Source organism: Tachypleus tridentatus, chromosome 3 (assembly GCF_004210375.1).
Source record: "Tachypleus tridentatus isolate NWPU-2018 chromosome 3, ASM421037v1, whole genome shotgun sequence".
Classification (NCBI taxonomy): domain Eukaryota; kingdom Metazoa; phylum Arthropoda; class Merostomata; order Xiphosura; family Limulidae; genus Tachypleus; species Tachypleus tridentatus.
In genome coordinates, this window is record NC_134827.1 from 115532205 (window position 1) to 115676383 (window position 144179).

At 31.2% G+C, this 144179-nt stretch overlaps 3 protein-coding genes across 8 annotated transcripts in view; 1 reads left to right on the forward strand and 2 right to left on the reverse strand.

Moving 5' to 3' along the window:
- The window catches only part of LOC143247829 (gamma-aminobutyric acid receptor subunit beta-like), a 53982-nt gene extending 42452 nt beyond the window's left edge, over positions 1-11530 (reverse strand). For all 4 annotated transcript variants that reach the window (XM_076496355.1, XM_076496354.1, XM_076496353.1 and 1 more), the window contains exons 1-5: positions 11379-11530; positions 10709-10812; positions 3558-3625; positions 2542-2762; positions 2236-2318 (exon numbers count right to left, since the gene is read on the reverse strand). In XM_076496355.1, the coding sequence (XP_076352470.1) occupies positions 2236-2318; positions 2542-2762; positions 3558-3625; positions 10709-10812; positions 11379-11428 (526 nt within the window). In that variant the 5' untranslated portion in view covers positions 11429-11530. The remainder of the gene's footprint in view (positions 1-2235; positions 2319-2541; positions 2763-3557; positions 3626-10708; positions 10813-11378) is intronic.
- A 10088-nt stretch (positions 11531-21618) lies between these two features.
- On the forward strand, positions 21619-93333 carry LOC143247828 (gamma-aminobutyric acid receptor subunit alpha-6-like). Of its 3 annotated transcripts, none has more exons than XM_076496349.1 (9): positions 21619-21995; positions 25066-25175; positions 36112-36179; positions 40982-41205; positions 65394-65476; positions 66836-66973; positions 79311-79463; positions 80294-80532; positions 92893-93333. In XM_076496349.1, the coding sequence occupies exons 1-9, from the start codon at positions 21859-21861 to the stop codon at positions 93193-93195; spliced, it is 1455 nt and encodes a 484-aa protein (XP_076352464.1). In that variant the 5' UTR covers positions 21619-21858; the 3' UTR covers positions 93196-93333. The 3 variants fall into 3 exon arrangements, with proteins under 3 accessions (XP_076352464.1, XP_076352465.1, XP_076352466.1); XM_076496350.1 differs by having other exon boundaries at positions 41012-41205; XM_076496351.1 differs by lacking the exon at positions 36112-36179 and having other exon boundaries at positions 21856-21995.
- A 48175-nt stretch (positions 93334-141508) lies between these two features.
- LOC143246174 (gamma-aminobutyric acid receptor alpha-like) overlaps positions 141509-144179 on the reverse strand; it is a 317756-nt gene continuing 315085 nt past the window's right edge. The window contains exon 11 of the mRNA XM_076492385.1: positions 141509-142134. Coding sequence (XP_076348500.1) covers positions 141835-142134 — 300 coding nt within the window. The 3' untranslated portion in view covers positions 141509-141834. The remainder of the gene's footprint in view (positions 142135-144179) is intronic.

Sequence of the window (144179 nt, forward strand, 5' to 3'; positions counted from 1 at the left end):
GACTGACCACAGGTAAGGAATGAAGACGCCAGTGTCTTGGTTCTACTAATTATTAGGTTCTTCAACACTTCAGGGACTGACCACAGGTAAGGAATGAAGACGCCAGTGTCTTGGTTCTACTAATTATTAGATTCTTCAACACGTCAGGAACTGACCACAGGTAAGGAATGAAGACGCCAGTGTCTTGGTTCTACTAATTATTAGGTCCTTCAACACTTCAGGGACTGACCACAGGTAAGGAATGAAGACGCCAGTGTCTTGGTTCCACTCATTATTAGGTTCTTCAACACTTCAGTGACTGACCACAGGTAAGGAATGAAGAGACCAGTGTCTTGGTTCTACTAATTATTAGGATCTTCAACACTTCAGTGACTGATCACAGGTAAGGAATGAAGAGACCTGTGTCTTGGTTCTGCTAATTATTAGGTTCTTCAACACTTCAGTGACTGATCACAGGTAGAAAAATGAAGACGCCAGTGTCTTGGTTCTACTAATTATTATGTTCTTCAACACTTCAGTGACTGACCACAGGTAAGGAATGAAGACGCCAGTGTGTTGGTTCTATTAATTATTAGGTTCTTCAACACTTCAGTGACTGACCACAGGTAAGGAATGAAGAGGCCAGTGTCTTGGTTCTATTAATTATTAGGTTCTTCAACACTTCAGGGACTGACCACAGGTAAGGAATGAAGACGCCAGTGTCTTAGTTCTACTAATTATTAGGTTCTTCAACACTTCAGGGACTGACCACAGGTAAGGAATGAAGACGCCAGTGTCTTGATTCTATTAATTATTAGGTTCTTCAACACTTCAGGGACTGACCACAGGTAACGAATGAAGAGGCCAGTGTGTTGGTTCTATTAATTATTAGGTTCTTCAACACTTCAGTGACTGACCACAGGTAAGGAATGAAGAGGCCAGTGTCTTAGTTCTACTAATTATTAGGTTCTTCAACACCTCAGTGACTGAGTACAGGTACATTTGTTTTACGTTTCCAAACTGTTATGCATATTGTACAGCTATCTTGATGCAAACACTTACCCACTGGCCCTTACACAGAGATAATGTTACAAGCTTTTACAGCGTCAGACACTTCACTCAAACATAAACCTTAATCATGTCTTGACAAACAAACACTTCTACACTGGCCCATGTTATACAGATATTCACAAAATCTAATCTGTTATGTAAACCCTTCATTTATTAGCCCATATAAACGTTTTAGTTGCTTCATTTGTTAACATATGAAAAGTTTTATGTTTCTTCCTTTTTTGAGACATGAAAACCCTTAGTTCCATCACTTTTTAAAAACCCTCATTTCTTTCCTTTGTTAACACATGAACACCCTTTAGTTACTTCTTTGGTTGACACATAAACACCCCTTAGTTACTTCTTGGTTCGCACATGAACACCCTTTAGTTACTTCATTGGTTGACACATGAACACCCTTTAGTTGCGTCTTTCGTTAACACATGAACACCCTTTAGTTACTGCTTGGTTAACACATGAGCACCCTTTAGTTACTTCTTTGGTTGACACATGAACACCCTTTAGTTACTTCTTTGGTTAACACAGGAACACCCTTTAGTTACTTCTTGGTTAACACATGAACACCCTTTAGTTACTTCTTTGGTTAACACATGAACACCCTTTAGTTACTTCTTTGGTTAACACATGAACACCCTTTAGTTACTTCTTTGGTTAACACATGAACACCCTTTAGTTACTTCTTTGGTTAACACATGAACACTCTTTAGTTACTTCTTTGGTTGACACATGAACACCCTTTAGTTACTTCTTTAGTTGACACATGAGTTACTTCTTTAGTTGACACATGAACACCCTTTAGTTACTTCTTTGGTTGACACATGAACACTCTTTAGTTACTTCTTTGGTTGACACATGAACACCCTTTAGTTACTTCTTTGGTTAACACATGAACACCCTTTAGTTACTTCTTTGGTTACACATTTGGTTACTTCTTTGGTTAACACATGAACACCCTTTAGTTACTTCTTTGGTTGACACATGAACACCCTTTAGTTACTTCTTTGGTTAACACATGAACACCCTTTAGTTACTTCTTTGGTTGACACATGAACACCCTTTAGTTACTTCTTTGGTTAACACATGAACACCCTTTAGTTACTTCTTTGGTTGAAACGTGAACACTCTTTAGTTACTTCTTTGGTGGTTAACACATGAACACCCTTTTGTTATTTTGCTGTTACTTACAACTCTCTATCTCCACTGTACAGTTCTGTGAATCCAGAGGGTAATAATGTAAGTCCATCATACAAGCCAGAGTTGTGGTGAACCTGCAAATAATTGAAACGTTTGAAGATACGTTGTACGGTGTTTTCGTATTCTAAATAACACCATCACTCGTACTTTAGCTTGCTGTTGTTTTCTTATTCTATTTAACACCAATACACGTCTTATGTTATTTCACATTGATGTTGATGTCCCCTGTATAACACATTTCACAACATCGCTCAATATGCCTTAACTGATATGACCGTAGTGTTCTAACGTACATACCTCATGCCATAACTAATATGGCCGTCCGACTGCAGCCTAACCATCTTGTTCTTCTCTGTGACTTCATGAAGAAAAGAATTCTTGTCGTTTGCGAAGAAAGTGTCCGGTACCCAAATCTTATCAGCAAAGTCCCCCGAGAGGGTCAGTTCATAGGAATCGTTGCTGAAAGATAGTCGACTATCTTGCCAGTACTGGTTCAGGTACAACGTGATAGTGTAATCCTGAAACACATACAAACCTTATAAAATCAACATCACGCGATGAAATAACTGGGCATCAACTCTGAGATGAACACCTACCCTGGTGTTAAGAAAAACAAGCCCTTTCGGTGAATCTGGAAACCTTTCGATAATTAACAAGGTACAGGCACCAAGAGAATCACTGTGAACCAAGCGCCTGCTAGATCTCGTGACTTTGGTCGACTTTACCTCATGCTTCCACGTCGTGGATCTAAGATATTAATTATTCTAAAAAATAGATGTGAGCCAGTTTCATAGAAAGAGCTTTGCAACTATATTGTTAACAGTAAGTAGAACATGAACTATACAGCTACATTGTTAACAATAAGTAGAACATGAACATTACAGGTACATTGTTAACAATCAGTAGAACATGAACATTACAGGTTATTGTTAACAATCAGTAGAACATGAACATTACAGCTACATTGTTAACAATCAGAAGAACATGAAAATTACAGCTACATTGTTAACAATCAGCAGAACATGAACATTACAGGTACGCTGTTAACAATCAGTAGAACATGAACATTACAGCTACTTTGTTAACAATCAGTAGAACATGAACATTACAGCTACATTGTTACCTCACACGTGATGAACTTTGCTGGCCTAACAAGAAATTCAGGAACTAATACATAGTCTCTAATAAGGTTTTAGAATTTTTTAAAATTCATTTAAATGAATGGTGTTTTCTCTTCTGTAAGATCTAAATGTTCTACTATATTTTATATAACGTCCATAGTCACAAAATATAAAGCACAATTAACTTCTTACCATGTTCACTTCAGATATGCTATCAAAGCTCGCTATGGCGAGATCCATTCCAATATAAAGAGGTGGCCCTTCAGAACAACAGATATAATATCAAGTGAGATTAGAAAAACATAAATTCGATAAACATATGTCAGGGTAAACATCAAAATATAAATCAACTTTCAGACGACTTGGAAAAATATTTTATAATTCCAGACGATCGTTACTTTCATACTAATAAATGTTTGGTTTAGATCCAACATTTGTCAAATATAGAGATTACCGTTAGTAGATTCAAACATTGTAACATCTACTTCTGTCTACTCCTGTCGCTTATGTCACTAGACGTTGTTTAGTTATTTACTTTCTAACAATAACATCTTTAATTCATGGCTACCTTGTCGCTTGCATCACATGGACGTTGTTTAGTTATTTACTTTCTAGCAATAACATCTTTAATTCATGGCTACCTTGTCGCTTGTATCACATGGACGTTGTTTAGTTATTTACTTTCTAACAATAACATCTTTAATTCATGGCTACCTTGTCGCTTGCATCACATGGACGTTGATTAGTTATTTACTTTCTAACAATAACATCTTTAATTCATGGCTACCTTGTCGCTTGTATCACATGGACGTTGTTTAGTTATTTACTTTCTAACAATAACATCTTTAATTCATGGCTACCTTGTCGCTTGCATCACATGGACGTTGTTTAGTTATTTACTTTCTAACAATAACATCTTTAATTCATGGCTACCTTGTCGCTTGTATCACATGGACGTTGTTTAGTTATTTACTTTCTAACAATAACATCCTTAATTCATGGCTACCTTGTCGCTTGTATCACATGGACGTTGTTTAGTTATTTACTTTCTAACAATAACATCTTTAATTCATGGCTACCTTGTCGCTTGTATCACATGGACGTTGTTTAGTTATTTACTTCTAACAATAACATCTTTAATTCATGGCTACCTTGTCGCTTGTATCACATGGACGTTGTTTAGTTATTTACTTTCTAACAATAACATCTTTAATTCATGGCTACCTTGTCGCTTGTATCACATGGACGTTGTTTAGTTATTTACTTTCTAACAATAACATCTTTAATTCATGGCTACCTTGTCGCTTGCATCACATGGACGTTGTTTAGTTATTTACTTTCTAACAATAACATCTTTAATTCATGGCTACCTTGTCGCTTGTATCACATGGACGTTGTTTAGTTATTTACTTTCTAACAATAACATCTTTAATTCATGGCTACCTTGTCGCTTGTATCACATGGACGTTGTTTAGTTATTTACTTTCTAACAATAACATCTTTAATTCATGGCTACCTTGTCGCTTGTATCACATGGACGTTGTTTAGTTATTTACTTTCTAACAATAACATCTTTAATTCATGGCTACCTTGTCGCTTGTATCACATGGACGTTGTTTAGTTATTTACTTTCTAACAATAACATCTTTAATTCATGGCTACCTTGTCGCTTGTATCACATGGACGTTGTTTAGTTATTTACTTTCTAACAATAACATCTTTAATTCATGGCTACCTTGTCGCTTGTATCACATGGACGTTGTTTAGTTATTTACTTTCTAACAATAACATCTTTAATTCATGGCTACCTTGTCGCTTGTATCACATGGACGTTGTTTAGTTATTTACTTTCTAACAATAACATCTTTAATTCATGGCTACCTTGTCGCTTGTATCACATGGACGTTGTTTAGTTATTTACTTTCTAACAATAACATCTTTAATTCATGGCTACCTTGTCGCTTGTATCACATGGACGTTGTTTAGTTATTTACTTTCTAACAATAACATCTTTAATTCATGGCTACCTTGTCGCTTGTATCACATGGACGTTGTTTAGTTATTTACTTTCTAACAATAACATCTTTAATTCATGGCTAACTTGTCGCTTGTATCACATGGACGTTGTTCAGTTATTTACTTTCTAACAATAACATCTTTAATTCATGGCTACCTTGTCGCTTGTATCACATGGACGTTGTTTAGTTATTTACTTTCTAACAATAACATCTTTAATTCATGGCTACCTTGTCACATGGACGTTGTTTAGTTATTTACTTTCTAACATGGCTACGTTTGTTTAGTTATTTACTTTCTAACAATAACATCTTTAATTCATGGCTACCTTGTCGCTTGTATCACATGGACGTTGTTTAGTTATTTACTTTCTAACAGTAACATCTTTAATTCATGGCTACCTTGTCGCTTGTATCACATGGACGTTGTTCAGTTATTTACTTTCTAACAGTAACATCTTTAATTCATGGCTACCTTGTCGCTTGTATCACATGGACGTTGTTTAGTTATTTACTTTCTAACAATAACATCTTTAATTCATGGCTACCTTGTCGCTTGTATCACATGGACGTTGTTTAGTTATTTACTTTCTAACAATAACATCTTTAATTCATGGCTACCTTGTCGCTTGTATCACATGGACGTTGTTCAGTTATTTACTTTCTAACAGTAACATCTTTAATTCATGGCTACCTTGTCGCTTGTATCACATGGACGTTGTTCAGTTATTTACTTTCTAACAGTAACATCTTTAATTCATGGCTACCTTGTCGCTTGTATCACATGGACGTTGTTTAGTTATTTACTTTCTAACAATAACATCTTTAATTCATGGCTACCTTGTCGCTTGTATCACATGGACGTTGTTTAGTTATTTACTTTCTAACAATAACATCTTTAATTCATGGCTACCTTGTCGCTTGTATCACATGGACGTTGTTCAGTTATTTACTTTCTAACAATAACATCTTTAATTCATGGCTACCTTGTCGCTTGTATCACATGGACGTTGTTTAGTTATTTACTTTCTAACAGTAACATCTTTAATTCATGGCTACCTTGTCGCTTGTATCACATGGACGTTGTTTAGTTATTTACTTTCTAACAATAACATCCTTAATTCATGGCTACCTTGTCGCTTGTATCAAATGGACGTTGTTTAGTTATTTACTTTCTAACAATAACATCTTTAATTCATGGCTACCTTGTCGCTTGTATCACATGGACGTTGTTTAGTTATTTACTTTCTAACAGTAACATCTTTAATTCATGGCTACCTTGTCGCTTGTATCACATGGACGTTGTTTAGTTATTTACTTTCTAACAATAACATCTTTAATTCATGGCTACCTTGTCGCTTGTATCACATGGACGTTGTTTAGTTATTTACTTTCTAACAATAACCTCTATAATTCATGGCTACCTTGTCGCTTGTATCACATGGACGTTGTTTAGTTATTTACTTTCTAACAATAACATCTTTAATTCATGGCTACCTTGTCGCTTGTATCACATGGACGTTGTTTAGTTATTTACTTTCTAACAATAACATCTTTAATTCATGGCTACCTTGTCGCTTGCATCAAATGGACGTTGTTTAGTTATTTACTTTCTAACAATAACATCTTTAATTCATGGCTACCTTGTCGCTTGTATCACATGGACGTTGTTTAGTTATTTACTTTCTAACAATAACATCTTTAATTCATGGCTGCCTTGTCCCTCATATATCACACACATTAATTAGTTTTAATCTCTTCCCATGATGCTTTTAACTCTGATATACTGTCGCTTATGTCACCTGTACATTCTTCCTATTTAAAAGGGCGTCCAGGTACCCAATGAACACTGCATTTTTGTTCACGAGGCTCGTTTACTCCATGTGTCTAACTGCTTGTCGAAATCGATTGTTTACCTGACGTCATAAAGCCAGCACGTAGTTATAACTACACGAGTCAATAATCTATGGCAGCAGATGAAGGATCATCTTCCCGCGTCAACTCTTGTTTGCACAATTGTAATAAATTGATACGTAATGAGCCAATAATGTATATAATCAATGGTACAAGCACTTTGCACGTGTGTTGCTATAAGGTTCAGAGAATCAATCAACTCGTGGAACTTACGAAGATTGTATTAACAGAACCATATATTGGTTAAACACTTTAGAACAGTTTTAAAACGAATGCAGATGTCAACAAACAACCTTTAGAACTTATGGACATGTCAACAAGCAATCTTTCAAACTTATGTACATGTCAACAAACAACCTTTAGAACTTATGGACATGTCAACAAGCAATCTTTCAAACTTATGTACATGTCAACAAACAACCTTTAGAACTTATGAACATGTCAACAATCAATCTTTAAAACTTATGAACATGTCAACAATCAATCTTTAAAACTTATGTACATGTCAACAAACAACCTTTAGAACTTATGGACATGTCAACAAGCAATCTTTAAAACTTATGGACATGTCAACAAACAACCTTTAGAACTTATGGACATGTCAACAAGCAATCTTTAGAACTTATGGACATGTCAACAAACAATCTTTAGAACGAATGAAGATGTTAATAAACACTCTTTAGAACGAATGCAGATGTCAATAAACAATCTTTAGAACGAATGGAGATATCAACAAACAATCTTCAGAACGAATGGAGATGTCAATAAACAATCTTTAAAACGAATGCAGATGTTAACAAACACTCTTTAGAACGAATGGAGATGTCAACAAACAATCTTTAGAACGAATGCAGATGTTAATAAACAATCTTTAGAACGAATGAAGATGTCAACAAACAATCTTTAGAACAAATGGAGATGTCAACAAACAATCTTTAGAACGAATGCAGATGTCAACAAACAATCTTTAAAACGAATGCAGATGTTAACAAACACTCTTTAGAACGAATGGAGATATCAACAAACAATCTTCAGAACGAATGGAGATGTCAATAAACAATCTTTAGAACGAATGGAGATGTCAACAAACAATCTTTAGAACGAATGGAGATATCAACAAACAATCTTCACAACGAATGGAGATGTCAACAAACAATCTTTAGAACGAATGGAGATGTCAACAAACACTCTTCAGAACGAATGGAGATGTCAATAAACAATCTTTAGAACGAATGGAGATGTCAACAAACAATCTTTAGAACGAATGGAGATATCAACAAACAATCTTCAGAACGAATGGAGATGTCAACAAACACTCTTTAGAACGAATGGAGATGTCAACAAACACTCTTTAGAACGAATGGAGATATCAACAAACAATCTTCAGAACGAATGGGGATGTCAATAAACAATCTTTAAAACGAATGCAGATGTTAACAAACAATGTTTAGAACGAATTGAGATGTCAATGAACAAACATTAGAAATGAAACTTAAGACGAGTGTAAAGACACCTACAAATCCAAATAAGAAGATGGTAACATTTATTTGTTGTATTCTGTTTCGAAAGTTATCTGCGCTAGACAATCTTAATTTTAAAATGTCATGTGAGAAGGAATAACTGGATTTGAGCATCACTTGTATAATTCTGTAAATCGACACTAGGAGTATTTTAGGTAGGAAACTGTTCACAAACAAGTTTCTGTATAAACATTAGAAATATGTTGGAGAGACTTGTAAACCCAGTGTCAGAGCTAACCTTAGAATAATTATTTGTTTATCCTTAAACTGACATTATGATAAATCAGTTAAGATATGCCTTTCATTCAGTTCTAAAAGATAAAGATATGAGCCTCTACATCAAATTATAAAGTCAAAATATGTTTGATTATCAGATTTAAACAGTCTTGGCAAAGTGACCAGTGATACAGCTTCTCTGTAAAACAACTGTTAAGTGACCAGTATTATGTATAAACTACATGAAGTTAGGTTACAGTTTTCTGTAAAACAACTGTAAAGCGACCAGTATTATGTATAAACTACATGAAGTTAGGTTACAGTTTCTCTGTAAAACAACTGTAAAGTGACCAGTGTTATGTATAAACTACATGAAGTTAGGTTACAGTTTCTCTGTAAAACAACTGTAAAGCGACCAGTATTATGTATAAACTACATGAAGTTAGGTTACAGTTTTCTGTAAAACAACTGTAAAGCGACCAGTATTATGTATAAACTACATGAAGTTAGGTTACAGTTTCTCTGTAAAACAACTGTAAAGTGACCAGTATTATGTATAAACTACATGAAGTTAGGTTACAGTTCCTCTGTAAAACAACTGTAAAGTGACCAGTGTTATGTATAAACTACATGAAGTTAGGTTACAGTTTCTCTGTAAAACAACTGTAAAGTGACCAGTATTATGTATAAACTACATGAAGTTAGGTTACAGTTTCTCTATAAAACAACTGTAAAGTGACCAGTATTATGTATAAACTACATGAAGTTAGGTTACAGTTTTCTGTAAAACAACTGTAAAGCGACCAGTATTATGTATAAACTACATGAAGTTAGGTTACAGTTTCTCTGTAAAACAACTGTAAAGCGACCAGTATTATGTATAAACTACATGAAGTTAGGTTACAGTTTTCTGTAAAACAACTGTAAAGTGACCAGTGTTATGTATAAACTACATGAAGTTAGGTTACAGTTTCTCTGTAAAACAACTGTAAAGTGACCAGTGTTATGTATAAACTACATGAAGTTAGGTTACAGTTTCTCAATAAAACAACTGTAAAGCGACCAGTATTATGTATAAACTACATGAAGTTAGGTTACAGCTTTCTGTAAAACAACTGTAAAGCGACCAGTATTATGTATAAACTACATGAAGTTAACGTTACAGTTTTCTGTAAAACAACTGTAAAGCACCAGTATTATGCATAAACTACATGACAGTTAGGTTACAGTTTCTCTGTAAAAAAGGTTCTGACAGAAGTGACCAGTGTTATGTATAAACTGACAGAAGTTGCCACAGAACACAGTTTTCTGACAAACAACTGTAAACTATTGAAATAGTTTTCCTATACAGTTGTCAAACTCGTACATGGTCTTAACGAACCAGTCGGTTCTTCTTTCTTAAGTTAGCTATCACAGCACATTGTTAAACTGACAGCAAAGGTTCTGACAGACCAGGTGTGCCACAGAACACAGATAAAAAGGTTCTGACAGACCAGGTGTGCCACAGAACACAGATGGAATTAGCTCCAGAATCGGTATATAAAAAAAGATGAACAAATTATTTTTATTGAGTAAAAATCGATTAACAACCGAGTTCATAATGACCAAAAATCTTACCACAATTCAGTGGCATAGTATGTCATTTGTTACGGTTTTCAATGAAAACGACTTTACTTACCACCGAAGTCGGGTCGTAATCTGATATCATATTTGTCTAGTATGTTCTTTAGTATGTTTGTTGCGTTGTCCAACTGGCCTGGGAGATGAGGAATCTGGCAAGAACTGAAACAAAATGTTCATATGTATAATCTAAAAACATTTGTTCAATAAAGTTGCAATAAATTATTCTTTATGTTACAAACACCGACACCATTTTTCAACTTCTGTAAGTATTTCAAAGCAAAGACGTTTCGTGATTTGTAGCTTAAATGAAGAAACGGAACTCTGACTTCTCTGTAAACACCGAATAACAGTTTATCGGTATAAGTGTAGCTCACAAATACGTTACTTTAAAATCAAAATGATGACAGTTTGTGTTGGACGTCCAAGTTGCATTAAGTAATCAGAAAGAACGCATGCTAATATATATCACATTATGATGAATGTGTAACGTAATGAAAATAAAGGGAAGAGGGGGCCTGTTCCCGACATGTAGACCACCACCATGTCTGACGTGAGCCACTTTCACCAATACCTTGATGTCCACCAGCTGTCGTGAAAAATTTGTAATGACGAACGCTTAAGGTTTGAACGAAACACCCTCCAACACCCCCCGTGTATTAAAGGTTTCACTGTTGAAAACATTCAAGACATCACACATATTAAGAAAATCACAGTTAAATTCTTACCTTGGTGCAAAGATCACAAGAAACTGTAGGAAGTGAAGAATCGTGGCCATAGTCTTGCTTCTTCGTTTCGTGCTCAGACGACACGCATCGCTTGCTCAGCACACCTCCCAACTTTCACTGACTGCGCATGCTTCATGACGTCACCCCACCCACTAATTGATAAATGTTCTGTAGTTACTCATTTGTGTCTTTGAAACAGAATAGGTAATCACGTTGAATATTTTCACATATAAATAATTACGTTTCGAGTGTGGTTCTCTGAAATTCATTTCGTTCTGGAATTTTCTGTCACTAATGATGAAAACAGTGTATTTCAAGAAGACGTTTTACAATAACAAAGCTCTGCCATTAATCATTGTTATGCACTTAATTAATAGCCACCTTCTAGTCAGAATATCTGTAGATTAATTTTCAAATGATAAATATTTACAAAATTACACGTTTATCTTTGTTAGTAGATGGCACACTCGGTTAGCAGTTAGTGAACTGCTAACCCTAGTTTTGTCTCTGATAGTAGTTGACAGTCTAAATAAGTTAGTGAACTGCTACCCTAGGTTTGTCTTTGTTAGTAGTTGACAGTCTAAATAATTTAGTGAACTGCTAACCCTAGTTTTGTCTCTGATAGTAGTTGACAGTCTAAATAAGCTAGTGAACTGCTAACCCTAGGTTTGTCTTTGTTAGTAGTTGACAGTCTAAATAAGTCAGTGAACTGCTAACCCTAGGTTTGTCTTTGTTAGTAGTTGACAGTCTAAATAAGTTAGTGAACTGCTAACCCTAGTTTTGTCTCTGATAGTAGTTGACAGTAAAATAAGTTAGTGAACTGCTAACCCTAGGTTTGTCTTTGTTAGTAGTTGACAGTCTAAATAAGTTAGTGAACTGCTAACCCTAGTTTTGTCTCTGATAGTAGTTGACAGTCTAAATAAGTTAGTGAACTGCTAACCCTAGGTTTGTCTTTGTTAGTAGTTGACAGTCTAAATAAGTTAGTGAACTGCTAACCCTAGTTTTGTCTCTGACCCTAGTTTTGTCTCTGATAGTAGTTGACAGTATAAATAAGTTAGTGAACTGCTAACCCTAGGTTTGTCTTTGTTAGTAGTTGACAGTCTAAATAAGTTAGTGAACTGCTAACCCTAGGTTTGTCTTTGATAGTAGTTGACAGTCTAAATAAGTTAGTGAACTGCTAACCCTAGGTTTGTCTTTGTTAGTAGTTGACAGTCTAAATAAGTTAGTGAACTGCTAACCCTATGTTAGTCTTTGTTAGTAGTTGACAGTCTAAATAAGTTAGTGAACTGCTAACCCTAGGTTTGTCTTTGTTAGTAGTTGACAGTCTAAATAAGTTAGTGAACTGCTAACCCTAGGTTTGTCTTTGATAGTAGTTGACAGTCTAAATAAGTTAGTGAACTGCTTACCCTAGATTTGTCTTTGTTAGTAGTTAATAGTTTATATAACTTAATTAACAGTCAACTATAATTGTTATAATAAATGCTTGATAGTAAACACTTTGTTTCTTTTCTGTAATTTGTAAAGTGTATTTTGATTTCTATATCAAGAGATGCATCCTTTTCAGCATATATTTTGAATAGTTTCGAAAAGAAAACTGTTTCTTACATTTTCATTAATGAGTGTAATGTGAGAAGATAAGAAAAATAAATCATTTTATTTTATTTTATTTTATTTTTGTTGGCCCGAGTGAATATTTTTCATAGGTTGTGTGTCTAAGCTCACAATACTTAATGAATATTTTTCATAGGTTGCGTATCTAAGCTCACAATACTTAGTGAATATTTTTCATAGGTTGTGTATCTAAGCTCACAATACTTAGTGAATATTTTTTATAGGTTGTGTGTCTAAGCTCACCTTATTTAGTGAACATTTTCATAGGTTGTGTATCTAAGCTCACAATACTTAGTGAATATTTTTCATAGGTTGTGTGTCTAAGCTCACAATACTTAGTGAATATTTTTCATAGGTTGTGTGTCTAAGCTCACAATACTTAGTGAATATTTTTCATAGGTTGTGTGTCTAAGCTCACAATACTTAGTGAATATTTTTATAGGTTGTGTATCTAAGCTCACAATACTTAGTGAATATTTTTCATAGGTTGTGTGTCTAAGCTCACAATACATTTTCAGTTAATATTTTTAGTGAATATTTTTTATAGGTTGTGTGTCTAAGCTCACAATACTTAGTGAATATTTTTTATAGGTTGTGTGTCTAAGCTCACAATACTTAGTGAATATTTTTCATAGGTTGTGTGTCTAAGCTCACAATACATAGTTAATATTTTTTATAGGTTGTGTGTCTAAGCTCACAATACTTAGTGAATATTTTTTATAGGTTGTGTATCTAAGCTCACAATACTTAGTGAATATTTTTTATAGGTTGTGTGTCTAAGCTCACAATACTTAGTGAATATTTTTCATAGGTTGTGTGTCTAAGCTCACAATACATAGTTAATATTTTTATAGGTTGTGTGTCTAAGCTCACAATACTTAGTGAATATTTTTCATAGGTTGTGTGTCTAAGCTCACAATACTTAGTGAATATTTTTTATAGGTTGTGTGTCTAAGCTCACAATACATAGTGAATATTTTTTTATAGGTTGTGTGTCTAAGCTCACAATACTTAGTGAATATTTTTTATAGGTTGTGTGTCTAAGCTCACAATACTTAGTGAATATTTTTTATAGGTTGTGTGTCTAAGCTCACAATATTTAGTGAACATTTTTTATAGGTTGTGTGTCTAAGCTCACAATACTTAGTGAATATTTTTCATAGGTTGTGTGTCTAAGCTCACAATACAGAGTTAATATTTTTCATAGGTTGTGTATCTAAGCTCACAATACTTAGTGAATATTTTTTATAGGTTGTGTGTCTAAGCTCACCTTATTTAGTGAACATTTTCATAGGTTGTGTGTCTAAGCTCACAATACTTAGTGAATATTTTTTATAGGTTGTGTGTCTAAGCTCACAATACATAGTTCATATTTTTTATAGGTGAAGCTCAGAATACTTAGTGAATATTTTTCATAGGTTGTGTGTCTAAGCTCACAATACATAGTTAATATTTTTCATAGGTTGTGTGTCTAAGCTCACAATACTTAGTGAATATTTTTTATAGGTTGTGTGTCTAAGCTCACAATACTTAGTGAATATTTTTCATAGGTTGTGTATCTAAGCTCACAATACTTAGTGAATATTTTTCATAGGTTGTGTGTCTAAGCTCACAATACATAGTTAATATTTTTTATAGGTTGTGTGTCTAAGCTCACAATACTTAGTGAATATTTTTCATAGGTTGTGTGTCTAAGCTCACAATACTTAGTGAATATTTTTCATAGGTTGTGTGTCTAAGCTCACCTTATTTAGTGAACATTTTCATAGGTTGTGTGTCTAAGCTCACAATACTTAGTGAATATTTTTCATAGGTTGTGTGTCTAAGCTCACAATACTTAGTGAATATTTTTTTTTCACAGGTTGTGTGTCTAAGCTCACAATATTTAGTGAACATTTTCATAGGTTGTGTATCTAAGCTCACAATACTTAGTGAATATTTTTCATAGGTTGTGTATCTAAGCTCACAATAGTTAGTGAATATTTTTCATAGGTTGTGTGTCTAAGCTCACAATACTTAGTGAATATTTTTCATAGGTTGTGTGTCTAAGCTCACAATACTTAGTGAATATTTTTCATAGGTTGTGTGCCTAAGCTCACAATACTTAGTGAATATTTTTCATAGGTTGTGTGTCTCAGCTCACAATAATTAGTTATTGAATATTTTTATTTTAGGTTGTGTGTCTAAGCTCACAATACTTAGTGAATATTTTTACAGTTTGTGTGTCTAAGCTCACAATACTTAGTGAATATTTTCATAGGTTGTGTATCTAAGCTCACAATACTTAGTGAATATTTTTCATAGGTTGTGTATCTAAGCTCACAATACTTAGTGAATATTTTTTATAGGTTGTGTGTCTAAGCTCACCTTATTTAGTGAACATTTTCATAGGTTGTGTATCTAAGCTCACAATACTTAGTGAATATTTTTCATAGGTTGTGTATCTAAGCTCACAATAGTTAGTGAATATTCTTCATAGGTTATGTGTCTAAGCTCGCAATACTTAGTGAATATTTTTCAAAGGTTTTGTGTCTCAGCTCACAATACTTAGTGAATATTTTTCATAGGTTGTGTGTCTCAGCTCACAATAATTATTGAATATTTTTCATAGGTTGTGTACAATACTACTAGTGAATATTTTTCATAGGTTGTGTGCCTAAGCTCACAATACTTAGTGAATATTTTTCATAGGTTGTGTGTCTCAGCTCACAATAATTATTGAATATTTTTCATAGGTTGTGTATCTAAGCTCACAATACTTAGTGAATATTTTTCATAGGTTGTGTGTCTAAGCTCACAATACTTAGTGAATATTTTTCATAGGTTGTGTGTCTAAGCTCACAATACATAGTGAATATTTTTTATAGTTTGTATGTCTAAGCTCACAATACTTAATGAATATTTTTATAGGTTGTGTGTCTAAGCTCACAATATTTACTCTGGAGAAAGCGATCGATAATTCTAAATTTGATGAAACACAAACAATAAAAAAAGGTTGAAAGTGAATCTTTTTTAACAAATTTTTATTTCTTTCGTAATCTTTTAAAAACCGATTACGTATAAAAACATTCACACAAAAATGATGTTATACAATAGTTCATAAGTTGATGACAGTTTTGTAATTTATTGTTTCTTAAGAGAACGAAATTTCTTTGATACATTACATTGAGTGCAATAAGATTATAAAATCATATTATATATAAGAACTTAAATGGAATAATGTATCTATGACACGAACATTGATATATTCAAATAAATATCTAGTGTCGATACAAGTCATGCACAGATAGTCATATTGCTTACGTTTAGCATATGGTGGTTCTGATAAACCCACCTTTTGATTGCTAGTTTTACTAAACATCTGATTGAAGTTGAAAAACCCTAAAGATATCAATTACATGAAGACCACATCGTCTCCAAGTTCCAAAATATATCATCTACATGAAGACGATGTCGTTTCCAAATCCCAAAATATGTCATCTACATGAAGACGATGTCGTTTCCAAAACCCAAGAGATATCATCTACATGAAGACGATGTCGTTTCCAAAACCCAAGAGATATCATCTACATGAAGACGATGTCGTTTCCAAAACCAAGAGATATCATCTACATGAAGACCCAAAACCCAAGAGATATCATTTATATGAAGACGATGTCGTTTCCAAAACCCAAGAGATGTCATCTACATGAAGACGATGTCGTTTCCAAAACCCAAGAGATATCATTTATATGAAGACGATGTCGTTTCCAAAACCCAAGAGATATCATTTATATGAAGACGATGTCGTTTCCAAAACCAAAGAGATATCATCTACATGAAGACGATGTCGTTTCCAAAACCCAAGAGATATCATCTACATGAAGACGATGTCGTTTCCAAAACCCAAGAGATATCATCTACATGAAGACGATGTCGTTTCCAAAACCCAAGAGATATCATCTACATGAAGACGACGTCGTTTCCAAAACCAAGAGATATAATCTACATGAAGACGATGTCGTTTCCAAACCCCAATAGATATAATCTGCATGAAGACGATGTCGTTTCCAAAACCCAAGAGATATCATCTACATGAAGACGATGTCGTTTCCAAAACCCAAGAGATATCATCTACATGAAGACGATGTTTCCAAAACCCAAGAGATATAATCTACATGAAGACGATGTCGTTTCCAAACCCCAAAGATATCATTTATATGAAGACGATGTCGTTTCCAAAACCCAAGAGATGTCATCTACATGAAGACGATGTCGTTTCCAAAACCCAAGAGATATCATCTACATGAAGACGATGTCGTTTCCAAAACCCAAGAGATATCATTTATATGAAGACGATGTCGTTTCCAAAACCCAAGAGATATCATTTATATGAAGACGATGTCGTTTCCAAAACCAAAGAGATGTCATCTACATGAAGACGATGTCGTTTCCGAAACCCAAGAGATATCATCTACATGAAGACGATGTCGTTTCCAAAACCCAAGAGATATCATCTACATGAAGACGATGTCGTTTCCAAAACCCAAGAGATATCATCTACATGAAGACGACGTCGTTTCCAAAACCCAAGAGATATAATCTACATGAAGAGGATGTCGTTTCCAAACCTCAATAGATATCATCTACATGAAGACGATGTCGTTTCTAAAACCCAAGAGATATCATCTACATGAAGACGATGTCGTTTCCAAAACCCAAGAGATATCATCTACATGAAGACGATGTCGTTTCCAAAACCCAAGAGATATCATCTACATGAAGACGACGTCGTTTCCAAAACCCAAGAGATATCATCTACATGAAGACGATGTTATTTCCAAAACCCAAGAGATATCATTTATATGAAGACGATGTCGTTTCCAAAACCCAAGAGATGTCATCTACATGAAGACGATGTCGTTTCCAAAACCCAAGAGATATCATTTATATGAAGACGATGTCGTTTCCAAAACCCAAGAGATATCATTTATATGAAGACGATGTCGTTTCCAAAACCAAAGAGATGTCATCTACATGAAGACGATGTCGTTTCTAAAACCCAAGAGATATCATCTACATGAAGACGATGTCGTTTCCAAAACCCAAGAGATATCATCTACATGAAGACGATGTCGTTTCCAAAACCCAAGAGATATCATCTACATGAAGACGACGTCGTTTCCAAAACCCAAGAGATATAATCTACATGAAGACGATGTCGTTTCCAAACCCCAATAGATATCATCTACATGAAGACGATGTCGTTTCCAAAACCCAAGAGATATCATCTACATGAAGACGATGTCGTTTCCAAAACCCAAGAGATATAATCTACATGAAGACGACGTCGTTTCCAAAACCCAAGAGATATAATCTACATGAAGACGATGTCGTTTCCAAACCCCAAAGATATCATTTATATGAAGACGATGTCGTTTCCAAAACCCAAGAGATGTCATCTACATGAAGACGATGTCGTTTCCAAAACCCAAGAGATATCATCTACATGAAGACGATGTCGTTTCCAAAACCCAAAAGATATCATTTATATGAAGACGATGTCGTTTCCAAAACCCAAGAGATATCATTTATATGAAGACGATGTCGTTTCCAAAACCAAAGAGATGTCATCTACATGAAGACGATGTCGTTTCTAAAACCCAAGAGATATCATCTACATGAAGACGATGTCGTTTCCAAAACCCAAGAGATATCATCTACATGAAGACGATGTCGTTTCCAAAACCCAAGAGATATCATCTACATGAAGACGACGTCGTTTCCAAAATCCAAGAGATATAATCTACATGAAGATGATGTCGTTTCCAAACCTCAATAGATATCATCTACATGAAGACGATGTCGTTTCTAAAACCCAAGAGATATCATCTACATGAAGACGATGTCGTTTCCAAAACCCAAGAGATATCATCTACATGAAGACGATGTCGTTTCCAAAACCCAAGAGATATCATCTACATGAAGACGACGTCGTTTCCAAAACCCAAGATATATAATCTACATGAAGACGATGTCGTTTCCAAACCCCAAAGATATCATCTACATGAAGACGATGTCGTTTCTAAAACCCAAGAGATATCATCTACATGAAGACGATGTCGTTTCTAAAACCCAAGAGATATCATCTACATGAAGACGATGTCGTTTCTAAAACCCAAGAGATATCATCTACATGAAGACGATGTCGTTTCAATAATCGGGTTATTCACCCAAATGTAACCTATCGATCAACCTAAATTTCATTTAGGGAGCCAAAATGTCAAAAATGTCACAGAATTCTCGTGTACTCGGTTATAATCGGTAATCATAGCTCGTGTACTCGGGAATAGTCCGTAGTCACTTCGTATAGTCGGTAGTACGTTGCACTCGCAGGCTTTTCCCATAGTGAATATAAAGCATGTTCACACCAACAGCACATTTCATACTTTTCACTATGATGTAGGTCTGTCTTATCTCTCTTTTGGTTAACTTGTCTTCAGGGTTACTGGTGAGGAATGAAATGTTACTAAACCAATAAAACTATAAACTACTACAGCACGTTTATCAAAGATTGAAGTGGATCTTCTTTAAACTCAGGCTTTAAGATTAAACAGTTAAGTTTATTAACTATAGTCAGACTTCAAAAATTCTAGTGACAAGACGTAGTCAAACCTCGTTTCAAGGACATGCATGACATTGTTTAGTTGATAAAAGCTAAGAAAACATTCATGAAATTGTCATTAATATTACAGGATATTATGATTTAGTTTTACTCTAATTAGAAGTTTTTGCTTTAACTTAATTTAGGAAGTTAATAGAAACCCATAGTGTTAAGAAAGCATACCCACAGCTTCAGTTTTATTTATTAAGCTAATAATAATTTGAAGTTTAACTAAAGTATGGTCATTGTTTAAACTTTATTTATTAAACTAATAATAATTCGAAGTTTAACTAAAGTATGGTCATTGTTTTAACTTTATTTATTAAACTAATAACAATTCGAAGTTTAACTAAAGTATGGTTATTGTTTTAACTTTATTTATTAAACTAATAACAATTCGAAGTTTAACTAAAGTATGGTTATTGTTTTAACTTTATTTATTAAACTAATAACAATTCGAAGTTTAACTAAAGGATGGTCATTGTTTAAACTTTATTTATTAAACTAATAATAATTCGAAGTTTAACTAAAGTATCGTCATTGTTTTAACTTTATTTATTAAACTAATAACAATTCGAAGTTTAACTAAAGTATCGTCATTGTTTTAACTTTATTTATTAAACTAATAACAATTTGAAGTTTAAATAAAGTATGGTCATTGTTTAAACTTTATTTATTAAACTAATAACAATTCGAAGTTTAACTAAAGTATGGTCATTGTTTAAACTTTATTTATTAAACTAATAATAATTCGAAGTTTAACTAAAGTATGGTCATTGTTTTAACTTTATTTATTAAACTAATAACAATTTGAAGTTTAACTAAAGTATGGTCATTGTTTTAACTTTATTTATTAAACTAATAACAATTCGAAGTTTAACTAAAGTATGGTCATTGTTTTAACTTTATTTATTAAACTAATAACAATTTGAAGTTTAACTAAAGTATGGTCATTGTTTTAACTTTATTTATTAAAATAATAACAATTCGAAGTTTAACTAAAGTATGGTCATTGTTTTAACTTTATTTATTAAACTAATAACAATTCGAAGTTTAACTAAAGGATGGTCATTGTTTTAACTTTATTTATTAAACTAATAACAATTTGAAGTTTGACTAAAGTATGGTCATTGTTTAAACTTTATTTATTAAACTAATAACAATTTGAAGTTTAACTAAAGTATGGTCATTGTTTAAACTTTATTTATTAAACTAATAACAATTCGATGTTTAACTAAAGTATGGTCATTGTTTTAACTTTATTTATTAAACTAATAACAATTCGAAGTTTAACTAAACCACGGCCATTGTTTTAACTTCATTTATTAAACACTTACACAATCAACGTATTCTCTAATCTTACGCTGTTCTTTACTATTTGATACATACGAACATCGCTCAACACTGGTTTGTTTTGTAGAGACTTCTGTTAAATAATTTATTTTTAATATTTTCCTTTTGAGAAGAAACATGAATATTGTTCATGTAAGAAAGGTCAAAGATCAAGTAGTTTTACAAAGTTATAAGATGATTACTTTGATATCACTTTCTACTGTCAAGTGTCAAATGATTTTCTAGACATAGTTTTTCCAAAAAAAGATGACCTACTTGGGGTCACACTTCAGTTTCTACTGGCCCTCACTGCCTAGAGTATTTCCAGCTCAAGTGCCTCTGAGCCGAAATAAAAATTCAACAGATATTTGACCAACGATCATTCCGTTGTTTTAACACCTTCGACTTCATAGTCTCTAGTCATACGTCGATAAAATAAATACAATAATTATGCTGCTACACAGACTTCTGATAACCATTTGTGTTATAAACGAGGACTCCAGTTTCTCGTCCATCAGTTGCAAGCATCATTTAGTCATCACTATCGACGCTAGAGGACACTCTAGTTTTTCACCAGTATGTCTTTGACGCTTCGATTTGCTCTTGTAAAAGAAAAGTCATTGAATGGGTTGCTTGCCAACTGGATCGTGTTATTTCAGCTTTGGTCCAGGTGAAGCCGAAAGAAAATACGTGTATATATATATAGAGAGATAGAGACAGATAGATACATATATATATATATATATATATATTTCGCAGGACGTTTCTTTACAAATCTGTTGATTTATTGGCTTTTTCTGAGTATTAAATTATTGCTCGTAATCTAATAATTCGGGTGAAAGCTTTCTGGATACAACAAATAATTAGAAACTATGCAACAATCGTGGTTTTAAAATGAATTGTTGGCAGTGTAAATATATCGTTTGGCTTGTTCGTTTCAACGTTGGTCTACCAACACTATATCACGTCAGCTGTCTTAACCTGTTTCCAATATTCGTAATTCTCTTGTCTGTCGTAGTTTGTAAATCTCGGTAAGTAAACAGATCTTAAACTTGTGAAATTAATTTTATATAATTACCAAAAATATGTAAACAATAGCTTCACAGAAATGTAATCGAATAACTCCAATTTTGAGCATCGCTATTGTGTTAAGTGATATCCAGCTTCTATTATATCGTTAAAACAATTATTTATACATCACTGTTGTGTTAAGTGATATCTAGCTTCTATTATATCGTTAAAACAATTATTTATACATCACTGTTGTGTTAAGTGATATCTAGCTTCTATTATATCGTTAAAACAATTATTTATACATCACTGTTGTGTTAAGTGATATCCAGCTTCTATTATATCGTTAAAACAATTATTTATACATCACTGTTGTGTTAAGTGATATCTAGCTTCTATTATATCGTTAAAACAATTATTTATACATCACTGTTGTGTTAAGTGATATCTAGCTTCTATTATATCGTTAAAACAATTATTTATACATTACTGTTGTGTTAAGTGATATCTAGCTTCTATTATATCGTTAAAACAATTATTTATACATCACTGTTGTGTTAAGTGATATCTAGCTTCTATTATTACGTTAAAACAATTATCTATACATTACTGTTGTGTTAAGTGATATCTAGCTTCTATTATATCGTTAAAACAATTATTTATACATCACTGTTGTGTTAAGTGATATCTAGCTTCTATTAAGACCGTTAAAACAATTATTTATACATCACTGTTGTGTTAAGTGATATCCAGCTTCTATTATATCGTTAAAACAATTATTTATACATCACTGTTGTGTTAAGTGATATCTAGCTTCTATTATATCGTTAAAACAATTATTTATACATCACTGTTGTGTTAAGTGATATCCAGCTTCTATTATATCGTTAAAACAATTATTTATACATCACTGTTGTGTTAAGTGATATCCAGCTTCTATTATATCGTTAAAACAATTATTTATACATCACTGTTGTGTTAAGTGATATCCAGCTTCTATTATATCGTTAAAACAATTATTTATACATCACTGTTGTGTTAAGTGATATCCAGCTTCTATTATATCGTTAAAACAATTATTTATACATCACTGTTGTGTTAAGTGATATCCAGCTTCTATTATATCGTTAAAACAATTATTTATACATCACTGTTGTGTTAAGTGATATCTAGCTTCTATTATATCGTTAAAACAATTATTTATACATCACTGTTGTGTTAAGTGATATCTAGCTTCTATTATATCGTTAAAACAATTATTTATACATCACTGTTGTGTTAAGTGATATCTAGCTTCTATTATATCGTTAAAACAATTATTTATACATCACTGTTGTGTTAAGTGATATCTAGCTTCTATTATATCGTTAAAACAATTATTTATACATCACTGTTGTGTTAAGTGATATCCAGCTTCTATTAAGACCGTTAAAACAATTATTTATACATTACTGTTGTGTTAAGTGATATCCAGCTTCTATTATATCGTTAAAACAATTATTTATACATCACTGTTGTGTTAAGTGATATCTAGCTTCTATTATATCGTTAAAACAATTATTTATACATCACTGTTGTGTTAAGTGATATCCAGCTTCTATTATATCGTTAAAACAATTATTTATACATCACTGTTGTGTTAAGTGATATCCAGCTTCTATTAAGATTGTTGAAACAATTATTTATACATCACTGTTGTGTTAAGTGATATCCAGCTTCTATTAAGATTGTTGAAACAATTATTTATACAATCATTCCTGAAAGACTTTTTGGGCGCTATTTAGCCGCGTGATACGAGGGTTAAGCAATATAAATTACAAAACCCTAGGCCACTCCGAGTTCACCTACCAAATGTCTTCCTCTTATCTCCACAACTGTGGACAGAGTTCGTGAACACATACATTTCGAAGCACAGAACGTAGACTGATAAGTCCTTAAAGTTAAATATACTCTATCGAATTAATAAAATTAGTTTAATTAAGAGTTAGTCCTTTATTTTCCATTTTCTCCCTACTGTAATAAGTAGACACGACATAATTCAAAGGTTTGCTCATTAACCAATAAGTATCTGCTTCTGACAATTATGAAACATCGGAACCACTGCTCTTGTACCAACAAAACTAATATTAGCACAGGCTGATTGGTTGAGCTTACCAGAGAAAAGTACAACAAGAAAGTATTGTAGAAGCTTTAACACGAAAACTAGCTGTTCGACGAATGAACCTTCTTGTGGCCAGTAGTGAAAATGTTTGTTAGGTCCTCTTGTGGCCAGTAGTGAAAATGTTTGTTAGGTCCTCTTGTGGCCGGTAACAGAAGTGTATTATGCTCTCTTATGGCCAGACTGTTTGTTCCGTCCTCAACTGGCCAGTACTGAAATTGTTTGTTACGTCCGCTTGTGGTCAGTAGTGGAAGTGCTTATTTTGCCCTCTTGTGGCAAGTAGTGGAAGTTTTTTGCTGTCGCGAATTTGTTTTTTTAATTTTTAAGGAAATACTTTTTTCATGTTAAAATAACTGAAAATATTTTTGAAAATGACAAATGATTGGAGGACGAAACGTGTTTCGAAATTTTATTTTCAACACTTTGGAATAAATAAGCTTTCTGACATCTCTGGTTATAACAATAGTATATAAAGCAGTTATATATTTAAATAAACATCTAAATACTCATTAAATCTGTAAAATAATTAACTGTTCTGGTTAACGAAATACGTCTTATAACCCTACATATCATATCAAACTAGTTAAATAAAGATTTAGTTTTATAGCAGACATGTCCACTTTAAAGAACCATTAAAATTTGCCTCGTATGAGACTCTATAGTAGCTAGTTCACAAAGACAGGATGGTGTGTAATATAACCTGAATGAGGTGTATTAAAACCTTGGGCAAATGGCCTTCAACCTGATGTGGTATAATTTTTTTAAAATGGTTGTAATTACATTAATTATTTACGGCCTCTCATACCATAACATTTCTCGTATATTTTCAAACCAAGCTCATGATAGCCAATAATAAAACGTTTTTTGACCCTTGTGCAATTTTATGAAAATAAATAAACATGTCAATAAACACTCAACACTCACTATTTCAGAGCAGGGTCGATCACCACTCGGACTGACATCTTGGTTAACACTTCTCTACTTCTGGATACACTCCTTTCTGAGGAGAAATATGACCGGAAACTTCGTCCAGAATTTGGAGGTAAGTAAAAACAGTCTAAACTGAACCTGTAAATAACAACAGTGTCCATAGACTAATCAGAACAATTTATAACAACAGTGTCCATAGACAAATCAGAACAATGTATAACAATAGTGTCCATAGACTAACCAGAACAATGTATAACAATAGTGTCCATAGACTAATCACAACAATGTATAACAACAGTGTCCATAGACTAATCAGAACAATTTATAACAACAGTGTCCATAGACAAATCAGAACAATGCATAACAATAGTGTCCATATACTAATCAGAACAATGTATAACAATAGTGTCCATAGACTAATCAGAACAATGTATAACAATAGTGTCCATAGACTAATCAGAACAATGTATAACAACAGTATCCATAGACTAATCAGAACAATGTATAACAATAGTGTCCATAGACTAATCAGAATAATGTATAACAACAGTGTCCATAGACTAATCAGAACAATTTATAACAACAGTGTCCATAGACTAATCAGAACAATTTATAACAACAGTGTCCATAGACAAATCAGAACAATGTATAACAATAGTGTCCATAGACTAACCAGAACAATGTATAACAATAGTGTCCATAGACTAATCACAACAATGTATAACAACAGTATCCATAGACTAATCAGAACAATTTATAACAACAGTGTCCATAGACAAATCAGAACAATGCATAACAATAGTGTCCATATACTAATCAGAACAATGTATAACAATAGTGTCCATAGACTAATCAGAACAATGTATAACAATAGTGTCCATAGACTAATCAGAACAATGTATAACAACAGTATCCATAGACTAATCAGAACAATTTATAACAACAGTGTCCATAGACAAATCAGAACAATGCATAACAATAGTGTCCATATACTAATCAGAACAATGTATAACAATAGTGTCCATAGACTAATCAGAACAATGTATAACAATAGTGTCCATAGACTAATCAGAACAATGTATAACAATAGTGTCCATAGACTAATCAGAACAATGTATAACAACAGTATCCATAGACTAATCAGAACAATGTATAACAATAGTGTCCATAGACTAATCACAACAATGTATAACAACAGTATTCATAGACTAATCAGAACAATTTATAACAACAGTGTCCATAGACTAATCACAACAATGTATAACAACAGTATCCATAGACTAATCAGAACAATTTATAACAACAGTGTCCATAGACTAATCAGAACAATGTATAACAACAGTGTCCATAGACTAATCAGAACAATTTATAACAATAGTGTCCATAGACTAATCACAACAATGTATAACAACAGTGTCCATACACTAATCAGAACAATGTATAACAACAGTGTCCATAAAATAATCAGAACAATGTATAACAACAGTGTCCATAGACTAATCAGAACCATGTATAACAACAGTGTCCATAGACTAATCAGAACAGTGTATAACAACAGTGTCCATACACTAATCACAACAATTTATAACAACAGTGTCCATAGACTAATCAGAACAATTTATAACAATAGTGTCCATAGACTAATCACAACAATGTATAACAACAGTATCCATAGATTAATCAGAACAATGTATAAAAACAGTGTCCATAGACAAATCAGAACAATGTATAACAATAGTGTCCATAGACTAATCACAACAATGTATAACAACAGTGTCCATACACTAATCAGAACAATGTATAACAACAGTGTCCATAAAATAATCAGAACAATGTATAACAACAGTGTCCATAGACTAATCAGAACAATTTATAACAACAGTGTCCATAGACTAATCAGAACAATTTATAACAACAGTGTCCATAGACTAATCAGAACAATGTAAAACCAGCATGTTTTAACAAAATAAAACAACACACCTGGTACGACCAAGTGTGACGTATTTACTACTATATGTTTTCGTCATTTTATATTTAGAAATGTGTAGAAGTGATTAGTGTTATATCTATATTGCGAAATTCCTGACTATTCACATAAGTTATGAGATTCTCGAGCGTATCAACATTGTATGAGTGCATGAACACTAGTGTATTGTTTGTGTTATTGTACAGTGTGAAATTTCTAGAATCTCTCCTAACGGGTGTAAATATAACCAACACAACATCACAGTTGTTATAACTCGGAAGCTATAAATGTGATTGACGCTTATTAATTAGGAACTTCAGATATTTGACGAGGAAGGTTTATAAATTTCGAACGTTACAAACCATATATCTTCATTAAGTTTACAATTATGTTTGTGTATATAAATTATTTTTTCTAACAACCATCATTATAAATAGAACTATTGTTCGCATGTTAAATCTGTTTGTAATAAGAAAGAAACCTGTGTTTAACTGTTTCAATTTTGTTGGTAACATATCAGCATTTAATTGACTTATAAGGTACGACACACCTTTAAAACTGGACCGAACAAAATCATATTACAAATGTTTAGAACTCGTCCAAACAAGATAAAAACTACACACCTTTAAAACTGGACCGAACAAAATCATATTACAAATGTTTAGAACTCGTCCGAACAAGATAAAAACTACACACCTTTAAAACTGGACCGAACAAAGTCACATTAGAAATGTTTAGAACTCGTCCGAACAAGATAAAAACTACACACCTTTAAAACTGGACCGAACAAAATCATATTACAAATGTTTAGAACTCCTCCGAACAAGATAAAAACTACACACCTTTAAAACTGGACCGAACAAAATCACATTAGAAATGTTTAGAACTCGTCCGAACAAGATAAAAACTACACACCTTTAAAACTGGACCGAACAAAGTCACATTAGAAATGTTTAGAACTCGTCCGAACAAGATAAAACTACACACCTTTAAAACTGGACCGAACAAAATCATATTACAAATGTTTAGAACTCCTCCGAACAAGATAAAAACTACACACCTTTAAAACTGGACCGAACAAAATCACATTACAAATGTTTAGAACTCCTCCGAACAAGATAAAAACTACACACCTTTAAAACTGGACTGAACAAAATCATATTACAAATGTTTAGAACTCGTCCGAACAAGATAAAAACTACACACCTTTAAAACTGGACCGAACAAAGTCACATTAGAAATGTTTAGAACTCGTCCGAACAAGATAAAAACTACACACCTTTAAAACTGGACCGAACAAAATCATATTACAAATGTTTAGAACTCCTCCGAACAAGATAAAAACTACACACCTTTAAAACTGGACCGAACAAAATCACATTAGAAATGTTTAGAACTCGTCCGAACAAGATAAAAACTACACACCTTTAAAACTGGACCGAACAAAGTCACATTAGAAATGTTTAGAACTCGTCCGAACAAGATAAAAACTACACACCTTTAAAACTGGACCGAACAAAATCATATTACAAATGTTTAGAACTCCTCCCTCCGAACAAGATAAAAACTACACACCTTTAAAACTGGACCGAACAAAATCACATTACAAATGTTTAGAACTCCTCCGAACAAGATAAAAACTACACACCTTTAAAACTGGACTGAACAAAATCATATTACAAATGTTTAGAACTCCTCCGAACAAGATAAAAACTACACACCTTTAAAACTGGACCGAACAAAATCATATTACAAATGTTTAGAACTCGTCCGAACAAGATAAAAACTACACACCTTAAGAACTGATAATAAAACAATACATCTACGTACGTTAAGGACTGACCAGACAGACATGATACAAACACGAGTTTTAAGTGTTGTACAGAATATGTTAAAACTCGATGTTTCAAGACTCAGTCAGCAGAACGTATAAGAAATAAATAAGACACTGATCAAACAGTTATTGAATAACAAATAATGAAATATATAGACAGAATAAAGTCTCGCTTTCTTCGACTACAATCTGTAGAAAGAGAGTACAGCCAACTTTCATTTCACCGTCTTACTTCCACCTACCTTCATTTTTTATACATAACACACATTACGAGATACAAATACATTATCTATATTGCGCCAGTTTCATGTATTTGATACGTGTATTCTGACGTGACAGTCAATGATTACAGCCATTTTTGGGAAATAAAAAAACTTTCCAGCGACGTAAAATGCTTTCTAATATGATATGCTTCGAGATTAAATTATTCGTATATTAGATGAACGTTCTTTATATTGTTTAGGCTTAACATTCTCTGTCTGGTGTCTCACGAACCGTGTGTTCTACGTCAATTCATTTCACTAGCTTTGTCTGTATCGTTCAACAGGTTCTTGTGTGTGTGTGTGTGTGTGTGTTTAAGACAACCCTAGGTACAAACATACATTAAGGTTCACGTTCTCTTGTTCTTCCACTAAAGTTATTCTTAGTTCAACTAATCATTTTGTGCACGTGGCTCGCAGTTACACACCGTCCGGCTTCTCCCCGCTCGACAATTGTTTGTTTTGTTTGTTTGTTTTGTTTTTGGAATTTCGCACAAAGCTATTCGAGGGCTATCTGTGCTAGCCGTCCCTAATTTAGCAGTGTAAGGCTAGAGGGAAGGCAGCTAGTCATCACCACTCACCGCCAACTCTTGGGCTACTCTTTTACCAACGAATAGTGGGATTGATCGTCACATTATACTCCCCCACGGCTGGGAGGGCGAGCATGTTTAGCGCGACGCGGGCGCGAACCCGCGACCCTCGGATTACGAGTCGCACGCCTTACGCGCTTGGCCATGCCAGGCCCGACAATTGTTTATAAACTTGCTTCAGATGTTTAGTGTATTCCAAGGGTCGTCCGTCTCGTTAGTGGCAGCACACAGCGACCTCAACACATCCTTCTGTTTACGGGTGATGTGGAGCTAAGCGGGATTCATTGTTGTGAACAACTATTTAAACGTTGTAAGAAAAATTATTTTCTTCAAGAGTTGCAACTATACAAAGCCTAAGAACCGCTACATGTGCTCCAAAACTTGGACCTGAGAACCTCTTCATGTGCTCCAAGACTTGAACCTGAGAACCTTTACTTGTGCTCCAAGACTAGGACCTGACAATCTCTTCATGTGCTCCAAGATTTTGACCTGAGAACCTCTATATGTACTCCAAGACTCAGACATGAGAACCCATTCATATGCTCTAGTCTTTGAGCACATGAACACATACATTACATTACTTTAGGGATGACCTAATATGTTACGAGTTCCATTGAATGTGATAGAATCAAACATCATAAAACGACATTATTATGTGATAAAATAAAACATCGTAAAACTACATCATTATTTGTTTTAATAAAACATCGTAAAACTGCATCTTTATGTGAATAGAATAAAATATAGTAAAACTGCATCATTATGTGATAGAATAAAACATCGTAAAACTACAAAACATGATAGAATAAAACATCGTAAAACTACGTCATTATGTGATAGAATTATACATCGTAAAACTACATCATTATGTGAATAGAATAAAACATTAAAACTATATCATTATGTGATAGAATAAAACATCGTAAAACTACATCATTATGTGAATAGAATAAAACATTAAAACTATATCATTATGTGATAGAATAAAACATCGTAAAACTACGTCATTATGTGATAGAATTAAACATCGTAAAACTACATCATTATGTAATCGAATAAAACATCGTAAAACTACATCATTATGTGAATTGAATAAAATATTAAAACTACATCATTACGTGAATAGAATAAAATATAAAAAAACTACATCATTATGTGATCGAATAAAACATCGTAAAACTACGTCATTATGTGATATAAAACATCGTAAAACTACGTCATTATGTGATATAATAAAACATCGTAAAACTACATCATTATGTGATATAATAAAATATCGTAAAATTACATCATTATGTGAATAGAATAAAACATTAAAACTATATCATTACGTGAGTAGAATAAAAGATTAAAACTATATCATTATGTGAATACAATAAAACATCGTAAAACTAAATAATTATGTGAATAGAATAAAACATCGTAAAACTACATCATTATGTGAATAGAATAAAACATCGTAAACTACATCATTATGTGATAGAATTAAACATCGTAAAACTACATCATTATGTAATCGAATAAAACATCGTAAAACTACATCATTATGTGAATTGAATAAAATATTAAAACTACATCATTACGTGAATAGAATAAAATATAAAAAACTACATCATTATGTGATCGAATAAAACATCGTAAAACTACATCATTATATGATATAATAAAATATCGTAAAACTACATCATTATGTGATATAATAAAATATCGTAAAACTACATCATTATGTGAATAGAATAAAACATTAAAACTATATCATTACGTGAGTAGAATAAAAGATTAAAACTATATCATTATGTGAATACAATAAAACATCGTAAAACTAAATAATTATGTGAATAGAATAAAACATCGTAAAACTACATCATTATGTGAATAGAATAAAACATCGTAAACTACATCATTATGTGATATAATAAAACATCGTAAAACTACATCATTATATGATATAATAAAATATCGTAAAACTACATCATTATGTGATATAATAAAATATCGTAAAACTACATCATTATGTGAATAGAATAAAACATTAAAACTATATCATTACGTGAGTAGAATAAAAGATTAAAACTATATCATTATGTGAATACAATAAAACATCGTAAAACTAAATAATTATGTGAATAGAATAAAACATCGTAAAACTACATCATTATGTGAATAGAATAAAACATCGTAAACTACATCATTATGTGATATAATAAAACATCGTAAAACTACATCATTATGTGAATACAATAAAACATCGTAAAACTACATCATTATGTGAATAGAATAAAACATTAAAACTACGTCATTATGTGATATAATAAAACATCGTAAAACTACATCATTATGTGAAAGAATAAAACATCGTAAAACTACATCATTATGTGAATAGAATAAATATTAAAACTACATCATTATGTGAATAGAATAAAACATCGTAAAACTACATCATTATGTGAATAGAATAAAATATTAAAACTACATCATTATGTGATTAGAATAAAACATCGTAAAACTACATCATTATGTGAATAGAATAAAATATTAAAACTACATCATTATGTGATATAATAAAACATCGTAAAACTACATCATTATGTGATATAATAAAACATCGTAAAACTACATCATTATGTGATAAAATTATACATCGTAAAACTACATCATTATGTGAATAGAATAAAACATTAAAACTATATCATTATGTGATAGAATAAAACATCGTAAAACTACATCATTATGTGAATAGAATAAAACATTAAAACTATATCATTATGTGATAGAATAAAACATCGTAAAACTACGTCATTATGTGATAGAATTAAACATCGTAAAACTACATCATTATGTAATCGAATAAAACATCATAAAACTACATCATTATGTGAATTGAATAAAATATTAAAACTACATCATTACGTGAATAGAATAAAATATAAAAACTAAATCATTATGTGATCGAATAAAACATCGTAAAACTACATCATTATATGATCGAATAAAACATCGTAAAACTACGTCATTATGTGATATAATAAAACATCGTAAAACTACATCATTATGTGATATAATAAAATATCGTAAAACTACATCATTATGTGAATAGAATAAAACATTAAAACTATATCATTACGTGAGTAGAATAAAAGATTAAAACTATATCATTATGTGAATAGAATAAAACATCGTAAAACTAAATAATTATGTGAATAGAATAAAAGATCGTAAAACTACATCATTATGTGAATAGAATAAAACATCGTAAACTACATCATTATGTGATATAATAAAACATCGTAAAACTACATCATTATGTGAATAGAATAAAACATCGTAAAACTACATCATTGTGATATAATAAAACATCGTAAAACTACATCATTATGTGAATAGAATAAAACATTAAAACTACGTCATTATGTGATATAATAAAGCATCGTAAAACTACATCATTATGTGAATAGAATAAAATATTAAAACTACATCATTATGTGAATAGAATAAAACATCGTAAAACTACATCATTATGTGAATAGAATAAAATATTAAAACTACATCATTATGTGAATAGAATAAAATATTAAAACTACATCATTATGTGATTAGAATAAAACATCGTAAAACTACATCATTATGTGAATAGAATAAAATATTAAAACTACATCATTATGTGATTAGAATAAAACATCATAAAACTACATCATTATGTGAATAGAATGTATCAGAATATATTATATTTTCTGTAATCTAGTTCGTAGTTTCTAATATAAAATGTTTAAATTCACTCCTCTGCTTATGTAATTTCCATAACATAAAAGAGTTAACAACTGTATACACCAGTATGACAAACATAATCATGTTAACAGTTGATGAATGGAGAACATTTCCACATTTTTCTCACTCAGAGTTCTAATGATTTTGAAAACCACCCAATAGACTATAAGAAATATTATGATGGCCACGCCTACCTCGTTACAGTGACCAATTTCGTTTGTTTCTTTGTTTTTGAAGTTGCAGATGAAATATTTGAAGTTTACTTCTCCTTGCGTGAAGACCTACGACAGCAAACTAATAATTACTGAACACGCGTATATTAGTGTTTTACCGTAAGTAAGTGCTGTTCAGAGTTTAACCCAAAATTTAGATTAAAACTGTTCTCGTGGGCGCGGTCGAGTCCCACCAACGTTGCTTTATTAATGTTGACTTGTACTTTGTGGAGGTCTCGCTAAATAGATTAAACCTAAACATAACGCTTGTATTACCTTCTACTGCTAAGCCTCGCGTGTGAGTTAAACCTAAACATAATACTTGTTTTACCTTCTAGTGCTAAGCCTCGCGTGTGAGATAAAGTACTTGTTTCAAAGTTTAATAATTAGGAGTCAAAGTGAGTGTTTCTTATCGAATGTGTCAATAGTCCGTTATGGGAAGTTAATCGATATTAATAAAACACAATTACGAAAGTCGCATTATATTCACGTGCTGAGATACATTTGGTATCTTGCGCATGCGCGCACTGGAGCTTATTGGATTATAACTGATGGCTTATTCTAATAGCTTTCCCTGTTAACATGCTGTAACGCATTCTTCAAATTAAGTGACATGAATTATTGACCTAATAATGGCAGATAAGGTTTTATATAATCGATGTTTTTTTAACACTGTGATGACTGGAACTTTATGGTCTAAGACCCAAGAACTATAAGGAATATCATAGATTAAAGTTACGAAAAAACTATTTCAGACTAGAAACCCCAAGAATCATGAAATCCTAATAAAGTTTGGTCTTGCGTAAGAAGTTTACCAAGGCTGAAATATACTCTTCAAAAAAAGGCAAAATTTGAGACATATTGTTAACAAGTTATTCCGGGTAGTTCTGTATGACATGTGTGAAACTTTGCACATTCACTGCTGAACATCCAAAGTCTGCAAAGGCGAAGTCCACGCTCACTAGGTGAAGTTTAACGTCAATAACGAGTATGCCCCCCCTGAGCATCAATAACTGCTTGGCATCTCCTGCCCATGGAAGCGATGAGATGACGAATCACATCCTGTGGAATGGCTGTTTACTCAGCCTGCAAAGCTGCTGCAAGCTGAGGTAGAGTCTGCGGTTGAGGTTGTCGCCGTCGAAGACGTCGGTCCAACTCGTCTCAAAGATGTTCGATGGGGTTTAAATCTGTTGATCTGGAGGGCCAGGGAAGAACGTTGATGTTGTGGTGTCTCAAGAAGACAGTGGTGAGTCGGGCTGTGTGAGGACGGGCGTTGTCATGTTGAAAAACGTTGTTGACGTTCACCATGATGGGTTGAACATGGGGTCTAAGAATCTCGTCGACGTATCGTTGAGCCGTAAGATTCCCTCGAATGTGCAAAAGATCTGTTCTGGCAATGTAGGCGATGGAAGCCCACATCATGACGCTGCCAGCTTCAAATCTGTCAACTTCCTGCACACAGTTTGCTGCAAAACGTTCACCTCGGCGACGGTAAACACGGGTCCTTCCATCCTGCCTACGAAGCATAAAACGTGATTCATCGCTGAACCAAACATGCCTCCATCGTCGATGAGGCCATACCCGATGTGCCCGAGTCCACTGCAGCCGTGCTTGACGATGTTGCTGGGTGAGGATGACGCCTCTGACTGGACGTCGAGGTCTGATTCCTGCATCTCGTAGATGGTTGCGTACAGGTCTGATCGGAAATCCTACGCAGCCTTGGTATGGTTGAGGCAGTAGACGTTGCAGTGGTGGTCCTATCCCGAAGGTGACGTAACCGGATGTTGCGATCTTGTGGGGCGTGGTCACACGAGGTCTGCCAGATCGTGGACGGTCACGAGTTGATCCATGTTGTTGGTGACGATTCCATAGCCTTGTGATGGTGCTTGGGTGGACATTCACAGCTCTGGCAACATCTGGTCGAGATTCGCCTGCTTCCAAGCGACCAATGGCGTTGTTGCGTTGTGCTTCAGTCAGTCTTGGCGTAACTGTATTGCGTGTCGATGGCTTAACACTGAGCTATGGAAACCGAGACCCCGTCACTTTTATAGGGATTTTGCACATGTTGCACTTGCAGAACATGCAGATCTCTCAAACAAATTTATTGGACATGAATGCGTTTTGGCGAAAAATCCGATGTTTTTCCTCCGTTTTCAAAGCGCACAACTTTTATTGTCATTTTGGTCTGACAATCAGTGCCTCAACACGTGTAACATCACATACTCTGAGCTTGTAACGTTATTACATATATTTCTCTTTAAAATAACAAAAATATCCCTTTTGCGTTTCTTGTTTTGAAGAGTATATGAACGAAGTTTGAATCACTCACGTTGTAATATGTTATGAAAGTGCTGTAAACCTGAATTATTCCGTTTATTTCTTAGATTATTTGTGAGTTAATTATTTTACATTTTATCTCAGGACCTGCGACCACCATACTTACAGACATCGAGGTTCGAAGCTTTGGTTCTATATCGGAAACAGACATGGTAAGCGTTCCGAAATTTGTCTGTTTGTTACACAATGGACTGTTTGTTCTCTGCCCTTCATGGGTATCGAAACCAGGTTTGTAGCGTTATATGTCCGCAGACACTCTGCTGTATCACTGGGGAGCGAGCGTTTGTTTCTTTTCGTGCAAAGCTAGACGAGGGCTATCTTCGCCAGCCATCCCTAATTTAGTAGTTTAAGCACCAACTACCGCAAACTTTTGAGCCACTCTTTTACCAACGAACAGTGGGATTAAGTGTAACGTCATAACATCGTCACGGGTGAAAGAGCGAGTATGTTTAATGTGACAGGGATTCGACCCCTCGACCTTCAGATTGCGAATCAAGCGCTCTAACCACCTGGCCATGCTGAGTGAGGGGGCACGCGTTCCGAAGAAATTTTAATTTGTAAAAATTATTTGGGGTTCTTAGAACCTTAAATGTTGTCAAACAGTAAATTGCAGTTCTATGGAAGTGTTATTTTCCTTTTCTCTTCCGCCAAGTTGTAAATAGTTTTTCTTGTTTCATATTTTTACAAGCATCAAGTTTGTATTAATATCTTGGTTTGTCAAGCGATTCAGAAGTTAAAGCTTCTTAACTCTCTATTTAATATGAAGAAAACAAAATTCAACCCACATCTTGCCTTGCAAACAACTCGAGACTAGTATATTTTGAACTGGGTCATTACTAAAATAAGGAAAGCAGTGGGAGGGCGTTCTATATTACTGTTATGGCGTGAACTCTGTTTCTGAGCTGACAAATATGATTACATATAATGTATTTGCCATTAGACATTAGTATTAGGACTAGTGTATTTTTAACACTGTATTATATATCCAGTCCTTTAAGAATTAGAAGAGTTTATCATAATAGTATTCAAACCATACGATATTCGCCGAATCAACTGCCCAAGACACGTTTCGTCCAATCCAGAGATCAGAATTCTGACTGGGACACAACAAACATAGTAGTGATCTCAACGATTTTTTTCAACAACTGTTATGGTGTGAGCGACCTTTTCTATATGATACGATATATTCAGAAGTGTTATAAAGTAACAGACAATCCCACTATTCGTTGGTAAAAGAGTAGCCCAAGAGTTGGCGGCGGGTGGTGATGACAAACTGCCTTTCACTTCTAAATAATGGATGGCTAGCACAAAAAGCCCTCGTGTAGCTTTACGCGAAATTAGAGAACAAACAATCTGTATATACTGGTTTATATTAGTTATGTTCCAGTAGATGAGGTGTAAGACGCACTATTAAAATATTAAAGATTGGATTTAATATCGTATACGTTCTCCCAGAAATAACTTAGAGTGCCAAAGATAATTTCATTGTTAGTGGCCGAAGTGTGTTTTAAAGTTATTAAATGTAGAAGTTTGTGTGAACTGTTGCTATAGAAACGTGAACGGAATTAGAAATAAAAAACATTGAACTGGTAGAAATACATAGCAGTCATGAACGTTATCTGATAGTGTGATTTGTATCATAATGACGGATGTAAATAGTAGAAAATTCTGAATTAGGCTTAGCTATATGACGTAAGGTTTTCAAAACACATTCTGAGGCTACACACATCTTAAGTGTTAGCTATTCCTGTTCATCTGATGTGAGGAGTCCAGTATCTGAAATTGTTTGTACCCGTTGATAAATACATTCACCCAAAATTTATTTATTTGATAAGTTACCCACCAAATCCGTAATATTTTGTATTAGTTGCCCGCCGCTAGTACAGCGGTATGCCCACGGATTTACAACGCTAAAATCAGGGGTTCAATTTCCCTCGGTGGGCTCAGCAGAAAGCCCGATGTGGCTTTGCTATAAGAAAAAAACACACACATACATTGTATTGGTAAAATTATACTAAGTAGGGCAGCCCTTTGTAGTTGTAATTGTGCTCTACTACAATCAACTAGTGCAACCCTCTGTAGTTGGAATCGTGCTCTAATACTATCAACTAGTACAGCCCTCTGTAGTTGGAATCGTGCTCTACTACTATCAACTAGTGCAGCCCTCTGTAGTTGGAATCGTGCTCTAATACTATCAAACAGTACAGCCCTCTGTAGTTGGGATCGTGCTCTACTACTATCAAACAGTACAGCCCTCTGTAGTTGGAATCGTGCTCTACTAATATCAATATTTTATAATGTTAAAAACAACGAATATCATTTTTATTTCTCTTATTTTTCTTGACTACTCCAAAATCAAGAATGTAAGACACTCTGAGAAATCGTTCATGATTTATTTCGACATTCTGAGCATCAAGTTTAATTAGGCCCAATCTAGTCTTAATTAGGCCCAATCTTGTCTTAATTAGGCCCAATCTAGTCTCAATTCTACGTAACTTCTTAAAACCCCGGATTCTCATTTCAGTAGTTAAAAAAATGGGCAGTTTTACAAGTACAACTAGAGCCCCATTTAAGATCTTGGTGTAATGGTTGATCAATTTCTTACACCATCCAATCGATGTACTGTTGCTGGTAGTAAAGCAAATATGATTTTAGGTTTTATCTGCAGAAGTACTGGATACAAGTCTAATAAGGTTGTAATTTCATTGTATAGGTCACTGGTCAGGTTACGTTTGGAGTACTGTGTTCACTTCTGGGCTTTTTACCTCAGGAAAGACTTTGAATTGTTAGGTTCAGAGGAAGGTTCCTAGAATGATATTTGAAATAAAAAGATTATCATATGAGGATAAGTTAATATCTCTGAACTTATTTTTTTATAAAGAGAGGATCTGTTTTAGGGACATGAGACTGTTGAAGTAATTCTTGATGACAAGAAACCCACTTGAAATAAAATTGTATCTCAGAACGGCTGGTATGGGTATTAACACTTTTGGTCGGTCTCCTCTTCAGCTCAGACAGCTTAAGTTTTCTATCAGAGTACATGGCATTTGAAATGATTGTCTTTGGGTGTTGTGATGCAATTAATGTAAGGGAAATGCTTGAATGATAAGGGCTGGACATGAGGGTTTTCTTTTAGGGTTTAGTTTGATTGGATAGATAGGACAGCCTCACTGGACCAAACGTTCCCTTGATGAAACAGAAAGCTTGTAGTAAACACAATTTAGGTTTTACTTGGTTCTCATTTCGGTCCTTAGACACGGACTCGTGGTCTGTAGGAAGTCATCGGTGTTCTCAAATAGATATCTCGCGCATAACGTTTTGTGAGAGAAGCTTCGTGAAAACAAAAACTAGGGGGAGGTATCAGCAAAAATCAAAAGTCCCCAGACTCTCGAAGATGAGTTTTACACTAAATTAAAATTATTGATCGGCAAACCCAGTGAATAATATATCTAGATGGTCTATGTGTTGTAATAATATATCTAGATGGTCTATGTGTTGTAATAATATATCTAGATGGTCTATGTGTTGTAATTATATATCCAGATGGTGTCTGTGTGGTAATAATTTATTCAAACGGTGTCTGTGTTGTGATAATATATCCAGACGGTGTCTGTGTTGTGATAATATATCCAGACGGTGTCTGTGTGTTATAATATATCCAGTTATTGCCTGTTTTGTAATAATATATCCAAACGGTGTCTGTGTTGTGATAATATATCCAGATGGTGTCTGTGTGGTAATAATATATTCAAACGGTGTCTGTGTTGTGATAATATATCCAGACGGTGTCTGTGTTGTGATAATATATCCAGACGGTATCTGTGTGTTATAATATATCCAGTTATTGCCTGTTTTGTAATAATATATCCAAACGGTGTCTGTGTTGTGATAATATATCCAGACGGTGTCTTTGTGGTAATAATATATACAGGTGATATATATGTTGTAATAATGTATCCGGGTGCGTACCTCTGTTGTAATAATCTCTACAGATGGTGTCTATGTTGTAATAATATATGTCTAGACGGTGTGTGTGTTGTGATAAAATAATCAGATGATGTCTCAGTTGTAATAATCTATCCAGATGGTGTTGTGTTATAATAATTTATCCAGATTGTGTCTGAGTTCTAATAATATATTCGAACTCCGCCTGTGTTATAATAATCTATTCGCATAGTGCCTGAGTTGTATCCAGATGGTGTCTGTGTTGTGATAATACATTCAAGCGATGTCTGAGTCTCAACTGGGACAGCAGGTTTTAAACTCCCGAAACATTTGCTTTGTTGTTGTTATTTTTGACTATCGAATCAAATAAAGATAGATATCTGAAATCCAGAAATAAATTATTATTATGTAGAATCATGATCGAGTGATTCTAACCACTGTATAGTGGTAACTAGGTCTATTTAAATTAGATTATTTCTCGAGTGACTCTAACCACTGTGTAGTGGTAACTAGGTCTATTTAAATTAGATTATTTCTCGAGTGACTCTAACCACTGTGTAGTGGTAATTAGGTCCAATTAAATTAAACTATTTATTGAGTGATTCTAACCACTGTATAGTGGTAACTAGGTCTATTTAAATTAGACTAATTTTCGAGTGATTTTAACCACTATATAGTGATAACTATGTCTAATTAAATTAAACTATTTTCCGAGTGATTCTAAAACTGTATAGTGGTATCTAGGTCTAATTAAATTAAACTATTTTCCGAGTGATTCTAACTACTGTATAGTGGTAACTAGGTCTAATGAAATTAGATTATTTTTCAGAATTTTCGTGAAGCTAAACTAAACTACAGGTTATTTTGTGGTTCGTTAATTAATTTTCACATAAATAAACAAATTGAAAGTTTGCAAATTGAATTCAACCACTTTCCATTTTTAAAAACGTTAAATACTTGGTAGAAAAGATCAACTTAAACAAATTAATATTTTCACAAATGGCCCCAGGTGTATTCAATGGACTGCTATTTCCGACAGACATGGTGGGACAAACGATTGGTGTTTCAGAGTAATGAGTTGGAAGTACTTTCCATGGATTGGAAGTTCCTACAGAGAGTTTGGATTCCAGATACGTATTTCTTAAATGGAAAAAGTTCGTATCTACATAATGTGACGGTCCCGAATAAGTTCATAAGGGTACGTCGAGATGGACAACTGAAGTATTCTATGAGGTACGTTGTACACTTTATTGTATTAAGGCGTTCTCAGTATTGGTATTGTTAAGTTTAGTATAAACCTGTACTTTGTGGAGAATGCGGTTTTGTAAACAGACCATGAATTTAGTCAGTGTTCGATCTTGTGATAAGATAATTAATACAACAAGTAATTACTTGTTTATGTGTTGTTAAGCCTAAACCTTCTATTCTACTCTTCAACATAATACAAAGAAAAAAAAAGCTTTTCTCATCTTTATTACTCTGAATTTGGTAAGTTTTCCTTTACAATTATTGTTTATTTTTAACTACAAAGTTGAAGTTTAATGTAACCAATCACAAGCATGTACTTGCTCCAACTAACGTATATGTAACCAATCACAAGTGTGTACTTGCTCGGATTAACATATACGCAACCAATCACAATAACGTACTTGCTTGAACAGTTGTGCTGTTTCAAGAATACTAAAATCTTAATTATAACATCTATGACATAATATGATATTTCTGTATTTAGTAAGCTTGTGTAGTTTATAGTTCTTGTATTTAGTAAGAATTATGTTTCATATTACGTGGTTTCATATTTACTAAGACTTCATGTGTTTGTTTTTAGTATTCAATGCCTTTAAATTTAAATTTTGTATATTTTTGTAATACAGCAATTTAATATTTTACAAAACTCGTGACAATTAACGAAATACTGTAGTAATGAAATATATTAACCAATCTTTTCATTTGCCGGGAAAACATAAAAATTACATCAGATTTCATAAAAAACGTCAATTTCACATTCTTTGCAATACGTGAATTAAACAAAAAGGATTTTCTCTTGCTGAACACTGCACTCTTCCTGGGACTAACTGACACACGTCGTTTGGTTTCTACTTGTGTGTTGGATACTTGCCAAATGAGACAACGTAGTCGAGTCTTGTGTTTAGTAAATCTTGTCTATTTACAGTGAAGTCAGGATTGTTCGGTTCTGACTCTTTTTACGTGTATAACTCTAAAATATATGTGTACCCCGCGGACAAAACCCTAGCATAGTTCTTACTGGAGGCCTAAATTAGAAGCTAAACAAACACGAATATTTTAAAGTCTGACATAAAATTCCCTGTTTACACAAAACTTGTGAGAAGTGAACAACAGACTAATTATTCCAGTAATTTCTTATCCATATCTTATGCATACAGTAATTTCTACTCACTGGATTGAATTACTTGATATTATAATCTTATCCAGAATAGATAATACAACCCTGAGGTATTATATCACATACCAATATTCTCAGTGGTACTCATCTGTAGTGTTCTATATATCACATACCAATATTCTCAGTGGGTCTCATCTGTAGTGTTCTATTTATCACATACCAATATTCTCAGTGGGACTCATCTGTAGTGTTCTATATATCACATACCAATATTCTCAGTGGGACTCATCTGTAGTGTTCTATTTATCACATACCAATATTCTCAGTGGGACTCATCTGTAGTGTTCTATATATCACATACGAATATTCTCAGTGGGTCTCATCTGTAGTGTTCTATGTATCACATACCAATATTCTCAGTGGGACTCATCTGTAGTGTTCTATATATCACATACTAATATTCTCAGTAAGTCTCATCTGTAGTGTTCTATATATTCTATATATCACATACTAATATTCTCAGTAGGTCTCATCTGTAGTGTTCTATATATTCTATATATCACATACCAATATACTCACTGGGACTCATCTGTGGTGTTCTATATATCACATATCAATATTCTCAGTGGGACTCATCTGTAGTGTTCTATGTATCACATACCAATATTCTCAGTGGGACTCATCTGTAGTGTTCTATGTATCACATACCAATATTCTCAGTGGGACTCATCTGTAGTGTTCTATATATCACATACCAATATTCTCAGTGGGCCTCATCTGTAGTGTTCTATATATCACATACCAATATTCTGAGTGGGACTCATCTGTAGTGTTTTATATATCACATACCAATATTCTCAGTGGGACTCATCTGTAGTGTTCTATATATCACATACCAATATTCTCAGTGGGACTCATCTGTAGTGTTCTATTTATCACATACCAATATTCTCAGTGGGACTCATCTGTAGTGTTCTATATATCACATACGAATATTCTCAGTGGGTCTCATCTGTAGTGTTCTATGTATCACATACCAATATTCTCAGTGGGACTCATCTGTGGTGTTCTATATATCACATACCAATATTCTCAGTGGGACTCATCTATATATTCTATATATCACATACCAATATTCTCAGTGGGTCTCATCTGTAGTGTTCTATATATCACATACCAATATACTCACTGGGACTCATCTGTGGTGTTCTATATATCACATACCAATATTCTCAGTGGGACTCATCTGTAGTGTTCTATATATCACATACCAATATTCTCAGTGGGACTCATCTGTAGTGTTCTATGTATCACATACCAATATTCTCAGTGGGACTCATCTGTAGTGTTCTATATATCACATACCAATATTCTCAGTGGGCCTCATCTGTAGTGTTCTATATATCACATACCAATATTCTCAGTGGGACTCATCTGTAGTGTTCTATATATCACATACCAATATTCTCAGTGGGCCTCATCTGTAGTGTTCAATATATCACATACCAATATTCTCAGTAGGACTCATCTGTAGTGTTCTATATATCACATACCAATATTCTCAGTGGGACTCATCTGTAGTGTTCTATGTATCACATACCAATATTCTCAGTGGGCCTCATTTGTAGTGTTCTATATATCACATACCAATATTCTCAGTGGGCCTCATCTGTAGTGTTCTGTATATCACATACCAATATTCTCAGTGGGCCTCAACTGTAGTGTTCTATATATCACATACCAATATTCTCAGTGGGTCTCACCTGTAGTGTTCTATATATCACATACCAATATTCTCAGTGGGACTCATCTGTTGTGTTCTATATATCACATACCAATATTCTCAGTGGGTCTCATCTGTAGTGTTCTATTTATTCTCGCAATCAAGACGTATGTTAGATAAAATTTAAAGAAATTTGTATGAAACATATTAAAATATTCAAACATTAACGTTATGTTATGCAACATTAAAATGTTATTAACAACAGCCATTAATCAACGCTACACGTTTTCACGTGAGTGTGAAACACAAATGCTGTGTGGCACATAAACACAAAATTTGTTGTCATGCAACAAATAGCTTTTTATATTTATGTGTCAAACAACATTTGTTTTCACCCTCCCGAAAATGACGCGAACAATGTCGAAACATGTTGTGTGTCTGTTTACGACCGTTGATCGGGTTTATATTATTATCATATCCAGTATCTGTGTTGTTTATTCAAAGTGTTCTGTCTCATATTATTATCATATCCAGGATCTGTGTTATTTATTCAAAGTGTTCTGTCTGATATTATTATCATATCCAAAGTCTGTGTTGTTTATTCAAAGTGTTCTGTCTGATATTATTATCATATCCAGGATCTGTGTTATTTATTCGAAGTGTTCTGTCTGATATTATTATCATATCCAAAGTCTGTGTTGTTTATTCAAAGTGTTCTGTCTGATATTATTATCATATCCAGGATCTGTGTTGTTTATTCAAAGTGTTCTGTCTGATATTATTATCATATCCAGGATCTGTGTTATTTATTTAAAGTGTTCTGTATGATATTATTATCATATCCAAAGTCTGTGTTGTTTATTCAAAGTGTTCTGTCTGATATTATTATCATATCCAGGATCTGTGTTATTTATTCAAAGTGTTCTGTCTGATATTATTATCATATCCGAAGTCTGTGTTGTTTATTCAAAGTGTTCTGTCTGATATTATTATCATATCCAGGATCTGTGTTGTTTATTCAAAGTGTTCTGTCTGATATTATTATCATATCCAGGATCTGTGTTATTTATTTAAAGTGTTCTGTATGATATTATTATCATATCCAAAGTCTGTGTTGTTTATTCAAAGTGTTCTGTCTGATATTATTATCATATCCAGGATCTGTGTTATTTATTCAAAGTGTTCTGTCTGATATTATTATCATATCCAGGATCTGTGTTATTTATTCAAAGTGTTCTGTATGATATTAGTATCATATCCAGAGTCTGGTATTTATTCAAAGTGTTCTGTATGATATGATTATCATATCCAGGATCTGTGTTGTTTATTCAAAGTGTTCTGTCTGATATTATTATCATATCCAGGATCTGTGTTGTTTATTTAAAGTGTTCTGTATGATATTATTATCATATCCAAAGTCTGTGTTGTTTATTCAAAGTGTTCTGTCTGATATTATTATCATATCCAGGATCTGTGTTGTTTATTCAAAGTGTTCTGTCTCATATTATTATCATATCCAGGATCTGTGTTATTTATTCAAAGTGTTCTGTCTGATATTATTATCATATCCAAAGTCTGTGTTGTTTATTCAAAGTGTTCTGTCTGATATTATTATCATATCCAGGATCTGTGTTATTTATTCAAAGTGTTCTGTCTGATATTATTATCATATCCAAAGTCTGTGTTCTTTATTCAAAGTGTTCTGTCTGATATTATTATCATATCCAGGATCTGTGTTGTTTATTCAAAGTGTTCTGTCTGATATTATTATCATATCCAGGATCTGTGTTATTTATTTAAAGTGTTCTGTATGATATTATTATCATATCCAAAGTCTGTGTTGTTTATTCAAAGTGTTCTGTCTGATATTATTATCATATCCAGGATCTGTGTTATTTATTCAAAGTGTTCTGTCTGATATTATTATCATATCCAGGATCTGTGTTATTTATTCAAAGTGTTCTGTATGATATTAGTATCATATCCAGAGTCTGGTATTTATTCAAAGTGATCTGTATGATATGATTATCATATCCAGGATCTGTGTTGTTTATTCAAAGTGTTCTGTCTGATATTATTATCATATCCAGGATCTGTGTTGTTTATTTAAAGTGTTCTGCATGATATTATTATCATATCCAAAGTCTGTGTTGTTTATTCAAAGTGTTCTGTCTGATATTATTATCATATCCAGGATCTGTGTTATTTATTCAAAGTGTTCTGTCTGATATTATTATCATATCCAGGATCTGTGTTATTTATTCAAAGTGTTCTGTCTGATATTATTATCATATCCAAAGTCTGTGTTGTTTATTCAAAGTGTTCTGTATGATATTATTATCATATCCAAAGTCTGTGTTGTTTATTCAAAGTGTTCTGTCTGATATTATTATCATATCCAGGATCTGTGTTGTTTATTCAAAGTGCTCTGTATGATATTATTATCATATTCAGAGACTGTGTTGTTTATTTGAAGTGTTCTGTCTGATATTATTATCATATCCAAAGTCTGTGTTGTTTATTTCAAGTGTTCGCTAGTAATTTAGAGGGTTAAAAGGGTAGATAACAGAGATACCATAATAAACTGTATAGAACAGCTGACAAGAAATCCTCTCCCATGAATAATACGTGTTTTTAAAGCTCTGTATGTAAAATTATCCATTCCAACTGCTTAATATTCCATTATTTCAGTGATGATTTATCTTCCAAACCATCTAGAAGTGTAGTTGTTATGAAGTTCTCACATCTTCTGGATATGCAAGACTCATGAGTAGTCTGTTCCAGAGGTACAGAACACAAATAACCTGGATATACTTACAGAACTTATGAGTAGTTTGTTCCAGAGATATAGAACACAAGAAACCGGGATATACTTACATAACTCATGAGTAGTTTGTTCCAGAGATACAAAACACAAGAAACATGGATATACTTAAAGAACACATGAGTAGTTTGATCTAGAGATATAGAACACAAGAAACTTCGATATACTTACAAAACTCATGAGTAGTTTGATCTAGAGATACAGAACACAAGAAACATGGATATACTTGTATAACTCATGAGTAGTTTCATCTAGAGACACAGAACACAAGAAACTTCGATATACTTACATAACTCGTGAGTGGTTTGATCTAAAGATACAGAACACAAGAAACATGGATATACTTACAAAACTCATGAGTAGTTTGATCTAAAGATACAGAACACAAGAAACATGGATATACTTACATAACTCATGAGTAGTTTGATCTAGAGATACAGAACATACGAAACATGGATATACTTACATAACTCATGAGTAGTTTGATCTGGAGATACAGAACATACGAAACATGAATATACTTACATAACTCATGAGTAGTTTGATCTAGAGATATAGAACACAAGAAACTTCGATATACTTACAAAACTCATGAGTAGTTTGATCTAGAGATACAGAACACAAGAAACATGGATATACTTGTATAACTCATGAGTAGTTTGATCTAGAGATACAGAACACAAGAAACTTCGATATACTTACATAACTCGTGAGTAGTTTATTCTTGAGATATAGAACACACGAAAACTGGATATACTTACAGAACTCATGAGTAGTTTGTTCTTGAGATACAGAACACACGAAACCTGGATATACTTACATAATTCATGAGTAGTTTGTGCTAGAGATATAGAACACAAGATACTTCGATATATTTACATATCTCGTGAGTAGTTTGATCTAAAGATACAGAACACAAGAAACATGGATATACTTACAAAACTCATGAGTAGTTTGATCTAGAGATACAGAACACAAGAAACATGGATATACTTACGTAACTCATGAGTAGTTTGATTTAGAGATACAGAACATACGAAACCTGGATATACTTACATAACTCATGAGTAGTTTGATCTAGAGATACAGAACATACGAAACATGGATATACTTACATAACTCATGAGTAGTTTGATCTAGAGATACAGAACACAAGAAACATGGATATACTTACAAAACTCATGAGTAGTTTGATCTAGAGATACAGAACACAAGAAACCTGGATATACTTACATAACTCATGAGTAGTTTGATCTAGAGATACAGAACACAAAAAGCCTGGATATACTTACATAACTCATGAGTAGTTTGATCTAGAGATACAGAACATACGAAACATGGATATACTTACATAACTCATGAGTAGTTTGATCTAGAGATACAGAACACAAGAAACATGGATATACTTACAAAACTCATGAGTAGTTTGATCTAGAGATACAGAACACAAGAAACCTGGATATACTTACATAACTCATGAGTAGTTTGATCTAGAGATACAGAACACAAAAAGCCTGGATATACTTACATAACTCATGAGTAGTTTGATCTAGAGATACAGAACACAAGAAACATGGATATACTTACATAACTCATGAGTAGTTTGATCTAGAGATACAGAACACAAGAAACCTGGATATACTTACATAACTCATGAGTAGTTTGATCTAGAGATACAGAACACAAGAAACCTGGATATACTTGCAAAACTCATGAGTAGTTTGATCTAGAGATACAGAACACAAGAAACCTGGATATACTTGCATAACTCATGAGTAGTTTGATCTAGAGATACAGAACACAAGAAACATGGATATACTAACAAAACTCATGAGTAGTTTGATCTAGAGATACAGAACACAAGAAACCTGGATATACTTACATAACTCATGAGTAGTTTGATCTAGAGATACAGAACACAAGAAACCTGGATATACTTGCATAACTCATGAGTAGTTTTATCTAGAGATACAGAACATACGAAACATGGATATACTTACATAACTCATGAGTAGTTTGATCTAGAGATACAGAACACAAGAAACATGGATATACTTACAAAACTCATGAGTAGTTTGATCTAGAGATACAGAACACAAGAAACATGGATATACTTACATAACTCATGAGTAGTTTGATCTAGAGATACAAAACACAAGAAACCTGGATATACTTGCATAACTCATGAGTAGTTTTATCTAGAGATACAGAAACACAAGATACTTCGATATATTTACATATCTCGTGAGTAGTTTGATCTAAAGATACAGAACACAAGAAACATGGATATACTTACAAAACTCATGAGTTGTTTGATCTAGAGATACAGAACACAAGAAACATGGATATACTTACATAACTCATGAGTAGTTTGATCTAGAGATACAGAACATACGAATCCTGAATATACTTACATAACTCATGAGTAGTTTGATCTCGAGATACAGAATATACGAAACATGGATATACTTACATAACTCATGAGTAGTTTGATCTAGAGATACAGAACATACGAAACATGGATATACTTATATAACTCATGAGTAGTTTGTTCTTGAGATATAGAACACACGAAACCTGGATATACTTACAGAACTCATGAGTAGTTTGATCTAGAGATACAGAACACAAGAAACATGGACATACTTACGTAACTCATGAGTAGTTTGATTTAGAGATACAGAACATACGAAACCTGGATATACTTACATAACTCATGAGTAGTTTGATCTCGAGATACAGAACATACGAAACATGGATATACTTACATAACTCATGAGTAGTTTGATCTAGAGATACAGAACACAAGAAACATGGATATACTTACAAAACTCATGAGTAGTTTGATCTAGAGATACAGAACACAAGAAACATGGATATACTTACAAAACTCATGAGTAGTTTGATCTAGAGATACAGAACACAAGAAACCTGGATATACTTACATAACTCATGAGTAGTTTGATCTAGAGATACAGAACACAAAAAGCATGGATATACTTACATAACTCATGAGTAGTTTGATCTAGAGATACAGAACACAAGAAACATGGATATACTTACATAACTCATGAGTAGTTTTATCTAGAGATACAGAAACACAAGATACTTCGATATATTTACATATCTCGTGAGTAGTTTGATCTAAAGATACAGAACACAAGAAACATGGATATACTTACAAAACTCATGAGTTGTTTGATCTAGAGATACAAAACACAAGAAACCTGGATATACTTGCATAACTCATGAGTAGTTTTATCTAGAGATACAGAAACACAAGATACTTCGATATATTTACATATCTCGTGAGTAGTTTGATCTAAAGATACAGAACACAAGAAACATGGATATACTTACATAACTCATGAGTAGTTTGATCTAGAGATACAGAACACAAGAAACCTGGATATACTTGCAAAACTCATGAGTAGTTTGATCTAGAGATACAGAACATACGAATCCTGAATATACTTACATAACTCATGAGTAGTTTGATCTCGAGATACAGAACATACGAAACATGGATATACTTACATAACTCATGAGTAGTTTGATCTAGAGATACAGAACATACGAAACATGGATATACTTATATAACTCATGAGTAGTTTGTTCTTGAGATATAGAACACACGAAACCTGGATATACTTACAGAACTCATGAGTAGTTTGTTCTTGAGATATAGAACACAAGATACTTCGATATATTTACATATCTCGTGAGTAGTTTGATCTAAAGATACAGAACACAAGAAACATGGATATACTTACAAAACTCATGAGTAGTTTGATCTAGAGATACAGAACACAAGAAACATGGATATACTTACATAACTCATGAGTAGTTTGATCTAGAGATACAGAACACAAGAAACATGGACATACTTACGTAACTCATGAGTAGTTTGATTTAGAGATACAGAACATACGAAACCTGGATATACTTACATAACTCATGAGTAGTTTGATCTCGAGATACAGAACATACGAAACATGGATATACTTACATAACTCATGAGTAGTTTGATCTAGAGATACAGAACACAAGAAACATGGATATACTTACAAAACTCATGAGTAGTTTGATCTAGAGATACAGAACACAAGAAACATGGATATACTTACAAAACTCATGAGTAGTTTGATCTAGAGATACAGAACACAAGAAACCTGGATATACTTACATAACTCATGAGTAGTTTGATCTAGAGATACAGAACACAAAAAGCATGGATATACTTACATAACTCATGAGTAGTTTGATCTAGAGATACAGAACACAAGAAACATGGATATACTTACATAACTCATGAGTAGTTTGATCTAGAGATACAAAACACAAGAAACCTGGATATACTTGCATAACTCATGAGTAGTTTTATCTAGAGATACAGAAACACAAGATACTTCGATATATTTACATACCTCGTGAGTAGTTTGATCTAAAGATACAGAACACAAGAAACATGGATATACTTACAAAACTCATGAGTTGTTTGATCTAGAGATACAGAACACAAGAAACATGGATATACTTACATAACTCATGAGTAGTTTGATCTAGAGATACAGAACACAAAAAGCCTGGATATACTTACATAACTCATGAGTAGTTTGATCTAGAGATACAGAACACAAGAAACATGGATATACTTACATAACTCATGAGTAGTTTGATCTAGAGATACAGAACACAAGAAACCTGGATATACTTACATAACTCATGAGTAGTTTGATCTAGAGATACAGAACACAAGAAACCTGGATATACTTGCAAAACTCATGAGTAGTTTGATCTAGAGATACAGAACACAAGAAACCTGGATATACTTGCATAACTCATGAGTAGTTTGATCTAGAGATACAGAACACAAGAAACATGGATATACTTACATAACTCATGAGTAGTTTGATCTAGAGATACAGAACACAAGAAACATGGATATACTTACATAACTCATGAGTAGTTTGATCTAGAGATACAGAACACAAGAAACATGGACATACTTACGTAACTCATGAGTAGTTTGATTTAGAGATACAGAACATACGAAACCTGGATATACTTACATAACTCATGAGTAGTTTGATCTCGAGATACAGAACATACGAAACATGGATATACTTACATAACTCATGAGTAGTTTGATCTAGAGATACAGAACACAAGAAACATGGATATACTTACAAAACTCATGAGTAGTTTGATCTAGAGATACAGAACACAAGAAACATGGATATACTTACAAAACTCATGAGTAGTTTGATCTAGAGATACAGAACACAAGAAACCTGGATATACTTACATAACTCATGAGTAGTTTGATCTAGAGATACAGAACACAAAAAGCATGGATATACTTACATAACTCATGAGTAGTTTGATCTAGAGATACAGAACACAAGAAACATGGATATACTTACATAACTCATGAGTAGTTTGATCTAGAGATACAAAACACAAGAAACCTGGATATACTTGCATAACTCATGAGTAGTTTTATCTAGAGATACAGAAACACAATATAATTCGATATATTTACATACCTCGTGAGTAGTTTGATCTAAAGATACAGAACACAAGAAACATGGATATACTTACAAAACTCATGAGTTGTTTGATCTAGAGATACAGAACACAAGAAACATGGATATACTTACATAACTCATGAGTAGTTTGATCTAGAGATACAGAACATACGAATCCTGAATATACTTACATAACTCATGAGTAGTTTGATCTAGAGATACAGAACACAAGAAACATGTATATACTTACAAAACTCATGAGTAGTTTGATCTAGAGATACAGAACACAAGAAACCTGGATATACTTACATAACTCATGAGTAGTTTGATCTAGAGATACAGAACACAAAAAGCCTGGATATACTTACATAACTCATGAGTAGTTTGATCTAGAGATACAGAACACAAGAAACATGGATATACTTACATAACTCATGAGTAGTTTGATCTAGAGATACAGAACACAAGAAACCTGGATATACTTACATAACTCATGAGTAGTTTGATCTAGAGATACAGAACACAAGAAACCTGGATATACTTGCAAAACTCATGAGTAGTTTGATCTAGAGATACAGAACACAAGAAACCTGGATATACTTGCATAACTCATGAGTAGTTTGATCTAGAGATACAGAACACAAGAAACATGGATATACTTACATAACTCATGAGTAGTTTGATCTAGAGATACAGAACACAAGAAACCTGGATATACTTGCATAACTCATGAGTAGTTTTATCTAGAGATACAGAACACAAGAAACATGGATATACTTACAAAACTCATGAGTAGTTTGATCTAGAGATACAGAACACAAGAAACCTGGATATACTTACATAACTCATGAGTAGTTTGATCTAGAGATACAGAACACAAGAAACCTGGATATACTTGCATAACTCATGAGTAGTTTTATCTAGAGATACAGAAACACAAGATACTTCGATATATTTACATATCTCATGAGTAGTTTGATCTAAAGATACAGAACACAAGAAACATGGATATACTTACAAAACTCATGAGTAGTTTGATCTAGAGATACAGAACACAAGAAACATGGATATACTTACGTAACTCATGAGTAGTTTGATTTAGAGATACAGAACATACGAAACCTGGATATACTTACATAACTCATGAGTAGTTTGATCTCGAGATACAGAACATACGAAACATGGATATACTTACATAACTCATGAGTAGTTTGATCTAGAGATACAGAACACAAGAAACCTGGATATACTTGCAAAACTCATGAGTAGTTTGATCTAGAGATACAGAACACAAGAAACCTGGATATACTTACATAACTCATGAGTAGTTTGATCTAGAGATACAGAACACAAGAAACATGGATATACTTACATAACTCATGAGTAGTTTGATCTAGAGATACAGAACACAAGAAACATGGATATACTTACATAACTCATGAGTAGTTTGATCTAGAGATACAGAACACAAGAAACATGGATATACTTACGTAACTCATGAGTAGTTTGATCTAGAGATACAGAACATACGAAACCTGGATATACTTACATAACTCATGAGTAGTTTGATCTCGAGATACAGAACATACGAAACATGGATATACTTACATAACTCATGAGTAGTTTGATCTAGAGATACAGAACACAAGAAACATGGATATACTTACAAAACTCATGAGTAGTTTGATCTAGAGATACAGAACACAAGAAACATGGATATACTTACAAAACTCATGAGTAGTTTGATCTAGAGATACAGAACACAAGAAACCTGGATATACTTACATAACTCATGAGTAGTTTGATCTAGAGATACAGAACACAAAAAACATGGATATACTTACATAACTCATGAGTAGTTTGATCTAGAGATACAGAACACAAGAAACATGGATATACTTACATAACTCATGAGTAGTTTGATCTAGAGATACAAAACACAAGAAACCTGGATATACTTGCATAACTCATGAGTAGTTTTATCTAGAGATACAGAAACACAATATAATTCGATATATTTACATACCTCGTGAGTAGTTTGATCTAAAGATACAGAACACAAGAAACATGGATATACTTACAAAACTCATGAGTTGTTTGATCTAGAGATACAGAACACAAGAAACATGGATATACTTACATAACTCATGAGTAGTTTGATCTAGAGATACAGAACATACAGAACCTGGATATACTTACATAACTCATGAGTAGTTTGATCTAGAGATACAGAACACAAGAAACATGGATATACTTACAAAACTCATGAGTAGTTTGATCTAGAGATACAGAACACAAGAAACCTGGATATACTTACATAACTCATGAGTAGTTTGATCTAGAGATACAGAACACAAAAAAGCCTGGATATACTTACATAACTCATGAGTAGTTTGATCTAGAGATACAGAACACAAGAAACATGGATATACTTACATAACTCATGAGTAGTTTGATCTAGAGATACAGAACACAAGAAACCTGGATATACTTACATAACTCATGAGTAGTTTGATCTAGAGATACAGAACACAAGAAACCTGGATATACTTGCAAAACTCATGAGTAGTTTGATCTAGAGATACAGAACACAAGAAACCTGGATATACTTGCATAACTCATGAGTAGTTTGATCTAGAGATACAGAACACAAGAAACATGGATATACTTACATAACTCATGAGTAGTTTGATCTAGAGATACAGAACACAAGAAACCTGGATATACTTGCATAACTCATGAGTAGTTTGATCTAGAGATACAGAACACAAGAAACATGGATATACTTACAAAACTCATGAGTAGTTTGATCTAGAGATACAGAACACAAGAAACCTGGATATACTTACATAACTCATGAGTAGTTTGATCTAGAGATACAGAACACAAGAAACCTGGATATACTTGCATAACTCATGAGTAGTTTTATCTAGAGATACAGAAACACAAGATACTTCGATATATTTACATAACTCATGAGTAGTTTGATCTAAAGATACAGAACACAAGAAACATGGATATACTTACAAAACTCATGAGTAGTTTGATCTAGAGATACAGAACACAAGAAACATGGATATACTTACATAACTCATGAGTAGTTTGATTTAGAGATACAGAACATACGAAACCTGGATATACTTACATAACTCATGAGTAGTTTGATCTCGAGATACAGAACATACGAAACATGGATATACTTACATAACTCATGAGTAGTTTGATCTAGAGATACAGAACACAAGAAACATGGATATACTTACAAAACTCATGAGTAGTTTGATCTAGAGATACAGAACACAAGAAACCTGGATATACTTACATAACTCATGAGTAGTTTGATCTAGAGATACAAAACACAAGAAACCTGGATATACTTGCATAACTCATGAGTAGTTTTATCTAGAGATACAGAACACAAGATACTTGGATATATTTACATATCTCATGAGTAGTTTGATCTAAAGATACAGAACACAAGAAACATGGATATACTTACAAAACTCATGAGTTGTTTGATCTAGAGATACAGAACACAAGAAACATGGATATACTTACATAACTCATGAGTAGTTTGATCTAGAGATACAGAACATACGAATCCTGAATATACTTACATAACTCATGAGTAGTTTGATCTCGAGATACAGAACATACGAAACATGGATATACTTACATAACTCATGAGTAGTTTGATCTAGAGATACAGAACACAAGAAACATGGATATACTTACATAACTCATGAGTAGTTTGATCTAGAGATACAGAACACAAGAAACCTGGATATACTTACATAACTCATGAGTAGTTTGATCTAGAGATACAGAACACAAGAAACATGGATATACTTACATAACTCATGAGTAGTTTGATCTAGAGATACAGAACACAAGAAACATGGATATACTTACATAACTCATGAGTAGTTTGATCTAGAGATACAGAACACAAGAAACATGGATATACTTACATAACTCATGAGTAGTTTGATCTAGAGATACAGAACATACGAAACCTGGATATACTTACATAACTCATGAGTAGTTTGATCTCGAGATACAGAACATACGAAACATGGATATACTTACATAACTCATGAGTAGTTTGATCTAGAGATACAGAACACAAGAAACATGGATATACTTACAAAACTCATGAGTAGTTTGATCTAGAGATACAGAACACAAGAAACATGGATATACTTACAAAACTCATGAGTAGTTTGATCTAGAGATACAGAACACAAGAAACCTGGATATACTTACATAACTCATGAGTAGTTTGATCTAGAGATACAGAACACAAAAAAGCATGGATATACTTACATAACTCATGAGTAGTTTGATCTAGAGATACAGAACACAAGAAACATGGATATACTTACATAACTCATGAGTAGTTTGATCTAGAGATACAAAACACAAGAAACCTGGATATACTTGCATAACTCATGAGTAGTTTTATCTAGAGATACAGAAACACAAGATAATTCGATATATTTACATACCTCATGAGTAGTTTGATCTAAAGATACAGAACACAAGAAACATGGATATACTTACAAAACTCATGAGTTGTTTGATCTAGAGATACAGAACACAAGAAACATGGATATACTTACATAACTCATGAGTAGTTTGATCTAGAGATACAGAACATACGAAACCTGAATATACTTACATAACTCATGAGTAGTTTGATCTAGAGATACAGAACACAAGAAACATGGATATACTTACAAAACTCATGAGTAGTTTGATCTAGAGATACAGAACACAAGAAACCTGGATATACTTACATAACTCATGAGTAGTTTGATCTAGAGATACAGAACACAAAAAGCCTGGATATACTTACATAACTCATGAGTAGTTTGATCTAGAGATACAGAACACAAGAAACATGGATATACTTACATAACTCATGAGTAGTTTGATCTAGAGATACAGAACACAAGAAACCTGGATATACTTACATAACTCATGAGTAGTTTGATCTAGAGATACAGAACACAAGAAACCTGGATATACTTGCAAAACTCATGAGTAGTTTGATCTAGAGATACAGAACACAAGAAACCTGGATATACTTGCATAACTCATGAGTAGTTTGATCTAGAGATACAGAACACAAGAAACATGGATATACTTACATAACTCATGAGTAGTTTGATCTAGAGATACAGAACACAAGAAACCTGGATATACTTGCATAACTCATGAGTAGTTTTATCTAGAGATACAGAACACAAGAAACATGGATATACTTACAAAACTCATGAGTAGTTTGATCTAGAGATACAGAACACAAGAAACCTGGATATACTTACATAACTCATGAGTAGTTTGATCTAGAGATACAGAACACAAGAAACCTGGATATACTTGCATAACTCATGAGTAGTTTTATCTAGAGATACAGAAACACAAGATACTTCGATATATTTACATATCTCATGAGTAGTTTGATCTAAAGATACAGAACACAAGAAACATGGATATACTTACAAAACTCATGAGTAGTTTGATCTAGAGATACAGAACACAAGAAACATGGATATACTTACGTAACTCATGAGTAGTTTGATTTAGAGATACAGAACATACGAAACCTGGATATACTTACATAACTCATGAGTAGTTTGATCTCGAGATACAGAACATACGAAACATGGATATACTTACATAACTCATGAGTAGTTTGATCTAGAGATACAGAACACAAGAAACATGGATATACTTACAAAACTCATGAGTAGTTTGATCTAGAGATACAGAACACAAGAAACCTGGATATACTTACATAACTCATGAGTAGTTTGATCTAGAGATACAAAACACAAGAAACCTGGATATACTTGCATAACTCATGAGTAGTTTTATCTAGAGATACAGAAACACAAGATACTTCGATATATTTACATATCTCGTGAGTAGTTTGATCTAAAGATACAGAACACAAGAAACATGGATATACTTACAAAACTCATGAGTTGTTTGATCTAGAGATACAGAACACAAGAAACATGGATATACTTACATAACTCATGAGTAGTTTGATCTAGAGATACAGAACATACGAATCCTGAATATACTTACATAACTCATGAGTAGTTTGATCTCGAGATACAGAACATACGAAACATGGATATACTTACATAACTCATGAGTAGTTTGATCTAGAGATACAGAACATACGAAACATGGATATACTTATATAACTCATGAGTAGTTTGTTCTTGAGATATAGAACACACGAAACCTGGATATACTTACAGAACTCATGAGTAGTTTGTTCTTGAGATATAGAACACAAGATACTTCGATATATTTACATATCTCGTGAGTAGTTTGATCTAAAGATACAGAACACAAGAAACATGGATATACTTACAAGACTCATGAGTAGTTTGATCTAGAGATACAGAACACAAGAAACATGGATATACTTACATAACTCATGAGTAGTTTGATCTAGAGATACAGAACACAAGAAACATGGATATACTTACGTAACTCATGAGTAGTTTGATTTAGAGATACAGAACATACGAACCTGGATATACTTACATAACTCATGAGTAGTTTGATCTCGAGATACAGAACATATGAAACATGGATATACTTACATAACTCATGAGTAGTTTGATCTAGAGATACAGAACACAAGAAACATGGATATACTTACAAAACTCATGAGTAGTTTGATCTAGAGATACAGAACACAAGAAACATGGATATACTTACAAAACTCATGAGTAGTTTGATCTAGAGATACAGAACACAAGAAACCTGGATATACTTACATAACTCATGAGTAGTTTGATCTAGAGATACAGAACACAAAAAGCATGGATATACTTACATAACTCATGAGTAGTTTGATCTAGAGATACAGAACACAAGAAACATGGATATACTTACATAACTCATGAGTAGTTTGATCTAGAGATACAAAACACAAGAAACCTGGATATACTTGCATAACTCATGAGTAGTTTTATCTAGAGATACAGAAACACAAGATACTTCGATATATTTACATATCTCGTGAGTAGTTTGATCTAAAGATACAGAACACAAGAAACATGGATATACTTACAAAACTCATGAGTTGTTTGATCTAGAGATACAGAACACAAGAAACATGGATATACTTACATAACTCATGAGTAGTTTGATCTAGAGATACAGAACATACGAATCCTGAATATACTTACATAACTCATGAGTAGTTTGATCTCGAGATACAGAACATACGAAACCTGGATATACTTACATAACTCATGAGTAGTTTGATCTAGAGATACAGAACACAAGAAACCTGGATATACTTGCATAACTCATGAGTAGTTTTATCTAGAGATACAGAAACACAAGATACTTCGATATATTTACATATCTCATGAGTAGTTTGATCTAAAGATACAGAACACAAGAAACATGGATATACTTACAAAACTCATGAGTAGTTTGATCTAGAGATACAGAACACAAGAAACATGGATATACTTACGTAACTCATGAGTAGTTTGATTTAGAGATACAGAACATACGAAACCTGGATATACTTACGTAACTCATGAGTAGTTTGATCTCGAGATACAGAACATACGAAACATGGATATACTTACAAAACTCATGAGTAGTTTGATCTAGAGATACAGAACACAAGAAACCTGGATATACTTACATAACTCATGAGTAGTTTGATCTAGAGATACAAAACACAAGAAACCTGGATATACTTGCATAACTCATGAGTAGTTTGTTCTTGAGATATAGAACACAAGATACTTCGATATATTTACATATCTCGTGAGTAGTTTGATCTAAAGATACAGAACACAAGAAACATGGATATACTTACAAAACTCATGTGTAGTTTGATCTAGAGATACAGAACACAAGAAACATGGATATACTTACGTAACTCATGAGTAGTTTGATTTAGAGATACAGAACATACGAAACCTGGATATACTTACATAACTCATGAGTAGTTTGATCTCGAGATACAGAACATACGAAACATGGATATACTTACATAACTCATGAGTAGTTTGATCTAGAGATACAGAACACAAGAAACATGGATATACTTACAAAACTCATGAGTAGTTTGATCTAGAGATACAGAACACAAGAAACATGGATATACTTACAAAACTCATGAGTAGTTTGATCTAGAGATACAGAACACAAGAAACCTGGATATACTTACATAACTCATGAGTAGTTTGATCTAGAGATACAGAACACAAAAAGCATGGATATACTTACATAACTCATGAGTAGTTTGATCTAGAGATACAGAACACAAGAAACATGGATATACTTACATAACTCATGAGTAGTTTGATCTAGAGATACAAAATACAAGAAACCTGGATATACTTGCATAACTCATGAGTAGTTTTATCTAGAGATACAGAAACACAAGATACTTCGATATATTTACATATCTCGTGAGTAGTTTGATCTAAAGATACAGAACACAAGAAACATGGATATACTTACAAAACTCATGAGTTGTTTGATCTAGAGATACAGAACACAAGAAACATGGATATACTTACATAACTAATGAGTAGTTTGATCTAGAGATACAGAACATACGAATCCTGAATATACTTACATAACTCATGAGTAGTTTGATCTCGAGATACAGAACATACGAAACATAGATATACTTACATAACTCATGAGTAGTTTGATCTCGAGATACAGAACATACGAAACATAGATATACTTACATAACTCATGAGTAGTTTGATCTAGAGATACAGAACACAAGAAACATGGATATACTTACAAAACTCATGAGTAGTTTGATCTAGAGATACAGAACACAAGAAACCTGGATATACTTACATAACTCATGAGTAGTTTGATCTAGAGATACAGAACACAAGAAACATGGATATACTTATGAGTTGTTTCTTTTATAATACCCGAAGTTAGTTATGAAGGATTAGCTCCCAGTGGCACACCGGTATGTTTGAGGACTCACACCGGTATGTTTGAAGACTCACACCGGTATGTTTGAAGACTCACACCGGTATGTTTGAGGATTCACACCGCTAAACATCTCTGTGTATTTCGATTACTGTGGCGGGCAGAGCAAAGATAGCCTGTTGTGTAGCTTTTTGTATAGCAAGCAAACAAAGGTTATGCATTACATATCCAACACCAAGAACCAATGTAAGCTAGAGTGTGTGTGACACCAAAAACCAATATAAACTAGAGAGTTTGTGTGTGACACCAAGAACCAATGTAAGCTAGACAGTGTGTGTGTTTGTGACTACAAGAACCAATGTAAGCTAGACAGTGTGTGTGTGTGTGTGACTACAAGAACAAATGTAAGCTAGACAGTGTGTGTTTTCTTATAGCACATCGGGCTATCTGCTGAGCTGGCCGAGAGGAATCGAATCCTTGATTTTAGCGTTGTAAATCCAGAGACTTACCGCTATACCAGCGGGGACAGATTATTACAACTCAGATACCATCCTTATAGGTTATTACAACTCAGACACCATCTGTATAGATTATGACAACACAGGCACTATCTGGATAGATCATTACATGTGTTTGTGTAATTTGTGTTTCTGTTTTTAAAGAGAAGTTGCGCCTACACTTAAAATAAAAGTAATAATAATGTTTATGTTAATATGTAGTTAATATTAATATACAGTTTATGTTAATGTATACTTTATGTATATATACACTTTATGTTAATGTACAGTATATGTTAATATGTAGTTTATGTTAATGTGTTGTTTATGTTAGTGTGATTTCTATTTGTAATATAAAGAATCATTCCTTTTCTATCTGGTTTTAGCTGGATTTCCTTGCTAAAAAAAAGCGTTCGCATCCACGCACGTAAATGAGATAAGTAATAATACTCAGTTGCATACCCTCACGGTCAAATTAGTATAGGTGCATTATTTCAAGTTTCTACGCTATTTCCTCTTGGAGCTATGGCATATTTTTTCCAATTTGGTTTTTCGCCAGCTTGCCTCACCAAAGCCCCCTATTGGCACTGAGGTATTATGCAGACTCACACCGCTAGAAACCGGGTTTCGATACTCTTGGTGGACAGAGCACAGATAGCTCATTGTGTATCTTTGTGCTTCATGTTAAACATACAAAAGCCTCACGAAAGCATGCGCTCGTGCACAAGTTCACGAACATAGACAAGTAATAATACCCACTTGCACAACAATAATATCCACTTAGTACGGGTACAAAATTTCATGTTTCTAGTTCTTTCCTTCTTGGAGTTACAGTGGTCACACATGCGCGCGCGCGCGCAGACACGCTCTTTTATTTTTATAAATTAGAAAATTTTTACATATTGATTACATATTGATGTAAAAACACTGTCTCACAGTGAAAATCTTATTATGTCTAGAAATTTTTCGTTTTACTGCCTCGAATGATATATTATAGTGTGGTAAGATTTTTTCTAATCGACATAAACACATAGTGTTATCAGCGACCTTTATTTGTTACAATAGAGTTGAGCAAAGTTCAGTCCCCTCACAAAAAATTGTGCTTACCGAAGCTAGTCTGTCTAGTAAATTAACACACTTCTGTGCATCGCCTTTGACGGCCTCAAAAGTACACGTTCTAAAATTCAGTGTAACGATATATTAAACTATCTAGATAGTTTTCAACTGCCCATATATCTCCACAAACGCAGCACTTTCTGGTCGTGAATATCCCATAATTTCTTGACAGACGGAACCTTGCGACAACGGGTAACGGCCGTTGAAACGCAGTGTCATGTGGTACTTGCCTTAAGCGAGTCAACACCCAAATCGTGCAAAATAAAACTTAGCTCGAGAGACTTGAAATAATACGTTTGTTTGAAGTGAAGCACAAATCTGCACAATCTGTGCTTTACCCACCATGGGTATCGAAATCCGCTTTCTTGCGTTGTAACTTTGCAGACCAGGGGGCGTTTCACAAAACTGAACATTTCGTATGCACGACTTCAGTTTTCGAGTTTCTCATTTTTTTCCCATTCTTTCTGTTAGTGGCATTCAAGAGCTTGACTTTATATCAGTTTAGCAGTCAGGCCAGCTTAATTTGATATCAGTTTGGCAGTCAGGTCAGCTTAACTTGATATCAGTTTAGCAGTCAGGCCAGCTTGACTTGATATCAGTTTACCAGTCAGGCCAGCTTAGCTTGATATCAGTTTAGCAGTCAGGCCAGCTTGACTTGATATCAGTTTACCAGTCAGGCAGCTTGACTATATATCAGTTTACCAGTCAGGCAGCTTGACTATATATCAGTTTAGCAGTCAGGTCAGCTTGACTTGATATCAGTTTACCAGTCAGGCCAGCTTAGCTTGATATCAGTTTAGCAGTCAGGCCAGCTTGACTTGATATCAGTTTACCAGTCAGGCAGCTTGACTATATATCAGTTTAGCAGTCAGGCTAGTTTGACTTTATATCAGTTTAGCAGTCAGGCCAGCTTGACTTGATATCAGTTTAGCAGTCAGGTCAGCTTAACTTGATATCAGTTTAGCAGTCAGGCCAGCTTGACTTGATATCAGTTTACCAGTCAGGCAGCTTAACTTTATATCAGTTTAGCAGTCAGGCCAGTTTGACTTTATATCAGTTTAGCAGTCAGGCCAGCTTGACTTTATATCAGTTTACCAGTCAGGCCAGCTTAACTTGATATCAATTTAGCAGTCAGGCCAGCTTGACTTGATATCAGTTTAGCAGTCAGGTCAGCTTAACTTGATATCAGTTTAGCAGTCAGGCCAGCTTGACTTGATATCAGTTTACCAGTCAGGCAGCTTGACTTTATATCAGTTTAGCAGTCAGGCCAGTTTGACTTTATATCAGTTTAGCAGTCAGACCGGCTTGACTTTATATCAGTTTAGCAGTTAGGCCAGCTTAACTTGATATCAATTTAGCAGTCAGGCCAGCTTGACTTGATATCAGTTTAGCAGTCAGGTCAGCTTAACTTGATATCAGTTTAGCAGTCAGGCCAGCTTGACTTGATATCAGTTTACCAGTCAGGCAGCTTGACTTTATATCAGTTTAGCAGTCAGGCCAGTTTGACTTTATATCAGTTTAGCAGTCAGACCGGCTTGACTTTATATCAGTTTAGCAGTTAGGCCAGCTTGACTTTATATCAGTTTACCAGTCAGGCAGCTTGACTTTATATCAGTTTAGCAGTCAGGCCAGCTTAACTTGATATCAGTTTAGCAGTCAGGCCAGCTTGACTTTATATCAGTTTAGCAGTCAGGCCAGCATGACTTTATATCAATCTATCAGTTAAGGAAGAAATCTGTTGTTGGAGAACTTTGCTTTATAGAAATATATCAGCCAAACAAGCTTTCTGTATCGCAGTTTTCTACTCTACCAGTCAGGATAGTATACTCTAACGCCTGTAACTTGATTTTGTACTAGTGTACCAATCAGGACAATGTAGTCTCATACTTATAACTTAGTTTTATACTAGTGTACCAGTCAAGATAGTATACTCTAACACATATAACTTAGTTTTATACTAGTATACCAGTCAGGACAGTATTGTCTAACACCTATAGATTGGTTTTACACAATAATCCTGTGTTAGTTTATCACACCTTAGCCATCAAATACAGATATACAGTTTATTTATCTTTGCACGCTTTAACCTACAAATTATGTTTTGTTTATTTTTCAGATCGTTAGATAAATGAATCAATGGCTTAGTTTTACAGTGTAACTACCAGAGCCACGTAGCCTGTTTTGATTTCATATTTATATTCTAAACAACAAATAAAATGTCTTATTTTGTATCTCTTTCCACTCCTGTCTCGTGAATACCAGACACGTTTGTGTTTTGAAAGGTTAACCACCAATGACAGTAATCCTCTTCCATTTCTTATTGTTTTACAAGTAAACCTACAAGAAACTCTACTTTGTATATTTTCCTTCACAGATTAACCATGCTATATTTGGTTTCTCTTCACAGATTAACAATCAAAGCCAGCTGTCCAATGCACTTGAGAAAATATCCACTTGACACACAGGCTTGTCTTCTGGAAATTGGAAGCTGTAAGTTAACTTCTGTTCTATGAAGAAATAAGCTAGTAAGTCATGTGTGTTCTATACTATGTGACTCCATAGTGTGATCTGCACACAATAACACCTGTTGAGACAGGAAGATGATATGTGTTATGTTTCTGCTGTCCTGTTACAAGCTACTTGTTGTAAGAGAACAAAAGTTCACCTTTGAATTCATTTTCCCTCATAAAATTTATTCTTTCTTTCGAGCTAACATTTGACGATGGACTTCTTTTAACCTTCCAACAAAAGATCGTCTCATATCCGCCATTCTGTTAAGTAGTTTCTAACAAACACAGAACCAAAACCAGTCTCTGCAGACAGAACTAGTCAAGTGTGATTCCCAGACAAACACCTTCAACTCAAGAGGCATGTCCAACGAAAGTCGAGGAATCTGAAAACAGTGCTGACTGATAATAACAAAACATCTTTAACAGTCTGTATATAACTGTATGTAACTCTGTTTGACAGTCTGAATGTAACTGTGTGTATGTAACTCTCTTTGACAGTGTGTATGTAACTGTGTATGTAACTCTCTTTGACAGTCTGTATATAACTGTGTATGTAACTCTGTTTGACAGTCTGTATGTAACTCTGTTTGACAGTCTGTATGTAACTCTGTTTGACAGTGTGTATGTAACTGTGTATGTATCTCTGTTTGACAGTCTGTTTGTAACTGTGTATGTAACTCTGTTTGACAGTCTGTATGTAACTCTGTTTGACAGTCTGAATGTAACTGTGTATGTAACTCTGTTTGACAGTCTGTATGTAACTGTGTATGTAACTCTGTTTGACAGTCTGTATGTAACTGTGTATGTAACTCTGTTTGACAGTGTGTATGTAATTGTGTATGTAACTCTGTTTGACAACTGTATGTAACTCTGTTTGACAGTCTGTATGTAACTCTGTATGTAAGCCTGTTTGTAAATCTGTAAGTAACTCTAACAGTCTGTATCTAACTCGCTTTGACAGTCTGCATGTAACTCTCAATGTAACTCTATACGTAACAACGTTTGTAACTCTGTACGTATGTAACTTTGTATGTACGTAACTGATGAAATTTGGTTTCCTTAAGACAAGTATATAATTATTTAAATATGTGTTGGTTTCAGTAATCACTTTCCATATATAAATATTATTAAAATAAAACATAGTCAAGTCTATGTTTATAGGAAACTTCTTGCATGTATATCTGGTACGGTGCTGTTGTCACAACTGAAAATTTTACAAAAGTCCACGCTGGTTACTGATTACCTCCTTTACCCATAAAACAGTCCAAGTGTTATAATGTCTTCAAGTGTATATCTTTTACAAAGGCGTAAAACTTATTTTTGTGGATTATTTGAACAGATGGTTATGCAACAAATGACGTCATATACAAATGGAAAGAAACGGACCCCGTCACTATATCCCAGGGGGTGATACTCTCTCAGTATGAGTTCGCAAAAATTAGTACAGGAAACTTAACCATAAAACACGGACTTTTACGTAAGTTGTTCTGATTGGTAAATCATCTGTTATATAACACCGACTTTTACGTAAGTTGTTCTGATTGGTAAATCATCTGTTATATAACACGGACTTTTACGTAAGTTGTTCTGATTGGTAAATCATCTGTTATATAACACGGACTTCTACTTAAGTAGTTGTGATTAGTAAATCATCTGTTATATAACACCGACTTTTACGTAAGTTGTTCTGATTTGTAAATCATCTGTTATATAACACGGACTTCTACATAAGTAGTTGTGATTGGTAAATCATCTGTTATATAACACGGACTTCTACGTAAGTAGTTGTGATTAGTAAATCATCTGTTATATAACACCGACTTTTACGTAAGTTGTTCTGATTGGTAAATCATCTGTTATATAACACGGACTTCTACGTAAGTAGTTGTGATTAGTAAATCATCTGTTATATAACACGGACTTCTACTTAAGTAGTTGTGATTAGTAAATCATCTGTTATAAAACAAAACTGAAAGCTTGAAAGGTATTTTATCTTGTGTCTGAGGTTGAAACGTTTATCGTATGAACATATTTCACAAAGTGTTTTCTTATTTACAATAGTTTAGCTAAACGATTTTATAACCCATTATTTGTTTCTCTTTATATGTTATCTTTGGTAAAATATTGTGTTGTATATTATAATTGAAAAGCGCCATCTATATTAATTTCGTTTCTTCACTGTTACAGTAAATAATGATGCTCGATGCTTTCGATTTGTGAAACAAAGTACAACACATTTGTTACGTCATCAAGCAACATTTCATTTCTTCCTTATACACGTAACCAGGCGGGTCATTTAGTCGATCCTTGAGATAAAAATATTGATTCAAGTGAGAAACACGGGAATTTGTGAAACATGTTTATGTATTAGTTTCTTTTGTTTCTGTTCCCGTTTATGTTTAAAACATGCATGTTTTAATGTTATATTTCAAGTGTTAAGGTGCCTGAAAAATGGTTACGTTGTCCAACAAAGCAGTATGTAAACAAACAATAATAGTACATATAACAGTAAATTGTAATCCAACTGGTGCTAGTCGTCATTGTTATAATCATAATAAATTATTGACAGTGTTAGAGGACAATAATGCATATTGATTGACAGTGTTAGAGGACAATGGACAATGATGCATATTGATTGACAGTGTTAGAGGACAATGGACAATGATGCATATTGATTGACAGTGTTAGAGGACAATGGACAATGATGCATATTGATTGACAGTGTTAGAGGATAATGGACAATGAGGCATATTGATTGACAGTGTTAGAAGACAATGGACAATGATGCATATTGATTGACAGCGTTAGAGGACAATGGACAATGATGCATATTGATTGACAGTGTTAGAGGACAATGGACAATGATGCATATTGATTGACAGTGTTAGAGGACAATGGACAATGATGCATATTGATTGACAGTGTTAGAGGACAATGGACAATGATGCATATTGATTGACAGTGTTAGAGGATAATGGACAATGATGCATATTGATTGACAGTGTTAGAGGACAATGGACAATGATGCATATTGATTGACAGTGTTAGAGGACAATGGACAATGATGCATATTGATTGACAGTGTTAGAGGATAATGGACAATGAGGCATATTGATTGACAGTGTTAGAAGACAATGGACAATGATGCATATTGATTGCCAGTGTTAGAGGATAATGGACAATGAGGCATATTGATTGACAGTGTTAGAGGACAATGGACAATGATGCATATTGATTGACAGTGTTAGAGGATAATGGACAATGATGCATATTGATTGACAGTGTTAGAGGACAATGGACAATGATGCATATTGATTGACAGTGTTAGAAGACAATGGACAATGATGCATATTGATTGACAGCGTTAGAGGACAATGGACAATGATGCATATTGATTGACAGCGTTAGAGGACAATGGACAATGATGCATATTGATTGACAGTGTTAGAGGATAATGGACAATGATGCATATTGATTGACAGTGTTAGAGGATAATGGACAATGATGCATATTGATTGACAGTGTTAGAGGATAATGGACAATGATGCATATTGATTGACAGTGTTAGAAGACAATGGACAATGATGCATATTGATTGACAGCGTTAGAGGACAATGGACAATGATGCATATTGATTGACAGCGTTAGAGGACAATGGACAATGATGCATATTGATTGACAGTGTTAGAGGATAATGGACAATGATGCATATTGATTGACAGTGTTAGAGGATAATGGACAATGATGCATATTGATTGACAGTGTTAGAGGATAATGGACAATGATGCATATTGATTGACAGTGTTAGAGGATAATGGACAATGATGCATATTAATTGACAGTGGTAAAAGATGATAAAAAATGATACACAATGATAGACAGTGGTATTGAATATAATTTGCGAGCAGAACAAGAGGTTCCTAGATAAAGAAAAAAGAAAAATGAAAATACTGATGATAAAAGTAACTAAATATGTTCTCACTTATAAAAATAAAATGCATTGCTTTACCATTAAGTATCCTAGGGATTAGGTATCCTAGCTGTTAACAGTATTTTTAGCTAAATAGACGAAATTTGATTGTTTAGAATGTTGTTAACGGTTTTTTTGTCATTACTCAAGGGAGTACAACAAGCGACTCTAGTTAAGGCCTTAACTATGAACAAGTGTTTAGTACAATAAAATATAACGTATACAAATGTCCCTAACAGTGAAATACCAAAAAGAATCACAAATATTTGTAACAAATAAACTTCTATATAAAGAAAATTAAGAAAAGTGACAGAAACAACAACTAAACACTATCTGGTTATATCTTACTGTAACAACTAACCAGTATCTGGTCATATCCTACTGTAACCAATGAACACTATCTGGTCATATCTTACTGTAACCAATGAACACTATCTGGTTATATCTTACTGTAACTACTAAACACTATCTGGTCACATCTTACTGTAACAAATAACCAGTATCTGGTCATATCTTACTGTAACAACTAAACACTATCTGGTCATATCTTACTGTAACAACTAACCAGTATCTGGTCATATCCTACTGTAACAAATAAACACTATCTGGTCATATCTTACTGTAACAACTAACCAGTATCTGGTCATATCTTACTGTAACAACTAACCAGTATCTGGTCATATCCTACTGTAACAAATAAACACTATCTGGTCATATCTTACTGTAACAACTAACCAGTATCTGGTCATATCCTACTGTAACAACTAACCAGTATCTGGTCATATCCTACTGTAACAAATAAACACTATCTGGTCATATCTTACTGTAACTACTAAACACTATCTGGTCATATCCTACTGTAACAACTAAACACTATCTGGTCATATCCTACTGTAACAACTAAACACTATCTGGTCATATCTTACTGTAACAACTAACCAGTATCTGGTCATATCCTACTGTAACAAATAAACACTATCTGGTCATATCTTACTGTAACTACTAAACACTATCTGGTCATATCTTACTGTAACAACTAAACACAATCTGGTCATATCCTACTGTAACAAATAAACACTATCTGGTCATATCATACTGTAACAACTAACCAGTATCTGGTCATATCCTACTGTAACAACTAAACACTATCTTGTCATATCCTACTGTAACAACAAAACACTATCTGGTCATATCTTACTGTAACAACTAACCAGTATCTGGTCATATCCTACTCTAACAAATAAACACTATCTGGTCATATCTTACTGTAACTACTAAACACTATCTGGTCATATCTTACTGTAACTACTAAACACTATCTGGTCATATCTTACTAAAACAACTAAACACTATCTGGTCATGTCTTACTAAAACAACTAAACACTATCTGGTCATATCCTACTGTAACAAATAAACACTATCTGGTCATATCTTACTGTAACTACTAAACACTATCTGGTCATATCTTACTAAAACAACTAAACACTATCTGGTCATATCTTACTGTAACAACTAAACACTATCTAGTTATATCTTAGAGTAACAACTAAACACTATTTGATCATATCTTACTATAACTACTAAACACTATTTAGTCATATCTTACTGTAACAACTAAACACTATCTGGTCATATCTTATTGTAACAACTAAACACTATTTGATCATATCTTACTGTAACAACTAAACACTATCTGGTCATATCTTACTGTAACAACTAAACACTATCTGATCATATTTTACTGTAACTACTAAACACTATCTGGTCATATCCTACTGTAACAACTAAACACTATCTGGTCATATCTTACTGTAACAACTAACCAGTATCTGGTCATATCCTACTGTAACAAATAAACACTATCTGGTCATATCTTACTGTAACTACTAAACACTATCTGGTGATATCTTACTCTAACAACTAAACACTATTTGGTCATATCTTATTGTAACTACTAAACACTATCTGGTGATATCTTACTGTAACAACTAAACACTATCTGGTTATATCTTACTGTAACAACTATACACTATCTCGTAATATCTTAGTGTAACAACTAAACACTATCTGGTCATATCCTACTGTAAAAAATAAACACTATCTGGTCATATCTTACTGTAACTACTAAACACTATTTGGTCATATCTTACTGTAACAACTAAACACTATCTCGTCATAACCTACTGTAACAAATAAACACTATCTGGTCATATCTTACTGTAACAACTAACCACTATCTGGTCATATCCTACTGTAACAAATAAACACTATCTGGTCATATCTTACTGTAACTACTAAACACTATCTGGTCTTATCTTACTGCAACAACTAAACACTATCTGGTCATATCTTACTGTAACAACTAAACACTATTTGGTCATATGTTACTGTAACTACTAAACACTATCTGGTCATATCTTACTGTAACAACTAAACACTATCTCGTCATATCTTAGTGTAACAACTAAACACTATTTGGTCATATCTTACTGTAACAACTAACCAGTATCTGGTCATATCTTACTGTAACAACTAACCACTATCTGGTCATATCCTACTGTAACAACTAAACACTATTTGGTCATATCTTACTGTAACAACTAAACACTATCTGGTCATATCTTACTGTAACAACTAAACACTATTTGGTCATATTTTACTGTAACAACTAAACACTATCTGGTCATATCTTACTGTAACAACTAAACACTATCTGATCATATCTTACTGTAACAACTAAACACTATCTGGTCATATCTTACTGTAACAACTAAACACTATCTGGTCATATCTTACTGTAACAACTAAACACTATCTGGTCATATCTTACTGTAACAACTAAACACTATCTTATCATATCTTACTGTAACTACTAAACACTATTTGGTCATATCTTACTGTAACAACTAAACACTATCTGGTCATATCTTACTGTAGCAACTAAACACTATCTTATCATATCTTACTGTAACTACTAAACACTATTTGGTCATATCTTACTGTAACAACTAAACACTATCTGGTCATATCTTACTGTAACAACTAAACACTATCTTATCATATCTTACTGTAACTACTAAACACTATTTGGTCATATCTTACTGTAACAACTAAACACTATCTGGTCATATCCTACTGTAACAACTAAACACTATTTGGTCATATCTTACTGTAACAACTAAACACTATTTGGTCATATGTTACTGTAACTACTAAACACTATCTGGTCATATCTTACTGTAATAACTAAACACTATCTGGTTATATCTTACTGTAACAACTATACACTATCTCGTAATATCTTAGTGTAACAACTAAACACTATTTGGTCATATCTTACTGTAACAACTAAACACTATTTGGTCATATGTTACTGTAACTACTAAACACTATCTGGTCATATCTTACTGTAACAACTAAACACTATCTGGTTATATCTTACTGTAAGAAATAAACACTATCTGGTCATATCCTACTGTAACAAATAAACACTATCTGGTCATATCTTACTGTAAACAACTAACCAGTATCTGGTCATATCCTACTGTAACAAATAAAGACTATCTGGTCATATCTTACTGTAACAACTAAACACTATCTAGTTATATCTTAGAGTAACAACTAAACACTATTTGATCATATCTTACTATAACTACTAAACACTATTTAGTCATATCTTACTGTAACAACTAAACACTATCTGGTCATATCTTATTGTAACAACTAAACACTATTTGATCATATCTTACTGTAACAACTAAACACTATCTGGTCATATCTTACTGTAACTACTAAACACTATCTGGTCATATCCTACTGTAACAACTAAACACTATCTGGTCATATCTTACTGTAACAACTAACCAGTATCTGGTCATATCCTACTGTAACAAATAAAAACTATCTGGTCATATCTTACTGTAACTACTAAACACTATCTGGTGATATCTTACTCTAACAACTAAACACTATTTGGTCATATCTTTCTGTAACTACTAAACACTATCTGGTGATATCTTACTGTAACAACTAAACACTATTTGGTCATATCTTACTGTAACAACTAAACACTATTTGGTCATATGTTACTGTAACTACTAAACACTATCTGGTCATATCTTACTGTAACAACTAAACACTATCTGGTTATATCTTACTGTAAGAAATAAACACTATCTGGTCATATCCTACTGTAACAAATAAAGACTATCTGGTCATATCTTACTGTAACAACTAACCAGTATCTGGTCATATCCTACTGTAACAAATAAAGACTATCTGGTCATATCTTACTGTAACAACTAAACACTATCTAGTTATATCTTAGAGTAACAACTAAACACTATTTGATCATATCTTACTATAACTACTAAACACTATTTAGTCATATCTTACTGTAACAACTAAACACTATCTGGTCATATCTTATTGTAACAACTAAACACTATTTGATCATATCTTACTGTAACAACTAAACACTATCTGGTCATATCTTACTGTAACAACTAAACACTATCTGATCATATTTTACTGTAACTACTAAACACTATCTGGTCATATCCTACTGTAACAAATAAACACTATCTGGTCATATCTTACTGTAACTACTAAACACTATCTGGTCTTATCTTACTGCAACAACTAAACACTATCTGGTCATATCTTACTGTAACAACTAAACACTATTTGGTCATATGTTACTGTAACTACTAAACACTATCTGGTCATATCTTACTGTAACAACTAAACACTATCTCGTCATATCTTAGTGTAACAACTAAACACTATTTGGTCATATCTTACTGTAACAACTAACCAGTATCTGGTCATATCTTACTGTAACAACTAACCACTATCTGGTCATATCCTACTGTAACAACTAAACACTATTTGGTCATATCTTACTGTAACAACTAAACACTATCTGGTCATATCTTACTGTAACAACTAAACACTATTTGGTCATATTTTACTGTAACAACTAAACACTATCTGGTCATATCTTACTGTAACAACTAAACACTATCTGATCATATCTTACTGTAACTACTAAACACTATCTGGTCATATCTTACTGTAACAACTAAACACTATCTGGTCATATCTTACTGTAACAACTAAACACTATCTGGTCATATCTTACTGTAACAACTAAACACTATCTGGTCATATCTTACTGTAACAACTAAACACTATCTTATCATATCTTACTGTAACTACTAAACACTATTTGGTCATATCTTACTGTAACAACTAAACACTATCTGGTCATATCTTACTGTAGCAACTAAACACTATCTTATCATATCTTACTGTAACTACTAAACACTATTTGGTCATATCTTACTGTAACAACTAAACACTATCTGGTCATATCTTACTGTAACAACTAAACACTATCTTATCATATCTTACTGTAACTACTAAACACTATTTGGTCATATCTTACTGTAACAACTAAACACTATCTGGTCATATCCTACTGTAACAACTAAACACTATTTACTCATATCTTACTGTAACAACTAAACACTATTTGGTCATATCTTACTGTAACTACTAAACACTATCTGGTCATATCTTACTGTAATAACTAAACACTATCTGGTTATATCTTACTGTAACAACTATACACTATCTCGTAATATCTTAGTGTAACAACTAAACACTATTTGGTCATATCTTACTGTAACAACTAAACACTATTTGGTCTTATGTTACTGTAACTACTAAACACTATCTGGTCATATCTTACTGTAACAACTAAACACTATCTGGTTATATCTTACTGTAAGAAATAAACACTATCTGGTCATATCCTACTGTAACAAATAAACACTATCTGGTCATATCTTACTGTAACAACTAACCAGTATCTGGTCATATCCTACTGTAACAAATAAAGACTATCTGGTCATATCTTACTGTAACAACTAAACACTATCTAGTTATATCTTAGAGTAACAACTAAACACTATTTGATCATATCTTACTATAACTACTAAACACTATTTAGTCATATCTTACTGTAACAACTAAACACTATCTGGTCATATCTTATTGTAACAACTAAACACTATTTGATCATATCTTACTGTAACAACTAAACACTATCTGGTCATATCTTACTGTAACTACTAAACACTATCTGGTCATATCCTACTGTAACAACTAAACACTATCTGGTCATATCTTACTGTAACAACTAACCAGTATCTGGTCATATCCTACTGTAACAAATAAAAACTATCTGGTCATATCTTACTGTAACTACTAAACACTATCTGGTGATATCTTACTCTAACAACTAAACACTATTTGGTCATATCTTTCTGTAACTACTAAACACTATCTGGTGATATCTTACTGTAACAACTAAACACTATTTGGTCATATCTTACTGTAACAACTAAACACTATTTGGTCATATGTTACTGTAACTACTAAACACTATCTGGTCATATCTTACTGTAACAACTAAACACTATCTGGTTATATCTTACTGTAAGAAATAAACACTATCTGGTCATATCCTACTGTAACAAATAAACACTATCTGGTCATATCTTACTGTAACAACTAACCAGTATCTGGTCATATCCTACTGTAACAAATAAAGACTATCTGGTCATATCTTACTGTAACAACTAAACACTATCTAGTTATATCTTAGAGTAACAACTAAACACTATTTGATCATATCTTACTATAACTACTAAACACTATTTAGTCATATCTTACTGTAACAACTAAACACTATCTGGTCATATCTTACTGTAACAACTAAACACTATCTGATCATATTTTACTGTAACTACTAAACACTATCTGGTCATATCCTACTGTAACAACTAAACACTATCTGGTCATATCTTACTGTAACAACTAACCAGTATCTGGTCATATCCTACTGTAACAAATAAACACTATCTGGTCATATCTTACTGTAACTACTAAACACTATCTGGTGATATCTTACTCTAACAACTAAACACTATTTGGTCATATCTTTCTGTAACTACTAAACACTATCTGGTGATATCTTACTGTAACAACTAAACACTATCTGGTTATATCTTACTGTAACAACTATACACTATCTCGTAATATCTTAGTGTAACAACTAAACACTATTTGGTCATATCCTACTGTAAAAAATAAACACTATCTGGTCATATCTTACTGTAACTACTAAACACTATTTGGTCATATCTTACTGTAACAACTAAACACTATCTGGTCATATCTTACTCTAACAACTAAACACAATCTGGTCATATCTTACTGTAACAACTAAACACTATCTCGTCATAACCTACTGTAACAAATAAACACTATCTGGTCATATCTTACTGTAACAACTAACCACTATCTGGTCATATCCTACTGTAACAACTAAACACTATTTGGTCATATCTTACTGTAACAACTAAACACTATCTGGTCATATCTTACTGTAACAACTAAACACTATTTGGTCATATTTTACTGTAACAACTAAACACTATCTGGTCATATCTTACTGTAACAACTAAAGACTATCTGATCATATCTTACTGTAACTACTAAACACTATCTGGTCATATCTTACTGTAACAACTAAACACTATCTGGTCATATCTTACTGTAACAACTAAACACTATCTGGTCATATCTTACTGTAACAACTAAACACTATCTGGTCATATCTTACTGTAACAACTAAACACTATCTTATCATATCTTACTGTAACTACTAAACACTATTTGGTCATATCTTACTGTAACAACTAAACACTATCTGGTCATATCTTACTGTAACAACTAAACACTATCTTATCATATCTTACTGTAACTACTAAACACTATTTGGTCATATCTTACTGTAACAACTAAACACTATCTGGTCATATCCTACTGTAACAACTAAACACTATTTACTCATATCTTACTGTAACAACTAAACACTATTTGGTCATATGTTACTGTAACTACTAAACACTATCTGGTCATATCTTACTGTAATAACTAAACACTATCTGGTTATATCTTACTGTAACAACTATACACTATCTCGTAATATCTTAGTGTAACAACTAAACACTATTTGGTCATATCTTACTGTAACAACTAAACACTATTTGGTCATATGTTACTGTAACTACTAAACACTATCTGGTCATATCTTACTGTAATAACTAAACACTATCTGGTTATATCTTACTGTAACAACTATACACTATCTCGTAATATCTTAGTGTAACAACTAAACACTATTTGGTCATATCTTACTGTAACAACTAAACACTATTTGGTCATATGTTACTGTAACTACTAAACACTATCTGGTCATATCTTACTGTAACAACTAAACACTATCTGGTTATATCTTACTGTAAGAAATAAACACTATCTGGTCATATCCTACTGTAACAAATAAACACTATCTGGTCATATCTTACTGTAACAACTAAACACTATTTAGTCATTTCTTACTGTAAAATATGCGGTGACGGTTTCGTAGAATACGTCATATTTAAAAGACTGTATCGAAAGTGGATAAAAGACGACAAAATGTTGTTCGTCCTTTAGTTTATATATATTGCCAAATAGCTAATTCTAAATAAAAAAAAACGCACATTTGAAACGATCTTGTATCAAATTGATCTATTCGACTATAGTCACTATAAAGTCTGAACTTTCACTAAGTAATTAATAAAGTTGAGATATCTTTGATGCAAAGGAAAAAGAAAACGGGGTTAATAGAGTTTGTTTTTCTATTCGTTTTATGTGTCAGTCGACACGCCTCATTAAAATCATATTAGTAACAGTTTTTGTTGAAACCAGTGAGATAGTTTATAATAGAGATCGCCTTAGTAACTTGTTTAATGTTTGTTTCTTTACCCGGTGTAACGATTTCAAACTAACCCTGTAAATGTTACCCCTGGTAATTTGAATTCGTTTTCATATTACCGGGGGTAGGGCAAATTGTTTTCAGGTTACCCCAGGTCTGAAATTGATTTCAAACTACCCCTTCCCGATAGACTCGTTTTGACGGTTTGTTGAGATGCTAGACGTTCTTATCGCACTCAGTGTATGTAAATGAAATTAACGCATTAATAATAATGTAAAAATTCGTATATTTATCATGTTCTATACCTCATGCTATCAATCACTCATTTTTATTTCAGTGCGCATAAAGAAATATAAAAAAATTAATATGTATAAATTACAATATACTGAATGAAGACAGTATGTAGACCTTGTGGTCTGGCGAGGGCGAGCCCTTAAAATACCTTTTATCTTATATAAATCATCAATTTTAATAAAAGAAATAATAGGCCTTTTGTCTATTATCATGTACTTAGATACGTACTCAACACGCACTACAAATATTAAAAACAATCATTATGTTTGTCATTTCGCCGTTAGAAGAGGGGGTAAGTTGAAATCAAGGGGGATAATTTGAAATCGATTTCATGTTACTCCCCCGATACTCTGAAAACGATTTCATATTATCGGGGGGTAACTTGAAAACGGGAGTAATTTGAAATCGTTACACCGGGGTTCAGAAACGAGCACGTGGATGAATTACTTCTCTTATTTAATACTATTCGAAGCAGTGTAATAAAGTATCAATAATATAATTGTCTATTTATAACTAATACTTAACTATAACGAAATACAATATATGTAACACAGTGTATAACAATCACATTTCACTTCATCTTTTTATTACTAGTTAAATATATATATAAATACCACGTATTTGTTTCCCGTTTCATAGACCTGCTGCTCGGCATTAGATTGATAATTCATTTCGTCTCTCAGTTCTCAAGAACAATTTTAACTCTTTGTTTCTTAGGAGAAACTTCAACGTTACTGGCAAGATTTATACTGATACGACGAAGGGGTTACTTCATTCTCCAAATCTACACACCTTGTGCTATGATTGTAGGAGCTTCGTGGGTGGCTTTCTGGATAAACCGGCACGATGCTGCCGGCCGAGTAGCAGTCGGTGAGTCTGGTACAGTCGAAACGTGTCTGTTCCATCTTCTGAGTAGGTTCTGAAGACACAACGACTGTTACACTAGTGAACCCTTGTGCCAATTTAGATTGTATTCTTAATTATACATTTACTGCTTTGTTGTGGTTGTTATTTCAAATTATCTAACACACAGGACCACCATAACACGTTATCACAAATTATCTAATATACAGAACCACCATAACAAGTTACCACAAATTATCTAACACACAGGACCACCATAACACGTTATCACAAATTATCTAATATACAGAACCACCATAACACGTTACCACAAATCATCTAATGTACAGGACCACCATAATACGTTACCATAAATCATCTAATGTGCAGGACCACCATAACACGTTACCACAAATTATCTAATACACAGAACCACCATAATTTACCAAAAATTATCTAAAATGCAGGACCACCATAACAAGTTACCACAAATTATCTAATACACAGGACCATTATAACACGTTTCCGTGAATTATCTAATCACAGGTCCACCAAAACACGTTACCACAAATTATCCAATAGACATTAAACGTCAGCCAACTATTTGAGTATAAACATTAAACGACTCACATCAAGATGTTTCACCATTGTGTATCAGAGTGTATAATAATGGCATTAACACTAATACGTCTCAAACTAAGTAAGTTTTATTAGTATTAATGGAATTTGTAAGACAATAAGAGTTGAATTATTTAAAGCGAGTCTTAAGTTACTACACCTTATAAGAAAGATTTATAGAATCTTAACACTTATATTCATCATAATTTACGTTTAACTCACAGAGTTTTCTCTGCTAGGTGCTATGACTGTGCTAACCCTAGTTACAATGGGTTTCGGAGGAAGAACTTCTCTTCCTAAAGTGGCCTATCCTACTGCCCTAGACTGGTTTCTTATTATGTGTTTCGCTTTTGTGTTTGCTGCCATGGTGGAATATGCCTGTGTGCAGCTAATGGAACGTTTTGATGCAGAAAGACTACGTGAATGTCTTCAACACAGAGAAGAAACCAACCCAGATAATTCAGAGGAAGACAGCAAGGTGTGTCCTGTAAAAGCCACGAGTGTTAAGTCATTAGTTCAAATTGTCAAGCAGGAAAGCAAGATAATTACAGCAAGGACTACAAACAGTCCTTGTCTCAGGTTTAAACTGACATAATGTATGTCTTATCAGTAACAGTTCTTGTCTCAGGTTTAAACTGACATAATGTATGTCTTATCAGTAATAGTCCCTGTCTCAGGTTTAAACTGACATATGTCTTATGAGTAACACTCCTTGTCTCAGGTTTAAACTGACATAATGTATGTCTTATCAGTAACAGTCCCTGTCTCAGGTTTAAACTGACATAATGTGTGTCTTATCAGTAACAGTCCTTGTCTCAGGTTTAAACTGACATAATATATGTCTTATCAGTAATAGTCCCTGTCTCAGGTTTAAACAGACATAATGTATGTCTTATCAGTAACACTCCTTGTCTCAGGTTTAAACTGACATAATGTATGTCTTATCAGTAACAGTCCTTGACTCAGGTTTAAACTGACATAATGTATGTCTTATGAGTAACAGTCCTTGTCTCAGGTTTAAACTGACATAATGTATGTCTTATCAGTAACAGTTCTTGTCTCAGGTTTAAACAGACATAATGTGTGTCTTATCAGTAACAGTCCTTGTCTCAGGTTTAAACTGACATAATGTATGTCTTATCAGTAACAGTCCTTGTCTCAGGTTTAAACTGACATAATGTATGTCTTATGAGTAACAGTCCTTGTCTCAGGTTTAAACTGACATAATGTATGTCTTATCAGTAACAGTTCTTGTCTCAGGTTTAAACAGACATAATGTATGTCTTATCAGTAACAGTCCTTGTCTCAGGTTTAAACTGACATAATATATGTCTCATCAGTAACAGTCCTTGTCTCAGGTTTAAACTGACATAATGTATGTCTTATCAGTAACAGTCCTTGTCTCAGGTTTAAACTGACATAATGTATGTCTTATCAGTAATAGTCCCTGTCTCAGGTTTAAACTGACATATGTCTTATGAGTAACACTCCTTGTCTCAGGTTTAAACTGACATAATGTATGTCTTATCAGTAACAGTCCCTGTCTCAGGTTTAAACTGACATAATGTGTGTCTTATCAGTAACAGTCCTTGTCTCAGGTTTAAACTGACATAATATATGTCTTATCAGTAATAGTCCCTGTCTCAGGTTTAAACAGACATAATGTATGTCTTATCAGTAACACTCCTTGTCTCAGGTTTAAACTGACATAATGTATGTCTTATCAGTAACAGTCCTTGACTCAGGTTTAAACTGACATAATGTATGTCTTATGAGTAACAGTCCTTGTCTCAGGTTTAAACTGACATAATGTATGTCTTATCAGTAACAGTTCTTGTCTCAGGTTTAAACAGACATAATGTGTGTCTTATCAGTAACAGTCCTTGTCTCAGGTTTAAACTGACATAATGTATGTCTTATCAGTAACAGTCCTTGTCTCAGGTTTAAACTGACATAATGTATGTCTTATGAGTAACAGTCCTTGTCTCAGGTTTAAACTGACATAATGTATGTCTTATCAGTAACAGTTCTTGTCTCAGGTTTAAACAGACATAATGTATGTCTTATCAGTAACAGTCCTTGTCTCAGGTTTAAACTGACATAATATATGTCTCATCAGTAACAGTCCTTGTCTCAGGTTTAAACTGACATAATGTATGTCTTATCAGTAACAGTCCTTGTCTCAGGTTTAAACTGACATAATGTATGTCTTATCAGTAATAGTCCCTGTCTCAGGTTTAAACTGACATATGTCTTATGAGTAACACTCCTTGTCTCAGGTTTAAACTGACATAATGTATGTCTTATCAGTAACAGTCCCTGTCTCAGGTTTAAACTGACATAATGTGTGTCTTATCAGTAACAGTCCTTGTCTCAGGTTTAAACTGACATAATATATGTCTTATCAGTAATAGTCCCTGTCTCAGGTTTAAACAGACATAATGTATGTCTTATCAGTAACAGTCCTTGTCTCAGGTTTAAACTGACATAATGTATGTCTTATGAGTAACACTCCTTGTCTCAGGTTTAAACTGACATAATGTATGTCTTATCAGTAACAGTCCTTGACTCAGGTTTAAACTGACATAATGTATGTCTTATGAGTAACAGTCCTTGTCTCAGGTTTAAACTGACATAATGTATGTCTTATGAGTAACAGTTCTTGTCTCAGGTTTAAACTGACATAATGTGTGTCTTATCAGTAACAGTCCTTGTCTCAGGTTTAAACTGACATAATGTGTGTCTTATCAGTAACAGTCCTTGTCTCAGGTTTAAATTGACATAATATATGTCTTATGAGTAACACTCCTTGTCTCAGGTTTAAACTGACATAGTGTATGTCTTATGAGTAACAGTCCTTGTCTCAGCTTTAAACTGACATAATGTATGTCTTATCAGTAACACTCCTTGTCTCAGGTTTAAACTGACATAATGTGTGTCTTATCAGTAACAGTCCTTGTCTCAGGTTTACACTGACATAATGTGTGTCTTATCAGTAACAGTCCTTATCTCAGGTTTAAACTGACATAATGTATGTCTTATCAGTAACAGTCCTTGTCTCAGGTTTAAACTGACATAATGTATGTCTTATGAGTAACACTCCTTGTCTCAGGTTTAAACTGACATAATGTGTGTCTTATCAGTAACAGTCCTTGTCTCAGGTTTAAACTGACATAATATATGTCTTATCAGTAATAGTCCCTGTCTCAGGTTTAAACAGACATAATGTATGTCTTATCAGTAACAGTTCTTGTCTCAGGTTTAAACTGACATAATGTATGTCTTATGAGTAACACTCCTTGTCTCAGGTTTAAACTGACATAATGTGTGTCTTATCAGTAACAGTCCTTGTCTCAGGTTTAAACTGACATAATGTATGTCTTATCAGTAACAGTCCTTGTCTCAGGTTTAAACTGACATAATGTGTGTCTTATCAGTAACAGTCCTTGTCTCAGGTTTAAACTGACATAATGTATGTCTTATGAGTAACACTCCTTGTCTCAGGTTTAAACTGACATAATGTATGTCTTATGAGTAACAGTCCTTGTCTCAGGTTTAAACTGACATAATGTGTGTCTTATCAGTAACAGTCCTTGTCTCAGGTTTAAACTGACATAATGTGTGTCTTATCAGTAACAGTCCTTGTCTCAGGTTTAAACTGACATAATGTATGTCTTATGAGTAACACTCCTTGTCTCAGGTTTAAACTGACATAATGTATGTCTTATCAGTAACAGTCCTAGTCTCAGGTTTAAACTGACATAATGTATGTCTTATCAGTAACAGTTCTTGTCTCAGGTTTAAACTGACATAATGTATGTCTTATCAGTAACAGTTCTTGTCTCAGGTTTAAACTGACATAATGTATGTCTTATGAGTAACAGTCCTTGTCTCAGGTTTAAACTGACATAATGTATGTCTTATCAGTAACAGTCCTTGTCTCAGGTTTAAACTGACATAATGTATGTCTTATGAGTAACACTCCTTGTCTCAGGTTTAAACTGACATAATGTGTGTCTTATCAGTAACAGTCCTTGTCTCAGGTTTAAACTGACATAATGTATGTCTTATCAGTAACAGTCCTTGTCTCAGGTTTAAACTTACATAATGTGTGTCTTATCAGTAACAGTCCTTGTCTCAGGTTTAAACTGACATAATGTATGTCTTATGAGTAACACTCCTTGTCTCAGGTTTAAACTGACATAATGTATGTCTTATGAGTAACAGTCCTTGTCTCAGGTTTAAACTGACATAATGTATGTCTTATCAGTAACAGTCCTTGTCTCAGGTTTAAACTGACATAATGTCTTATCAGTAACAGTCCTTGTCTCAGGTTTAAACTGACATAATGTATGTCTTATCAGTCTCAGGTTTAAACTGACATAATGTCTTATGAGTAACAGTCCTTGTCTCAGGTTTAAACTGACATAATGTGTGTCTTATCAGTAACAGTCCTTGTCTCAGGTTTAAACTGACATAATGTATGTCTTATCAGTAACAGTCCTTGTCTCAGGTTTAAACTGACATAATGTATGTCTTATGAGTAACAGTCCTTGTCTCAGGTTTAAACTGACATAATGTATGTCTTATGAGTAACAGTCCTTGTCTCAGGTTTAAACTGACATAATGTATGTCTTATCAGTAACAGTCCTTGTCTCAGGTTTAAACTGACATAATGTATGTCTTATCAGTAACAGTCCTTGTCTCAGGTTTAAACTGACATAATGTATGTCTTATCAGTAACAGTCCTTGTCTCAGGTTTAAACTGTCTCAGGTTTAAACTGACATAATGTATGTCTTATGAGTAACAGTCCTTGTCTCAGGTTTAAACTGACATAATGTATGTCTTATCAGTAACAGTCCTTGTCTCAGGTTTAAACTGACATAATGTATGTCTTATCAGTAACAGTCCTTGTCTCAGGTTTAAACTGACATAATGTATGTCTTATCAGTAACAGTCCTTGTCTCAGGTTTAAACTGACATAATGTATGTCTTATCAGTAACAGTCCTTGTCTCAGGTTTAAACTGACATAATGTATGTCTTATCAGTAACAGTCCTTGTCTCAGGTTTAAACTGACATAATGTATGTCTTATCAGTAACAGTCTCAGGTTTAAACTGACATAATGTATGTCTTATCAGTAACAGTCCTTGTCTCAGGTTTAAACTGACATAATGTATGTCTTATCAGTAACAGTCCTTGTCTCAGGTTTAAACTGACATAATGTATGTCTTATCAGTAACAGTCCTTGTCTCAGGTTTAAACTGACATAATGTATGTCTTATCAGTAACAGTCCTTGTCTCAGGTTTAAACTGACATAATGTATGTCTTATCAGTAACAGTCCTTGTCTCAGGTTTAAACTGACATAATGTATGTCTTATCAGTAACAGTCCTTGTCTCAGGTTTAAACTGACATAATGTATGTCTTATCAGTAACAGTCCTTGTCTCAGGTTTAAACTGACATAATGTATGTCTTATCAGTAACAGTCCTTGTCTCAGGTTTAAACTGACATAATGTATGTCTTATCAGTAACAGTCCTTGTCTCAGGTTTAAACTGACATAATGTATGTCTTATCAGTAACAGTCCTTGTCTCAGGTTTAAACTGACATAATGTATGTCTTATCAGTAACAGTCCTTGTCTCAGGTTTAAACTGACATAATGTATGTCTTATCAGTAACAGTAACTGACATAATGTCTTATCAGTAACTTGTCTCAGGTTTAAACTGACATAATGTATGTCTTATGAGTAACAGTCCTTGTCTCAGGTTTAAACTGACATAATGTATGTCTTATCAGTAACAGTCCTTGTCTCAGGTTTAAACTGACATAATGTATGTCTTATCAGTAACAGTCCTTGTCTCAGGTTTAAACTGACATAATGTATGTCTTATCAGTAACAGTCCTTGTCTCAGGTTTAAACTGACATAATGTATGTCTTATCAGTAACAGTCCTTGTCTCAGGTTTAAACTGACATAATGTATGTCTTATGAGTAACAGTCCTTGTCTCAGGTTTAAACTGACATAATGTATGTCTTATCAGTAACAGTCCTTGTCTCAGGTTTAAACTGACATAATGTATGTCTTATCAGTAACAGTCCTTGTCTCAGGTTTAAACTGACATAATGTATGTCTTATCAGTAACAGTCCTTGTCTCAGGTTTAAACTGACATAATGTATGTCTTATCAGTAACAGTCCTTGTCTCAGGTTTAAACTGACATAATGTATGTCTTATCAGTAACAGTCCTTGTCTCAGGTTTAAACTGACATAATGTATGTCTTATCAGTAACAGTCTCTTTAAACTGACATGTCTCAGGTTTAAACTGACACATAATGTATGTCTTATCAGTAACAGTCCTTGTCTCAGGTTTAAACTGACATAATGTATGTCTTATCAGTAACAGTCCTTGTCTCAGGTTTAAACTGACATAATGTATGTCTTATCAGTAACAGTCCTTGTCTCAGGTTTAAACTGACATAATGTATGTCTTATCAGTAACAGTCCTTGTCTCAGGTTTAAACTGACATAATGTCTTATCAGTAACAGTCTTGTCTCAGGTTTAAACTGACATAATGTATGTCTTATGTAACAGTCCTTGTCTCAGGTTTAAACTGACATAATGTATGTCTTATCAGTAACAGTCCTTGTCTCAGGTTTAAACTGACATAATCTTATATGTCTTATCTCAGTAACACATAATGTCCTTGTCTCAGGTTTAAACTGACATAATGTATGTCTTATGAGTAACACTCCTTGTCTCAGGTTTAAACTGACATAATGTATGTCTTATTAGTAACAGTCCTTGTCTCAGGTTTAAACTGACATAATGTATGTCTTATCAGTAACAGTCCTTGTCTCAGGTTTAAACTGACATAATGTATGTCTTATCAGTAACAGTCCTTGTCTCAGGTTTAAACTGACATAATGTATGTCTTATCAGTAACAGTCCTTGTCTCAGGTTTAAACTGACATAATGTATGTCTTATCAGTAACAGTCCTTGTCTCAGGTTTAAACTGACATAATGTATGTCTTATCAGTAACAGTCAGGTTTAAACTGACATAATGTGTCTTGTCTCAGGTTTAAACTGACATAATGTATGTCTTATCAGTAACAGTCCTTGTCTCAGGTTTAAACTGACATAATGTATGTAACAGTTATCTCAGGTTTAAACTGACATCCTTCCTTGTCTCAGGTTTAAACTGACATAATGTATGTCTTATCAGTAACAGTCCTTGTCTCAGGTTTAAACTGACATAATGTATGTCTTATCAGTAACAGTCCTTGTCTCAGGTTTAAACTGACATAATGTATGTCTTATCAGTAACAGTCCTTGTCTCAGGTTTAAACTGACATAATGTATGTCTTATCAGTAACAGTCCTTGTCTCAGGTTTAAACTGACATAATGTATGTCTTATCTCAGTAACAGTCCTTGTCTCAGGTTTAAACTGACATAATGTATGTCTTATCAGTAACAGTCCTTGTCTCAGGTTTAAACTGACATAATGTATGTCTTATCAGTAACAGTCCTTGTCTCAGGTTTAAACTGACATAATGTATGTCTTATCAGTAACAGTCCTTGTCTCAGGTTTAAACTGACATAATGTATGTCTTATCAGTAACAGTAGGGTTTAAACTGACATAATGTATGTCTTATCAGTAACAGTTTGTCTCAGGTTTAAACTGACATAATGTATGTCTTATCAGTAACAGTCCTTGTCTCAGGTTTAAACTGACATAATGTATGTCTTATGAGTAACAGTCCTTGTCTCAGGTTTAAACTAGTAACAGTTCTTGTCTCAGGTTTAAACTGACATAATGTAACAGTAACAGTCCTTGTCTCAGGTTTAAACTGACATAATGTATGTCTTATCAGTAACAGTCCTTGTCTCAGGTTTAAACTGACATAATGTATGTCTTATCAGTAACAGTCCTTGTCTCAGGTTTAAACTGACATAATGTATGTCTTATCAGTAACAGTCCTTGTCTCAGGTTTAAACTGACATAATGTATGTCTTATGAGTAACAGTCCTTGTCTCAGGTTTAAACTGACATAATGTATGTCTTATCAGTAACAGTCCTTGTCTCAGGTTTAAACTGACATAATGTATGTCTTATCAGTAACAGTCCTTGTCTCAGGTTTAAACTGACATAATGTGTGTCTTATCAGTAACAGTCCTTGTCTCAGGTTTAAACTGACATAATGTATGTCTTATCAGTAACAGTCCTTGTCTCAGGTTTAAACTGACATAATGTATGTCTCAGGTTTAAACTGACATAATGTATGTCTTATCAGTAACAGTCCTTGTCTCAGGTTTAAACTGACATAATGTATGTCTTATCAGTAACAGTCCTTGTCTCAGGTTTAAACTGACATAATGTATGTCTTATCAGTAACAGTCCTTGTCTCAGGTTTAAACTGACATAATGTATGTCTTATGAGTAACAGTCCTTGTCTCAGGTTTAAACTGACATAATGTATGTCTTATCAGTAACAGTCCTTGTCTCAGGTTTAAACTGACATAATGTATGTCTTATCAGTAACAGTCCTTGTCTCAGGTTTAAACTGACATAATGTATGTCTTATCAGTAACAGTCCTTGTCTCAGGTTTAAACTGACATAATGTATGTCTTATCAGTAACAGTCCTTGTCTCAGGTTTAAACTGACATAATGTATGTCTTATCAGTAACAGTCCTTGTCTCAGGTTTAAACTGACATAATGTATGTCTTATGAGTAACAGTCCTTGTCTCAGGTTTAAACTGACATAATGTATGTCTTATCAGTAACAGTCCTTGTCTCAGGTTTAAACTGACATAATGTATGTCTTATCAGTAACAGTCCTTGTCTCAGGTTTAAACTGACATAATGTATGTCTTATCAGTAACACATAATGTATGTCTTATGAGTAACACCCTTGTCTCAGGTTTAAACTGACATAATGTATGTCTTATGAGTAACTTATTTAAACTGACATAATGTAATCAGTAACAGTCCTTGTCTCAGGTTTAAACTGACATAATGTATGTCTTATGAGTAACAGTCCTTGTCTCAGGTTTAAACTGACATAATGTATGTCTTATCAGTAACAGTCCTTGTCTCAGGTTTAAACTGACATAATGTATGTCTTATCAGTAACAGTCCTTGTCTCAGGTTTAAACTGACATAATGTATGTCTTATCAGTAACAGTCCTTGTCTCAGGTTTAAACTGACATAATGTATGTCTTATCAGTAACAGTGTATGTCTGTATGAGTAACTTGTCTCAGGTTTAAACTGACATAATGTATGTCTTATCAGTAACAGTCCTTGTCTCAGGTTTAAACTGACATAATGTATGTCTTATGAGTAACAGTCCTTGTCTCAGGTTTAAACTGACATAATGTATGTCTTATCAGTAACAGTCCTTGTCTCAGGTTTAAACTGACATAATGTATGTCTTATCAGTAACAGTCCTTGTCTCAGGTTTAAACTGACATAATGTGTGTCTTATCAGTAACAGTCCTTGTCTCAGGTTTAAACTGACATAATGTATGTCTTATGAGTAACACTCCTTGTCTCAGGTTTAAACTGACATAATGTATGTCTTATGAGTAACAGTCCTTGTCTCAGGTTTAAACTGACATAATGTATGTCTTATCAGTAACAGTCCTTGTCTCAGGTTTAAACTGACATAATGTATGTCTTGTTAACCTCACATAATGTATGTCTTATCAGTAACAGTCCTTGTCTCAGGTTTAAACTGACATAATGTATGTCTTATCAGTAACAGTCCTTGTCTCAGGTTTAAAGCTGACATAATGTATGTCTTATGAGTAACAGTCCTTGTCTCAGGTTTAAACTGACATAATGTATGTCTTATCAGTAACAGTCCTTGTCTCAGGTTTAAACTGACATAATGTATGTCTTATCAGTAACAGTCCTTGTCTCAGGTTTAAACTGACATAATGTATGTCTTATCAGTAACAGTTCTTGTCTCAGGTTTAAACTGACATAATGTATGTCTTATCAGTAACAGTCCTTGTCTCAGGTTTAAACTGACATAATGTATGTCTTATGAGTAACAGTCCTTGTCTCAGGTTTAAACTGACATAATGTATGTCTTATGAGTAACAGTCCTTGTCTCAGGTTTAAACTGACATAATGTATGTCTTATCAGTAACAGTCCTTGTCTCAGGTTTAAACTGACATAATGTGTGCAGTCTTATCAGTAACAGTCCTTGTCTCAGGTTTAAACTTGACATAATGTATGTCTTATCAGTAACACTCCTCCTTGTCTCCATGGTTTAAAACTGACATAATGTATGTCTTCATGAGTTCCTTGTCTCATCTGGTAGTAACAGTCCTTGTCTCAGGTTTAAACTGACAATGTGTGTCTTATCAGTAACAGTCCTTGTCTCAGGTTTAAACTGACATAATGTATGTCTTATGAGTAACAGGTCTCAGGTTTAAACTGACATAATGTATGTCTTATCAGTAACAGTCCTTGTCTCAGGTTTAAACTGACATAATGTATGTCTTATCAGTAACAGTCCTTGTCTCAGGTTTAAACTGACATAATGTATGTCTTATCAGTAACAGTCCTTGTCTCAGGTTTAAACTGACATAATGTATGTCTTATGAGTAACAGTCCTTGTCTCAGGTTTAAACTGACATAATGTATGTCTTATCAGTAACAGTCCTTGTCTCAGGTTTAAACTGACATAATGTATGTCTTATGAGTAACAGTTCTTGTCTCAGGTTTAAACTGACATAATGTATGTCTTATCAGTAACAGTCCTTGTCTCAGGTTTAAACTGACATAATGTATGTCTTATCAGTAACAGTCCTTGTCTCAGGTTTAAACTGACATAATGTAAACTTATCAGTAACAGTCCTTGTCTCAGGTTTAAACTGACATAATGTATGTCTTATCAGTAACAGTCCTTGTCTCAGGTTTAAACTGACATAATGTATGTCTTATCAGTAGTAGGTTTTAAACTGACATAATGTATTCTTATCAGTAACAGTCAGGTTTAAACTGACATAATGTATGTCTTATCAGTAACAGTTCTTTCAGGTTTAAACTGACAGTCTTATGTCTTAAACTCCTTGTCTCAGGTTTAAACTGTATAATGTCTTATCAGTAACAGTCCTTGTCTCAGGTTTAAACTGACATAATGTATGTCTTATGAGTAACAGTCCTTGTCTCAGGTTTAAACTGACATAATGTGTGTCTTATCAGTAACAGTCCTTGTCTCAGGTTTAAACTGACATAATGTATGTCTTATTTAAACTTGTACATAATGTGTCTTATCAGTAACAGTCCTTGTCTCAGGTTTAAACTGACATAATGTATGTCTTATGAGTAACTTATCCTTGTCTCAGGTTTAAACTGACATAATGTATGTCTTATGAGTAACAGTCCTTGTCTCAGGTTTAAACTGACATAATGTATGTCTTATCTCAGGTTTAAACTGTAACAGTCCTTGTCTCAGGTTTAAACTGACATAATGTGTGTCTTATCAGTAACAGTCCTTGTCTCAGGTTTAAACTGACATAATGTATGTCTTATCAGTAACAGTCCTTGTCTCAGGTTTAAACTGACATAATGTGTGTCTTATCAGTAACAGTCCTTGTCTCAGGTTTAAACTGACATAATGTATGTCTTATGAGTAACAGTCCTTGTCTCAGGTTTAAACTGACATAATGTATGTCTTATCAGTAACAGTTCTTATCTCAGGTTTAAACTGACATAATGTGTGTTTTATCAGTAACAGTCCTTGTCTCAGGTTTAAACTGACATAATGTATGTCTTATCAGTAACAGTCCTTGTCTCAGGTTTAAACTGACATAATATATGTCTTATCAGTAACAGTTCTTGTCTCAGGTTTAAACTGACATAATGTATGTCTTATGAGTAACAGTTCTTGTCTCAGGTTTAAACTGACATAATGTGTGTCTTATCAGTAACAGTCCTTGTCTCAGGTTTAAACTGACATAATATATGTCTTATCAGTAACAGTCATTGTCTCAGGTTTAAACTGACATAATGTATGTCTTATCAGTAACAGTCCTTGTCTCAGGTTTAAACTGACATAATATATGTCTTATCAGTAACAGTCCTTGTCTCAGGTTTAAACTGACATAATGTATGTCTTATGAGTAACACTCCTTGTCTCAGGTTTAAACTGACATAATGTATGTCTTATTAGTAACAACCTTTGTCTCAGGTCTAAACTCACATAATGTATGTCTTATCAGTAACAGTCCTTGTCTCAGGTTTAAAATGACATAATGTATGTCTTATCAGTAACAGTCCTTGTCTCAGGTTTAAACTGACATAATGTATGTCTTATGAGTAACACTCCTTGTCTCAGGTTTAAACTGACATAATGTATGTCTTATTAGTAACAACCTTTGTCTCAGGTCTAAACTCACATAATGTATGTCTTATCAGTAACAGTCCTTGTCTCAGGTTTAAATTGATATAATGTATGTCTTATCAGTAACAGTCCTTGTTTTAGGTCTAAACTCACATAATGTTTGTCTTATCAGTAACAGTCCTTGTCTCAGGTTTAAATTGATATAATGTATGTCTTATCAGTAACAGTCCTTGTTTTAGGTCTAAACTCACATAATGTTTGTCTTATTTGTAATAGCCCGTCTGTTGTGTTTAAATTGACGTATTGCATGTCTTGCCAGTAACAGCCCCTTATATTTGGTTTAAACTACCTTAATGTATGTTTTGTCCGTAACAGTCCGTTGTTGTCTGAGTAACATGTGCTTGGTGTACTCTGATGTCAGGGGTCAAAGTGAAGAGTTTACGTGTGGTGTTTCTTTGTAACCCAGAGTGATGAGGTGAACCAGGAATCATCGACAGGTGAACCGGAGGATCCAGAAGATGTTCAGTTGAACATGGAGTCTGACAGAAGTTTTACAAACACGTTCAGAAGTCGCTTCAGAAAGAAAACGAACAAGATTTATGAATATGTTAATTGTGACGTATTAACATCTCGAGCTGACCAGGTTGACGCTTACTCTAGGGTTGTCTTTCCTCTCACGTTCACCATCCTCAACCTTCTATACTGGGCTTTATATCTGTACATTATTAGTGACGAAATTCCAGAAGACCTGACCCAGCAGGAGTTGTGACGATTTGTTTATATTAAGCTATTTTTAAACTTGTAGAAACATAAGCCGAACCTCACACAGCTTGTTTACCAATAGGAAACCTGCCTTCGTGAAAGTATGAAACTGAAAAAAAAACATTTATATCACTACCATGTGTGACTTCACACAAATATCCATTAAAATAAAGTGATTTTGAGTTTTGTAATGTGGTTAATCTCTTTAGATTTCAAACATAAAATGTTATGATGTTTGGGTTACAATAATCTATTTTTAGAACAAAGTAGATATTGTTACTTCCATCGTGTCAGTCAGATAAGGCTAAAGCCCAAACGAAAATCAAAAACACAGAGGAAAATTATGGTTACCGTACTGAGTCAGTTTCTTTCATTAGCAAATAAACAAAAACAATGAGGTATCCGAGAACAGAACCTACGTACTCTTAAAATGATTGGAACAACAATTAGAACACAGAATATAAACCTAACAGTATTGGAACAACCATTAGAACACATAATATAAAACTAACAGTATTGGAACAACCATTAGAACACAGAATATAAACCTAACAGTATTGGAACAACCATTAAAACACAGAATATAAACCTAACAGTATTGGAACAACCATTAGAACACAGAATATGAGCCTAACAGTATTGGAACAACCATTAGAACACAGAATACAAACCTGACAATACTAGAAACCCCATTAGAACACAGAATATAAACCTGACAATACTAGAAACCCCATTAGAACACAGAATATAAACCTGACAATATTAGAACAACTATTAGAACACAGAATATAAACCGGACAATAAAGGAGAATCCATTAGAACACAGAATATAAACCTGACAATGCTGGAAAAACCATTAGAACACAAAAACCTAACAATAGTAGAATAATCCGTCCAACAATGACCCTAACTTTAACAATATTGGAACAACCGTTAGAACACAGACTATAATCCTAACAGTATTGGAACAATCCTTCCAACACTGAACGTAGCCTTAACAATATTGGAACAACCGTTAGAGCACAGACTATAATCCCAACAGTATTGGAACAATCCTTCCAACACTGAACGTAGCCTTAACAATGGTGGAACAACCGTTAGAGCATAGACTATAATCCTAACAGTATTAGAACAATCCTTCCAACACTGAACGTAGCCTTAACAATAATGGAACAACTGTTAGAACACAGACTATAATCCTAACAGTATTAGAACAATCCTTCCAACACTGAACCTAGCCTTAACAATGGTGGAACAACCGTTAGAGCACAGACTATAATCCTAACAGTATTAGAACAATCCTTCCAACACTGAACGTAGCCTTAACAATGGTGGAACAACCGTTAGAGCACAGACTATAATCCTAACAGTATTAGAACAATCCTTCCAACACTGAACGTAACCTTAACAATAGTGGAACAACCGTTAGAACACAGACTATAATCCTAACAGTATTGGAACAATCCTTCAAACACTGAACCTAGCCTTAACAATAGTGGAACAACCGTTAGAGCACAGACTATAATCCTAACAATATTGGAACAATCCTTCAAACACTGAACCTAGCCTTAACAATAGTGGAACAACCGTTAGAGCACAGACTATAATCCTAATAGTGTTGGAACAACCCTTCAAACACTGAACCTAGCCTTAACAATATTGGGCAAACTCTATAAGCACAATATCTTCCTATCAGTCTAGCAGACGGCGCTCATTAAATGGAAGAAGTATATACTGTAGTTTTATCTTCCAGAAAAAACCCACAAGATTCATTATTAACAATGGTTACGTTATCTACGAGAAGAAACCCATATGTAAAACTTTGAGTGGACGTAGATTTTAGTGGTTTACTGCAAAGAAAAGTAAACTCACAGTTTTAATACATGTTATAAGAAGGTTAATCACTACAAAACACAGATAACACATTGATTTCTATAGTGTTTTACAAAACACAGCTAACACATTGATTTCTATTGTGATTTACAAAGCACAGATAACACCTTGATTTCTATAGTGTTTTACTAAACACAGATAACACCTTGATTTCTATAGTGTTTTACAAAATGCAGTCTGTAATGATTGTGATCTTTATTACTTCTAGCCTTGAAATAAATAATAGCTTTCACAGTCACTTGTGGCTCAGCAGTAAGTCTGAGGGTTTGTAACACTGGAAATCTGATTTTGATGCCCGTTATGGGCAGAGTATGGATAGCCCTTGGAACAGCTTTGGGCATAACAACAAACGACAATAAAACTTCTACTTTGAATTTTAAAATCATGTAGATTTAAGGGTTAGGTTAAAACTACAACACAGCTGGTTTGCTTTAACATTTTAAAGGTATTTATATATGTTTGAATCCTAATGACATAATTATTAGTCAGTAGGTTCCTCGTCTTCTCAAAGTTTTCGGAATGTTTTTTTGTTTGTTTTTTAAACTTTGCGCAAAGCTACATGACGGCTCTTTGAACCCGCGACCTTCGTATTACGAGTCGAGCGCCTTTTCGAAATGTAATACTTTAAGTTTTTCACTGCTCGCTTTAAAACTTTATTATCATGTTTGTAATACAAGAAAAAACAAATAATTTAAGAATGCTGTAATTCCGTTCCATCTGATTGTCTCTCTTTCCACACAGAAAATATTATTCTTCAATTTTCATCTTTACATGAAATTTCCGGTTTATACAGCTACCACTAGATGGCGCTATATAAATATCCAATTGGAAATTGATCTCTTACTTTTACAGATCGTATATTAATTTATTTTTCTTATTACCTCCTAAGACCTAGAATATCGATGTTTTATTTACGTTAATATCAAACTGTGAAAGTAGATTTTAAATGATTCGTATATTTATGTAGATGATGCTGTTGTAACTAGTAGTAAAGAAAACAATATGTGTATTTAAAGATTATATCACAGATTTATATAAATGGCGCTGTAGGAACTATTAGTAAATAAAAAAGTATATTTAAAGATAATATCTGGGATTTATTTGGAAAGCGCTGTAGTAACTTAGTGGCTCAGCGGTAAGTATGAAGGATTATAACACCAATAACCAGATTTCGATACCTGTAATTAACACACCACAAATATTCCCTGTGTAGCTTAACCCTAAACAAACTTTTTCTCGTCAGAGGTAAAATTGAAAATATTATTGGTTACATAGACGATTAATGTATCCTTTCGTTTACTATTTTTACCTATTTACCTCTTCCAGGGCCACCAGTACAACTTAGATTAGCAAGACAAAGAAATACAGTTACGCCTTAATTAAAATAATAATAATAATTTCGATATAATATTTGGGAAGTTTTATCAGGACTTCAAAAATCTATAAGTAATATATTATTTTTTTCTTTTTCTTCTCACTCGATGTATTTGCGATAAAAATATCGACCGGACTATTTTTTATGATGGAATAACTTCAGTATTCGTAGATGAGTGAATTTGTTGTCATTCGTTTTGTGTTTGGCTCATTTTCTAATATACTGATTATTGCACAACTAAGATCACAATATTTAAAATATCTTACCAATTTATCTGGCTTTGTTTGTACAAAGAAATCAACTACTAACACTGTAGAAATGCAAGAGGACATTTCAATTTGTTCAGACCACAAATTTCAGTTCTGCTGTGTTCACCGTGGGGAAACGGATCCCGGATTCTAGTATTATAAGTAAAAAGACGTACTGTTGTCCTGTTGGGGGACATAAGGGAATTAAGTTGGAATCCTTTCCTGTCTAGTTTTAATTTTGTTTCTCGATCTCTCCCAGAAATTTCCAAAGATCAATACGTTCCAAACAAGAAATGTTGAAAAGTTACCAACAACAAGTGTAATCCAACATGGTTTCTTTAAGAACTGTCCGCCTGAAGGGTTTAAATTCGAAGGCTAATTTGATTCGCGATCAATATTCAATATTCTTAATGAAACTCGAGACACAAAGCACTTGTTTCAGTCCCTAATGGTATTTGCTCAACGAAAGATGGACGTTAGAAAGGAGAGCGTCAACTTTCTGGGGAACTTCTCGCTCCCCCTGCAGTAGTTCAGCAATAAGTATGAAGGTTCATGACACCCATCAGAAAAAAACACCTTTTAATGAGCGTGATGGGCAAAGCACAAATAGCTCACTGTATAACTACGCATTCTGCTACAAACAGTCACTGTGGTAGTATACACTCAGAACATAGCACCTACCAATGTAAGTTCTCAAAGCTCACACTACAAGAAGCTATGACCTTTACCAGTGTAAGTTCTCGAAGCTCACACTACAAGAAGCTGTGACCTTTACCAGTGTAAGTTCTCGAAGCTCACACTACAAGAAGCTATGACCTTTACCAGTGTAAGTTCTCGAAGCTCACACTACAAGAAGCTATGACCTTTACCACTGTAAGTTCTCGAAGCTCACACTACAAGAAGCTGTGACCTTTACCAGTGTAAGTTCTCGAAGCTCACACTACAAGAAGCTGTGACCTTTACCAGTGTAAGTTCTCGAAGCTCACACTACAAGAAGCTGTTACCTTTACCAGTGTAAGTTCTCGAAGCTCACACTACAAGAAGCTGTGACCTTTACCAGTGTAAGTTCTCGAAGCTCACACTACAAGAAGCTATGACCTTTACCAGTGTAAGTTCTCGAAGCTCACACTACAAGAAGCTGTGACCTTTACCAGTGTAAGTTCTCGAAGCTCACACTACAAGAAGCTATGACCTTTACCAGTGTAAGTTCTCGAAGCTCACACTACAAGAAGCTGTTACCTTTACCAGTGTAAGTTCTCGAAGCTCACACTACAAGAAACTATAACCTTTACCACTGTAAGTTCTCGAAGTTCACACTACAAGAAGCTATGACCTTTACCACTGTAAGTTCTCGATGCTCACACTACAAGAAGCTACAAACCCGACTTTGGTTTGACACAAAAAGTATAGAGAGCGCTACAAGCGGAAACAATTCTTCCCTTTGTTTCTACATTGTTTGATGCAAAGTCGCACAATGTACTGTACCCACAAATAAAATAGAACCTCGAATTTTAGTGCAATAGAACTTCAGATAATCTAGAGCGACTTGAAAGGTATCAATTTTTTCTTTAATGGTTAACTTTGTTTTTATAATGTATTAACTGCGAATTATTGCAACCATTTTTACTGTATACTTAATGAATTGGACCACCTTTTCAATTTCAGAGATAATTCCGTTATGTCTAAACTCCTTTATTAAGAAAAACTTTTAACATGTACGATTTCTTATAATTATTTCAACGGTTTTTTCATTAATAATGGGTTATACTAAAGTAAACAATGTAAGTAAATATGCATGGGGACCTGATATAATAGTATAAAATAAACAAAATTAGTAAGTGTGTATGGGGATTTTATAAAAAGGTATAAAATAAACAATATAAGTAAAAGTGTATAAGGATTTCATACTACAAAATAAACGAAAAAATATAAGTCAATGTTTATGGGGACTTTGTACAATGCTATAAAATAAGCAATATAAGTCAATGTTTATGGGGACTTTGTATAATGGTGTAAAATTAACAATGTAAGTAAATATGCATGGGGACCTGATATAATGGTATAAAATAAACAGTCTAAGTAAATGTGTATGGGGACTTTAGATAATGATATAAAATAAACAATCTAAGTAAATGTGTATGGGGACTTTAGATAATGATATAAAATAAACAGTCTAAGTAAATGTGTATGGGGACTTTAGATAATGATATAAAATAAACAATATAAGTAAATGTGTATGGGGACTTTAGATAATGATATAAAATAAACAATCTAAGTAAATGTGTATGGGGACTTTAGATAATGATATAAAATAAACAATCTAAGTAAATGTGTATGGGGACTTTAGATAATGATATAAAATAAACAATCTAAGTAAATGTGTATGGGGACTTTAGATAATGATATAAAATAAACAATCTAAGTAAATGTGTATGGGGACTTTAGATAATGATATAAAATAAACAATCTAAGTAAATGTGTATGGGGACTTTAGATAATGATATAAAATAAACAATCTAAGTAAATGTGTATGGGGACTTTAGATAATGATATAAAATAAACAATCTAAGTAAATGTGTATGGGGACTTTAGATAATGATATAAAATAAACAATCTAAGTAAATGTGTATGGGGACTTTAGATAATGATACAAAATAAACAATATAAGTAAATGTGTATGGGGACTTTAGATAATGATACAAAATAAACAATATAAGTAAATGTGTATGGGGACTTTAGATAATGATATAAAATAAACAATCTAAGTAAATGTGTATGGGGACTTTAGATAATGATATAAAATAAACAATCTAAGTAAATGTGTATGGGGACTTTAGATAATGATATAAAATAAACAATCTAAGTAAATGTGTATGGGGACTTTAGATAATGATATAAAATAAACAATATAAGTAAATGTGTATGGGGACTTTAGATAATGATATAAAATAAACAATATAAGTAAATGTGTATGGGGACTTTAGATAATGATATAAAATAAACAATCTAAGTAAATGTGTATGGAGACTTTAGATAATGATATAAAATAAACAATCTAAGTAAATGTGTATGGGGACTTTAGATAATGATATAAAATAAACAATCTAAGTAAATGTGTATGGGGACTTTAGATAATGGTATAAAATAAACAATATAAGTAAATGTGTATGGGGACTTTAGATAATGATATAAAATAAACAATCTAAGTAAATGTGTATGGGGACTTTAGATAATGATATAAAATAAACAATCTAAGTAAATGTGTATGGGGACTTTAGATAATGATATAAAATAAACAATATAAGTAAATGTGTATGGGGACTTTAGATAATGATATAAAATAAACAATATAAGTAAATGTGTATGGGGACTTTAGATAATGATATAAAATAAACAATATAAGTAAATGTGTATGGGGACTTTAGATAATGATATAAAATAAACAATCTAAGTAAATGTGTATGGGGACTTTAGATAATGATATAAAATAAACAATCTAAGTAAATGTGTATGGGGACTTTAGATAATGGTATAAAATAAACAATATAAGTAAATGTGTATGGGGACTTTAGATAATGATATAAAATAAACAATCTAAGTAAATGTGTATGGGGACTTTAGATAATGATATAAAATAAACAATATAAGTAAATGTGTATGGGGACTTTAGATAATGATATAAAATAAACAATATAAGTAAATGCATATGGGTATTTGTATAATGTTTTGTTTTTATATTAGGCTATCTGCTGTTTCGACCACGAGGATTCAAAACCATGATTTCAACGTTGTTACTTTGTAAACACTAATCTTTACCGACAACTTATTACGCACGAAGCTGTACAATCTGTGCTCCGATCGCCGCGTGTTTCGAAACCCTAATTTTTAGCGCCGAAAGCTAAATTTCTCACCATTAATCTACCATGGGGTGGGTGAAGAGACGATATATTTCGCTCCGTTTTTCCTGATTAGTAAAGAATGCTATTTCAGATTTTTTTGTTGTGTTCTTTGAATATATGTCATAAGATAAACCCAAACAAATCTCAATATTAATAAAGTTAAATTGTTAACTTCCAGCCCCAAGGTATCTTTGAATCGTCATACGTTGTTAGTATCGCCATCTGTTATCCCAAACACAAACTAATACTAATCTTCTTTGCCAAGTGTTTTTGTTTTGTTTTGATTTTTTTTTTTACTACATTACAAACCAAAAACCTGAGTAACTGGAAGAGTTGAAGGAAGATGTTTCGTTTTTGCCGATGTAGAAAACGGTAATTTTACAATTTATATAACTTTAGCACTGACACGGTTCAAACAGATTTCTATAGGTCTACTCTCTAAAATAGTGTATTATTTGACTTTGGAACATTCGATTCTTTGTATTATTTAAACCAGTATATTTTATAAACGTCATCAGATCAATAGTAATTAAAGAAGATAATATTTTAATATTTTTTAAATAAACAATTCAATTCCTTGCTGGTTTCAGATGTAAATTGTTTTTTTATACTTTCCGGTTAACCAGCGTCGTTTATTTGTTTGACGTAATCATCTACATTAGAGTTTTTCACATTTAGTTAATACGTTAACTATAAGGGAAGACATGCGAAGAAAACAAGTGAAACATTTAGTTAATACGTTAACTATAAGGGAAGACATGCGAAGAAAACAAGTGAAACTTATAAAAAAACATGTTTGTTTGTTCAAGAAAAAGCCACAATGAGCTGTGTCTACTGTGGCCAATTTCAACCAGGACTTTAACGTTGTACATACGTAGAGCTAACCATATCCAATCAGAGGGCTGTCGCAAGAAATATTATTATATTAGTTCAGAAGTGGTTCTAAGTTTTAGGGATGACACGACATTTTTCATTTGACAAAAATTACTAACCAGAAGAACGTTTCAGACACTTTCTACTCTGACAAAAACCGTATCTTTAATCTTAATTTGTCAACTTGTTGAAAAAACCCAGATTTTGAGAGATGGTTGTTCAAAGTGAGCAAAACTATTATATTTCCCAGTTACTGTCTCTTCACTCGAAGTATGGAAGTTCAAATTGTCTATAAAATATCTTTTACGTTGACAAATTTAATTAACTTCACAACTGGTGAATGGCTGATCAATTTTATTTTCAAAATTATAACAAACATTTTAACTACTGTTGTAAATGATGTTCCAATAAAGCAGATTAGCGTTGACTTGATTATTATTGATTAAAAACGTAAGAAACAGAAGCGAACGTAATGACTCTGGGATTCGTTTAAACCTTATTATTGAAAGTTTAAATAAAATGAAATTCCTTGGATACCGTTCAGAACATCCTATAAACATCATTCTAATAACGGAAGAATAGGGTTTATAGCTAATCATATCTGACTGAAATGGATGGAACTCGTAGGTTATATTAATTCGCTATCCTGTGGTGTCCTCTGTTGTTCTTCCATGAAACTAATTCAGTAATTTTGAAGAAGAAATAAAGGATGAAAAATAAAAACAATTTACCGCTCAGCGCACGAAGATAGTAATAATATAATTTTTGTTTCCACTATCAGAATCATGGGGGCGCGTCAGTCTCGAAGATCCGAGAACCACAAGACAAGACGATTTTTCTTTTAAGACGACGATACAACTTATGTCAAACCAAACGACTTCTTACTTCAGTTATAAACTGTTTTGAGGCTTAATTTAAATATTTTTATTTAAAAATATAATGTTGTATTAATAGGACAAAAAATATCAGATAAAAAATAGCTCCATTCATAGAGACTGAATGGTTTGTTAATTTTCTAAAATTAGCTACAAGTGGTTACGTTCCTTAAAGCAGCGTAACATATTTTACTACAACGTTTAAATTGTTATGTTACTTCAGTGAACTTTGTCACTGTAATAATAGTACTTATCACTGTCAGTGAGAACATATACCTCTATTACTGTCACAAGAGAATCAATACATTTTGTTGGAATGATTCGCCTCAACTTCAAACTTATAAACATCGAGTTAAAAAGAAAGTCGATTCACCAACGTAACTTTTGCGACAATAACTATGATAGAGTGTTTCTCATTACAGGATACGGACCATCTGTTGTAATTATTCATGGCGTTTTTATCATCAAACTGAAAGTCGACCACATTCATTAAGTTCTGGACCAATTGATCAGAATGTACGGTAGAGGGTGCTTTTAGTACGGCGCGTTAAAACACAGACCTCTCTAACATTTCATAGTTAAAATATGTTCATTCCTCTTGGTCAGTATCGGTTATTGTGATGCGCCTTTTTGTTCTTACGGTTTCTGAATTCTAGAGATCACTGTTCCTTTGTGGAACGTCTGTCCCTACACGACATCTGGGAGTGATCAATCAGCTCCTTGTAGGAGTTAGAAGAACTAATACAAGTAATACAAATGGTAAAATACATTTATTATTACTATATAGCCTCCCTTTCCCCAGTCACTCAGCAGTACGTCTGCGGACTTACATCACTAGAAACCGGGTTTTGATACCCATGGTGGGTAGGGTAGGGTGTGTAGCTTTGTGCTTAATTGGAAAGAATCAAACGAACGTAGAAACGATTACCATATTGTACCATAATTACCATATCAGTACCTGCCTTGTTAATTCATTTGTCTTCTAAACGTTGGAATAAGGCCCTGTATTACTGATTACTGTGGAAGGTATGTACCTATATTTGTAATTTCAGTAGGTGGATGTCTTTTACTTTGTTTCTTTTTGTCATATATCCTTACTCTGCGCTTTGTACGTTAGAGATGTGTTCTTAGTGCACAGTTACATAAGACTTTCTGAACTCTGCCCAATGCGGGAAATCAAACCTATGATTTCAACAACATAGCTTACCGTTGTCGAGAGGTTTCTATTGATTGAAGCAGCCAAGCTTGTGTTCAATATAAAACTATATTTTAAAATGATCTCCCCTTGTCTCTCAGATATTGTCTTCCCTTGTCTCTCAGATATCGAGTGATTTCAAAAGGTTTCTCAGTGAAGAATAAACGATCTATTCTGCCCGACTTCGTTACACGTCCCCAAGTGTCGTATTGAAGAACTATTTAAACATTCATACTGTGTTTAACCTTTTCTATCAACGATTTATGTATTTCTGGAAAGCAGTTTGGTCAGAATTAGAAAGACCATACGTATGTATGGCACTGCTGTAATTTGATATAGCTTAATACGGCGTTCTTGTTTGTATCTGATTCGATTTAGAGAGATAATCGAATCTCAAACCAATAATCCTTTAATTACCATGTGATTGACACAATAAACACCTTTTCCTAATAAGGTTAAGTCATCCTTTGAAGTTTATTACATCAGAGTAAGTATCACCATGATAAGGTAAGAAATCCTTTACAGTTTCTTACGTCAGAGTAAGTACCATCACAGTGAGGTTAAGTCATATTTTACAGTTTCTTACATCACAGTAAGTACCATCAAAGTGAGGTTAATTCGTCCTTTACAGTTTATTACATCAGAGTAAGTACCATCACAGTGAGGTTAAGTCATATTTTACAGTTTCTTACACCACAGTAAGTACCATCAGAGTGAGGTTAATTCGTCCTTTAGAGTTTATTACATCAGAGTATGTATCAATACGATGAGGTTAAGTCATCTTTTACAGTTTTTTACATCAGAATAAGAACCATCACAATGAGGTTAATTAAGTTGACGATTACAGTTTCCTACATCAGGGTAAGAATTATTATTTTATACAATTGTGAATATATATATGTAACTCTAGATTGGAAATGTTTTTATTTTTATAATAAACAAACTCAACCTATATTCAACTACAAATGTTTCTGGTCGGACGTATTTGTAAAACCCACACTGACGACTAAGTTATTATATAGAAAGATATCAATTTTAATTTTCAAAATTTCAAAACAAACATAAATAGAAAAACAAGGTATTTCCAAGGTAAAACTGAATCAAACAAATATCTTGTCCCATAATGTTGCAACAGAGAGACCATACATAACAAACCAGACATACGGAGCTTGAAAAACACGAATTTCAAATAATCAATTATTGAGGGGTTAACCTCGAATAAGACTTTTTAATAAAATTTTCTGCTTACAAATCTTAACAAATAATCCTTCTTTACGCTTCGATTAAAGATGCGTGTTTTGTTTTAATTATAAACTGATAAACGACTAACGTCCTGGACCACTGACTGTCTCCAACCTGGTCAAATACTGTATGTACACCAACCGCCTAAAGTCTGGAATAAGGCCTATTTAGTATAACGTTAGGAAAATGGCAATCCATAGTCTAATACAAAATATACTTTGGTATTTATTTTATGATATTAAATTGTTTACAATGTTCCGTATGGCCATAACCTGGTTCTCTACAATCAAGTCAAGGACCACTGACTCCCACTTCTGTCTTATAATGTCGATAAAGACGAGCGAGTTAAAAAGTTTCATCTAGTTACGTCGGTGGTAGCTTTGAGTGACTGTGAACATAAGCTTCAGTAATCCATCCAACTAGACAGACCAAAAATAACAAATGTTTATTATCCACTGATAGTGTCGACTGTCTAATAATAATGTTCATTATCCAATCATAGTGTCTACTGTCTAATAATAATGTTTATCATCCAATGATAGTGTTTAGTGTCTAATAATAATGTTTATTATCCAATGATAGTGTTTACTGTCTAATAATAATGTTTAGTATCCACTGATAGTGTCGACTGTCTAATAATAATGTTCATTATCCAAAGATAGTGTCGACTGTCTAATAATAATGTTTATTATCCAATGATAGTGTTTAGTGTCTAATAATAATGTTTATTATCCAATGAAAGTGTTTACTGTCTAATAACAACTTTATTATCCAATGATAGTGTTTACTGTCTAATAATAATGTTTATTATCCAATGATAGTGTCTAATAATAAAGTTTATTATCCAATGATAGTGTTTACTGTCTAATAATAATGTTTATTACCCAATGATAGTGTTTAGTGTCTAATAATAATGTTTATTATCCAATGATAGTGTTTACTGTCTAATAATAATGTTTATTATACAATGATAGTGTTTACTGTCTAATAATAATGTTTATTATCCAATGATAGTGTTTAGTGTCTATTAATAATGATTATTATTCAATGACAGTGTTTACTGTCTAATAATAATGTTTATTATCCAATGATAGTGTTTAGTGTCTAATAATAATCTTTATTATTCAATGATAGTGTTTACTGTCTAATAATAATGTTTATTCTCCAATGATAGTGTTTTTTGTCTTATAATAATGTTTATTATCCAATGATAATGTTTACTCTTTAATAATAATGTTCATTATCCAATGATAGTGTTTACTGTCTAATAATAATGTTTGTTATCCAATGATAGTGTTTACTGTCTAATAATAAAGTTTTTACCCAATGATAGTGTTTAGTGTCTAATAATAATGTTTATTATCCAATGATAGTGTCTACTGTCTAATAATAATGTTTATTATCCACTGATAGTGTCGACTGTCTAATAATAAAGTTTTTACCCAAGGATAGTGTTTGGTGTCTAATAATAATGTTTATTATCCAATATTAGTGTTTACCGTCTAATAATAATGTTTATTATCCAATGATAGTGTTTACTGTCTAATAATAATGTTTTTACCCAAAGATAATGTTTACTGTCTAATAATGATGTTTTTACCCAAAGATAGTGTTTACTGTCTAATAATGTTTATTATCCAATGATAGTGTTTACTGTCTAATAATAATGTTTATTACCCAATGATAGTGTTTAGTGTCTAATAATAATGTTTATTATCCAATGATAGTGTTTACTGTCCAATAATAATGTTTATTATACAATGATAGCGTTTACTGTCTAATAATGTTTATTATCCAATGATAGTGTTTACTGTCTAATAATAATGTTTATTACCCAATGATAGTGTTTAGTGTCTAATAATAATGTTTATTATCCAATGATAGTGTTTACTGTCTAATAATAATGTTTATTATACAATGATAGCGTTTACTGTCTAATAATATTGTTTATTATTCAATGATAGTGTTTAGTGTCTATTAATAATGATTATTATTCAATGACAGTGTTTACTGTCTAATAATAATGTTTATTATCCAATGATAATGTTTAGTGTCTAATAATAATGTTTATTATTCAATGATAGTGTTTACTGTCTAATAATAATGTTTATTCTCCAATGATAGTGTTTTTTGTCTTATAATAATGTTTATTATCCAATGATAATGTTTACTCTTTAATAATAATGTTCATTATCCAATGATAGTGTTTACTGTCTAATAATAATGTTTGTTATCCAATGATAGTGTTTACTGTCTAATAATAAAGTTTTTACCCAATGATAGTGTTTAGTGTCTAATAATAATGTTTATTATCCAATGATAGTGTCTACTGTCTAATAATAATGTTTATTATCCACTGATAGTGTCGACTGTCTAATAATAATGTTCATTATCCAATGATAGTGTCGACTGTCTAATAATAATGTTTATTATCCAATGATAGTGTTTAGTGTCTAATAATAATGTTTATTATCCAATGATAGTGTTTACTGTCTAATAATAATGTTTATTATCCAATGATAGTGTTTACTGTCTAATAATAATGTTTATTATCCAATGATAGTGTTTAGTGTCTAATAATAATGTTTATTATCCAATGATAGTGTTTACTGTCTAATAATAATGTTTACTATCCAATGATAGTGTTTACTTTCTAATAATTATGTTTATTATCCAATGATAGTGTTTAATGTCTAATAATAATATTTATTATCCAATGATAGTGTTTAGTGTCTAATAATAATGTTTATTATTCAATGATAGTGTTTACTGTCTAATAATAATGTTTATTCTCCAATGATAGTGTTTTTTGTCTTATAATAATGTTTATTATCCAATGATAATGTTTACTCTTTAATAATAATGTTCATTATCCAATGATAGTGTTTACTGTCTAATAATAATGTTTGTTATCCAATGATAGTGTTTACTGTCTAATAATAAAGTTTTTACCCAATGATAGTGTTTAATAATAATGTTTATTATCCAATAATAGTGTCTACTGTCTAATAATAATGTTTATTATCCACTGATAGTGTCGACTGTCTAATAATAATGTTTATTATCCAATGATAGTGTTTACTGTCTAATAATAATGTTTATTATCCAATGATAATGTTTAGTGTCTAATAATAATGTTTATTATTCAATGATAGTGTTTACTGTCTAATAATAATGTTTATTCTCCAATGATAGTGTTTTTTGTCTTATAATAATGTTTATTATCCAATGATAATGTTTACTCTTTAATAATAATGTTCATTATCCAATGATAGTGTTTACTGTCTAATAATAATGTTTGTTATCCAATGATAGTGTTTACTGTCTAATAATAAAGTTTTTACCCAATGATAGTGTTTAGTGTCTAATAATAATGTTTATTATCCAATGATAGTGTCTACTGTCTAATAATAATGTTTATTATCCACTGATAGTGTCGACTGTCTAATAATAATGTTCATTATCCAATGATAGTGTTTACTGTCTAATAATAATGTTTATTATCCAATGATAGTGTTTAGTGTCTAATAATAAAGCTAATTATCCAATGATAGTGTTTACTGTCTAATAATAATGTTTACTATCCAATGATAGTGTTTACTTTCTAATAATTATGTTTATTATCCAATGATAGTGTTTAATGTCTAATAATAATATTTATTATCCAATGATAGTGTTTAGTGTCTAATAATAATGTTTATTATTCAATGATAATGTTTAGTGTCTATTAATAATGATTATTATTCAATGACAGTGTTTACTGTCTAATAATAATGTTTATTATCCAATGATAGTGTTTAGTGTCTAATAATAATGTTTATTATCCAATGATAGTGTTTAGTGTCTAATAATAATGTTTATTATCCAATGATAGTGTTTAGTGTCTATTAATAATGATTATTATTCAATGACAGTGTTTACTGTCTAATAATAATGTTTATTATCCAATGATAGTGTTTAGTGTCTAATAATAATGTTTATTATTCAATGATAGTGTTTACTGTCTAATAATAATGTTTATTCTCCAATGATAGTGTTTTTTGTCTTATAATAATGTTTATTATCCAATGATAATGTTTACTCTTTAATAATAATGTTCATTATCCAATGATAGTGTTTACTGTCTAATAATAATGTTTGTTATCCAATGATAGTGTTTACTGTCTAATAATAAAGTTTTTACCCAATGATAGTGTTTAGTGTCTAATAATAATGTTTATTATCCAATGATAGTGTTTACTGTCTAATAATAATGTTTATTATCCAATGATAGTGTCGACTGTCTAATAATAATGACTGTCTAATAATAATGTTTTTTATCCAATGATAGTGTTTAGTGTCTAATAATAATGTTTATTATCCAATAATAGTGTTTACCGTCTAATAATAATGTTTATTATCCAATGATAGTGTTTACTGTCTAATAATAATGTTTTTACCCAAAGATAGTGTTTACTGTCTAATAATGTTTATTATCCAATGATAGTGTTTACTGTCTAATAATAATGTTTATTACCCAATGATAGTGTTTAGTGTCTAATAATAATGTTTATTATCCAATGATAGTGTTTACTGTCTAATAATAATGTTTATTATCCAATGATAGCGTTTACTGTCTAATAATGTTTATTATCCAATGATAGTGTTTACTGTCTAATAATAATGTTTATTACCCAATGATAGTGTTTAGTGTCTAATAATAATGTTTATTATCCAATGATAGTGTTTACTGTCTAATAATAATGTTTATTATACAATGATAGCGTTTACTGTCTAATAATAATGTTTATTATCCAATGATAGTGTTTAGTGTCTATTAATAATGATTATTATTCAATGACAGTGTTTACTGTCTAATAATAATGTTTATTATCCAATGATAGTGTTTAGTGTCTAATAATAATGTTTATTATTCAATGATAGTGTTTACTGTCTAATAATAATGTTTATTCTCCAATGATAGTGTTTTTTGTCTTATAATAATGTTTATTATCCAATGATAATGTTTACTCTTTAATAATAATGTTCATTATCCAATGATAGTGTTTACTGTCTAATAATAATGTTTGTTATCCAATGATAGTGTTTACTGTCTAATAATAAAGTTTTTACCCAATGATAGTGTTTAGTGTCTAATAATAATGTTTATTATCCAATGATAGTGTTTACTGTCTAATAATAATGTTTATTATCCAATGATAGTGTCGACTGTCTAATAATAATGTTTATTATCCAATGATAGTGTTTACTGTCTAATAATAATGTTTATTATCCAATGATAGTGTTTACCGTCTAATAATAATGTTTATTATCCAATGATAGTGTTTACTGTCTAATAATAATGTTTTTTATCCAATGATAGTGTTTACTGTCTAATAATATTATGTTTTTACTGTCTAATAATAATGTTTATTATCCAATGATAGTGTTTACTGTCTAATAATGTTTATTATCCAATGATAGTGTTTACTGTCTAATAATAATGTTTATTATCCAATGATAGTGTTTAGTGTCTAATAATAATGTTTATTATCCAATGATAGTGTTTACTGTCTAATAATAATGTTTATTATCCAATGATAGTGTTTACTGTCTAATAATGTTTATTATCCAATGATAGTGTTTACTGTCTAATAATAATGTTTATTATCCAATGATAGTGTTTAGTGTCTAATAATAATGTTTATTATCCAATGATAGTGTTTACTGTCTAATAATAATGTTTATTATACAATGATAGTGTTTACTGTCTAATAATAATGTTTATTATCCAATGATAGTGTTTAGTGTCTATTAATAATGATTATTATTCAATGACAGTGTTTACTGTCTAATAATAATGTTTATTATCCAATGATAATGTTTAGTGTCTAATAATAATGTTTATTATTCAATGATAGTGTTTACTGTCTAATAATAATGTTTATTCTCCAATGATAGTGTTTTTTGTCTTATAATAATGTTTATTATCCAATGATAATGTTTACTCTTTAATAATAATGTTCATTATCCAATGATAGTGTTTACTGTCTAATAATAATGTTTGTTATCCAATGATAGTGTTTACTGTCTAATAATAAAGTTTTTTACCCAATGATAGTGTTTAGTGTCTAATAATAATGTTTATTATCCAATGATAGTGTTTACTGTCTAATAATAATGTTTATTATCCACTGATAGTGTCGACTGTCTAATAATAATGTTTATTATCCAATGATAGTGTTTACTGTCTAATAATAATGTTTATTATCCAATGATAGTGTTTAGTGTCTAATAATAATGTTTATTATCCAATGATAGTGTTTACTGTCTAATAATAATGTTTATTATCCAATGATAGTGTTTACTGTCTAATAATAATGTTTATTATCCAATGATAGTGTTTAGTGTCTAATAATAATGTTTATTATCCAATGATAGTGTTTACTGTCTAATAATAATGTTTACTATCCAATGATAGTGTTTACTTTCTAATAATAATGTTTATTATCCAATGATAGTGTTTACTGTCTAATAATAATGTTTATTATCCAATGATAGTGTTTAGTGTCTAATAATAATGTTTATTATTCAATGATAGTGTTTACTGTCTAATAATAATGTTTATTCTCCAATGATAGTGTTTTTTGTCTTATAATAATGTTTATTATCCAATGATAATGTTTACTCTTTAATAATAATGTTCATTATCCAATGATAGTGTTTACTGTCTAATAATAATGTTTGTTATCCAATGATAGTGTTTACTGTCTAATAATAAAGTTTTTACCCAATGATAGTGTTTAGTGTCTAATAATAATGTTTATTATCCAATGATAGTGTTTACTGTCTAATAATAATGTTTATTATCCAATGATAGTGTCGACTGTCTAATAATAATGTTTATTATCCAATGATAGTGTTTACTGTCTAATAATAATGTTTATTATCCAATGATAGTGTTTAGTGTCTAATAATAATGTTTATTATTCAATGATAGTGTTTACTGTCTAATAATAATGTTTATTCTCCAATGATAGTGTTTTTTGTCTTATAATAATGTTTATTATTCAATGATAGTGTTTACTGTCTAATAATAATGTTCATTATCCAATGATAGTGTTTACTGTCTAATAATAATGTTTTTATCCAATGATAGTGTTTACTGTCTAATAATAATGTTTATTACCCAATGATAGTGTTTAGTGTCTAATAATAATGTTTATTATCCAATGATAGTGTTTACTGTCTAATAATAATGTTTATTATCCAATGATAGTGTTTACTGTCTAATAATTATGTTTATTATCCAATGATAGTGTTTACTGTCTAATAATAATGTTTATTATCCAATGATAGTGTTTACTGTCTAATAATAATGTTTATTATCCAATGATAGTGTTTACTGTCTAATAATAATGTTTATTATCCAATGATAGTGTTTACTGTCTAATAATAATGTTTATTATCCAATGATAGTGTTTACTGTCTAATAATAATGTTTATTATCCAATGATAGTGTTTACTGTCTAATAATAATGTTTATTATCCAATGATAGTGTTTAGTGTCTAATAATAATGTTTATTATCCAATGATAGTGTTTACTGTCTAATAATAATGTTTATTATCCAATGATAGTGTTTACTGTCTAATAATAATGTTTATTATCCAATGATAGTGTTTACTGTCTAATAATAATGTTTATTATCCAATGATAGTGTTTACTGTCTAATAATAATGTTTATTATCCAATGATAGTGTTTACTGTCTAATAATAATGTTTATTATCCAATGATAGTGTTTACTGTCTAATAATAATGTTTATTATCCAATGATAGTGTTTACTGTCTAATAATAATGTTTATTATCCAATGATAGTGTTTACTGTCTAATAATAATGTTTATTATCCAATGATAGTGTTTACTGTCTAATAATAATGTTTATTATCCAATGATAGTGTTTACTGTCTAATAATAATGTTTATTATCCAATGATAGTGTTTACTGTCTGATAGTGTTTACTGTCTAATAATAATGTTTATTATCCAATGATAGTGTTTACTGTCTAATAATAATGTTTATTATCCAATGATAGTGTTTAGTGTCTAATAATAATGTTTATTATCCAATGATAGTGTTTACTGTCTAATAATAATGTTTATTATCCAATGATAGTGTTTACTGTCTAATAATAATGTTTATTATCCAATGATAGTGTTTACTGTCTAATAATAATGTTTATTATCCAATGATAGTGTTTACTGTCTAATAATAATGTTTATTATCCAATGATAGTGTTTACTGTCTAATAATAATGTTTATTATCCAATGATAGTGTTTAGTGTCTAATAATAATGTTTATTATCCAATGATAGTGTTTACTGTCTAATAATAATGTTTATTATCCAATGATAGTGTTTACTGTCTAATAATAATGTTTATTATCCAATGATAGTGTTTACTGTCTAATAATAATGTTTATTATCCAATGATAGTGTTTACTGTCTAATAATAATGTTTATTATCCAATGATAGTGTTTACTGTCTAATAATAATGTTTATTATCCAATGATAGTGTTTACTGTCTAATAATAATGTTTATTATCCAATGATAGTGTTTACTGTCTAATAATAATGTTTATTATCCAATGATAGTGTTTACTGTCTAATAATAATGTTTATTATCCAATGATAGTGTTTACTGTCTAATAATAATGTTTATTATCCAATGATAGTGTTTACTGTCTAATAATAATGTTTATTATCCAATGATAGTGTTTAGTGTCTAATAATAATGTTTATTATCCAATGATAGTGTTTACTGTCTAATAATAATGTTTATTATCCAATGATAGTGTTTACTGTCTAATAATAATGTTTATTATCCAATGATAGTGTTTACTGTCTAATAATAATGTTTATTATCCAATGATAGTGTTTACTGTCTAATAATAATGTTTATTATCCAATGATAGTGTTTACTGTCTAATAATAATGTTTATTATCCAATGATAGTGTTTACTGTCTAATAATAATGTTTATTATCCAATGATAGTGTTTACTGTCTAATAATAATGTTTATTATCCAATGATAGTGTTTACTGTCTAATAATAATGTTTATTATCCAATGATAGTGTTTACTGTCTAATAATAATGTTTATTATCCAATGATAGTGTTTACTGTCTAATAATAATGTTTATTATCCAATGATAGTGTTTACTGTCTAATAATAATGTTTATTATCCAATGATAGTGTTTACTGTCTAATAATAATGTTTATTATCCAATGATAGTGTTTACTGTCTAATAATAATGTTTATTATCCAATGATAGTGTTTACTGTCTAATAATAATGTTTATTATCCAATGATAGTGTTTACTGTCTAATAATAATGTTTATTATCCAATGATAGTGTTTACTGTCTAATAATAATGTTTATTATCCAATGATAGTGTTTACTGTCTAATAATAATGTTTATTATCCAATGATAGTGTTTACTGTCTAATAATAATGTTTATTATCCAATGATAGTGTTTACTGTCTAATAATAATGTTTATTATCCAATGATAGTGTTTACTGTCTAATAATAATGTTTATTATCCAATGATAGTGTTTACTGTCTAATAATAATGTTTATTATCCAATGATAGTGTTTACTGTCTAATAATAATGTTTATTATCCAATGATAGTGTTTACTGTCTAATAATAATGTTTATTATCCAATGATAGTGTTTACTGTCTAATAATAATGTTTATTATCCAATGATAGTGTTTACTGTCTAATAATAATGTTTATTATCCAATGATAGTGTTTACTGTCTAATAATAATGTTTATTATCCAATGATAGTGTTTACTGTCTAATAATAATGTTTATTATCCAATGATAGTGTTTACTGTCTAATAATAATGTTTATTATCCAATGATAGTGTTTACTGTCTAATAATAATGTTTATTATCCAATGATAGTGTTTACTGTCTAATAATAATGTTTATTATCCAATGATAGTGTTTACTGTCTAATAATAATGTTTATTATCCAATGATAGTGTTTACTGTCTAATAATAATGTTTATTATCCAATGATAGTGTTTACTGTCTAATAATAATGTTTATTATCCAATGATAGTGTTTACTGTCTAATAATAATGTTTATTATCCAATGATAGTGTTTACTGTCTAATAATAATGTTTATTATCCAATGATAGTGTTTACTGTCTAATAATAATGTTTATTATCCAATGATAGTGTTTACTGTCTAATAATAATGTTTATTATCCAATGATAGTGTTTACTGTCTAATAATAATGTTTATTATCCAATGATAGTGTTTACTGTCTAATAATAATGTTTATTATCCAATGATAGTGTTTACTGTCTAATAATAATGTTTATTATCCAATGATAGTGTTTACTGTCTAATAATAATGTTTATTATCCAATGATAGTGTTTACTGTCTAATAATAATGTTTATTATCCAATGATAGTGTTTACTGTCTAATAATAATGTTTATTATCCAATGATAGTGTTTACTGTCTAATAATAATGTTTATTATCCAATGATAGTGTTTAGTGTCTAATAATAATGTTTATTATCCAATGATAGTGTTTACTGTCTAATAATAATGTTTATTATCCAATGATAGTGTTTACTGTCTAATAATAATGTTTATTATCCAATGATAGTGTTTAGTGTCTAATAATAATGTTTATTATCCAATGATAGTGTTTACTGTCTAATAATAATGTTTATTATCCAATGATAGTGTTTACTGTCTAATAATAATGTTTATTATCCAATGATAGTGTTTACTGTCTAATAATAATGTTTATTATCCAATGATAGTGTTTACTGTCTAATAATAATGTTTATTATCCAATGATAGTGTTTACTGTCTAATAATAATGTTTATTATCCAATGATAGTGTTTACTGTCTAATAATAATGTTTATTATCCAATGATAGTGTTTACTGTCTAATAATAATGTTTATTATCCAATGATAGTGTTTACTGTCTAATAATAATGTTTATTATCCAATGATAGTGTTTACTGTCTAATAATAATGTTTATTATCCAATGATAGTGTTTACTGTCTAATAATAATGTTTATTATCCAATGATAGTGTTTACTGTCTAATAATAATGTTTATTATCCAATGATAGTGTTTACTGTCTAATAATAATGTTTATTATCCAATGATAGTGTTTACTGTCTAATAATAATGTTTATTATCCAATGATAGTGTTTACTGTCTAATAATAATGTTTATTATCCAATGATAGTGTTTACTGTCTAATAATAATGTTTATTATCCAATGATAGTGTTTACTGTCTAATAATAATGTTTATTATCCAATGATAGTGTTTACTGTCTAATAATAATGTTTATTATCCAATGATAGTGTTTACTGTCTAATAATAATGTTTATTATCCAATGATAGTGTTTACTGTCTAATAATAATGTTTATTATCCAATGATAGTGTTTACTGTCTAATAATAATGTTTATTATCCAATGATAGTGTTTACTGTCTAATAATAATGTTTATTATCCAATGATAGTGTTTACTGTCTAATAATAATGTTTATTATCCAATGATAGTGTTTACTGTCTAATAATAATGTTTATTATCCAATGATAGTGTTTACTGTCTAATAATAATGTTTATTATCCAATGATAGTGTTTACTGTCTAATAATAATGTTTATTATCCAATGATAGTGTTTACTGTCTAATAATAATGTTTATTATCCAATGATAGTGTTTACTGTCTAATAATAATGTTTATTATCCAATGATAGTGTTTACTGTCTAATAATAATGTTTATTATCCAATGATAGTGTTTACTGTCTAATAATAATGTTTATTATCCAATGATAGTGTTTACTGTCTAATAATAATGTTTATTATCCAATGATAGTGTTTACTGTCTAATAATAATGTTTATTATCCAATGATAGTGTTTACTGTCTAATAATAATGTTTATTATCCAATGATAGTGTTTACTGTCTAATAATAATGTTTATTATCCAATGATAGTGTTTACTGTCTAATAATAATGTTTATTATCCAATGATAGTGTTTACTGTCTAATAATAATGTTTATTATCCAATGATAGTGTTTACTGTCTAATAATAATGTTTATTATCCAATGATAGTGTTTACTGTCTAATAATAATGTTTATTATCCAATGATAGTGTTTAGTGTCTAATAATAATGTTTATTATCCAATGATAGTGTTTACTGTCTAATAATAATGTTTATTATCCAATGATAGTGTTTACTGTCTAATAATAATGTTTATTATCCAATGATAGTGTTTACTGTCTAATAATAATGTTTATTATCCAATGATAGTGTTTACTGTCTAATAATAATGTTTATTATCCAATGATAGTGTTTACTGTCTAATAATAATGTTTATTATCCAATGATAGTGTTTACTGTCTAATAATAATGTTTATTATCCAATGATAGTGTTTACTGTCTAATAATAATGTTTATTATCCAATGATAGTGTTTACTGTCTAATAATAATGTTTATTATCCAATGATAGTGTTTACTGTCTAATAATAATGTTTATTATCCAATGATAGTGTTTACTGTCTAATAATAATGTTTATTATCCAATGATAGTGTTTACTGTCTAATAATAATGTTTATTATCCAATGATAGTGTTTACTGTCTAATAATAATGTTTATTATCCAATGATAGTGTTTACTGTCTAATAATAATGTTTATTATCCAATGATAGTGTTTACTGTCTAATAATAATGTTTATTATCCAATGATAGTGTTTACTGTCTAATAATAATGTTTATTATCCAATGATAGTGTTTACTGTCTAATAATAATGTTTATTATCCAATGATAGTGTTTACTGTCTAATAATAATGTTTATTATCCAATGATAGTGTTTACTGTCTAATAATAATGTTTATTATCCAATGATAGTGTTTACTGTCTAATAATAATGTTTATTATCCAATGATAGTGTTTACTGTCTAATAATAATGTTTATTATCCAATGATAGTGTTTACTGTCTAATAATAATGTTTATTATCCAATGATAGTGTTTACTGTCTAATAATAATGTTTATTATCCAATGATAGTGTTTACTGTCTAATAATAATGTTTATTATCCAATGATAGTGTTTACTGTCTAATAATAATGTTTATTATCCAATGATAGTGTTTACTGTCTAATAATAATGTTTATTATCCAATGATAGTGTTTACTGTCTAATAATAATGTTTATTATCCAATGATAGTGTTTACTGTCTAATAATAATGTTTATTATCCAATGATAGTGTTTACTGTCTAATAATAATGTTTATTATCCAATGATAGTGTTTACTGTCTAATAATAATGTTTATTATCCAATGATAGTGTTTACTGTCTAATAATAATGTTTATTATCCAATGATAGTGTTTACTGTCTAATAATAATGTTTATTATCCAATGATAGTGTTTACTGTCTAATAATAATGTTTATTATCCAATGATAGTGTTTACTGTCTAATAATAATGTTTATTATCCAATGATAGTGTTTACTGTCTAATAATAATGTTTATTATCCAATGATAGTGTTTACTGTCTAATAATAATGTTTATTATCCAATGATAGTGTTTACTGTCTAATAATAATGTTTATTATCCAATGATAGTGTTTACTGTCTAATAATAATGTTTATTATCCAATGATAGTGTTTACTGTCTAATAATAATGTTTATTATCCAATGATAGTGTTTACTGTCTAATAATAATGTTTATTATCCAATGATAGTGTTTACTGTCTAATAATAATGTTTATTATCCAATGATAGTGTTTACTGTCTAATAATAATGTTTATTATCCAATGATAGTGTTTACTGTCTAATAATAATGTTTATTATCCAATGATAGTGTTTACTGTCTAATAATAATGTTTATTATCCAATGATAGTGTTTACTGTCTAATAATAATGTTTATTATCCAATGATAGTGTTTACTGTCTAATAATAATGTTTATTATCCAATGATAGTGTTTAGTGTCTAATAATAATGTTTATTATCCAATGATAGTGTTTACTGTCTAATAATAATGTTTATTATCCAATGATAGTGTTTAGTGTCTAATAATAATGTTTATTATCCAATGATAGTGTTTACTGTCTAATAATAATGTTTATTATCCAATGATAGTGTTTTTTGTCTAATAATAATGTTTATTATCCAATGATAATGTTTACTGTTTAATAATAATGTTTATTATCCAATGATAGTGTTTACTGTCTAATAATAATGTTTGTTATCCAATGATAGTGTTTACTGTCTAATAATAATGTTTTTATCCAATGATAGTGTTTAGTGTCTAATAATAATGTTTATTATCCAATGATAGTGTTTACTGTCTAATAATAATGTTTATTATCCAATGATAGTGTTTACTGTCTAATAATAATGTTTATTATCCAATGATAGTGTTTACTGTCTAATAATAATGTTTATTATCCAATGATAGTGTTTACTGTCTAATAATAATGTTTATTATCCAATGATAGTGTTTACTGTCTAATAATAATGTTTATTATCCAATGATAGTGTTTACTGTCTAATAATAATGTTTATTATCCAATGATAGTGTTTACTGTCTAATAATAATGTTTATTATCCAATGATAGTGTTTACTGTCTAATAATAATGTTTATTATCCAATGATAGTGTTTACTGTCTAATAATAATGTTTATTATCCAATGATAGTGTTTACTGTCTAATAATAATGTTTATTATCCAATGATAGTGTTTACTGTCTAATAATAATGTTTATTATCCAATGATAGTGTTTACTGTCTAATAATAATGTTTATTATCCAATGATAGTGTTTACTGTCTAATAATAATGTTTATTATCCAATGATAGTGTTTACTGTCTAATAATAATGTTTATTATCCAATGATAGTGTTTACTGTCTAATAATAATGTTTATTATCCAATGATAGTGTTTACTGTCTAATAATAATGTTTATTATCCAATGATAGTGTTTACTGTCTAATAATAATGTTTATTATCCAATGATAGTGTTTACTGTCTAATAATAATGTTTATTATCCAATGATAGTGTTTACTGTCTAATAATAATGTTTATTATCCAATGATAGTGTTTACTGTCTAATAATAATGTTTATTATCCAATGATAGTGTTTACTGTCTAATAATAATGTTTATTATCCAATGATAGTGTTTACTGTCTAATAATAATGTTTATTATCCAATGATAGTGTTTACTGTCTAATAATAATGTTTATTATCCAATGATAGTGTTTAGTGTCTAATAATAATGTTTATTATCCAATGATAGTGTTTACTGTCTAATAATAATGTTTATTATCCAATGATAGTGTTTACTGTCTAATAATAATGTTTATTATCCAATGATAGTGTTTACTGTCTAATAATAATGTTTATTATCCAATGATAGTGTTTACTGTCTAATAATAATGTTTATTATCCAATGATAGTGTTTACTGTCTAATAATAATGTTTATTATCCAATGATAGTGTTTACTGTCTAATAATAATGTTTATTATCCAATGATAGTGTTTACTGTCTAATAATAATGTTTATTATCCAATGATAGTGTTTACTGTCTAATAATAATGTTTATTATCCAATGATAGTGTTTACTGTCTAATAATAATGTTTATTATCCAATGATAGTGTTTACTGTCTAATAATAATGTTTATTATCCAATGATAGTGTTTACTGTCTAATAATAATGTTTATTATCCAATGATAGTGTTTACTGTCTAATAATAATGTTTATTATCCAATGATAGTGTTTACTGTCTAATAATAATGTTTATTATCCAATGATAGTGTTTACTGTCTAATAATAATGTTTATTATCCAATGATAGTGTTTACTGTCTAATAATAATGTTTATTATCCAATGATAGTGTTTACTGTCTAATAATAATGTTTATTATCCAATGATAGTGTTTAGTGTCTAATAATAATGTTTATTATCCAATGATAGTGTTTACTGTCTAATAATAATGTTTATTATCCAATGATAGTGTTTAGTGTCTAATAATAATGTTTATTATCCAATGATAGTGTTTACTGTCTAATAATAATGTTTATTATCCAATGATAGTGTTTACTGTCTAATAATAATGTTTATTATCCAATGATAGTGTTTACTGTCTAATAATAATGTTTATTATCCAATGATAGTGTTTACTGTCTAATAATAATGTTTATTATCCAATGATAGTGTTTACTGTCTAATAATAATGTTTATTATCCAATGATAGTGTTTACTGTCTAATAATAATGTTTATTATCCAATGATAGTGTTTACTGTCTAATAATAATGTTTATTATCCAATGATAGTGTTTAGTGTCTAATAATAATGTTTATTATCCAATGATAGTGTTTACTGTCTAATAATAATGTTTATTATCCAATGATAGTGTTTACTGTCTAATAATAATGTTTATTATCCAATGATAGTGTTTACTGTCTAATAATAATGTTTATTATCCAATGATAGTGTTTACTGTCTAATAATAATGTTTATTATCCAATGATAGTGTTTACTGTCTAATAATAATGTTTATTATCCAATGATAGTGTTTACTGTCTAATAATAATGTTTATTATCCAATGATAGTGTTTACTGTCTAATAATAATGTTTATTATCCAATGATAGTGTTTACTGTCTAATAATAATGTTTATTATCCAATGATAGTGTTTACTGTCTAATAATAATGTTTATTATCCAATGATAGTGTTTACTGTCTAATAATAATGTTTATTATCCAATGATAGTGTTTACTGTCTAATAATAATGTTTATTATCCAATGATAGTGTTTACTGTCTAATAATAATGTTTATTATCCAATGATAGTGTTTACTGTCTAATAATAATGTTTATTATCCAATGATAGTGTTTACTGTCTAATAATAATGTTTATTATCCAATGATAGTGTTTACTGTCTAATAATAATGTTTATTATCCAATGATAGTGTTTACTGTCTAATAATAATGTTTATTATCCAATGATAGTGTTTACTGTCTAATAATAATGTTTATTATCCAATGATAGTGTTTACTGTCTAATAATAATGTTTATTATCCAATGATAGTGTTTACTGTCTAATAATAATGTTTATTATCCAATGATAGTGTTTACTGTCTAATAATAATGTTTATTATCCAATGATAGTGTTTACTGTCTAATAATAATGTTTATTATCCAATGATAGTGTTTACTGTCTAATAATAATGTTTATTATCCAATGATAGTGTTTACTGTCTAATAATAATGTTTATTATCCAATGATAGTGTTTACTGTCTAATAATAATGTTTATTATCCAATGATAGTGTTTAGTGTCTAATAATAATGTTTATTATTCAATGATAGTGTTTACTGTCTAATAATAATGTTTATTTTCCAATGATAATGTTTACTGTCTAATAATAATGTTTATTATCCAATGATAGTGTTTACTGTCTAATAATAATGTTTATTATCCAATGATAGTGTTTACTGTCTAATAATAATGTTTATTATCCAATGATAGTGTTTACTGTCTAATAATAATGTTTTTACCCAATGATAGTGTTTAGTGTCTAATAATAATGTTTATTATCCAATGATAGTGTTTACTGTCTAATAATAATGTTTATTATCCAATGATAGTGTTTACTGTCTAATAATAATGTTTATTATCCAATGATAGTGTTTACTGTCTAATAATAATGTTTATTATCCAATGATAGTGTTTAGTGTCTAATAATAATGTTTATTATCCAATGATAGTGTTTACTGTCTAATAATAATGTTTATTATCCAATGATAGTGTTTACTGTCTAATAATAATGTTTATTATCCAATGATAGTGTTTAGTGTCTAATAATAATGTTTATTATCCAATGATAGTGTTTACTGTCTAATAATAATGTTTATTATCCAATGATAGTGTTTACTGTCTAATAATAATGTTTATTATCCAATGATAGTGTTTAGTGTCTAATAATAATGTTTATTATCCAATGATAGTGTTTAGTGTCTAATAATAATGTTTATTATTCAATGATAGTGTTTACTGTCTAATAATAATGTTTATTCTCCAATGATAGTGTTTTTTGTCTTATAATAATGTTTATTATCCAATGATAATGTTTACTCTTTAATAATAATGTTCATTATCCAATGATAGTGTTTACTGTCTAATAATAATGTTTGTTATCCAATGATAGTGTTTACTGTCTAATAATAAAGTTTTTTACCCAATGATAGTGTTTAGTGTCTAATAATAATGTTTATTATCCAATGATAGTGTTTACTGTCTAATAATAATGTTTATTATCCAATGATAGTGTCGACTGTCTAATAATAATGTTGTTTATTATCCAATGATAGTGTTTACTGTCTAATAATAATGTTTATTATCCAATGATAGTGTTTAGTGTCTAATAATAATGTTTATTATCCAATGATAGTGTTTACTGTCTAATAATAATGTTTATTATCCAATGATAGTGTTTACTGTCTAATAATAATGTTTATTATCCAATGATAGTGTTTACTGTCTAATAATAATGTTTATTATCCAATGATAGTGTTTACTGTCTAATAATAATGTTTATTATCCAATGATAGTGTTTACTGTCTAATAATAATGTTTTTACCCAATGATAGTGTTTAGTGTCTAATAATAATGTTTATTATCCAATGATAGTGTTTACTGTCTAATAATAATGTTTATTATCCAATGATAGTGTTTACTGTCTAATAATAATGTTTATTATCCAATGATAGTGTTTACTGTCTAATAATAATGTTTATTATCCAATGATAGTGTTTAGTGTCTAATAATAATGTTTATTATCCAATGATAGTGTTTACTGTCTAATAATAATGTTTATCATCCAATGATAGCGTTTACTGTCTAATAATATTGTTTATTATCCAATGATAGTGTTTAATGTCTAATAATAATGTTTATTATCCAATGATAGTGTTTACTGTCTAATAATAATGTTTATTATCCAATGATAGTGTTTAGTGTCTAATAATAATGTTTATTATCCAATGATAGTGTTTACTGTCTAATAATAATGTTTATTATCCAATGATAGTGTTTAGTGTCTAATAATAATGTTTATTATTCAATGATAGTGTTTACTGTCTAATAATAATGTTTATTCTCCAATGATAGTGTTTTTTGTCTTATAATAATGTTTATTATCCAATGATAATGTTTACTCTTTAATAATAATGTTCATTATCCAATGATAGTGTTTACTGTCTAATAATAATGTTTGTTATCCAATGATAGTGTTTACTGTCTAATAATAAAGTTTTTACCCAATGATAGTGTTTAGTGTCTAATAATAATGTTTATTATCCAATGATAGTGTTTACTGTCTAATAATAATGTTTATTATCCAATGATAGTGTTTACTGTCTAATAATAATGTTTATTATCCAATGATAGTGTTTACTGTCTAATAATAATGTTTATTATCCAATGATAGTGTTTACTGTCTAATAATAATGTTTATTATCCAATGATAGTGTTTACTGTCTAATAATAATGTTTATTATCCAATGATAGTGTTTACTGTCTAATAATAATGTTTATTTTACTGTCTATCCAATGATAGTGTTTACTGTCTAATAATAATGTTTATTATCCAATGATAGTGTTTACTGTCTAATAATAATGTTTATTATCCAATGATAGTGTTTACTGTCTAATAATAATGTTTATTATCCAATGATAGTGTTTACTGTCTAATAATAATGTTTATTATCCAATGATAGTGTTTACTGTCTAATAATAATGTTTATTATCCAATGATAGTGTTTACTGTCTAATAATAATGTTTATTATCCAATGATAGTGTTTACTGTCTAATAATAATGTTTATTATCCAATGATAGTGTTTACTGTCTAATAATAATGTTTATTATCCAATGATAGTGTTTACTGTCTAATAATAATGTTTATTATCCAATGATAGTGTTTACTGTCTAATAATAATGTTTATTATCCAATGATAGTGTTTACTGTCTAATAATAATGTTTATTATCCAATGATAGTGTTTACTGTCTAATAATAATGTTTATTATCCAATGATAGTGTTTACTGTCTAATAATAATGTTTATTATCCAATGATAGTGTTTACTGTCTAATAATAATGTTTATTATCCAATGATAGTGTTTACTGTCTAATAATAATGTTTATTATCCAATGATAGTGTTTACTGTCTAATAATAATGTCCAATGATAGTGTTTACTGTCTAATAATAATGTTTATTATCCAATGATAGTGTTTACTGTCTAATAATAATGTTTATTATCCAATGATAGTGTTTAGTGTCTAATAATAATGTTTATTATCCAATGATAGTGTTTACTGTCTAATAATAATGTTTATTATCCAATGATAGTGTTTACTGTCTAATAATAATGTTTATTATCCAATGATAGTGTTTACTGTCTAATAATAATGTTTATTATCCAATGATAGTGTTTACTGTCTAATAATAATGTTTATTATCCAATGATAGTGTTTACTGTCTAATAATAATGTTTATTATCCAATGATAGTGTTTACTGTCTAATAATAATGTTTATTATCCAATGATAGTGTTTACTGTCTAATAATAATGTTTATTATCCAATGATAGTGTTTACTGTCTAATAATAATGTTTATTATCCAATGATAGTGTTTACTGTCTAATAATAATGTTTATTATCCAATGATAGTGTTTACTGTCTAATAATAATGTTTATTATCCAATGATAGTGTTTACTGTCTAATAATAATGTTTATTATCCAATGATAGTGTTTAGTGTCTAATAATAATGTTTATTATCCAATGATAGTGTTTACTGTCTAATAATAATGTTTATTATCCAATGATAGTGTTTACTGTCTAATAATAATGTTTATTATCCAATGATAGTGTTTACTGTCTAATAATAATGTTTATTATCCAATGATAGTGTTTAGTGTCTAATAATAATGTTTATTATCCAATGATAGTGTTTACTGTCTAATAATAATGTTTATTATCCAATGATAGTGTTTACTGTCTAATAATAATGTTTATTATCCAATGATAGTGTTTACTGTCTAATAATAATGTTTATTATCCAATGATAGTGTTTACTGTCTAATAATAATGTTTATTATCCAATGATAGTGTTTACTGTCTAATAATAATGTTTATTATCCAATGATAGTGTTTACTGTCTAATAATAATGTTTATTATCCAATGATAGTGTTTACTGTCTAATAATAATGTTTATTATCCAATGATAGTGTTTACTGTCTAATAATAATGTTTATTATCCAATGATAGTGTTTACTGTCTAATAATAATGTTTATTATCCAATGATAGTGTTTACTGTCTAATAATAATGTTTATTATCCAATGATAGTGTTTACTGTCTAATAATAATGTTTATTATCCAATGATAGTGTTTACTGTCTAATAATAATGTTTATTATCCAATGATAGTGTTTAGTGTCTAATAATAATGTTTATTATCCAATGATAGTGTTTACTGTCTAATAATAATGTTTATTATCCAATGATAGTGTTTACTGTCTAATAATAATGTTTATTATCCAATGATAGTGTTTACTGTCTAATAATAATGTTTATTATCCAATGATAGTGTTTAGTGTCTAATAATAATGTTTATTATCCAATGATAGTGTTTACTGTCTAATAATAATGTTTATTATCCAATGATAGTGTTTACTGTCTAATAATAATGTTTATTATCCAATGATAGTGTTTACTCTAATAATAATGTTTATTATCCAATGATGTTTACTGTCTAATAATAATGTTTATTATCCAATGATAGTGTTTACTGTCTAATAATAATGTTTATTATCCAATGATAGTGTTTACTGTCTAATAATAATGTTTATTATCCAATGATAGTGTTTACTGTCTAATAATAATGTTTATTATCCAATGATAATGTTTAGTGTCTAATAATAATGTTTATTATTCAATGATAGTGTTTACTGTCTAATAATAATGTTTATTATCCAATGATAGTGTTTAGTGTCTAATAATAATGTTTATTATCCAATGATAGTGTTTACTGTCTAATAATAATGTTTATTCTCCAATGATAGTGTTTTTTGTCTTATAATAATGTTTATTATTCAATGATAGTGTTTACTGTCTAATAATGTTTGTTATCCAATGATAGTGTTTACTGTCTAATAATAATGTTTGTTATCCAATGATAGTGTTTACTGTCTAATAATAATGTTTATTACCCAATGATAGTGTTTAGTGTCTAATAATAATGTTTATTATCCAATGATAGTGTTTACTGTCTAATAATAATGTTTATTATCCAATGATAGTGTTTACTGTCTAATAATAATGTTTATTATCCAATGATAGTGTTTACTGTCTAATAATAATGTTTATTATCCAATGATAGTGTTTACTGTCTAATAATAATGTTTATTATCCAATGATAGTGTTTACTGTCTAATAATAATGTTTTATCCAATGATAGTGTTTACTGTCTAATAATAATGTTTATTATCCAATGATAGTGTTTACTGTCTAATAATAATGTTTATTATCCAATGATAGTGTTTACTGTCTAATAATAATGTTTATTATCCAATGATAGTGTTTACTGTCTAATAATAATGTTTATTATCCAATGATAGTGTTTACTGTCTAATAATAATGTTTATTATCCAATGATAGTGTTTAGTGTCTAATAATAATGTTTATTATTCAATGATAGTGTTTACTGTCTAATAATAATGTTTATTATCCAATGATAGTGTTTAGTGTCTAATAATAATGTTTATTATTCAATGATAGTGTTTACTGTCTAATAATAATGTTTATTATCCAATGATAGTGTTTTTTGTCTTATAATAATGTTTATTATCCAATGATAATGTTTACTGTCTAATAATAATGTTTATTATCCAATGATAGTGTTTACTGTCTAATAATAATGTTTATTATCCAATGATAGTGTTTACTGTCTAATAATAATGTTTTTTATCCAATGATAGTGTTTAGTGTCTAATAATAATGTTTATTATCCAATGATAGTGTTTACTGTCTAATAATAATGTTTATTATCCAATGATAGTGTTTACTGTCTAATAATAATGTTTATTATCCAATGATAGTGTTTAGTGTCTAATAATAATGTTTATTATCCAATGATAGTGTTTACTGTCTAATAATAATGTTTATTATCCAATGATAGTGTTTACTGTCTAATAATAATGTTTATTATCCAATGATAGTGTTTAGTGTCTAATAATAATGTTTATTATCCAATGATAGTGTTTACTGTCTAATAATAATGTTTATTATCCAATGATAGTGTTTACTGTCTAATAATAATGTTTATTATCCAATGATAGTGTTTAGTGTCTAATAATAATGTTTATTATCCAATGATAGTGTTTACTGTCTAATAATAATGTTTATTATCCAATGATAGTGTTTACTGTCTAATAATAATGTTTATTATCCAATGATAGTGTTTACTGTCTAATAATAATGTTTATTATCCAATGATAGTGTTTAGTGTCTAATAATAATGTTTATTATCCAATGATAGTGTTTACTGTCTAATAATAATGTTTATTATCCAATGATAGTGTTTACTGTCTAATAATAATGTTTATTATCCAATGATAGTGTTTACTGTCTAATAATAATGTTTATTATCCAATGATAGTGTTTACTGTCTAATAATAATGTTTATTATCCAATGATAGTGTTTACTGTCTAATAATAATGTTTATTATCCAATGATAGTGTTTACTGTCTAATAATAATGTTTATTATCCAATGATAGTGTTTACTGTCTAATAATAATGTTTATTATCCAATGATAGTGTTTACTGTCTAATAATAATGTTTATTATCCAATGATAGTGTTTACTGTCTAATAATAATGTTTATTATCCAATGATAGTGTTTACTGTCTAATAATAATGTTTATTATCCAATGATAGTGTTTACTGTCTAATAATAATGTTTATTATCCAATGATAGTGTTTACTGTCTAATAATAATGTTTATTATCCAATGATAGTGTTTACTGTCTAATAATAATGTGTAGTGTTTACTGTCTAATAATAATGTTTATTATCCAATGATAGTGTTTACTGTCTAATAATAATGTTTATTATCCAATGATAGTGTTTACTGTCTAATAATAATGTTTTATTATCCAATGATAGTGTTTAGTGTCTAATAATAATGTTTATTATCCAATGATAGTGTTTACTGTCTAATAATAATGTTTATTATCCAATGATAGTGTTTAGTGTCTAATAATAATGTTTATTATCCAATGATAGTGTTTACTGTCTAATAATAATGTTTATTATCCAATGATAGTGTTTAGTGTCTAATAATAATGTTTATTATCCAATGATAGTGTTTACTGTCTAATAATAATGTTTATTATCCAATGATAGTGTTTACTGTCTAATAATAATGTTTATTATCCAATGATAGTGTTTACTGTCTAATAATAATGTTTATTATCCAATGATAGTGTTTACTGTCTAATAATAATGTTTATTATCCAATGATAGTGTTTACTGTCTAATAATAATGTTTATTATCCAATGATAGTGTTTACTGTCTAATAATAATATTTATTATCCAATGATAGTGTTTAGTGTCTAATAATAATGTTTATTATCCAATGATAGTGTTTAGTGTCTATTAATAATGATTATTATTCAATGACAGTGTTTACTGTCTAATAATAATGTTTATTATCCAATGATAGTGTTTAGTGTCTAATAATAATGTTTATTATTCAATGATAGTGTTTACTGTCTAATAATAATGTTTATTCTCCAATGATAGTGTTTTTTGTCTTATAATAATGTTTATTATCCAATGATAATGTTTACTCTTTAATAATAATGTTTATTATCCAATGATAGTGTTTACTGTCTAATAATAATGTTTTTATCCAATGATAGTGTTTACTGTCTAATAATAATGTTTTTACCCAATGATAGTGTTTAGTGTCTAATAATAATGTTTATTATCCAATGATAGTGTTTACTGTCTAATAATAATGTTTTTATCCAATGATAGTGTTTACTGTCTAATAATAATGTTTTTATCCAATGATAGTGTTTACTGTCTAATAATAATGTTTATTATCCAATGATAGTGTTTACTGTCTAATAATAATGTTTATTATCCAATGATAGTGTTTACTGTCTAATAATAATGTTTATTATCCAATGATAGTGTTTACTGTCTAATAATAATGTTTATTATCCAATGATAGTGTTTACTGTCTAATAATAATGTTTATTATCCAATGATAGTGTTTACTGTCTAATAATAATGTTTATTATCCAATGATAGTGTTTAGTGTCTAATAATAATGTTTATTATCCAATGATAGTGTTTACTGTCTAATAATAATGTTTATTATCCAATGATAGTGTTTACTGTCTAATAATAATGTTTATTATCCAATGATAGTGTTTAGTGTCTAATAATAATGTTTATTATCCAATGATAGTGTTTACTGTCTAATAATAATGTTTATTATCCAATGATAGTGTTTACTGTCTAATAATAATGTTTATTATCCAATGATAGTGTTTACTGTCTAATAATAATGTTTATTATCCAATGATAGTGTTTACTGTCTAATAATAATGTTTATTATCCAATGATAGTGTTTACTGTCTAATAATAATGTTTATTATCCAATGATAGTGTTTACTGTCTAATAATAATGTTTATTATCCAATGATAGTGTTTACTGTCTAATAATAATGTTTTTTATCCAATGATAGTGTTTACTGTCTAATAATAATGTTTATTATCCAATGATAGTGTTTACTGTCTAATAATAATGTTTATTATCCAATGATAGTGTTTACTGTCTAATAATAATGTTTATTATCCAATGATAGTGTTTACTGTCTAATAATAATGTTTATTATCCAATGATAGTGTTTACTGTCTAATAATAATGTTTATTATCCAATGATAGTGTTTACTGTCTAATAATAATGTTTATTATCCAATGATAGTGTTTACTGTCTAATAATAATGTTTATTATCCAATGATAATGTTTACTGTCTAATAATAATGTTTATTATCCAATGATAGTGTTTACTGTCTAATAATAATGTTTATTATCCAATGATAGTGTTTACTGTCTAATAATAATGTTTATTATCCAATGATAGTGTTTAGTGTCTAATAATAATGTTTATTATCCAATGATAGTGTTTACTGTCTAATAATAATGTTTATTATCCAATGATAGTGTTTACTGTCTAATAATAATGTTTATTATCCAATGATAGTGTTTAGTGTCTAATAATAATGTTTATTATCCAATGATAGTGTTTACTGTCTAATAATAATGTTTATTATCCAATGATAGTGTTTACTGTCTAATAATAATGTTTATTATCCAATGATAGTGTTTACTGTCTAATAATAATGTTTATTATCCAATGATAGTGTTTAGTGTCTAATAATAATGTTTATTATCCAATGATAGTGTTTACTGTCTAATAATAATTTTTATTATCCAATGATAGTGTTTACTGTCTAATAATAATGTTTATTATCCAATGATAGTGTTTAGTGTCTAATAATAATGTTTATTATCCAATGATAGTGTTTACTGTCTAATAATAATGTTTATTATCCAATGATAGTGTTTACTGTCTAATAATAATGTTTATTATCCAATGATAGTGTTTACTGTCTAATAATAATGTTTATTATCCAATGATAGTGTTTAGTGTCTAATAATAATGTTTATTATCCAATGATAGTGTTTACTGTCTAATAATAATGTTTATTATCCAATGATAGTGTTTACTGTCTAATAATAATGTTTATTATCCAATGATAGTGTTTAGTGTCTAATAATAATGTTTATTATTCAATGATAGTGTTTACTGTCTAATAATAATGTTTACTATCCAATGATAGTGTTTACTTTCTAATAATTATGTTTATTATCCAATGATAGTGTTTAATGTCTAATAATAATATTTATTATCCAATGATAGTGTTTAGTGTCTAATAATAATGTTTATTATCCAATGATAGTGTTTAGTGTCTATTAATAATGATTATTATTCAATGACAGTGTTTACTGTCTAATAATAATGTTTATTATCCAATGATAGTGTTTAGTGTCTAATAATAATGTTTATTATTCAATGATAGTGTTTACTGTCTAATAATAATGTTTATTCTCCAATGATAGTGTTTTTTGTCTTATAATAATGTTTATTATCCAATGATAATGTTTACTCTTTAATAATAATGTTCATTATCCAATGATAGTGTTTACTGTCTAATAATAATGTTTGTTATCCAATGATAGTGTTTACTGTCTAATAATAATGTTTATTACCCAATGATAGTGTTTAGTGTCTAATAATAATGTTTATTATCCAATGATAGTGTTTACTGTCTAATAATAATGTTTATTATCCAATGATAGTGTCGACTGTCTAATAATAATGTTTTTATCCAATGATAGTGTTTAGTGTCTAATAATAATGTTTATTATCCAATATTAGTGTTTACCGTCTAATAATAATGTTTATTATCCAATGATAGTGTTTACTGTCTAATAATAATGTTTATTATCCAATGATAGTGTTTACTGTCTAATAATAATGTTTATTATACAATGATAGCGTTTACTGTCTAATAATGTTTATTATCCAATGATAGTGTTTACTGTCTAATAATAATGTTTATTATCCAATGATAGTGTTTACTGTCTAATAATAATGTTTATTATCCAATGATAGTGTTTACTGTCTAATAATAATGTTTATTATCCAATGATAGTGTTTACTGTCTAATAATAATGTTTATTATTCAATGATAGTGTTTAGTGTCTATTAATAATGTTTATTATTCAATGACAGTGTTTACTGTCTAATAATAATGTTTATTATCCAATGATAATGTTTAGTGTCTAATAATAATGTTTATTATTCAATGATAGTGTTTACTGTCTAATAATAATGTTTATTCTCCAATGATAGTGTTTTTTGTCTTATAATAATGTTTATTATCCAATGATAATGTTTACTCTTTAATAATAATGTTCATTATCCAATGATAGTGTTTACTGTCTAATAATAATGTTTGTTATCCAATGATAGTGTTTACTGTCTAATAATAAAGTTTTTACCCAATGATAGTGTTTAATAATAATGTTTATTATCCAATGATAGTGTCTACTGTCTAATAATAATGTTTATTATCCACTGATAGTGTCGACTGTCTAATAATAATGTTCATTATCCAATGATAGTGTCGACTGTCTAATAATAATGTTTATTATCCAATGATAATGTTTAGTGTCTAATAATAATGTTTATTATTCAATGATAGTGTTTACTGTCTAATAATAATGTTTATTTTCCAATGATAGTGTTTTTTGTCTTATAATAATGTTTATTATCAATGATAATGTTTACTCTTTAATAATAATGTTCATTATCCAATGATAGTGTTTACTGTCTAATAATAATGTTTGTTATCCAATGATAGTGTTTACTGTCTAATAATAAAGTTTTTACCCAATGATAGTGTTTAGTGTCTAATAATAATGTTTATTATCCAATGATAGTGTGTACTGTCTAATAATAATGTTTATTATCCACTGATAGTGTCGACTGTCTAATAACAACTTTATTATCCAATGATAGTGTTTACTGTCTAATAATAATGTTTATTATCCAATGATAGTGTTTAGTGTCTAATAATAAAGTTTATTATCCAATGATAGTGTTTACTGTCTAATAATAATGTTTACTATCCAATGATAGTGTTTACTTTCTAATAATTATGTTTATTATCCAATGATAGTGTTTAATGTCTAATAATAATATTTATTATCCAATGATAGTGTTTAGTGTCTAATAATAATGTTTATTATTCAATGATAATGTTTAGTGTCTATTAATAATGATTATTATTCAATGACAGTGTTTACTGTCTAATAATAATGTTTATTATTCAATGATAGTGTTTACTGTCTAATAATAATGTTTTTACCCAAAGATAGTGTTTACTGTCTAATAATAATGTTTTTACCCAATGATAGTGTTTAGTGTCTAATAATAATGTTTATTATCCAAAGATAGTGTCGACTGTCTAATAATAATGTTTATTATCCAATGATAGTGTTTAGTGTCTAATAATAATGTTTATTACCCAATGATAGTGTTTAGTGTCTAATAATAATGTTTAATGTTTATTATCCAATGATAGTGTTTACTGTCTAATAATAATGTTTATTATCCAATGATAGTGTTTACTGTCTAATAATAATGTTTATTATCCAATGATAGTGTTTACTGTCTAATAATAATGTTTATTATCCAATGATAGTGTTTAGTGTCTAATAATAATGTTTATTATCCAATGATAGTGTTTACTGTCTAATAATAATGTTTATTATCCAATGATAGTGTTTACTGTCTAATAATAATGTTTATTATCCAATGATAGTGTTTAGTGTCTAATAATAATGTTTATTATCCAATGATAGTGTTTACTGTCTAATAATAATGTTTTTTATCCAATGATAGTGTTTACTGTCTAATAATAATGTTTATTACCCAATGATAGTGTTTAGTGTCTAATAATAATGTTTATTATCCAATGATAGTGTTTACTGTCTAATAATAATGTTTATCATCCAATGATAGCGTTTACTGTCTAATAATATTGTTTATTATCCAATGATAGTGTTTAGTGTCTAATAATAATGTTTATTATCCAATGATAGTGTTTACTGTCTAATAATAATGTTTTTATCCAATGATAGTGTTTACTGTCTAATAATAATGTTTATTACCCAATGATAGTGTTTAGTGTCTAATAATAATGTTTATTATCCAATGATAGTGTTTACTGTCTAATAATAATGTTTATCATCCAATGATAGCGTTTACTGTCTAATAATATTGTTTATTATCCAATGATAGTGTTTAGTGTCTAATAATAATGTTTATTATCCAATGATAGTGTTTACTGTCTAATAATAATGTTTGTTATCCAATGATAGTGTTTACTGTGCAATAATTATATTTATTATCCAATGATAGTGTTTACTGTCTAATAATGTTTTTACCCAATGATAGCGTTTAGTGTCTAATAATAATGTTTTTATCCAATGATAGTGTTTACTGTCTAATAATGTTTATTATCCAATGATAGTGTTTACTGTCTAATAATAATGTTTTTACCCAATGAAAGTGTTTAGTGTCTAATAATAATGTTTATTATCTAATGATAGTGTTTACTGTCTAATGATAATTTTTATTATTCAATGATAGTGTTTACTGTGTAATAATGATGTTTATAATCCACTGATAAGTGTTTACTGTTTAATAATGTTTATTGTTCAATGGTATTCTTTACTGTCTAATAATAATACTTATAGTTCACTGATAGTGTTTACTGTCTACTAATAATGTTTATTGTTCAGTTATAGTGTTTATTGTCTATTAATAATGCTTATTGTTCACTGATAGTGTTTACTGTCTAATAATAATATTTATCGTTTACTGATAGTGTTTACTATCTACTAATAATGTTTACTATTCACTGATAGTGTTTATTGTCTGCTAATAATGTTTATTGTTCAGTGATAGTGTTTACTTTGGGCTAATAATGTTTATTTCTACCAAAGGATAAACAAAATTCGCTGCGACATTTTTTAAATTAAAACAAGTGTTATCAGCCCTGCACTAAATTCCTATCTGTGAGGTAACCCTATCATATTTCCTAATCTACTTCCTAAACATCGAGTCGAGTGTTTCAACACATTGTGTTTATTAGGTTATATCACAGAAAATATAAACTTTGTTTGGAACAAAACTACCTCTGCGACATCGCCCCTGTTTTGACTAAAAGAAACGTAACTAGTCATCAGGAACCACTCCCAGTTGTTGGACAATTATAATCAAGTAGAAGAATGTAACTAGTCATCAGGAACCACTCCCAGTTGTTGGATAATTATAATCTAGTAGAAGAATGTAACTAGTCATCAGGAACCACTCCCAGTTGTTGGACAATTATAATCAAGTAGAAGAATGTAACTAGTCATCAGGAACCACTCCCAGTTGTTGGATAATTATAATCTAGTAGAAGAATGTAACTAGTCATCAGGAACCACTACCAGTTGTTGGATAATTATAATCAAGTAGAAGAATGTAACTAATCATCAGGAACCACTCCCAGTTGTTGGGTAATTCTAATCGAGTAGAAGAATGTAACTAGTCATCAGGAACCACTCCCAGTTGTTGGACAATTATAATCAAGTAGAAGAATGTAACTAGTCATCAGGAACCACTACCAGTTGTTGGATAATTATAATCAAGTAGAAGAATGTAACTAATCATCAGGAACCACTCCCAGTTGTTGGATAATTATAATCAAGTAGAAGAATGTAACTAATCATCAGGAACCACTCCCAGTTGTTGGACAATTATAATCAAGTAGAAGAATGTAACTAGTCATCAGGAACCACTACCAGTTGTTGGATAATTATAATCAAGTAGAAGAATGTAACTAATCATCAGGAACCACTCCCAGTTGTTGGATAATTATAATCAAGTAGAAGAATGTAACTAATCATCAGGAACCACTACCAGTTGTTGGATAATTATAATCAAGTAGAAGAATGTAACTAATCATCAGGAACCACTCCCAGTTGTTGGATAATTATAATCAAGTAGAAGAATGTAACTAATCATCAGGAACCACTCCCAGTTGTTGGATAATTATAATCAAGTAGAAGAATGTAACTAATCATCAGGAACCACTCCCAGTTGTTGGATAATTATAATCAAGTAGAAGAATGTAACTAGTCATCAGGAACCACTCCCAGTTGTTGGACAATTCTAATCGAGTAGAAGAATGTAACTAGTCATCAGGAACCACTCCCAGTTGTTGGACAATTATAATCGAGTAGAAGAATGTAACTAGTCATCAGGAACCACTACCAGTTGCTGGATAATTATAATCAAGTAGAAGAATGTAACTAATCATCAGGAACCACTACCAGTTGCTGGATAATTATAATCAAGTAGAAGAATGTAACTAGTCATCAGGAACCACTCCCAGTTGTTGGACAATTCTAATCGAGTAGAAAAATGTAACTGTTATATTTATCATGCCCCCAGAATCACCAACATGGCTTTGACCTCAGAGCCACGCCTGAGCGCATCCACAAAAGAAGATAATGCGTTGGATCAATTGATTGATATGAACAACATTGTTGTCAGAAGTTAAATCGATTATCGTAACAGTTATTGTTTCGTTTTGTTCCGATTTTATTAAAGGTACTTTATTTTTATGACAACATTTTATTCTAATAACTATTATATCCTTCTTGTTTCATGGTGTGTTTTTGTTCTTTTATTCAGAATACATAGCCTTCAATATTAAGCGGACGTCGAGTCCAGAATGACATCTTCGTTAATTTTGATAGAAACGTGGCATATCTTCGACGAACAACCAAATGAAAAGCAATGGCGCTCGTTAAGATGACAAACAACCTGCCAAACGTTGATGGTGCACGTTCGCTTTCAGTTGAATAAGTGTCCTGACAGACAGCCATCCTTCTTCGCATCTGTCATTGGGCAAGAATCAATCTAGACAACGCCCCAACAAATAAATTTCTTCCAAAACTCTGAGTGAAAAAGCTTATTTTCCTCGTGAAGTTATAGTGCGTGACTTCATTTCTGGAAAAATAGTTTGGGCTCAACAAAGAAAAAATATAAACCAACAAAAAACCAACTAATATTTCTACGAACCAGAGCAACAGTTTAAATCACTGTTGACCAATATTTAAATTTAATTTGTTAATTCGTCACTGAGAGATAGTGCTAAGTCTGTGGGATTGCAACCATGAATTCCCGAGGTTCGATTTCCTGCGGTAGAAAGCCCAAAGTGGTTTTGCTATAAAACAAACACTCTATTACTTTAGGTATTTATTTTAATTACAATAGGAAAACTTTTATCAATTATAAAAGCTATCACATCAAATGCCGACCATCAGTGATTCCATAATGAAACATAAGTTCCAGTATGATTATATAATTAATCTGAAGTTATCATAATCACGTTGTTTTAAATTATTCAGTTTATTATGACAATGAACTATTATTTCACACAGTGAGAAGAAGGTTTTAAGAGTATGGTGTTCTGGGCTTCCAATAATGCCAATCAAAAAATGTCTTAGTATCTTAAAAGACTGATGGGAGTCCACAAAGATCATCCAGATGATATAATAAAGATGACAAACATCAAAAAAGATGGTAAACATCAAATAGATGACAAACGTTAAATAAAGATGACAAACACCGACACAGAAGAACATTTAAAAATATAGAAAATGTGCGAGTTAGAATTAGGAACAGAACCTTTCACTGATAGTCCTTATTATGTCCAACAGAGTACTTCCAGTCATTATTATGTCCAACAGAGTACTTCCAGTCATTATTATGTCCAACAGAGTACTTCCAATAATTATTATGTCCAACAGAGTACTTCCAATCATTATTATGTTCAACAGAGTACTTCCAATCATTATTATGTCCAACAGAGTACTTCCAGTCATTATTATGTTCAACAGAGTACTTCCAATCACTGTTATGTCCAACAGAGTACTTCCAGTCATTATTATGTCCACCAGAGTACTTCCAGTCATTATTATGTCCAACAGAGTACTTCCAGTCATTATTATGTCCAACAGAGACTTCCAGTCATTATTATGTCCAACAGAGTACTTCCAGTCATTATTATGTCCAACAGAGTACTTCCAATAATTATTATGTCCAACAGAGTACTTCCAGTCATTATTATGTCCAACAGAGTACTTCCAATAATTATTATGTCCAACAGAGTACTTCCAGTCATTATTATGTCCAACAGAGTACTTCCAGTCATTATTATGTCCAACAGAGTACTTCCAATCACTGTTATGTCCAACAGAGTACTTCCAGTCATTATTATGTCCAACAGAGTACTTCCAATCACTGTTATGTCCAACAGAGTACTTCCAGTCATTATTATGTCCATCTTTACCGAGGAACCATCTACATAACACAATATGATGTTTCCACTGTTTACTTTTCCCTAAGAGAAATTTTTCGCCCTGTAGAGCAAATCTGGACCATTAGTTAGTTGTGCTGAAAGTATCAAACCTCAAATTTAAGCGTAACAAGACTCAATGTTACTGGAGTCAATATTATGCTTTTTGTACTTTGGTGTATGGTACAACAGCTCGTGCCAAAACAACAATCTCAAGTTCTCTCATCAATCAATTCTAGAAATTATCTAACATCTTATCATTATCCTGTTTTTATTGTGAAACGAAATCAGTCATTTAAAACTAGAAATTATTTTACGAGTTATAAATCTATGAGAAATTAAAATCTTATTTGATTATATAAGAAACCTTCTGTTGGATTACAAAATATTTTTTCTATTGGATACGTTATCCTGCTTTACACGCTGTGGACAAGGGTATAATTTTGTTGTTCTTAAATCTAAATAGATACCACAACGCCTGCTAATTTAACTTTTTTTTTCTGCCAAACATTGACGAAAGATTAGCAAGCTTTTTAGATTTAAGGCCCTTAAAAAAAGGCCTATAAAGAAAATTAGTTGTTGTTGGCTGACTCGTGGGATAGCTATTTGTAAATCACTGAAACTTTGTTTGTTGCCAAGAGTAAAAGTTAGAAGTGAAACGTTCGTTATTCTAAAGCTGTTTTATAATTACAACTACACCGACTTATATTTATAAGAATTATTATATTTTAATAATGCTTTTGTGCTACAATATTATAAAGAGATTTTTCCTTGTCTTTATACTCAAAATAAAATCATCGGAACTTACCATTATTGTCACTAGAGGGAGACCGTGTAGTTACAGTGATAAATTTTATTCACAACAGTTAACTCAGTAGCTTAATCGAGCGAATTTGTTTAAAAGAATATTCGTAGAAAACTCCACGTTTCTTCCATTAATAATGTCCTTAATTTGAAGTTAATTTGTCAGTGTCTAAATTTAGACATTTCTCACGTTAAATGATTCATCACTCAAGTCTCGTCTTTGTCGTAACGGTCAGTTTTTCTTCTTGCATTAACAGAAATATATATGAATAAAAGGATTACGCTACAAAACCAGTTGTGAAATACGTGAAATTTCATCAAGCTCAAGTGAACCTCCACAAAAAAATATCAGATTTCTAAAATAACTTGATTCAAATACTGCAGTTTCAACTTTTTTTAAAAAAAGGTCATTCTACAAGCAGTAAATAAAATAATATTTTAATAGTCCTAAGTTCTTTTCTTTATACTAAATACTTACTCCTAACAGAATCAAGAATCGTCGTAGCCGTTTGTATAATTAGCAGCGCCATCTCTGCAGTGGTCCCACAGAAAAAAAAAATAATTGTTAAAGATGTAACAGAAAGGCAATAATACCAAACATTGAATATTTTCATGACGTAAAATACGATTTATTTTAGTACAAGAATGGTAAAACATAGAAGTAGTTGCGACAGTGAAAGTATTAGCTATGTGTAAAATAAATCATTTGATGTTCAAGCATAAACTAACGTCTTTTTCATTCAACCAAACACTTCTAAGTACAAACCGGAATGCTTTATGGTTTGTTATCCAAGCTTTGTTTGAATACTATAACCAACAACATAATTAAAATATTTCAATATTTATTTACTATCGTGCTAAATACATCTAGTTTCGAGACAAATATTTCATATTTAAGACAATTCTCTTCAACCTGTATGTCATATTGTTTACAGAATGTGACGTAGATCATTTAAACAAGTTTAACGATTATCATGCTGTGTTGAAAAAGGCTTAACAAGTACTATTCTTTGTAAATGATTAAGCTTAACGAGTGCTTATTGTACTGAGCAAAAATGGCTAAATAAAGTTAACTAGCCTTCTCCTTTGATGAACACTGTGTTAAATTATCAAATTCAAAGTGATTTGCGTAAGTTACTAAATGGACTTAACGAGATTTAAACATGATTAAGAAAGAGTGAACAAGCATTACTTTACGAGAAAACAAAGATCGGCTTGAGGAATGTTATTTTGTAGCAGAACGTTAGGCTTAACGTTTACCTGATGTAGTGGAGAAATAGCTTTACTAAAGCTGTAATGTAGAAAACACTTCTTACTGGTTATTTCAATACTTTTACAATAATAATAATAATATAATTTTAACTCCTTATGTGACTTTTCAGTTTTGAAGTGATCGAAATTATGGTGTCTCAAATACAAATAAAATAGAAATTAAATAAAGATTGTACCTCAAAAACAAATATTTAGAAAGTACATATTCAGGAACTGATCTGAAAGCTTTCGTCTCTCAGCACTTATCAACGTATATAAATATCTACACATGACCTAGTCAACCCGACAATGTACAATCTCAGATTTTCGTTATCGATCTAACTATGCTGCATGTCTATAACAAATGTCAACAAAAGACAAAAGATACGAAACCCCACAATCCGAACTCTTTCGATAGATGTCTCTTTGTTCATCAGGGGCAAAAGAAGGAATAAGTGACGTATTAAAATAACTGGCGTCATGATAAATACCCATGACAACCCGGTGTTGTCTGGGTAGGTTTTTAATACGTTATGAACAATAGTAACAATAAGATAACTTAGTCATACTTGTGTACTTTACCGTGAGACATTGACCACATACGTTTCAAGTTTTCGCGTTGGAAAAAGACTGTAATGTGTAATTCTAATGGTTATTTTAGAACAAAAAAAAAAAGTTATATTCTAAACGTACGACAAAGTCATCAAAATAAATACCTTTACAAGTTATGTTTGTACACCGCATGCGAGATTCGACACTCTTTCAATATCGAAACGTTCTAACAGCTGGAAGAATACCTCATAAAGAATCTGCTTGCAAATAATTAAACCAATATATCAGGTTTATCACCAGAAAGGACATTGGAAACACAGCCCTGGAAACTTTGTCAATCTTACTAACGCTATTCAAATAGAAAGTGTTTCTGTTGGAAGTGAAATTACTTCTTCGTTGAGTGGAAAACTTCTTGTGAGGATATCTAGCTCGTGACAGAACACTTTGAAGCTGCACTACACGGCCATTTCGAGATCCAGACCGGTCAAGTGACCTTTGGGTAGTGTGTTGTATGGAACTAATACTCGTCTGAACCGCTTCTGCCGTCTATTTCGGTAAAATACAGTAATACAATGTGTCAAATACTGGATGAAAATGTATAGATAGTAACAGTTCCATTTAACGTATTGTAAGAAGTGTATTTACGTATTAATAGTTTAAAATTATACCTATTTTAGAAAAAGCATCAAAATAGCTCATTTTGTGTTATATTTTATCTCAAACGAGTCTAGATTAAAAGGATAAGAATTCCCTACTGTTCCACAAAATACACATCTTTATCAATCTATCTGGATAAGATACCAATTTTAACAAGATATACAAACGATGTAGAATTTATATCAAACCCTAAACTATTTCAAAACGTGTTACAGGCTGAGGTCTAATTTCAAAAATATTAAAAGGAAACACAGACGGTTTGATGACGTTAAGTTCCTTTCTGTTAAGTATTTACTTTTACGTATTATTTTTCTGTCACTTTATGTACTTACCTTCACTGTTTCAACTACTTTGTCTCTCATTTTTCATACTCACTTGTTATTATAAGAATTCGGTACATTACGTTTCAACGATTTCGGTTCCATCACAATAATGCCGCTACGTGATGACAGTGCATCTTAAAAATAGTTCTGAAGCGTAGGATCATCACGCCCAAAGCTCACGACTCGTCCCTGCAGACTTTTCACAACCCGTCACTTGTGTGACGACTTGTTTGATTTGTTTTGAATTTCACACCAAGTTATACGAGGACTACACTGAACAACATTTTTTTTGAAAATTTTTGCTTCCTGAAAGGTTTTTGCTGATTATGACAGGTACCTGGTGGATATGCACAAATATAGTTTTGGTTTTGCTTCATCACGTAGGAACTCTGAGAAATGGACAGTTAACTGTTTACTGGCAATAACGTATTTAATTGCGTTTATGTTTCTAATACGCTATTAAGTTCAACATAATTAAAAGTGTTTTGCTACTGATTTTCGTTTGTATTCAATGTCCGGTGCATCACGTTGCAGTATCCAACAGTAGTCAGCAAGCATTAACGGATTCCAGTTGCCCTGATATCGTTTTCCATTGTAGCAATGTCCTGGTGAAACTGAAGATTTCGATGAAATGGTACGTGATGGGCAAATTTGGATGTGATTTTCGTGATCAGCAGCCAAAATATATAAGTAAGACCCAACAGTGTTCACGAAGTAAAACTGTGTTGTGCAGTGTTATCTGTGCTAGCTTTCCCTAATTTAGAAGTGGAAGACTACCACCCACCGCCAACTCTTGAGCTACTTGTTTACCAACAAATAGTGGGATCGGTTGTTACATTATAACGCCCACGTTATAATAAAGTATGAAACCACGGCTGAAAGAGCGAGCATGTTTGTTGGAACAGGAATTCGAATTCACGTCCCTCAGATTGTGAGTGAAGCGCCCTAACCATCTGGCTATGTCAGCCCCGAGCAGAAACCACGGTTTCTAAGTGACCGGTTCACCTCATACAGAATTCTATGGGTATTGTAACCGGGACTCTGGTCGATATGACTTCATATGAAACATAATAAACCCGATCTTCCTGTTCCAGCTGCTTCATATATGCAGCAGATATAACTACAAAACTTATCTTTCAGAAATCATACCGTGTTGGTTTCGTTTCAGGCGACGGATCCTCTTGATTACGTGACGTACTGTTGTGTAGAGTACGTGAGCAGCTTTTTGTCATCAGCTTCTATATTCGTGAATTATCACTTTTTACGAAACGCCAAACTTGTTTCAATACGGGCATGACTCGTTCCAGATCTCTTTCCAGATGGTCCTGGTGTCCCCAACTGATCTATGTTACTTTGCTTTCTAATGTTAATTAATAAAAGATATATCCTCGTTTTGAAAATTACAAGTCTCAAAAATTGTAAATAACATTATCATAAGTGCATGTATATTCTCCATCGAAAACTAATGTTGTATACCTTTTCCAAAAGTGATAATACTACCTACATAACGCTAAACATCAAAATACAGTTATCACACATGCTGTTCTCACAATACTTTATAACAGTTACGATTGTCACGTTACTTGCTTATTTGCGTAACGTAATTGATCT

Coding starts and splice junctions, on each gene's coding strand:
- LOC143247828 (XM_076496349.1), top strand. CDS start 21,859: ATGAATTGTTGGCAGTGTAAATATATCGTTTGGCTTGTTCGTTTCAAC. Junction 25,176..36,111: donor ACTTCGTCCAGAATTTGGAG/GTAAGTAAAAAC, acceptor ATTTTATCTCAG/GACCTGCGACCACCATACTT. Junction 41,206..65,393: donor CAACTGAAGTATTCTATGAG/GTACGTTGTACA, acceptor TTCTCTTCACAG/ATTAACAATCAAAGCCAGCT.